Source organism: Manis pentadactyla, chromosome 5, assembly GCF_030020395.1.
Source record: "Manis pentadactyla isolate mManPen7 chromosome 5, mManPen7.hap1, whole genome shotgun sequence".
In the NCBI taxonomy this organism is placed as follows: domain Eukaryota; kingdom Metazoa; phylum Chordata; class Mammalia; order Pholidota; family Manidae; genus Manis; species Manis pentadactyla.
Window position 1 is genome coordinate 149,343,327 of NC_080023.1, and position 127,850 is coordinate 149,471,176.

General features: G+C 47.4%; 4 protein-coding genes and 2 long non-coding RNA genes across 16 annotated transcripts; 3 read left to right on the plus strand and 3 right to left on the minus strand.

The window, feature by feature from the left end:
* The first annotated feature begins 3,292 nt into the window (after window positions 1–3,292).
* LOC130683867 (uncharacterized) lies at window positions 3,293–27,349 on the plus strand. Of its 2 annotated transcripts, XR_008997905.1 has the most exons (4): window positions 3,293–3,616; window positions 7,546–8,495; window positions 10,565–10,688; window positions 16,879–27,349. It is a non-coding gene; the product is annotated as an uncharacterized LOC130683867 (long non-coding RNA). The 2 variants fall into 2 exon arrangements; XR_008997904.1 differs by lacking the exon at window positions 16,879–27,349 and having other exon boundaries at window positions 10,565–10,791.
* A 27,077-nt stretch (window positions 27,350–54,426) lies between these two features.
* On the minus strand, window positions 54,427–63,717 carry LOC130683868 (uncharacterized). 2 transcript variants are annotated; one of them, XR_008997907.1, is made up of 3 exons: window positions 63,536–63,717; window positions 61,637–61,725; window positions 54,427–61,111 (listed from the first exon to the last, which is right to left on the minus strand). It is a non-coding gene; the product is annotated as an uncharacterized LOC130683868 (long non-coding RNA). The 2 variants fall into 2 exon arrangements; XR_008997906.1 differs by having other exon boundaries at window positions 54,427–61,725.
* A 12,227-nt stretch (window positions 63,718–75,944) lies between these two features.
* Window positions 75,945–83,305, minus strand: AP5S1 (adaptor related protein complex 5 subunit sigma 1). Of its 4 annotated transcripts, none has more exons than XM_036924578.2 (3): window positions 83,149–83,305; window positions 78,548–78,734; window positions 75,945–77,302 (listed from the first exon to the last, which is right to left on the minus strand). In XM_036924578.2, exons 2-3 carry the CDS (start codon window positions 78,721–78,723, stop codon window positions 76,876–76,878), a joined length of 603 nt encoding a protein of 200 aa, XP_036780473.2. In that variant the 5' UTR covers window positions 78,724–78,734; window positions 83,149–83,305; the 3' UTR covers window positions 75,945–76,875. The 4 variants fall into 4 exon arrangements, with proteins under 4 accessions (XP_036780473.2, XP_057358773.1, XP_036780468.2 ...); XM_057502790.1 differs by lacking the exon at window positions 83,149–83,305 and adding an exon at window positions 79,996–80,344; XM_036924573.2 differs by lacking the exon at window positions 83,149–83,305 and adding an exon at window positions 79,775–79,919.
* Window positions 83,306–87,024: 3,719 nt separating this feature from the next.
* Window positions 87,025–96,477, minus strand: CDC25B (cell division cycle 25B). 6 transcript variants are annotated; one of them, XM_036924580.2, is made up of 16 exons: window positions 96,067–96,474; window positions 95,105–95,214; window positions 94,430–94,481; window positions 92,567–92,608; window positions 92,341–92,377; window positions 91,963–92,085; window positions 91,729–91,851; window positions 91,431–91,565; window positions 90,945–91,025; window positions 90,638–90,814; window positions 90,382–90,477; window positions 89,794–89,856; window positions 89,538–89,636; window positions 89,194–89,327; window positions 88,488–88,599; window positions 87,025–88,330 (listed from the first exon to the last, which is right to left on the minus strand). In XM_036924580.2, exons 1-16 carry the CDS (start codon window positions 96,264–96,266, stop codon window positions 88,190–88,192), a joined length of 1,725 nt encoding a protein of 574 aa, XP_036780475.1. In that variant the 5' UTR covers window positions 96,267–96,474; the 3' UTR covers window positions 87,025–88,189. The 6 variants fall into 6 exon arrangements, with proteins under 6 accessions (XP_036780475.1, XP_036780474.1, XP_057358774.1 ...); XM_036924579.2 differs by having other exon boundaries at window positions 91,729–92,085; window positions 96,067–96,477; XM_057502791.1 differs by lacking the exon at window positions 90,945–91,025 and having other exon boundaries at window positions 96,067–96,475.
* An 11,739-nt stretch (window positions 96,478–108,216) lies between these two features.
* CENPB (centromere protein B) lies at window positions 108,217–111,348 on the plus strand. The gene has a single exon (XM_036924584.2). It carries the CDS (start codon window positions 108,713–108,715, stop codon window positions 110,510–110,512), a length of 1,800 nt encoding a protein of 599 aa, XP_036780479.2. The 5' UTR covers window positions 108,217–108,712; the 3' UTR covers window positions 110,513–111,348.
* Window positions 111,349–111,497: 149 nt separating this feature from the next.
* On the plus strand, window positions 111,498–117,314 carry SPEF1 (sperm flagellar 1). Its single transcript, XM_036924585.2, has 7 exons — window positions 111,498–113,822; window positions 115,010–115,121; window positions 115,471–115,627; window positions 115,827–115,866; window positions 116,027–116,087; window positions 116,292–116,415; window positions 116,512–117,314. Exons 1-7 carry the CDS (start codon window positions 113,714–113,716, stop codon window positions 116,617–116,619), a joined length of 711 nt encoding a protein of 236 aa, XP_036780480.2. The 5' UTR covers window positions 111,498–113,713; the 3' UTR covers window positions 116,620–117,314.
* Window positions 117,315–127,850: the final 10,536 nt, after the last annotated feature.

Sequence of the window (127,850 nt, forward strand, 5' to 3'; positions counted from 1 at the left end):
GTGAAATTATACTGACCTTCAATAGAAAGGAGGAGTTTTGTGGTTTCCACTGGGTTGTAGAACGTAGAGGAGAGAATGGAACCCACCCCTAATTCTGCTCTCCCTTAATAACTGGTATTAATGCTCTGGGATGGTTTTTCAGCTTTCCTGCCTTTATATGCATTTTCTGTATTCAGAGAAGTAGGCACTCTGTACATGTGGTTTTATAGCTTTTCTCCTTAGTGTTAAATCTCACGACCTTGGTGTTAAGTCTCCAAGTCCTTTGCTGGGATTGGGATGGGGTCACAAACAGCATCTGCCTCTACCTAGAACCAGTGGAAAAAGGACACTCAGGGACAAGGGATGGAGCCCGGGGATCTGGGCTGATGGTGGGAAGGTGGCTGGACAGTGTGGCTGGGGCTGCACCCTTGAAGGGAAGCCCACTCCTCATGCACCACAACTGGATGAGCCAAGGCCTTCCTCCCTCGTAGGGGCCTCACCTGCCCACCCACCTCACCTCCACACCTTTGGACCAGGTAGAGGGTCAGGGAATGGAGAGCCTGGAAGGAGCTCAGCCTGAGGCTCATGTCTCCCACCAGAAGCCCTAATCAGGGCCATCCCTCCTTGTCCTCACCTTCCAGAAAGACAATGGGACCTGTCACACAAGATCTTATCTCTAGCTAACCCACCATCATGTACTGGGCCATGTGGGTGTGCCTCAAGATGCCTCCTCAGTGCAGCTTGGATGATACCTCCGGATCACTTTTAATTAGCATTTTTCCTTATGGACCAACATGTGTAAGGCTTCAAAGCTCACTTTGAGGATTCCTTTTATGTCTAAGGAAACAATTTCTCTTCTTAAGTTTTTCACTTAGTTCCTGGAGAGCCTAAATGTCATCTACAGTTAATCAAATTAAAGCCTCTAGTGGCAAACTCCTGTTTCTGGTAAAAGGTTGTTTTAAAAGGTCTCTAATGAAAAGGGTGCTCTCTCACAGAACCCTCCTGTTCAGAGTGAGCTCCCAGGGCCATGTCGGGTCTCATCTCTGGCCGCTGCAGGCGCCAGCACTGCCTTTCCTGCCTCTCTCCAGAGCCCTCTCTGTGCCCCTTCCTTGGGTCTCCCCCAAGACAATCTCCCCTTCGTGCCTACAGCTATAACCCACTGTAACAGGCCTGCTGCATTTCTTCCAGGCTTTCTGACTACCTTCCTGTCCCTGCAGGGTGAGGGTCCCAAGGAGCCAGACACCCAAGGGCCCTGTTCTGGTCCCAGGGCCTGGAGACACCTGCAACCACAGGCCAGGAGGAGGATGGGTATGGACATCACCCCAGGAGCCTGGTCTGGCCTCAGCAGCAGCTCAGCAGAACCAAGGCAAGCACTGGGGGCCTGTGTCTGGGAGTAGGGAAGCTTTCTGAGGGCCAGTGTGTTGGGGGTCCTGCTGTCTGTCCAGCCCACTCGAGAGGGGCTTGAAGAGTATCCCCTTTGCTCAGCACTGTGGGGCTCGAAGCAACCCCAGCTGGATGCAGGTGACAGGGACACCTGTCAGGATCCTAGTGGGGCCAGTGTTGGTTCAGCCGCACAGCTCCTGTGATGTGCTGTCCATACCCATGGCCCTAGCCCCTGCTCAGCCTGCTCCAAGGCATGGTGATAGTTTTAGAGGATGGCCTGGGTGCTTCCCTGGTAGCCTTCATCCCTCACTGTCCCACTTTCCTACAACAGCCTAGGCATCAGATGCTATGCTGAGTCCTGGGACAGGCAGGCTGGCAGTGGCTGGGACCTGGGGTGCCTCCATACCTGCTCATCCCAGGTGCCACGGTGGGCAGCTGGGTGGGAGGCTGGCTGGTGGCTCAGGGAACCCTGAGCTGGGACTTCTGCCCTTGCTGGGGAGCTATGTAGGATGAGGTTGGGCAGTGAGGATGAGCTGTGCCCAGAAGGTACCATGGCATTAGAGGTACCTGGGGAATTTGGGGGAACAGCATAGTGGAAGCATGAATGTGGGCAAGTGACAAGATGCCCAGGGAGGGTGGTGTGGAGGAGATACCAGGGAAGGAAGCTGAAGGGCTATAAGGTACCAGAGAGCTGGCCAGCTGAGGGCTGCCAGGGATGGTGTGGGATGCATTGGGAGCCCTAGGGCATGAGAAGGTGAGCAGGACCCTATGTGGCTTGAGCTGCAACTTCCTTATCTGTAGAACTGGGGTATAGCTGTCCCCTGGTGGCTGCTGGGAACATTTCTTGAGGTGCCAGGCCTGGTGTAGCTCTGTGGACAGGGTCCTGTGTGGTCATGGTGGGTGGCAGAAGCGATTCCTTAGGGGCAGTAATCCATTCCTGGTGCTCACATCCTTCCCTCAGGGAGAGGCCATGGTGGGTGGGTAACATGGAATTGGCTTGCAGGTTAGGCAAGCGGTGCCATGGTGGCAGTGGGGGGCGGGAGGGGTGGGTACAGGATGGGGACACCCAGAAGCCCTTGCTTTTGGGCGGGCTGAACCAGTGGGAGCCGAGGACAGTGATGGGAAGGGTTGCCCTTATCCAGACCTTGGATAGTGGCTAAGAGAAATCTAGGTAGGAGGACCCAGCCAGGGTGGGGCCTCAGCCAGTCTCAGCCGAGGGCCCTTTGGAAGCTGGGGCTTCCGCCCAAGTGACAGCCAGCATTTATTGGATGCCTACTGCCTACTGTGTGCCCTGGTCCTGAATCTGGACTGCCTGGGACTCAGGGAGGGTGGAGCTCAGCTTCTCAGGGTCCCGACCAGCTGAGGGACAGCAGGCATACAGACGGGGGAGACAGGGACTCGGCGACCCGGCCAGACCGTCCTGGTGGCCACCGTCATTCAGGGACCCTCTCGGGGGCGCCTCCCCACGTCACCCTCCCGGACGCCCCAGCCCAGGTAACTGCGGTAGTTGCTCCGCCGCAGCCCGCTGGGGGTTTCTGGCAACTCCTTGCTCCACCCCTCGCCCAAGGCTCCGCCCTGCCGGCATGCCTGCCCCCTCCCACGCGTTTGGTCCAGCTCCCAGCGCCAAGGAAGCCTAGGGAGCTTTAGGGCTCGCACGCACGCTCCACGCTCCCACGAGTTCTTTGCCCTTCCCAGTGCTTCGTCTCGGTCTAGAGCTTACCGCCCCGCCTACGGTCCGGTCCCGCCCCACGCCAGTAGTCCCGCTCCAATTCCGGCCCCGCCCCGCGCTCGCCCCGCGCTCTCTTCCCCCCTCACTCTCTCGGCCCCGTCCACTGGTTCTGCCTTGATTCTCGGCCCCGCCCCACGCCGTGGTTCCCCTTCCTGCTACCGGCCCCGCCCAGTGTCCTCTTTCTGTCGTTGGCTCCGCCCCCGCGCTTCCGGGCAGCGCCGGCGGGGTCGCGCCGGGCTGAGCTCCGGCGCTCTGGCCTCGGGTTCCCGGCTCCGAGAAACGGTTGCGACCGCCTCTGCCGCCGTCGCCGCAGGACCCGCCGGAGTCGAGCCGGAGCTGCGTCTCTCGGAGCGATCCGGTGAGAGCGGGCGGCCGGCGTCGGCTGCGGCCCCGCGATCTGCCCCGCGCCCTCCTTCGGGCCGTCTCGCCGCCGCCGCGATGGGGGCCGCCCGGGGCCGCTCCTCCGTTCCGTCCCGTCCGCCGCGCCGCCGTTGAGCGCGTGGGCCGTGCCGCAGCCACGCGCCGGTGAGTAGTTCTCTCCAGCGCGCATTCCTGAGGGGCGCGGGCTGTGCGGCGCGTGTAGGCCGCGTAGGCCGGGCCGGGACCCGGAAGAGGGGCTCGCGGGCCGGGGCGGGGCGGCCGTGCGGGGCGGGAGAGTGTGGGTCCTGCGGGAAGGCTGTGCGGGAGGCCGTGAGGGCGTCAGTGAGGGAGGCGGGGCAGGAGAGAGTAGGTCCTGAGGAGAGGCTGTGCGGGAGGCCGTGAGAGGGTGAGGGAGGGCGTGCCGAAGGCCTTGTGGGCAGGTTTGTCAGTAGATGCTAGCAGCAGGGGAAGAAGGCAAGAGCTGGGTTGAAATGGGAGGAGTGCGGGGTTTGTTCCAGAAGAGCAGACGCTCGCTCTAGGTGAGTGGAAGGCTGTGAGGAAGATACAGGATTCGAGAAGGGGTTGGGGGGTCCTCCGAGAGGAGGCTGGCGTCCACAGCTGATGTGTTGGGTTTGCATGGTACGGTCCGTGGGCCTGGGACATGTTTTGGGGTGTGGGTGAGGTACAGAGTAGCTTCTGGGTCCAGACATTGTGTGCAGGATCCTGGAGACATGTAGACCCAGAAGCCTCCCCCCACCCGACCCAAGGAAAACCGGTGTTAGTCCGAAACCGAGGAGGGCATTCCCTCGAGGCAGAGGTGCCTTAGGCTGCGTCGCTGTGGTCTGGCTTGTCTGAGTGGCTGTACTCTTCTCAGGTCTGGGCCTTGCCCAAGAACTCACTTTTGAGTGTGGGTCCTAGAGTCCACCTTTCTCCCACATTTTGGAATTTGGTCTCCCATGAAACGAGCTGCACAGCCAGGGCACTGAAACTTTATCTCAGCACTAAAGTCAGTTGAGAAAAATACGTCAGTTCTCTGAGGATTTTTCTCAGTCTAGCACTCTAGCTCTAAGATAGTTTATGAAGAGTTCTTATTGTGCCCCTTCTTTTTGCTTGCACTTATGTTCCCTGCTTCTTCAGGAAGAATCTCAAGCATACTTGGTCCCACAGGCCCTGTGTTGGAGAACATACACAGGCTAAATCTGACTCCCAAGAGAGTCAGCAGTATCTGGATTTCAGTTTTAAGAACTTCTGTTTAGGGAAGGAGGATTGGGAAGCATATACAATACAATGTTTCTGTTCGATTTTCAGCAGGTGTTCGTGTTTCTTGGATTTGTAGTTTCAGAAAAGCTAAATGGACTTTTTTAGGTTACACTGGTCAGTGAGAATTTATGGTGGGGGGATGGATTACATGTAAAACAGTAGCCCTAACCCTTGAAGAGTTTAATGGACAGTTGGGAAAATGTCAGGATCACACTCTGTTACTTCTATGCTCTGCATAAATCAAAAAGTTCAAAAGTTTTATTTGAGTAAAATAAATATATACACATCTATAGCATTGAGCAGGCTGCTGTGGTACCCAGGGGGTATGCTTTGGTAGTGACTAAAGGAGATTTTTAAATGCAGTATCAGAGCTGTAGATTCCTTTAATGGAATCCCTTTATTGGTGGTGGTTACAGGCTGTTTGCCAGATTCAGTGCTTGTGGGCATTTGACTCCAACCTGAATTAATGTAACTGCTTTGTGTGTGGTGTGTACGTGTGTACACTAAATACTTGGTGTACTAAAGTATGGGAGCGCATAAAGGTGTGGGAGCGCAGAGATTGCAGGAGTTGAAGCACGTTTCAGTAATGTCAGTAATTTGGAGAGGTTCATGTGCTTCCAGGAACACCAAAGGTCTTCTGTCAGTTGACAGCCAAAAATAGATGTGAATTATAAGAAATGTTTCTTCTGGGCAATGAAAAGTAGTTTTAAAGGATTCTGGGAACTTGTTCACATGTGAATTAAAATGTTAAGTCTTTTAAGATAGCCACAGTTTTGTAATAAAGGGGTCAATCTTGAATTTGTTGCTATTTCAATGCTTAATGTTTTAACATCTGTAAAGTGCTAATGTTCAACATCTTTAACAACTGTTGTTTTCCTTTACTGTTGATTAATTAAATTTATTGGCTCCATTAGTTGCAAGACCTTGGGCTCAGTGCTGTGTGTCCTGCAGAAAAATTTTAAATCAGACTGCTACAAATAACTTACATAGAAGATGTAAGCATCTTAAGAGAAAGTGGCAGTGACTCAGAATTAACCTCCCATTTGAACACAGTGACTTGGTTCTTTCTCAAGGCTAATAACAGAGTATCTCTAAGGATAGGCTCAGGGGGCTGGGTGTGGGCCTTCTTTCCTGAGATGACATCTGGGACAAGAGTACATTAGATAGTAGTTGATGAGCTGAAGTGGAGCTAAGACAGTGAAGTTGCTCATTCCGTGTTTGTGGGGCTCAAAGAATGTGACTGCAGTGGAAGTGGTCCATGAGCAGCAGGGTGCACAACCTTAAGAATAAGAAACAAGCTTTTCCTGCTGTTCTTGCTGAGGCCTAGATTGCAGCCTACCAGTAGTTTTCATAAAAAGTCATTAGCTATAGAAATGTCATTTGGGGCACATATCTTTGATCCATCATCCTTTTCTGGATGCTTCTTGCTTGCAGCTATCAAAGCTGCTGGCAGGCGAAGTATGTGCAGTGTGAGAATGCTTAGGGGGCAGATTACATGTAGGCCTGGGCCAAGAGTGCGTAGTGTTGGCTAGATAGAGCTACCCTTTGTGTTGGTCCAGGTTTTAGGATTTTATTTTACTTCTTCTGTCTTGTTCAGAGCTGCAGGCATTTGGAACTGACATGCTTCTCTTAAGCGCTCTTCTAGCTTCTTACATGCTTCTTACACTGTGGCAGGCTTTGTTGCAGTCACCCCCTTTGGCCAGGTTGGGAGGCTTACTAGCCCCAGTTCATGGGCTCTGTGAGCTCCTGTAGGGTGTGATAGGGAGGACCAAAGACCATGGCAGAGTTCTGACTGAGGACAGTCTTCCCTCAGACCCAAGACAGGCTTGTAGCAGCAGAGAGAATGAAACCCGTAGTTCCCTGACCTCTTAAGTGGGTGGGTGGTTTGGTTTTCAGCTCGTGGAGTTACGTGAGTTGTATGCTTCCTTAGTCAAAAAGAATTAATTGTGTTCTGATCTCATTTTCTCCATACCTTCTCTGTTCCTTAGAGTACTCATTGTCATTTGTTGTCCGAAGGATACTTTCCTCGTAAGCAAGGTTTTAAAAGTTAAGTGTGCCTTTCTGGTAGAAGCATTTTTAAGATTGTGCACATTGGCAATGTGAGAAGGCCCCTGTGCATGTGCATGTGGATGGTGTCCTTTGTTTGCTCAGCTGATGTGGAAAGTGACCCATGATTAACTGCTCTTTTTAGGTGTGCTGAGGAAGGAGCAACGTGCTGTGTGCTTGTGTATGTTGTGAGGGGATGCTAAGTGTGAGGTGACGGGGTAGGTAGAAAGCATGGTGACTTGTGGGCCCAGAGAATGGGGGGGGTGAACACGACCACCACCTTATGGTTTGCGATGGGCCTTCCTTTCCGTTTCTGAGTATCACAGAACCCATGGGGCAGGTAGGGTGCCCATCCTCATCTTACATATATGCGACTGGCTGTCGCCCAAGTTTATACAACTAGGAGGATTGAAAGTGCCTTTTTTTCTTCCAGGCCTCCTGCCTTCCTGGAGGTTAGAGGGAAGGACTGGTTATGGCCAAGATGGGAGGTCCCCAGGCTGCTAAGCCCTGTGATGTTCTCACAGAATGACACTAGGGGAGTTGGTGTTCTCTGTGTCTTGGGCATTAATTTTTTAGTGCTGGAGATACTCCTGTAGTTGTAAAAGTTTCCAGGAACTGTTCTAATATAGTACAAACCTTGTGATGAAAGACTGAAAATACAAACTGAATTTCTACTTTGAGTTCATGTGGGAGGGCATCATTGTGAATTTTGTCTTGAGAAAACCTCTGAGGTCATGTTTCCATGAACCCACTTTTCCTAATGGTTGTCCTCTTAATGGTTTCAACAGGACAGATTGATTCCCTTTGGAGCTGTAAGTACTGATGTATTAAGGTGCAGCACTCATTGCTCATTGGTGCAGTCCCAAAATGAATGTCCAAGAGCAGGTTTCCCCTTGGACCTTGGAGCAAGTTTCACTGAAGATGCCCCCCATCTCCCAGTGCCTGATGAGGAGGGTGAGCTGGTGTCCACAGACCCCAGGCCCATCAGCCACAGCTTCTGCTCCGGGAAGGGTGCCGGTATCAAAGGCGAGACTTCAGCAGCCACTCCGAGGCACTCAGTTCTGGACATGGGGTATGAGCCTGAGGGCAGCGCTTCACCCACCCCACCTTACTTGACGTGGGCTGAGTCACTGCACTACTTATTAGATGACGAAGATGGGATAAACCTGTTTAGGACTTTCCTGAAGCAGGACGGTGCTGATCTTGGACTTCTGGTTTGATTGCAGTGGCTTTAGGAAACTGGAGCCCTGGATTTCAAATGAGGAAAAAAGGCTGAAGCTGGCCAAAGCTATTTACCAAAAGTACATCCTTGATAATAATGGCATTGTGTCCAGGCAAAACCAAGCCAGCCACCAAGAGCTTCATAAAGGACTGCATCATGAAGCAGCTGATCGATCCTGCCATGCTTGACCAGGCCCAGACAGAAATCCAGTCCACCATGGAGGAGAATACCTACCCCTCATTCCTCAAGTCTGATAATTATTTGGAATATACAAGGACAGGCTCAGAGAGCCCAAAGCTCTGTAGTGACCAGAGCTCTGGGTCAGGGACAGGGAAGGGCATACCTGGATACCTGCCCACTTTGAATGAAGATGAGGAATGGAAGTGTGACCAGGACATAGATGAAGATGATGGCAGAGACCCTGATCACCCTGGCAGGCTCACGCAGAAGCTGCTCCTGGATACAGCCGCCCCGCATGCCTCCTCAAGTAGACGGTACAGCCAAGGCAGAATTCAGGTGAGTCAGACAAGAGGCTGTGCTCACCTCCTTGAGACCTAGAGAGCTGACAAGGGAAAGGTGTTGGTGAGGAGTGGTCTTACCTTTCAACCCTAAAGTGGGTATATTCCAGCTGCTGTTGGTAAGTCTTGGTTTTAGTTCTTATTCATTATACCTTCACATTTATCACTAGATGTTTTTAGTATTTGTATGATGTTGAGGATACTTTCATCAAGAACAGACTAAAACATGGCTTTTGTAAGTCATTAGGAACATGGAAATTCTTAGAAGTCATAATGGCATTTAAGCTTTACCCTTTAGCAGTAGAATTTGTGTTCTCTTACATAGAAGGTAGATATAATCCTTTTGGCTTAATAAAGGGAGAAGTGAACATTTAAGTGCATCAACACTTAGAGAATTCTGGGTCATTGCTTTTTTTAAAATTATTATTATTATTATTATTTATTTTGTTATCATTAATCTACAATTACATGAAGAACATTATGTTTACTAGGGTCCCCCCTTCACCAAGTCCCCCCCACAAACTCCATTACAGTCACTGTCTGGATCATTGCTTTTTATAGCAGTCTTCGAAGATTCTTCCTAGAGGTTGGGAAGTGGTGCTGAGGAGGCTGTTGTTCGACAGACTGTATGAACACTTTGGGAACTTCCTGTGGCTGTGGTTGCAGTTCTAGGGCTGGACCTTTTTAATTCTGCCCACAGAACGAGTCAGTGCTGTTGTGTAGTCGGGTCCCAGAGGACCAGGGGTGTTCTGAAGTTTTGATTACAGCCTCTGCATGTAGGCACATATGTAGCTTTGGAGGCTTGAAGCAATGCTATCAAGAAGTTGTTAGACCTTTGGAAACCTATTTCTTCATTCTCTTTTCTTGGTAATCCCTCCTGTGGCTATTGGAGATTTATTTGATGGTAAATGGGAGCCTGCTGCCAGTGTTAGCAGAGGTTAGCATGGTGCTCCCATTTCCCACTCATTTTCCTGTAGTCTGGAGTTCTTGTGACCCCACTGATTTGATCAAAAGTCTGAAAAAACATCCCCAGGTGCTGGGGCTTTCCTGTGAAGTTATTAAACACCTGGGTCATTTTTTCAAGCTTACTGTGCCAGAGGAATTGGCTACTTGGCTAATAAAACAAAGGATTAAACATTTCTGAGGTTTAAATGTTCCTTTTTCTTTTTTAGATTTTTTTAATTGAGGCACATACAATAAAATATACAAATCTTAGTGTACAGCTTGATGAATTTTGACATGTGTAACCATCACCTAAATCAAGATAATCAAACATTCTCACCAGTTTTCCCCCTTCACCTATTTCACTTATCCCTGCCAAGTGACAGCCACCAGTCTGTTCTCTGTGCTTATGAATCTATTTCTGTTTTTGTTTGTTCATTTGTTTCATTTTTTGTTTTTTAGATTCCACATATAAGTGAAATTGAATGGTATTTGTCTTTCATTGTCTGACTTATTTCACTTAGCATAATACCCTTCAGGTTCATCTGTGTTGTCACAAATGGCAAGATTTCATTCTATTTTATGACTGAATAATATTCTATTGTGTATGTACCACCTCTTCATCGGTTCATCTGTTGATGGACATTTAGGTTGGTTCTACGTTTTGGCTGTTATAAATAATGCTGTGATAAACACAGGAGTGCATATCTTTTTGATTTAGTGATTTTGTTTTCTTTGGGTAAGTTCTCCAGAGGTGGAATTGCTGGGTTTGGTATTTCTGTTTTTAGTTTTTGGGAAACCTATTGTGATATAATGAATTATATTTAGTCTTCATCCACAGTTTCTGAAAACACTGTAGTCTTAAAGGTGAAACAGGTGTTTTGTCATGTTAACAAGAGAGAGACTTTTGGACCCCTATCCAAGGCCAGGGCATGGAGATTGAATCAGCCAGTGGCCAATAATTTAGTCAGTCATGACTATGCAAAGAAACCCTCACAAAACCTGTGAGAAGAGCTTGCTCACTCTGATTTATGTGCTCGGTTGGATCCTGCTTTTTGGTTGGAGGGAGCTTCTACGCTTGGGGAACCAGAATGCCTCCAATTATCTTGATTTATGTTGATTTAGGTGATGGTTACACCTGGCCAGGCCTTAAGCTCCATGAGGATAGAAGCTCCTTTGAGACCGTGCTCTATGTATCTCTTCATCTGGCTGTTAACTTGTATCCTGTGTGGTATCCTTTATTAAACTGGTAAGTGTGTTTTCCTGATGCAAGTCCAGGGAGAGGAAATCCCAGGGCAAAATACCTCTAAAAACCGAAATCAGTCAAAGGGAGAAATAAAGTTTAAAACCCGTTTATTGCTTACAAACTGCAGTCCATCACAGTCTCTCTTTCCCCTGCTGCAGAAGAAAACAAGCAAGCCAGCCAGCCCCTCCCCTTAAACTCTCAGATTCAGACATGCCCTAGAGATGAACTTCTTTCCACTCCTGAGGATATACAAATGAACTAAAGCCAGGCAGGATAATCTGGAAATGTTACAATTTTACCCACACCTGAGTTCTGTGAGCTGCTCTAGCAAATTAATCAAACCTACAGGGGAGGTCGGTGGAACCTCCAATCTGTAGCCTGTAGGTCAAAAGCACAGGTAACTAACTGCCTGGAGCTTGTGACTAGCCTCCGGAGTGGTGGGTGGAGGGCAGTGTTGTAGGACAGAGCCCTTAACCTGGGAGTCTGGTGCTGTCTCTGGGCAGATAGCATCAGGATTGAGTTGAGTTCTCCAACACCCTGCTGGTGTTCAAGAATTGCTTGTTGTAAATATGTGTGGGAAGACCCCCTCCTACATATTTACACACTTTGGAATCAGCTCTGGGTGCCCGGGTGAAGTTATACTACTATTATATTACTGCTGTGTTTAATATTGTTACTGTTACACATATATGTAGGGAAAAAATACACCATTGCATTTGGTGTTGGCAGAGATACGGCACTTCCATACTGTATTCCATAGTGGCTGCACCAATTTACATTCCCACCAAGAGTATACAACGGTTCCCTTTTTTCTACATCCTCACCAACACTTGTTATTACTTGTTTACAGTAGCCATTCTGACTGGTGTGAGGTGATACCTCACTGTAGTTTTGTTTAGCATTTCCCTAATGATTAGTGATGTTGAGCATCTTTTCATGTGTCTGTTGGCATCTGTATGTCTTTGGAAGAATGTTTATTCAACTTTCTGCCTGTTTTTTAATTGGATTTTTCTCTGTGTCTGTGTGTTGTGTGAGTTCCTTATATATTTTGGATATTAGCCCTTTATTGGATATATTATTAGTAAATATATACTCCCCTTCAGTAGGCTGCCTTTTTAGTTTTGTTGGTTTCCTTTGCTTTGCAGAGCATTTTAGTCTGATATTGTCCCACTTGTTTATTTTTGCTTTTGTTTTCTTTGCCTGGGAAAAAAATTACTGATGCCAATGTTCAAGAGCTTATTGCCTATGTTTTTCTAGGAGTCTTATGTTTAGATCTTTAGTCCATTTTGAGTTCACTTTTGTGTATAGTATAAGACAGTGATCAGTTTTATTCTTTTGCATGTAGTGCCCAGTTTTCCCAACAGTATTGAAGAGACTTTTTTCCCCACTTGCCATTTAATGTAATAGTTGACCATATAAGTGTGGGTTTATTTCTGGGCTTTGTATTCTATTCGATTATCTATGCATCTGTTTTTGTTCCAGTACCATACTGTTTTGATTACTGTAGCTGTGTAGTATAGTTTGAAATCAGGGAATGTGATATCCCCAGTTTTGTTGTTTTTTCTCAAGGTAGCTTTGGCTATTTGGGGTCTTTTGTGGTTCATACAGATTTTAGGATTGTTTGCTCTAGTTGTATGAAAAATGCCATTGGTGTTTTGATAGGGATTACATTGAATCTGTAGATTGCTTTGGGTAATATGGCTGTTTTAAAAATATTGGTACTTCCTATTCATGAGCATGGAATAGCTTTCCATTTGTTTGTGTCATCCTCAGTTTCTTCCATCAGGGTCTTCAGTTTTCAGAGTACAGGTCTTTCACCTCCTTGATTAGATTTATTGCTAGGTATTTATTCTTTTTGATGCAATTGTAAATGGGATTGTTTACTTAATTTCTCTTACTGTTGGTTCTTTATTTGTATATAGAAATGCAACAGGTTTTTGTATATTGACTTGTATCCAGCAACTTTACTGAATTCATTTATTAATTTTAATAGCTTTTTGGTAAAATCTTTAGGGTTTTCTTTATATACTATCATAACATCTGCAACTAGTGAAATGTCCCTCAAGTGATGTGATTCAAGATACACTGTTTGAGATAATTTTTATGTGCCTTTTGCTCATTGTTTTTAGCTAAATGCTATTGACTTAGATGCCATAAATTATCCTGTTAAGTAAGGCTAGTAACTGGCATTGTTTTTAAAACCGAAACTAAAAGTTTGCATATTTGTTCAGAAAGGTTTTAAGATGGGATTAAATTTGAAGCCTGGGCTGCAGGGAAAAAGAACTGAGGTTAGTTCTAAGTTCCATTAAAAAAAATTTCCAAGACCAAAAATTCCTGAATGCCTCCCCTTCCACAACCAGCCCCATTCTGCACACTTCTCTGTTCTTGGTTGTAAGCAGCACCTTTGCTTTTTAAATTTTTTATTTATATTTATTTTATTATTTTTATTTTGGTATCATAAATCTACAATTACATAAAGAACATTATGTTTACTAGGCTACCCCCTTCACCAAGTCCCCCCCACAAACCCCATTACAGTCACTGTCCATCAGCATAGTAGGATGTTGCAGAATCCCTACTCGTCTTCTCTGTGTTGTACAGCCCTCCCCGTGCCCTCCACCCACTACACATGCTAATTGTAATACCCCCTTTCTTTTTCCCAGCCCTTATCCCTCCCTCCCTTCCCACCCATGCTCCTCAGTCCCTTTCCCTTTGGTAACTGTTAGTCCATTCTTGAGTTCTGTGATTGTGCTGCTGTTTTGTTCCTTCAGTTTTTCTTTGTTCTTATACTCCACATATGAGTGAAATCATTTGGTACTTGTCTCTCTCTGCCTGGCTTATTTCACTGAGCAAAATACCATCTAGCTCCACCCATGTTGTTGCAAATGGTTGGATTTGTCTTCTTCTTATGGCTGAATAATATTCCATTGTGTATAGGTACCACATCTTCTTTATCCGTTCATCTATTGATGGACACTTAGGTTGCTTCCATTTCTTGGCTATTGTAAATAGTGCTGTGATAAACATAGGGGTGCATCTGCCTTTTTCAAACTGGGCTGCTGCATTCTTAGGGTAAATTCCTAGAAGTGGAATTCCTGGGTCAAATGGTATTTCTATTTTGAGCATTCTGAGGAACCTCCATACTGCTTTCCACAATGGTTGAACTAATTTACATTCCCACCAGCAGTGTAGGAGGGTTCCCCTTTCTCCACAACCTCGCCAACATTTGTTGTTGTTTGTCTTTTGGATGGTAGCCATCCTTACTTGTGTAAGGTGATATCTCATTGTGGAGTTTTGCTTTGTTTTTATACTCCACAAATGAGTGAAATCATTTGGTACTTGTCTTTCTCCTCATGGCTTATTTCACGGAGCATAATACCCTCCAGCTCCATCCACGTTGTTGCAAATGGTAGGATTTGTTTTCTTCTTATGGCTGAATAATATTCCATTGTGTATATGTACCACCTCTTCTTTACCATTCATCTACTGATGGAGACTTAGGTTGCTTCCATATCTTGGCTATTATAAATAGTGCTGCGATAAACATAGGGGTGCATATGTCTTTTTGAATCTAAGATCTTGTTTTCTTTGGGTAAATTCCTAGGAGTGGAATTCCTGGGTCAAATGGTATTTCTATTTTTAGTTTTTTGAGGAACCTCCCTATTGCTTTCCACAATGGTGGAACTAATTTACATTCCCACCAGTGTAGGAGGGTTCCCTTCTCTCCACTTCCTCGTCAGCATTTGTTTTTCCTTGTCTTTTGGATGTTGGCCATCCTAACTGGTATGAAGTGATATCTCATTGTGGTTTTAATTTGCATTTCCCTGATGATTAGCGATGTGTAGCATCTTTTTCATGTGCTGTTGGCCATCTGAATTTCTTATTTGGAGAAGTATCTGTTCAGATCCTCCACCCATTTTTCAATCAGGTTATTTGCTTTTTGAGTGTTGAGGCATCTGAGTTCTTTATATGTTTTGGATTTTAACCCTTTATCGAATATGTCATTTACAAATATATTCTCCCATATTGTAGGGTGCCTTTTTGTTCTACTGATGATGTCCTTTTGCTGTACAGAAGCTTTTTAGTTTGATGTAGTCTGATTTGTTAATTTTTGCTTTTTCCCTTGCCTGAGGAGATGTGTTCAGAAAAAAGTTGCTCATGTTTATATTCAAGAGATTTTTGCCTATGTTTTCTTCTAAGAGTTTTATGGTTTCATGACTTACATTCAGGTCTTTTATCCATTTCCCATTTACTTTTGTGTATGGAGTTAGACAGTAATCCAGTTTCATTCTCTTACATGTAGCTGTCCTGTTTCGTGGTAATTCTTTCTTCAACCCCATGACCAGCTTGCATAGCTGTGCATGTGGAAGAAAATCAGTATTGCTATGTTTTCGTGTCACGTCAGTATAAACACATGCTTTTGTGAGTCACTCAGGGTCCTATGACAGCCCATTAATTCCAAAATGTTTGAGTGAACAACTTCATGAATCTCTTTAGTTCCTTCCTCAGACAGGTCCAAGGCTGGCCACCTGACTCACCTAAAATAAATGCAGCCCCCACACTGCTTCTGTCTTCAAAGAGCCCCTCAAGAGGCCGTGTATAAGGCATCACCTGCATGAGGGGATTCAGCCTGTCCCTCCCTGCCTGCTCCTTTCTGAGTGGATTACAGTCTCGGCCTACAAGCTTTCTCTGTGAACCACTGAAGCTTCCATAGCACCTGGACTCAGCTCTTCTATTTGGCCCGGATACCCCAGTTCTGATGGGCAGTGGTGAGTCCTGCACTGTGTGGCTAGGTTGTTTGTGGGCACTATCCTCAGCCCCCCACAGCAGAAGACTCCATGCCCATTTCCAAGCCTGCTCATCCAGCTTTGTGGCCTTTGAGTTATTTAAATGCTTTTTTTGGTATTGACTTTCTCTGGATCTTTGCTAACTCATGTTCAGACTATAGGGCTGGTGTCTTTTACTGAACAAACATTTAAAAAATAGTCATAAAGAAGGTTGCTTGCAGCATTGCTTGTAAATTTAACAGGATAATTTCAATGTCTGATAGCAGGATTGCCTGCACATGAATTTTTTTTGTACACTTGGAGAACATAGGCTTTTCATTTTTATCCTTTGTTTTTCTACATTTTCCAAATTTCTATAAAATATAATTAAAACTTTTATTATTAAACTGTACACAGAAATACATCACAAGAAGGCCTGAATTATTTGCAACTTTTTAAAAGCATATTTTTCCTTTCAAAAGGGTACATATGTTTCTTTTTAATATGATCTTAAATCTTATTGTTAACACTACTATACCACTATTTTTAGTTAATTTAAATTTTTATAAAAACCATGGAGACAAGGAAAAACTCCAGTAATAGTAAAAGGATAACTAAATTTGTCAGCCCTATGTCCCCGAGCCTTTCCAGGATGACCACTTCCAACTGTGTCTTAGTAGGTGCAGCTGCCATGCCACAATGAAACACTACAGGGGCTAAGACAGCAGAGACTGATTTCTCAGTTTAGGAGGCTGAAGCTTAGGTCCAGGTGCCCTCAGGGTAGATTTCATTCCAAGGCCTCTACCCAGATGGGCAGATGATGCCATCTGGCTATGCTCACAGCTTTCCTCAGTGTGCAGCTAGCTCCCTGGTGCCTCTTCTGATAAGGACACTAATCCCATTGGATCAGGGCTTCACTCTTAGGACCTCATTTAACCTTCATGACTGACTTCCTCCGAGCCCTTAGATTTATCTCCAAATACAGCCACACTAGGAGGTCAGGCTTCAACATACAGATTTTGGTGGGGGGGACACAGACTTTCAGTCCATTACTCACCTTGCCAAGTAATATGCTTGTTCTGCTACTTTTGATCATTGGTGTTTAGGTGATCTCTATTGGTGTCCTCTGTTCCAGCGCCTGTCCTTGGTTTGATTTCAATCTGTATTTGGTGTTTTTATTGCTGAGCCAAATTGGGCCAGACATTTCCTTCTTGTACCTATTGCGTATGTGTGTGTTTGAATTACAGTGCTGCATTTTTTCCATCTGATTGATATTTGGCTTTCTGACATAGATCTTCCTTTAGGCTGCATCAGCTTAAAAGGTACCTTTGAACGTACTTCCCACATTGTGTTGGATAAACTTTTTTTTCCCCCCAAGAAATATGTCTCCTAAATAGCCTCACCCTTCTTGACATGTTGTTCTTCAGGCTGCTCATGGCTGCTGTGCTGTGCTGTGCTGTGCTGATGCCAGCCCTGGGAGGAGAGGCTGGCCGGCTGAGGTGACTGGGCGTTGCAGGTCTCCCTCAGCAGGCAAAGACCGCATCTTCTGTGGCTGCCTTCCTCTCTTCTGTGGCTGCCTTCCAGAGCTATACTGCAGAGGTCCAGCTCCATGCTGTTCAAGTCCCATGGACGTGACTTTCCCCTGCTCTGAACATCTCTTGAATGTGTTCTTTATCAGCAGTGCTGTTCATAGTATTGTGTCTTTGTTCTGGGGCTTTTTTCTTTCATTGTGCTAAAAAGTCTAGTCCTTCAGATTTTGGAATTTGTTAAATGTTATGTCTTTGGTAATTTCTTGTTTTCCGTTTTCACTGTTTTTCCATTTTAGAGCTCCTGCTACTTAGATGTTGGACCATCTGGAATGAGCCTTTAAATTTTAATTCTCCTTTTCTCCTGTATTCCATTTCTTGTTGTGTTTTCGATCTTGCTATTTAGTTTTCCTGCTGTAACTCCTGAGAGAGGAAAACGTGGGGCAAAATACCTCTAAAGCCAAAATCAGTCAAAGGGAGAAATAAAGTTTAAAACCTGTTTATTGCTTACAAACTGCAGTCTGGGGCCATCTCTTTCCTGCCTGGGCAGAAGCAAGCAAGACTTCCCCCTCACCTCTCAGGTTCAGATAAGCCCTAAAGTTGCCCAGGTAATTACCCAGGTAATTACCCATTGATAAGAGATGAACAACTCTCCACCCCTGAAAAATGCCTGTGAATATGCAGATGCACTAAAGCCAGGAGAGATACTCTGGAAATATTACAATTTTATCCACAGGCCACCCCTCCAGAAATCTCGCCTTACAATCTACTCATTTCCCTTCTTCCCCAGTGGTCCCTGGGCGAGAAAACTGGAGTATTGTGACCAGACTAATGATATACAGTAGCCACAGTAATAAAATAATGTTAATCCTCAAGCCAGAGGATTCAGCTAGGTTCAAAGCCTTACACAGATTAAGTCCATAGCTCGTCCATTCCATAGGCAGGCACTAGCTGAGGGTTCAGAGCAATCATCATGCGGCAGCTGCAGCCAGGGGGCATATTCAGGCCACAAGGACTGTAGGAGAAAATAGCCTTAAGGGCGATAAGATACATGATTAATGACACCAGCATAGGCAAATCTTGTCCATCAGGTAGGATACATGCTAGAGAGTGGTCCTGTGATAGAAGAGTGGCAGGAATGGGATCTCATCCTGATCTAGTATACCAGACTTTAACCCCCCTCCCTGTGGGAGTGACAGATGGGTCAATATATAGGGCTCCGGGAGGTACAGGCACTGGCCATAAAAATAAAACAAAACTTCGCTCTAAGATGTGCTCTTACCTCCTGGACGTTTTGGGTACATTACCATGATCTTTGGGGGCCACTCTGCTGTTACTCCAGGAATACAAGGCCAGCTTCCAGGCCTTTCCCACAATTGGCTAGAAGGGCCAGCCATCGCTGGTCCATGTGTCAAAATGTCCAATCAGCAGTGTCTCCAGGGGTTTAATGCAGTGTCTCCAGGGGTTTAATGCAGTTGGGGCTGGCAACAGGATGTTGCCGTGCTGGCCATACCCTGGCTTCAATAACTCTTCTTCGGGTTGCACATAGAATTGTATAGGAGAGGCAGCAAGGTGTGTTAGTATATCCACAGGGCTCAAAGCTCCTTTACATGGCTTCTCATTCAAATGCCATAGCACTTTCCATAAGCAAACTGACCAACCCCTTATACTATTGGTGTCCGACTTTAGGCCAGATTTCAACAAACTATTGTACCTCTCTAGCATGCCTGCCCCAGTAGGGTTATATGGTACATGAAATTTCTGCTTTATTCCTAATTGCTGCACCCATCCTTGTAATGCATGTACAGTAAAGCAGGTGCCTTGATCACCTGCAGCCCACCGTAGGCTGCAGAGAGATGCTCTAGGCCCCTCTTGGTGGTTTGCTGATCAGCACAATGTGCAGGCAAAGCAACCAATAGTCCAGTAGCCATGGCCACACAAGTCATGGCATACCGATATCCTTCTGCTATGGGCAGAGCCCCAATATAGTCTACCTGCCATCTGACAAGGGGTATTGGCTCCCTTACTGTTGTCCCATGTTGCTGTGGGACTCAGTTTAAGTCCATCTTAGAGCACACAAGGCACTCCTTCTGGGCTCTGCTGACTTCTTCAAAGGTCAGTGGCAAGCCCCACTGACGGGCTACAGCCCACATAGTCTTTTGCCCTGCGTGCAACAAATGCTGATGTAGCCATTGGGTCACATCAGCGGCAGGCTTTCCTTCTAGCCAGCGCACCTGGGCCAGTGTGTCTGCTTCATCATTCCTTGTGGTTGCCAGAGGCAAATGGCCAGTCACATGATATACAGTAACAGTCTTAGTCCGGCCAGAGGCCCATAGGTCTTGCCACAACTCTTGTCCCCAAAGGGGCCAGTGACCAACCATCCAGTTGGCATGGTACCATGTTGGTAGCCACAGGGTCAAGCACCAATAGACGGCCCAGCTGTCAGTGCAGACAACTATGGGGGAAGGCTCCTGGGTGATCATGAGCCATACTGCTTGCAACTCAGCCCATTGACTACTCTTCCCCTCTCCATCCTCCATCCATATTGTCTCACTCTTAGGATGGAAAGCCACAGCCCTCCACTTTGGGGGCTGCCCATGACTGGAGCTGTCTGTATACCAAGCAACTTCAGGTATAGGGTCTTTTCCCTCCTGTTAAGGACTCTCGGCTACCAATGGCTCAAAAGCAAGTTCTTCCTTCTTTCCACTGTTATAGGTCACTGGCCCCAATAAGCATTGGAGTTCTCCACTTGAGGGGCTAGTAGGGTGCTGCATTACTGTAAATATGCACCGCATTTGGCTAGTGTAGGCCTCTGTGCCATACCACTCCGTGGCCTTTGGGTCCAGTCTCGCACCCACCCCTCGATGGGATTGGTAGTTATTACCTTGGTCAGAGCTGTTCGGGCAATGGGCTCTGTAGCCAGCAAGGCATGTTACACAGCAGCCAGTTGCTTCTCTATCAAGGTGTACTGGACCTCTGCTCTTTTCCATAGTTGTGACCAGAATCCAGTAGGTTGGCGTGTCCGTTCAAGCCGCTGCCAAAGACCCTGTCCATAACCATCTTCACTTACATGAACATGTAGCTCACAGGGCCTTGATCAGTCCATTACATTCAAGGCCTGCATGGCCTTGACTGCCCACTTGGCAGCAATAAAAGCAGCTGCACATGTCTCATCCCAGTCCCACCTGATGCCCTTTCGTACCAACCAGTATAAGGGCTTCAGAATTTGTGCCAATTGTGGGATATACATTCTTCAGTAGCCAAAAAGACCCAAAAACTTTTGTAAGACTACCACAGTGGTAGGAGTAGGGAAAGCCTAGACCTTGTCTATGACTGCTTCAGGAATAACTTTAGTTTTACCCAACCAGATAACCCCCAAGAATTTTACAGACAATCCAGGTCTTTGAACCTTGGTGCTGTTCACAGCCTGTCCTTTTTCCTGTAGATGTTGCAGCAGGGAACTGCCCCTTCTAAATCTGAAAGAGAATCAGATGAGAGCATAATATCATCATTATAGTGATACAGCCTCACCATTTGCGGTTTCTTCTATGTGGCCAAGTCCTGGGCTACAAGTCCATGACAGATGGTGGGACTGTTGAGGTATCCCTGTGGAAGGACAGTGAATGTCCACTGCCGGCCTTCCCACATGAAGGCAAACTGTTCCTGGCTTTCCTGTGCTATGTCAGTAGAGAGGAAAGCATTAGTAAGGTCTACTACATAATGATACGTTCCCAGTTCATGGCTAAGGGTGTCCAGAATGTCTGCTATAGAGGGGGCGGCAGCATGCAAAGGGGGTGCGACTTTATTCACTTCCCTGTAGTCCATGGTCATATGCCAGGAGCCTTCTGGCTTTCTCACTGGCCACACTGGGAAATTAAAAGGACTATGAGTGAGCTTTATGATGCCCACCCTCTCCAACTCCTGTAGAGTTTCTCCAATTTCCTTATGCCCCCCAGGCAATTTATACTGCTTAGTATTTGTCACCCACTGAGGTACAGGCAGAGCACACAGTATACTCCTTTGGGTGTAAACACCCTGTTCCCAGTGGGATTTAGTCTTTTTTCACTGTAATTGTCGTACCCCCATAGCCATCTGTCACAGCAGCGGTCCCGGGAAAATGCTCAGGGTTGCCATAAATCAGAGAACACTCAGGTCCTGTGTCCACCAGCGCCAGGACACATACATTCACGAGGGACCAATGAATTGCTAATTCTACATGTGGCCTCTGGTCCCCACCATGTCCCCCAAGGTGGGGACCTTTAACCCCTGCTCCCCTCACCTCAGTCAAACTGCGATGTGCAATCCTCGTCCTGTGGGGCTGAGGGCTCAAGCGAATCCTGAGTACTGTCTTCCATGAAGTTTTGCAGGGACACAGGCTGGGTATGAGTCCTTGACTGGTTTCCATGTTCTGGACCTCAGCGGCTGGAACTGCTGCTCTGGCTTTAATTGGTGCCACAGTTTTAGCAAGATTCTATTGGACTGCTCATCAAGTTTTTCTTTCACTACCCTGGCCTTTATCAAATCAACCCACATCTGGGTCCTCGAGTCCTTCACAGGACCTTTGGCACCTCTACTTTCATTCGTAGCCTGTACTTAACTTCTGTGCCCTTATTGTTTCCACCTCCTCCAGATCTGCTAAAGTACAAGTAGCCTCACTTATGGGTTGCCTATGTGGGGAGCAAGAGTAGTCACTAGGGACCCAAAGAGAGATATGGGAGCTGTATGGAGCACCAGATTTCTCATTCCTACAGTGAACACCTCATCGGGGTCCTGGGGTCCATATTATAGATGATAATAGATGATATGTTTCATGCCCAATTCCTGCAGTACCTTTTCCAATCACTGCATAGGTTTTCCAACTACTGGGAAAATATGGTAAATCACCCCGATTAAGCCAAACTACCCTGATGGCAGCTGTCAGCCATTCCAGGCGTGTCTGATTCCCTGAGGCGTCATGGGCATTTTGCAACCACTGCCGGAGGGAAGGGTGAGTTGTCAGGGAAGCCATTCTACTCATCTCTGTACCTGAAATAACAAGGTCTTCCTCCATCCCCATATCCTAGAGACGTAAAAGCCACGTAAGGCAAAGATTCCGATGGCTTCTGCCTATACTGGATGCTCATGTCCACCAGGTCATCATGGATATAGGGGCGGAGCATTGAGTGCTCCACAACCTGGGGAGGGGGCTGCTCCTCCCCTTGAGGAGCCCGTGGTTGTTTCATTTTTATTTTCTTAATTACAGCCAGGTGGGCCTTTAAAACAGGAGAGGATGGTACCTCTGGCAGTGGCCTCCGTAGCAGATGGGCTCGTGGCTCCGCCTCTCCTCTTCTCCCCCCAACCCCTGGCTCCTCCTCCGTCTCTGGGAGTGAAGGCACCACTCTTTGCTCTGCTTCCTCCCCGGGGCCTCCTGCAACATGGCTTCTCCAGCCGCCTCCCCCCTCATGGCTGCTAAGGAATCTCCCAGGAGCGTGACCTGCCTTTTCAGTAACTCTCTTCCTTAACAGCACCCCATAGGTTATCACCCTGCTCCTCCAAGTGATGCTGAAGTGTGTCTCTCTCCTCACTAACCCTCTCAATAATCCTCTCTTTCTCCTGTATACCATTTTCTACTATCTCCATGAAAAGATACCCACAATGCCAACCACTACACGGCCCCCTAGGGTCTCCAAGCAGTCTTTCAACTCACAGAGTACTTAATTCTGCAGCTTCCCGTGTTTCCACCCTTCCCCAGGGAAGGCTCCACCCTCTAGGGGGTACTTTACCCTCGACCAGTTCCCCACTAGGGGCTCCCAAATTGGAAGCCCCACAGATGGGGGGTTAGTAACAAGTGAAGCTGCACCCTCTGCCACTGCATCCACTGGGGCATCCCCACCACCCACAGGGGCTTTCTGGGCATCTCCCCACCATCTCTAGGGGCAGCCCTCCCATAGTTCGCACCCATTTTAACAGATTTTGGGTTCAGAGATCCTGCTGACTACTGCCAGATGTAACTATGGGGAGAGGAAATCACGGGGCAAAATACCTCTAAAACTGAAATCAGTCAAAGGGAGAAATAAAGTTTAAAACCCGTTTATTGCTTACAAACTGCAGCCAGGGGCTGTCTCTTTACTCCTTGGGGAGAAGCAAGCAAGACTTCCTCCTCACCTCTCAGGTTCAGATAAGCCCTCTGTTGCCCAGGTAATGATCCATTGATATGGAGATGAACTACTTTCTCCACCCCTGAGGAAGGCCTGTTGTTATGCAGATGCACTAAAGCCAGGTGAGATATTCTGGAAATAATACAATTTTACCCACAGAAGTTTACGTACTTGGAAAGTACAGGCGACCTCAGAGAGAGGAGCTCTGAAAGATTGGGAAAACGTCAAAGTTACACACTTACAAAGTGAGGGTGACCCCAGAGAGAGGAGCACACTGAAAGGTTGGAGGTTCCTCTTTCTAAGGATTTTTCAGGAATGTGACAAAGGGCTGGGGGTGTGGACTTGTTAAGTGGTCCCCAAATATTTAAAATTAAGTTAACACAAATTTTACTGTTCTGATTTCTCCCAGAGATACTGGCTTCTTGGTCTGGGAACATATCAAAAAAGACTGCCTGCTCGGCCCTAAAGGTGGGCTGAGTTATTGTCTGTTTGCTAAAGAGTAAGTTAAGAATCTTACTTCCTTGTAATGAGGTATGTGGGGGGGGACTTGGTGATGGGGGGAGTCTAGTAAACATAATGTTCCTCATGCAATTGTAGATTAATGATACCAAAATAAAATTAAAAAATTAAAAAAGAATCTTCTTAACTTTCCTAGGTTTTAAAATGCAATCTTATCTTTAAGTTGGAATCTTTCCTGCCTTTCACTATGTTATGTACAGCTGGGCCTGCTTGAAATCAGTTGTTGCCCAGGTTGCAAATTACTTGGTTAGGGCTAAAGGAGGAAAAACAGCATATAGGTAAAGTTAAAAATAAAAAGTAAGCTGGGCCTGCATGATTAACACAATAAAGACAGGGGCTCTGCTGAGATACCCTCCTTTATCTGGGGAATATTCAAACATTCCATGCCAAGTTGCTCCTGGCCTTTTTGAGCTTCAACTGATTAACTCATTAACTCTGGGTCTTTTCTGGGTATCTAGTTTTAACTGGTTAACTCTTTGAGTCCCTTTTAGTGGGCTTTACTGGCCTTAATTCTTTCTCCACCCCGCTCATATATATTTTCCTGCCAAACACTCCTTGTTAAACAATGAGGCACTAGAGACCCTGGCAGGAAGCTGTGTGGTGGGAGGGCCTTTTGTGATTGATATGGTTAGGGTGTTCAGACTGCCAGCTGATTTTTTTGCTTGGGGACCCCCATTATCTGTAGGTCTTTTCTCTGTGGTGATAGGCTCCCCCGAGAGGAACACCTCAGATTTCCTCGTGTGTGGGCTGTCTGTTGGATTCTGGCACTAAATAGGTGAAGGAGTTTGGGGTTTTCCAGGTGAGAATACAGACTTTCACTTAATTTTTTGGTTTACAGATGTAATCCCCATGACTGTCTTCCCCTGTACCTAATTTCCCTACATCAGTAGTCTTTCATACTCATTTTTACAGAAACTATTTCTCTTGTGTCCTACAAGGGTGTCGGGGAGAACTGGGCCCTGAGGGTCTAACTTCCCCTTAAATGTCACTCAAGCAATCTCTGTTTTTAGCATCATGCCCCCTACGCGCCCCTCAACAGGGAGGCTTGGTTATTGCCAACAAGTCCTGCATAAATGTGGGGGAAGGACTACCTTTGTTTCTGTGATCATAGAGCTAGGCCGGTGTGGATAAAATGAGAGTTCCTGTGGCCAGGATTCTCACCTGGCTGTGGTTGACTAGCTCACTGCACACCTGTGGGCAATACATGGCTGTTGACTCTATAAAAAGAGCTCCACCCAGTGCTCTGGGCACGACATGGTGGCAGGGCTGCAAGGTTGCAGGAGAGCAGAGCAGAGGCTGGAGTGGTGGCAGCGCCCAGGACAGAAGCCCAGAGGACAGCTGTGTGGGACGACTGTGCAGAGAGGCCTGGAGGATGGCTGTACGGACAGAGGGGCCCAGGGGCCCAGAGGCAGAGACCGGCTTGCTACATGCAGATTTGCTGAGTGAACGGGATTTTAGTGACTGATCTGCCACCTGGAAATAAAGTTGGGTATAACCCTTTTCACCCGAAGAACATTTTGCTGTCATTTTCTTTGGTCACACTGAATCCATAGCGAACTTGCCCAGGGCTGAAACCCATTGGCAAGACAGCCGGGTTTGTGAAACTTACCTCATTTAAACACAAAGGTAAGAGAATTCAGAAAAGAAAGAAAAGGAAAGGTGGTGCAGCATCCTGCTTAGGGGAGGTCTGATGTGATTGGCATAAGAATGTGACTCAGGTGATAGCATTGTGCAAGGGCTCTTCTGTTTTAGTGAAAATTCATTTGGGATGCCTTTGTAATGTTTAGATCACTCAGGGAATAAAAATCATATGTGTACACATAACTTATAAAGAAGCACCTTTGTTCTGTGTGTTAGGCTTGCTGTCTTGGACATCACTGAGGAGTTAGTGTCTTGGGATGGACACGTGTGCTGCTTCCCACTCGAATAACTCTTGGTTTTCTTCCTGGACATTCTTGAGGATTGTTAGTTCATCTTAGTACATGGGTCCTTGTCCTGGTAATGGACTGCTACATAATCCCAGTTTGGGGGGTTTGGGGAAACAAAAGGAACTTGAAGGACAGTGGTGACCATGTGTCCAGGAGTTGTGTCTGAGCAGACAGGAGACCTCGAGTGTGTGGTCCATATACAGTTGCCCTTTAAAAGGAGAACTGAGCGAAATGCAGATTCAGTCATTCATTGAGTGCCCTCTGTGTGCCAAATACTCTTCTAGAAGCTGGAGATTAACCTATGAACAAAGCAGACAAAAATCCCTTTGTTCATGGAGCTTATTACATTTTAACAGGGAGAAATACAACATGAAAAAATACAGAAAATGTACAGTGTTTCAGATGGTGACAAGTTCTATGGCAAGTATTAGAATGGTAGGGCAGTAAGGGGCTGAGGGAGTTTTGCAGTTTTAGTGAATTGTCAGAGTGGGCCCCATTCAGGAGGGTGACTGTAAAGCAAAACCTAAAGAAGGTGAGAGTGTAGATTGTGTATACCTGGAGGAAGGTGATGTAAGCAGAGGGAAAACAGGAATTGAAAAGCAAGGGAAGCAGTGTGGCTGGAGCAGAGGAAGTTAAGGGAGTGTGCTAGGACAGGAGCTCAAAGGGGCTGGACATTTCCTGAGCTTGGACTGAAAAGCTGCTGCAACTTCGGCTGTCTCTCAAGCCCTCAGTGTGCTGATGGTGTTCAGAGCCATCAGCCTTGTTGAGGTCCCCAGTGAGTGAATGTAGGTAGAGAAGAGGAGGTCCAGTGACACCTTAGCTGAGAATTTGGGGATGGAAAGGAAGCAGCAAGGAGCCGAGCATACCTGGCCTGGCCAGTGAAGTGGGAGGAAACCAGTGGAGTTGGGGCATCTTGGAGGCCAAATAAAGAGAGCATTTTGAGAAAGAAAGATGGAACAGTTAGCCATCAAATCAAATGCACTACCAGGTAAAGTAAGATGGGGACTGATGGTTATTAAGTTTAGCGATGTGAGATGATTGGTGACCCTGAGTTGTGGAGGTGGTGGGAGATGGCAGAGGCTTACTAAAAGGATGGTGAAATAACTCAAAGCCCCTGGAGAAGAGACTATGCCTCTGTCTTGTATCCCTTGGCCCAGAGATAGTGTTGTGCAAGGCTGCTCTTAGTAAATAGCTATTGAAGTGACTCTGGCTATTAGAAACACTTTATTCAAGGTGAAAAGTATAAAACTTACAATCTATATTGCTATTATCCAGCTAATCTGAACTGTTCCTAGGGTTTTTTAAAAAAATAATTATGTTAAAAACACAGTCCTTATCTTTTAGAGAGATACACTGAAATATTCATGGATAAAATGATACGTCAGGTGTGCTTCAAAAGTCACCTGGGGTGGGGTGTTTACAGATGAACTAAGACTGGTGAACCTGAGTGAAGGCCTGGGAACTGGGAGGTACTTCCCTCCACCATTCTCTCCACTTGTGAAAGTTCAAGACTTTTCATTTTAAAAGCTAAGTGTTCAGTACAAGGTAGAATTCTTCACTTTTTTCTCAGCTACTGCACTATCAGAGAATGTTTCTTCCCATTGCTCCTCTATAATATACTCCAACATTAGACTTGGAAAACGCACTCTTGAGCAGTAATAAAGGCTAGCAAAGCTGACAGACACAACAGTCCATCTTTCGTTACCCTATAAATTATCTGCTCCAAAACAGGAGCTCTCCTCCACCACCTCAGGAAGCTCATCAAAGTCTGGATACTCAGATCACGGCCAGCTCTGCTTCTTTCTCAACATTCTGGGTGAACAGACAGAAGGGGCAATGTCACAGATCACCCTAGACTTGCCCATCCCCACCAAGCCCTGAGTGCCCCCAAATTTTAAATTCCACTAGGAGTCATCAGAGCAGACATCTGACTATTTCTACTTTGTGATTACAGGAAAGGTCAGCCCCAAAGAGCAACCCAAAGTTTTCCATAATGTGATCAATAAAGACAGTCACAGCAAAAGGCATTTTGTTATATGAATCAAATGAAAAGGAGTTTATGGAAGGCAATGAGATGAAACTTTGTGGAAATATTGAGCCACCAAATTTAAGAAGTTGAGAGCCATCTAAAGTTTAGGAGCCAAAAGACCCAGTTCTAGTCCCTGTTCTAGTAATGACGATGGTGAGGAGAGTTATCTAACTTCTGGGCTTCCAGTTCCTCACCTGTCAAGTGAGGTTTAAGTCCTGCTTGCCTACTACCACCTCAGAAAAAGGTGGTGATTGGTCAATGAAAATCTAAGTGAGCCTTACATAAGCCGGAATTTATTCTATCAGAGAGTCGGGTTATAGTAAAGAACAAATAAGGTCATGTTTAGAGAGAAGGCATCACTGGGACAATCACAGCCAAGCAGCTCTCTGGCCCGTGGCAGCAGGCAGCAAGGAAAAGCACACCGTCTGGACCAGCAGTCACAGCCCACGGTACCCAGACGGGAAACTCAGCCTTGTATCTCTGCCCCTCAGACTAAGAAACTGGATACCCACCCCGGTTCTAAACACAAGCATTACACTGACCTGAACGCCAACACTCAGGACGCCCACGGGGACGTGCACATCCTCCTAAGCTGAAAACAAGAAGCCGACTCAGAGGACTCTGTGAACACTCAGGGGGCATATGGATCCCTTACAAAGGTTCCTAAAGTTATGATTGACATTTTATGTCTTCTTTAAGACCTCTTGGCCTACGCATGCATATGCACTGAAACACCCACTTAGCGAACGTCTCCAAGTGTGAGAAGTCAATAAAACGCAAACTAGCGCGTCAGCGTTTCAGGGATTTCCTACAACTCAGTAAAGCACTTGAGTGTGAACCCCCCAGTATAAGTTATCTACCGGCTTACTAGCAAGACACACACAGCCCTGCTGTCTCCACCTAAAAGCTCCTAAGTGCTGAGGTTGACGGGAAGGAATGGATCTCGGGGCCCACCTTCTACCGGAGCAGCAGCAGCCCTGCGGCCGCGTGGAACACCCGACACACTGTGCACTCCCGCTGCCCCGGCCCCCACCGGAGCCGAGGTGGCCTATGGGAGTTATGCTCTGGGCTGGTCCTCCTCCCACCAGGGGTTCATTCCCCTCCCTTTTGCACCCAAGGCCGGGAAATGAGCATTTTCAGCTTTCACTGTCCCCCAAACAAGAGCTGGGTCTACACAGAACATCCGCCAGCTGTGCACAGTGAAGTGACCCAAGACAGGCGTCTCCGCGCGATCTCAAGCGGGCGAACGCAGCCGTGCCCCCGCCATCTGCAGGAGCGAGTTCCTCAGCCGAGCAGGCCGGTGGCCTCCGTTGGGGGCCTAGAGCCCTTCCTCACCTCGGGGCCCTTCCAGGGGCAGGCGGGTCAGGTCCGTGCGCCGGGAGCTCACCTCGGTTCCGGGAAGGCCGGGCCAGTAGGCGCGGGAGGGCGGGGACCTCCGGAAAGGGGGCAGAGGGCTGCAGCAAATCCCAGCAGACGGGGACCCAAACGAGAGAAGGAATCGCGGCCGTTTTGAGGGCGCGCGACTCGCGCGTTACCTGCGCCGCGCCGTAGGCCGTGGCGAACTGCATGAAGTCTTCGGTGCGCACCCAGCCGTCCCCGTCGCGGTACAGCGCCTCAAACACGGCCCGCAGGCGGGCGCCGTCCTCCGCACACCCCGCGGGCTCGCTCGCTAGGGTGCGGGTCTGGCCCGAGTCCGAGTGACCGGCCGCGTCCCCTGGACCCAGCGCCAGCTCGCCCGCCGTGCGCGAGGGTAAGGAGGCCAAGAAGGCGACCTCGCGCCCTGCGCGGGGGCCGTGCCCAGAGCCCTGCTCGCCAGGGAGCCCTCTCCCCGGGCACCCGGCGGGGACGCATTCCTCTGGCTCCGGAGTCCAGCGCGGGAGCGAGCCGCGCTCGGAGTCCAGGCGCGCGGCTTGGCCAGGCAGTGGGTAGGAGGCATCCACGCCTCCCGAGGGGTCCGGCGGACAGAGCCCCCGGCGTGGGGTGGGCGCAGCTGGCCCGCCCGGCTCAGGGTCGGGATCGGGGCGCGAGCCGCCTGCGGGGAAGGCCGCCCGGCCCGGCTCCATCTCCATGGGCGCGCCCGGCAGACAAAGGCGCTCAGGGCGCGGCGGGGGTCGCTGGCATCCTCGTGGCGGCGCGAGCGGGGCGCCCGGGCGGCTCCGGCTGGCGCTGGAGCCCTGCTCCGCCCTCGCCCATCTTCGCGCCGCGCCTCAGCTGCCCTAGGCTCGGCAGCGTGGTAGGCGCCGGCCCATGGCGACGGCGGGCGCGGACGGGCAGCGGGGAAGGAGGCCGAGGAGGAGACCGCTGAGAAATCCGCCTAGGGGAACGCGAACAAGAATGAGACGCCCGGGGTACCCGGGCCAACGCTGCCCCCCCGTCGGGCCCGACGTCAGAGCGTCGCGGCGCCACTCGGTCCCGCCCCTCGCTGGCTTGCTGTAAGGCAGACACCCAGGCACCGCGGTCTCGGGTGGGTGGGTTTTTCTGCGGCCGTGTTTGGGGGCTTCTGGGCTGGGTCCCCAGCCTTGGGCGCGGGAAGTGAGTCTCCTAGAGGACTGCGGCCACCGGCGGGACGCACGGCGACTGCCGACCCACGTGGGGTACGGACGATGAACTGCGCGGGGGCGAGCGAAACGCGCACCTGTCACCCGGGACAGACCCCCGCCCGCGTAAAGCGCCTTTACCAACTGATAAGCAAAGAGCACGATCCCACTGGGATGGCGTCCTCTGCGGACGCGCCCAAAGGGGCTCAGGGGGCGGTGCTGACCCCGCGGTACCCTCCCGAATGTGGGAGGGCCCTCGGAATGCACTCCAGCTCACCTGTGACAGAAGGAACACCGAGTCAGAGACCAAAGGTAAACCGATGACAAAGGTTTTTTCATAGGATATACAATGTTAACCGTCTCTCTACGGCCAGGTCTCCGAGCACTGGGCTGTCTTTGACGACTGACGTCTCTCTCTCTACATGTGTAACTATCCAGTGGGGACACAGGGCTCCAGATAGGAACATGGGCACTCTGCAAAAGGCATGCAAGTGGAGACATGCTAGTTAGGACCAGGAGAGCTGCCAGGCCGCCAACGAGGTGCTAAATTTAGCTGGTAATTAGTCATCCGGGGGTGGGGCAGGGGGAAGTATGAACTGGTATTTTTATACACAGTGGGTACCAGCACCAGATACGTTTCATAAGCAGTTTTGGCAAGAACCAAAGGAAACTGAACCTCTGGTTCCAAGTGTACAGTGAGGAGCACTGTGTTAACTGAGTCATCATCTCCCATAACAAAATCCTAGGGCACACAGTGCCAGATTTTGTGAGGTTGGCACTGAGAAAGGGAAGGTGAGGGATCCCGCTCCCCAGACTCTGTTCTCAGTTTATGTCTGCATCAAGAAGACGAAGGGAAAAAAATTGTCTCCAGTTCTGGTAAGCACATCTGAAATTGGGCTGATACCTTTAGCCAGATACCATTTCCAGAGTTAGTTACAGCAATGTGTCACTCTTCCTAAACAGGGGTGTTAACACAGATGATGTAAAAGCCACAGCAGGTGGGAGGAAGGTGGCCTCCTGCTGCTGTGCCAGCGCCTGTAAACTCATTCCTTGGCTGGCTGGATGCGCCCGAGGAGAACCTGCGCATGGACAGTTGTCACCGTACTGCTTGGACCAGTTCAAGAGACTCTGCTTGTGAAACATTAACAGTGAAAAGTTCCCAGTCAGCTATTCAGGCCTCACTCATCCCCTTGCAGCCTATGGACATTTTCCCCGTAACATCCGGACTAAGCTGAACCAGCTGCGTGGAAATAGCTGCTGTACTCCCCCACATCCACTCCAGGCCCACTTCAAGTTCACAAGGTAGCGGTTAGAAGATGGGAGGGTGGGAGGCGGCTCACTCGGCTCCGTCTGGGTGAATGTGAAAACTCCCTCTAGGAATCGTTCCTTTTGAAAGATACTTTGGATAAATTCTTACCTTTGGAACTCTCCCAGTAGATGAGGCTCCTTCATCCCTCTTCCCGGTGATCTTTGGCCTGTGGGGAAAGGTGGAAACGTGGAAAGCAGCAAGGTGACTCAGCAGATTCCTGGCTGTGTGGCACAGCCCTGTGGGTCAGAAAGCTTCAGGTGAGGGAGGTGCATGTCTATCTCCCCAGGGTAGGACCTCTCCATCACCTGGATAGATCTGGCCACTGACAGCGGGAGGAGGACAGGCAAGGCGTGATTTGATTACAAATCTATTTTTTAAATGTGCATTTAAAAAAACAGAAGGAAATACACTAAAATTATAGTAGACACAACATATGATTTGCCCCATTTTTGCTAGTCCAATAAACTTAAAATGGCATCTCATCTTGTCTTACTTGAATTTACCTGAATGCTAGGTGGCTGAGCATTTCTTACTGTGTTTACTGACCAACTGGGATCTCACATCTGCAAACTGCCCATTTGTAGCAACAGCTTGTTTTTCTGTTGGGTTCTCTTTTACTTTAGATAAAATCCCTCATCAGTTTTAGATGTTGGAAATACCTTCTCCCTGCCTTGACCCCTCTGTAAATGCTGTCTCTTGGGAAAGATTAAGCAGAAATCTTTAATTCTGAGTAGCCAGACACATCATTTTTATCCTTGGCTTTGCAATCATAGGAAAAGGATAGACTGGTCCTCACTGCCAGTTTTGTATATAGAAACCTCACAACTAGATCCCTATATCACATCAGATGCAAAATAATTACAGAGTAGTCAAGACATAAAGGTGGAAAATAAAACTTTACAAAACTTTTAGGCTTGTAGGGGAAGATGGCGGTGTGAGTAGTTCAGAGGAAATCTCCTCCCCAAAACATATATATTTATGAAAATACAATAAGTGCAACTATTCCTAAAAGAGACACCAGTGGATGCAGTACAACAGCCAGGATACATCTACATCTGTGAGAACTCAACATCACACGAAGGGGGTAAGATACAAGCCGCGGCCAGGCGGGACCCGAATGCTCCCCGACCCCAAAACCTGGTGGGAAGAAAGGAGTCGGAACGGGGAGGGAGTGAAAGCCCAGGACTGCTAAACAACCAGCTCTAGAAATCCGCACCCGTTACGCAGACACAAGGTGTATGGGGTGCTGGATATTAGAGAAACAGAAAGGCAAAACCTGTGGGCAGGTCCCTGCAACCAGCGCCCCCAAGACAAAAGAAAAGCGAGTGCTTTCTGCAAGTCTTAAAGAGACAGGGACCCCATAGCTGGATGAAGTTGTCCTGGCACACTTAGCCAGCAGCTGGGAATCCAGGGGAAACGTAGGCGCCCTAAACCCCGGGGAGGCAGTGCAGCTCTGAAACCCCTCACGGCACTAAGCAGCCTGCCAGTTGTTCCAACTGGCGTGGACCCCGACACACTGGCCCAGTAGCAGGAGAGTGGCAGCGCGTGCTGGGGACGGCGGCACAGGAAGGGACTGGGAGCAGATCCTTGCGCCAATGGCGCCAGAGGGTACCAGGAGACGCTTGTGCGAGCCCGCAGCAGCACAACCAAACAGCCCGGGCGCAGCTTGCACGCACTGGCGGCAGTGGAGCCAGAAGAGCCCGGTAGAGGCCCGTGCGGGAAAGCCCCGCGCACACCTGCAGTGCAGCCAGAGGAAGCAGGCGCGCTCCCAGCAGCCGACTGGAATCCCAGCCCAAGGCACAGCTGCCCGGGCCAGACCCAAAGGCCACTGCTGGCACAGAGCTGCCCGGCAGGGGTGCTGCTAGCATGGAGGAGCACACCTGGCATGCCTGCCACTCCCCACAGGGCTCCGTGCTGCTCTGACAGAGGCCCCACCCACAGCAGCTTAGGGGACTAACCCGGTGGCTGCTCCAGGAGTGCGGGTAACCATCACAGGCAGCGGAGAAGGGAAAGGCATCCAGCAAGCAGGAAAGGACTTTCTTCTCCCAGCTGACACACCCGCAACCTGCCTACAGCCACCGCTATCACCATGAAAAGGCAAAAAAATTTAGTCCAGTCCAAGATAGTTCAGATAACACCTAAGAGAGGATCTGCAGAGACAGACCTAACCAGTCTCCCTGAAAAAGAATTCAAAATAAAAATCATAAACATGCTGACAGAGATGCAGAGAAATACGCAAGAGATATGGGATGAAGTCCGGAGGGAGATTACAGACGTCCGGAGGGAGATTACAGAAGTGAAACAAAGTCTGGAAGGATTTATAAGCAGAATGGATAAGATGCAAGAGGCCATTGATGGAATAGAAACCAGAGAACAGGAACACATAGAAGCTGATGCAGAGAGAGAGAAAAGGATCTCCAGGAATGAAACAATATTAAGAGAACTGTGTGACCGATCCAAAAGGAACAATGTCCGCATTATAGGGGTACCAGAGGAAGAAGAGAGAGACAAAGGGATAGTAAGTATCTTTGAAGAAATAATTGCTGAAAACTTCCCCAAACTGGGGGAGGAAATAATCTCTCATGCCATGGAAGCCCACAGAACTCCAAACAAACACAAGGAACCCAAGGAGGACAACACCAAGACACATAATAATTAAAATGACAAAGATCAAGGACAAGGACAGAGTATTAAAGGCAGCCAGGGAGAGAAAAAAGGTCACCTACAAAGGAAAACCCATCAGGCTATCATCAGACTTCTCAACAGAAACTTTACAGGCCAGAAGAGAATGGCATGATATATTTAATGCAATGAAATAGAAGGGCCTTGAACCAAGGATACTGTATCCAGCACGATTATCATTTAAATATGAAGGAGGGATTAAACAATTCCCAGACAAGCAAAAGTTGAGGGAATTTGCCTCCCACAAACCACCTCTACAGGGTATCTTAGAGGAACTGCTCTAGATGGGACACTCCTAAAAAGAGCAAAGAAGAAAACACCCAACATATGAAGAATGGAGGAGGAGGAAAAAGAAGGGAAAGAAATAATCATCAGACTGTGTTTATAACAGCTCAATAAGTGAGTTAAGTCAGACAGTAAGGTAGTAAACAAGCTAACCTTGAACCTTTGATAACCACGAATCTAAAGCCTGCAATGGCAATAAGTACATATCTTTCAATTATCACCCTAAATGTAAATGGACTGAATGCACCAATCAAAAGACACAGAGTAATAGAATGGATAAAAAAGCAAGACCCATCTATATGCTGCTTACAAGAGACCTCAAACCCAAAGACAGGCACAGATTAAAAGTCAAGGGATGGAGAAATATACTTCATGCAAACAACAGAGAGAAAAAAGCAGGTGTTGCAATACTAGTATCAGACAAAATAGACTTCAAAATAAGGAAAGTAACAAGAGATAAAGAAGGACATTACATAATGATAAAGGGGTCAGTCCAACAAGAGGATATAACCATTATAAACATATATGCACCCAATACAGGAACGCCAATATATGTGAAACAAATACTAACAGAATTAAAGGAGGAAATAGAATGCAATGCATTCATTTTGGGAAACTTTAACACACCACTTACTCCAAAGGACAGATCCACCAGACAGAAAATAAGTAAGGACACAGAGGCACTGAACAACATACTACAACAGATGGACCTAATAGACATCTATAGAACTCTACATCCAAAAGCAACAGGATACACATTCTTCTCAAGTGCACATGGAACATTCTCCAGAATAGACCACATACTAGGCCTCAAAAAGAGCCTCAATAAATTCAATAAGACTGAAATCCTACTAACCAACTTATCAGACCACAAAGGTATAAAACTAGAAATAAATTGTACAAAGAAAGCAAAAAGGCTCACAAACACATGGAGGCTTAACAACATGCTCCTAAATAATCAATGGATCAAAGACCAAATTAAAACAGAGATCAAGGAATATATGGAAACAAATGACAACAACAACACAAAGCCCCAACTTCTGTGGGATGCAGCGAAAGCAGTCTTAAGAGGAAAGTATATAGCAATCCAGGCATATTTAAAGAAGGAAGAACAATCCCAAATAGTCTAACATCACAATTATTGAAATTGGAAAAAGAAGAACAAATGAGGCCTAAAGTCAGCAGGAGGGACATAATAAAGATCAGAGAAGAAATAAATAAAAATGAGAAGAATAAAACAATAGAAAAAAATCAATGAAACCAAGAGGTGGTTCTTCGAGAAAATAAACAAAATAGATAAGCCTCTAGCCAGACTTATTAAGAAAAAAAGAGAGTCAACACACATCAACAGAATCAGAAACGAGAAAGGAAAAATCACGATGGACCCCACAGAAATACAAAGAATTATTAGAGAATACTATGAAAACCTACATGCTAACAAGCTGGAAAACTTCCTAGAAAATGGACAACTTCCTAGAAAAATACAACCTTCCAAGACTGACCCAGAAAGACTTCCAAAAAGCGCTCGCCAAAACAAAACAGCAAAAAAGCAAAAAAAAAATAATGGTCGCGCACTTTTCTTATGTCCTCTGTCGCCCAGCCTCCAATGCCTGCTCACTGTTCTTGCTGCCCTGTTTTCCTAGTCTCGAGCGCCCTGCACTCTGGCCCGGATGGCTGGGGCTGGGTGTTCGGCAGTCCTGGGCTCCGTCTCCCTCCCGCTCTGCCTGCTCTTCTCCCGCAGGGAGCTGGGGGGAGGGGCGCTCGGCTCCTGCGGGGCCGGGGCTTGTATCTTACCCCCTTCGCGAGGCGCTGGGTTCTCTCAGGTGCGGATGTGGTCTGGATATTGTCCTGTGTCCTCTGGTCTTTATTCTAGGAAGGGTTGTCTTTGTTATATTTTCATAGATATATGTTGTTTTGGGAGGAGATTTCCGCTGCTCTACTCACGCCGCCATCTTCCGCCCCTCTCTCTGACCCAGAAAGAAACAGAAAATCTAAACAGATCAATTACCAGCAATGAAATTGAATCAGTAATCAAAAAACTACCCAAGAACAAAACCCCTGGGCCAGATGGATTTACCTCGGAATTTTATCAGACATACAGAGAAGACATAACACCCATTCTCCTTAAAGTTTTCCAAAAAATAGAAGAGGAGGGAATACTCCCAAACTCATTCTATGAAGCCAACATCACCCTAATACCAAAACCAGGCAAAGACCCCACCAAAAAAGAAAACTACAGACCAATATCCCTGATGAACAGAGATGCAAAAATACTCAACAAAATATTAGCAAACCGAATTCAAAACTACATCAAGAGGATCATACACCATGACCAAGTGGGATTCATCCCAGGGATGCAAGGATGGTACAACATTCGAAAATCCATCAACATCATCCACCACATCAACAAAAAGAAAGACAAAAACCACATGATCATCTCCATAGATGCTGAAAAAGCATTTGACAAAGTTCAACATCCATTCATGATAAAAACTCTCAACAAAATGGGCATAGAGGGCAAGGACCTCAACATAATAAAGGCCATATATAATAAACCCACAGCTAACATTATACTGAACAGTGAGAGGCTGAAAGCTTTTCCTCTGAGATCGGGAATAAGACAGGGATGCCCACTCTCCCCACTGTTATTCAATGTAGTACTGGAGGTCGTAGCCACAGCAATCAGACAAAACAAAGAAATACAAGGAATCCAGATTGGTAAAGAAGAAGTTAAACTGTCACTGTTTGCAGATGACATGATATTGTACATAAAAAACCCTAAAGACTCCACTGCAAAACTACTAGAACTAATATCGGAATTCAGCAAAGTTGCAGGATACAAAATTAACACACAGAAATACCGCGTTCACCCCTTGTGGCGGTGACGACAGCGATACGTACACAGACCTGGTTCACTTCAGTTGTTTATTGTTGCTCGGAAGGCCGGGAGAAGGTGAGTGAGAAAAAGCAACAGCCGGGGGGAGCGAATGAGAGGAAGAATGAGAGGAGAGAGAGACAGAGATTGAGAGAGAATGAGTGAGAGACTGAGAGAGTGAGTGAGTGCTTCTCTTTCCTGCTTATGCCTTATATAAAGGAAGCTGGCCTATGGTGATCAAGATCATGCAAGCCTATAGGAGCAACTTCCTTATGCTAATGCCACCAAACCAGGCAGGGTGGCGCCCAGGAAGCGTGCGCCACCTTAGGGCATTGGTCAGCTACAGTGGAAGGGCGGTGTTCAGCCATAGTGGGACTCAGCCTCGGCCGTAGGCCGGCCCCTACACAGAAATCTGTGGCTTTCCTGTACACTAACAATGAACTAATAGAAAGAGAAATCAAGAAAACAATTCCATTCACAATAGCATCAAAAAGAATAAAATACCTAGGAATAAACCTAACCAAGGAAGTGAAAGACCTATACCCTGAAAACTACAAGACACTCTTAAGAGAAATTAAAGAGGCCACTAACAAATGGAAAACTCATCCCATGCTCCTGCCTAGGAAGAATTAATATCGTCAAAATGGCCATCCTGCCCAAAGCAATATACAGATTCGATGCAATCCCTATCAAATTACCAACAGCATTCTTCAATGAACTGGAATAAATAGTCCAAAAATTCATATGGAACCACCAAAGACCCCGAATAGCCAAAGCAATCCTGAGAAGGAAGAATAAAGTGGGGGGATCTCACTCCCCAACTTCAAGCTCTACTACAAAGCCATAGTAATCAAGACAATTTGGTACTGGCACAAGAACAGAGCCACAGACCAGTGGAACAGAATAGAGACTCCAGACATTAACCCAAACATATATGGCCAATTAATATACGATAAAGGAACCATGGACATACAATGGGGAAATGACAGTCTCTTCAACAGATGGTGCTGGCAAAACTGGACAGCTACATGTAAGAGAATGAAACTGGATCACTGTCTAACCCCATACACAAAAGTAAACTCCAAATGGATCAAAGACCTGAATGTAAGTCATGAAACCATAAAACTCTTAGAAAAAAACAGGCAAAAATCTCATGGACATAAACATGAGTGACTTCTTCATGAACATATCTACCCGGTCGAGGGAAACAAAGGCAAAAATGAACAAGTGGGACTACATCAAGCTAAAAAGCTTCTGTACAGCAAAGGACACCATCAATAGAAGAAAAAGGTATCCTACAGTATGGGAGAACATACTCATAAATGACAGATCCAATAAAGGATTGACATCCAAAATATATAAAGAGCTCACATGCCTCAACAAACAAAAAGCAAATAATCCAATTAAAAAATGGGCAGAGGAGCTGAAAAGACCGTTCTCTAAAGAAGAAATCCAGATGGCCAACAGGCACATGAAAAGATGCTCCACATCGCTAATCATCAGAGAAATGCAAATTAAAACCACAATGAGATATCACCTCACACCAGTAAGGATCGCCATCATTGAAAAGACAAACAACAACAAATGTTGGCGAGGTTGTGGAGAAAGGGGAACCCTCCTACACTGCTGGTGGGAATGTAAATTAGTTCAACCATTGTGCAAAGCAGTATGGAGGTTCCTCAGAATGCTCAAAATAGAAATACCATTTGACCCAGGAATTCCACTTCTAGGAATTTACCCTAAGAATGCAGCACTCCAGTTTGAAAAAGACAGATGCACCCCTATGTTCATTGCTGCAGTATTTACAATAGCCAAGATATGGAAGCAACCTAAATGTCCATCAGTAGATGAATGGATAAAGAAGATGTGGTACATATACACAGTGGAATATTACTCAGCCATAAGAGAAAAACAGATCCTAGCATTTGCAACAACATGGATGGAGCTAGAGGGTATTATGCTCAGTGAAATAAGCCAGGTTGAGAAAGACAAGTACCAAGTGATTTCACTCATATGTGGAGTATAAGTACAAAGGAAAACTGAAGGAACAAAACAGCAGCAGAATCATAGAACCCAAGAATGGACTAATAGTTACCAAAGGGAAAGGGACTGGGGAGGATGGGTGGGAAGGGAGGGATAAAGGTGGGGTAAAAGAAAGAGGGCATTACGATTAGCATGTATAGTGCATGGGGTCACGGGGAGGGCTGTGCAACACAGAGAAGACAGGTATGATTTTACAGCATCTTACTATGCAGATGGACAGTGACTGTGAAGGGGTGTGTGGGGGACACTTGGGGAAGGGGGGAGCCTAGTAAACATAATGTTCTTCATGTAATTGTAGATTAATGATACCAACATAAAAAATAATAAAAAAACTTTTAAAGACGTTGGAAAATATCTTCATGACCTTCAAGCAGGAAAATTTCTACACAAGAATCAAAATCGCAAACCATTAAAGAAGAGAATAGTTTAAATTTAAATACATTAAATTTAAGCCCTCCAAAAGTTTAGGGACACAAATCAGATCAGTGGGGGGCAGGGGGAGAGGGGAATTTGTTGGTGTGAAGAAACTATTCTATAACTTGAATTTAATGGTGGTTCCATATCTGTATGTGCCTGTCAGAACCCACAGAACTGTACAGTCCAGAGGGTGAATTTTATATAAATTATACATTGGGAAAAAATGTGTTTTTTAATTAACGTTTTGTTTGACAAAAGACACATCATAGTTGTATTTTAGTGTCTTAGTCTAGTCTGCTCTTGCTGCCTAACGAAATGCCATATGCACTGGGCAGCTTAAACAAGAGGCATTTACTTTTCCCAGGTCTGGAGGCTGGGAAGTCCAAGGTCAAGATGCTCGCAAATCTGTTCCTGCTGAGAGCTCCCCTCCCAGCTTCTGGTGAGGGCCTGCTTCCAGGCATGCCCTCACATGGCAGACAGAGCATCTCTCTTCCTCTTATATAGCCATTAATCCCATCACGGGCCCTACCTGTGTGACCTCACCTAAACTTAATTATCTCCCAAAGGCCCCATCTCCAAATAGCATCAAACTGGAAGTTATGGCTTCAACTATGAATTTGGGAAGACACAATTCAGTCCTTAGCAACTGAGATGAGATATTTAGAACAGACAAAACTGACAAAGGACTGGATTTGAGGAATATACAATTCCTCAAAAACCAGTAAAAGAATAGCAGCCCCATGGAAAGAACGAGCAATGAATATGAGTAAGCTGTTATAGAGGTGGAAACTCAAGTGGCCAATAAACACACAAAAAAAGATGTCCAGCCCCATTGGTAATCAAAGGAACAAGGAAAGATAGCGTTTGATACCAGTCGGATTAAAACTCAAGCCTGATACCAGCTGAGTTGTGGGGATTCACATCACTAATACAGCTGAAGGTTGGGGTGTCCTTCAACCAGACACTTCCACCTCCTGGTACCTTCCAAAGAGAAGTGTGCACAGGCCCAGGAGGGACCTTGGTTGCAGTAAGTTCCCTGTAGAGCCTGCTGAATGGCTGAGTTGTAGACGGGACACTACGTCGCCATCTCATGAATGAACCACGCTGACACCATCCACGGGGCCTACTTCTAAAACAGAAGCGTTACAGAACAGGTACCGCATAATACCATTCTACAAAGTTTAAAGACACATTGTCAATGACGTATATTGTTTTTGAACACTTTCATTTGTAGTGAAAGTACCAAAATAAAGTGGGAATTATAGTGACAGAAGAGGAAAGGAATGAAGGATAGAAATTTGGCTGTAACATTCAGTTCCTTAAAGACAGACATCTGGTAAACCTGGGTGGTGAACACGTGGGTGTCACTTGTTACTGTCCACGTATTTTATGAATTTCATAAACACTTATAAAATTAAGTAAATATATCCTCTATCCAAAGTCTCAAAGATATCCACCTATTTCCACAGTTTTTCCTTTTATTGGTGTCTTTAATCCACTTGGAATTTTGTTTGAATGTGGTGTGAGATAGGGACCCCACTTTATTTTTACCACTTAAGAAGCCAGTTTCCCCAAAAGTATCTGTTCTTCCCTCACCTCTTGATGAGATCACCTCTATCAGCCATTTTATTTTAATATTTTACAGTGATCTGTGTGAATGGTGGGGGCTGTGGAGGAGTGCCATTGATGGCCCAGATCACAGGGTTGGGGAACAGGTCAGGAGGCCCTAGAAAGCCCGCCTCCCAATGAGGGTGGTCCAGATGTGTCTGTGGCAGCGTTCTGCCCTCACTGAACACCGAAGGCTCTGCCTGGGCTGGATAATGATGGTACGCAGAGCCTGGCCTGCATCCTGGAGCTCCAATCCTAGGGTGGAGCCACCCAGTGGTGGAGTGGGAGCCCCATGCAGGCACTGTGGGGCAGCTGGTGCCCAGGGAGGCTGCTTGGTGGCTCTGGGGATGGACAGCAATAGAGGGAGGGGCTGAATGCTATTCTGGAGGAAGACAGGACCAGCCACAGACCGGTGACAGGCTCCAGGGTGAGGAAGGAGCAGGGCCACCAAATAGCGTGTACGGGGCACCCCAGGGAAAGGGGTCCTGGGCCCAGGCCTGCACCTCTTCTGCATCTCCACCTGTCAGCCAGGTGTTGCCCTCCTCAGGGAGCCTCTTCTCCCACATTGCCACCCTCTTTTCTGGCTGTCCTCACACTCCCAGGCCTGAGCCTTCATCCTGGATGGATCACCACTTCTTACACACGGTCACCTGGGAATAGGGATGGGGGGAAGTGGGGGGTACCAAGGAACAGAAAGTAACGTTTTACAGGCAATGGGTGATTCATTACCTTGATTGTGGTGATGGTTTCACAGGTATAGAAATGTCAGAACTCATCAAATGTACGCTTCATATGTGCAACTTATGGTAGTTAATTATACCTCAGTCAAGCTAGAAAGAAAAGCTGCCAGCCAAATATTTTTAATTTACGATTTTGAAAACTAGAATTAACATTTTGTGTTCAGTACATAAACTTAGAGGAAAGTCGGTTTTAGGCCAGATCACACTCTACCCCGGTAGCCTCCAGCAATTGAGGACAGATCCTTACCTGTGTTTACTGATGTTTTATTCAGTGGGGAAGGATTTTTTTCTCACCTTCAAATTTAGTAAAGTACATTTCTTAGGGTAAAAATAGAACATGAGTTTTTAAGGCACAGTGTAATTCCTCCTGACTCAGCCGAGCTTTAGATTATTTTCTTAGGTGAAAATTTGTCTTGGGAGCTGCTGATGCCTGTTCCTTCCTTCCCGTGATGACAGACATCTCCAGTCCCCATGTGCTCAGTGCGCTGTAACCCACACTCCTCACCCATCACACCTCTCCTGCAGCCAGAACCAGGGGATGGGCAGTAAAGAGTGAGAGGGAGAGATTTGTGCAGAGATCCGGAACTTCCTTTTTTTAGCCTAAGGTCACGTTTTCAAAGAGGTGAAGGACTAATTCACATCACTCTTCCCCTGTTGTGTAAAAATTGTCCAAATTATGTGATAAATCTGCATGTTTCTAACAAATATTTCTCTTCTCTTCAACAGACACCTCTCAGGCACTCTTGTTCAGGTATTCTGACCTACAGATGTGATAAGGTGCCCCCACCAAACTCCACAACCTGGAAATAAAGGTGTCCTCTAAGAGTTCCATTAGTGAAATCCACACTGATTATATTTCTCTTCTGAGAAAATAATACAAGGGACCAGTAAATAAATGACCAGAGTGGTAGAAACCTCTATCTGTCTTCAGAAGTCTTCAAAAACCTCCTCCCCAAAAGGTAGCTTTGGCTTGGTCATTCCTGCAGGGCAAGGAGGAGGCAGCAGATAGAGGCTGAGTCTTTCTGGTACCTTCTCAGTCTAAGGCCAGGATGCCTGGGTATCTACAGTTCAGATTAAGACGGCACATATTCTGGGTACTTCACTCTAGCCTTGGGGCAAGAAGCACTAGAGAACCAGAGCCCTGGGTTTGAATTCCTAACCAGCTGTGTAACCTTAGGGAAGTTACTCAACCTGTCTGTGCCTTAGTCGCCTTATCTCTAAAATGAGGATTAAAACAGTTTTGATCTTAAACGTTGCTTTGTTTTGATTTAGGTGAGAGTCATATAACGTAAAATTAATTATTATTCAATGTGTACAATTCACTGTTGTTCAGCGCATTCACAATGTTGTACAATGACCAGCTCTATGAAGTTGCAAAACATTTTCATCACCACAGGGGTTGTTTTTGAGGATTAAATGTGTGAATGTTTGTAAAGCCTTAGAACAGTGCCTGGTGCAGCATTGCCAAATAAGTGCTCAATAAATGGCAAGAATAATTAGTAAGTACAGCGGTCACAATAGGTAACACGTGGTAGGCGGGGCTATCAATTCGCTTCCCTTGGGCTGGAGGAAGAGTGGGTTAGGTTCTCCCTTCTCCCTGGGCCCCATTTTCTACTCTGGGCACCCTGTACCCACCCGGCTGTCACAGCCTTTCGCCACCACCCAGGGTCACGTCCTCATCGGCTGGGTGCAGAGAAGACGCTGCTGGTATCCAGGAAACGCGGCGTCTCCCCCGCAGTCTCCGGACTTCTCCTCTCTCCTCCAGGCTCTTTGCCCTGCTCGCTGCATCTCCCACGCCCGTTCCTGCTCCCCGAGCTGTCACCTTCTGCGATAGAGGAGACACGTGGGGGCACGGCTATCCAGGAAGGCTGCCGCCGCGGAAAAGAGCGAAGGGGCGTGGAAGCACGCCCACACCTGGGAGCGCACCGCCTCCCCGCCCAGGCAGGCTGCTTTCTGAAGCGTTCTGGGATCCCCAGGCGCTTGGGAGAACCTCTCACATGCGCCAACCAGCATTCAGACCTGCCCACTTTAAGAACCATTTTGGCAGCGTCTTAAACGGGCAGGCTCCTGGGCTCCTCTGAGCGGTACTCGGGAATCTTCACGTTAATATGCAGTCAGCTGAGGGCAGCCCCGGGAACTGAACGCTCCACCCCATCCTTCCAGGCGTGAACATTCGGTCCTGCGGTTACTTTGTGCCAGTTTAAGGCCTTCCATGCTGTAACAACATCTAAGTGTTCGCACCCACCTCGCGCCCTGCACTGATGCTCAGGAGAAGCTTGCGAGTTTCCTTGACCACCCCGGGGTACAGCGAAACATCCCTGGACCCCGTCTCGCATTCCTCTTCTTGGGGCGACGCAGGAGTCAGGGACTGTCGTTTGCTGCCACCTTGTGGCAAGGATGGGAACTTTGCGCTCCATTTCCATCTCTGATAACCTTAATCAAGAAAACGCACTGAGCACCGACTGTATGCCACGTCCCCAGTCAACTCCTGCGGACCCGGGGGCAGATGAATTAGACAGACATGGTCCCTGCCCTCGCAGAGCTCACAGTCTCGTGGAAGAGACCCTCAATGACCCACACATAAATACAAGAACGAATAAAAATAATGAAGGGATGTGCACACACTAGGACACAAACGGGGTCGTTACGAAAAGATGATACATTTCCTAACGGGGCGCTCTGTCTCCCTAGACACCCTCTCCCTGCCCAGGACTGCAGGCCACGCAAGAGCAGGCGTTTCTGTCTGGCTGATTCCCCCTCGAGAATGGGTGATGTCCCCCAGTTCTGACACGTAGTAGGTGCTCCGTAAAAGTCGAATGAATGCATAAACACAATGGTGAGGCTGCTCAGAGCCAGCTTCTTGGCTCCCCCAGGCCGAACACATGGGGAAAGGGAAGGGAGGGCCTGGGAGAGAGGCTTGGTCCCTGGGGATCCTGGGAGTGTTAGAAGGCTTTGGATGTGAGCTAAAATGAGGATGATGGTCAAATGTCACCCTCCCAGGGAGGCCCCCAATCCATCCTGCTTTAAATTGTACCCTCACTCCCCTGGCTTCTTGAAACCCTTCACTGCCTGTATTTTTCTCCTTGGTATTTTTTACCGTCTCATTTACTATATATCTGCCTTATTTACTTAACGTCTGTCTCCCCTCCAGAATGAAAACAACACGCGAGCAAGGATTTTACCTGTTTTGTTCACTAAGGACTGCCCTATGCCTGAAAGGCCTGACACCTGGTAGGAGCTCCGTAGGTGGACTCGGAGAGAACGGTGAGTGGGCGGGGCTTCGGACGGGCCAGGAGGGCCCTGGGCTGTGGCCATTGGGCAGGGCGGGGCTCAGATCCGAGTTAGAGAAGGGGCCTAAAGTAAACTGTACTAGGAGGGGCGGGGATGGGAGTGGCAAGGGTCCGCCTGGAAGCAGAACTAGACTGGGAGGAACTTTAGGGCGGGGTCTTCCGAGGCTGGTAGTTTTCGGGGCGGGACCAGTATGGGGGCGTGGCCCACCTGAGGCGTGGCCAATCTGGAGAAGGGCCGTGGTCAAACGAGGGATACATACATACATACATACATACATATATAAAGAAGGGCGGGGCTAAGGCTGGGCGGGGCCAGGGTGCGATGGGACCTGTCAGGGACAGGGTAAACCTGGGCGGGGCCAGTGGCAGGGAGGCGTGGGCAGAGTCAGGCCACGGGCGGGGTCAGGCCGGGATCTCCTTTGTCCTGGGTCCTGGATCGCTGCGTCCCGGCGGGGCTAGCTCCCTCCTCGCTGGCCCCTCCTTGGCAGGCCGGGCCCCAGAGTGCGCAGGGCCGGACTCCCCAGGATCGGAAGCTGCGGTCGGCACTGTGCTTCGGGGCAGGCGGCCGCGGAAGCCCCGGCGGACTCAGCTCCTCACTGCCCCGGGGCTGTTTCCCCCGAGACTCCGAGGGTAAGGGTGAGCCGGGCTGAGGGGGCCTGTGCGTGCCTCTGTGTGTGTATGTGTGTGTGTGTGTGCGTGTGCACATCAGTGTGTGTGCGAATATGTGGATGTCTGTGCACAACAGGGGATTTGTGATTTGTGTGTGCTTGCAGTTGGGTAGGTGCATGTTCCAGGGAGCTTTGTGTGTGTACAAAGTCGCCTGTGTGTGCAAGGGCAGTCCCGCGTGGGAGGAGAGTCGTGCATGCGTGTGAGATAGCGCGCGTGGAAAATGTGGCAAAGACAGTGTGTGTATGTCAGGATGTCTTGGAGGAAAACGGGAGGGCGGGTGCAATGATACTTGGGGGGACCGTAGGGTCAGCACTTCTGTGGTGAGCTGTAGGGTGCATGGGTGGTGAACTGTAGGAGTGTGAGAATTGCGAATGTGTGTTTCATGAAGTGGCAGTGGGGTGTGCTTTGAGGGCCTCAGTGTGAAGGAGTGGGGACCAAGGAAAGTTTGGGGGTGCTGATTGCTCTTGGAGGTGTGAGTGTGGTCTGGGGCAGTTGGTAATGAACAGGGTAGGTGTTTAGGGTCTGGCCTGGAGTCATTTGGGGAACAGACCAGTCCCATCACTTTGAGAGAAGGGGAGATGCGTGGGTGGGGCCAAGAGGGGCTGGTTCTGCCCCTTGCATGGGGAGCAGTGGACAGGGTTCTCGCTTCTGCCTCACCAGTCACCTGTCACCCAGGCTTGTGCTCACTGTGCCTGAGTGGCTCCTGTGGGCGCTCCTGCAAGAACATGGTGCAGAAGTACCAGTCTCCTGTCCGCATCTACAAGTACCCATTCGAGCTGGTCATGGCGGTGAGTGACCCCTGGTTCTCTGGCCCCAAGTGACAGTTAGAGGGGGTCAGCTATGCCATGAATGAGAGGAAAGCTCCTCAGACCCCCAGATGAGAAGGAATTACTGAGCTGCTCCACTGACTGCTAGGTCCAGTTTCTAGCCAATGACCCCCTCTGCCCAGCCACCCCACCTTTCATAAATCCTGGCTCACCAACCAACACATAGGGTCTTTCTTTGTCCTTGTTGAAGCTTCCTGTTCTGTTATGTCAGGTTTCTCTGACAGAAAACAAGGATAACAGCAGCCAAGCCTCTGTTGCCATTTGGTGCAATGATAATAATAATAATAACGATATTTATACTGATGATGCTGACAGCAACCATTCACTGAGGGTTTGCTATCCTAAGTTTTTACATACATTGTTTCACTTAATTCCCAGTAGTGCACATTATTCCCATTTTACCAACACTACACTGAAGCTGGACTAGCAGAAGGGATGGCCCCGAGGTCTGTGGCCAGGAAGCAGTAGAGCCCAGGCTCTCACCCACGCAGCGGGGACTCCAGAGCTGTGATTTTAAACCACAACACCCCAGGTCCTCCCGCTCGCATACCCTCTTACCCCTCTTAGGAGGTGGGCACAAGGAGGAGAGGGGTTCAGTGAGCAGGAAGGGTCATGGAGCAGTTGCTTTCAGGCGGTGGATTTGGCCTGCCTGTATGACGTACTCAAGTCGGGCAGCCAAGCAGTGGGGGCCTAGAACTGGCTCCCAGCTCTCAGCCTCCCAGATGGGTGGTATTTGCATAGTGGGGCAGGTGCTGGAGACAGGTGGATGTGCCTCTCCTTCTTGGTGCCATCCCTCTGCCTCTTGGAGCTTCCTTTCCTTGGGAAAAACAGGGGCATTGCCCTGGGGTTGTGGTGGGGAGTGAATGAGATGGTGCATGTGCCTCTGGCTCAGCGCCTGGCATGCAGTAGGTGCTCACCAAACGGGGCTGTCTGTTCTTACACCCCATGGTGTTGTAAGTGATCATACTGCAAGTGTAAGAAACACCAGAATCCACCCCCAGCTTTCCCACCCCAACCTTGGCTGCTTAACTTCAGCCTTTAATCCAAGCACCGCATATCCATTGGTGCCATTGTGTGTGTCCTGCCTGATCCTATTCTATGAATCTACCTACATATGTGTTCACAGTCATAAAGGATTTAAAAAAACTTTTATTGAAGTATAGTTGATATATGTAAAGGATTTAAAAGCATCACTGGAGTCATCCATACATGTTGTGCTGTTATGTGCAAATGGTTCCTGGTCAGGAAAGAGGCAGTGGCAGGCCTGAGGTTGTATTGACCAGCTGGGTGATCTTGGGCAAGTAACTTAACCTCTCTGAACCTCTACTCCGCATCTCTAAAATGAGGATTACATGCTTTCCAAATCTGGGTGTCGTGCTGAGGATGAGTCAAAGCATGGAAAGCTCCCAGTGCAGGGTCTGGGACAGACCAAATGCTATTACTGTTACTGTTACTGTTGCTGCAGCTGCGAGACTGTCCTTCAATTATAATGGGGGTGGGACACCAGGGGATGATTTAGAGACGGGTGTAGGGTCAGAAGTGCTTGGTCCCTGGAGCTGCTTCGCTGTGCTCTGGCTGTGTGTTGCCAGAAAGTCTCTGAATGTCTCTGAGTCTTGCTTTCTTCATTTGTGAAAGGGAGATGGTTCTATGCACCTCCTAAGGTTGTCATGAGGATTACAGGTGATTACATTGGGGTGGGGGTGGGGAGCAGCTGCCCAGGCCAGGGCTTTGTCCATATGAATAGACAATACATAGCAGAGACATAGAAATAACCACCCTCTGCATAAGGCTCCAGGCAGCTCAGGAATCTAAGACCCTAGAACTCATTCGTTCGGTCACTCACGCAATAGAAGGGAGACACTGCCCCACCCTTCTGGGACAATCCAGGGACCCTTGGTTTTCTACCATGAAGCCAAGACAAATAACTGTAAAATGGAAAAAGAATGGTTTTTTATTATTGTGTGAGCTTAATACATGTAAATTTCATTTAGCATGTTTAGAATTCTCAAAATATTTACCATCATTGCACTTTAAAATAAAACCTGCCCACGAAAGTAGCTCCTAAGACTGTATTAATAGGACTGTATTAATAGCAACATACTTGTCTTGCCTTTATTGGATTATGTCAAGTATATTTTGTAAGCTTCAGGCTCCATAAATGAAGGCAGGATTTGGTTCACTCCCTATCTGCTAACAATTTCTAGGTGCTGATGTACTAGGTGCTGGTGGGTACAGTAGGAGACGAAGGTTTTCAGATATTTATATCTGTACGTGCACTCATTTGAATTATTCATATTTTTCAAAGGAACACACGACCATGTCTCCTTCTCTTGCCTACAGTGCAGTGAGAGGGCTCCAAACCCAGGCAACATTGCCAACAAAGCCACTTTGCCGGCTGTTTACAAAAACATCACTGTCCTCAAAATAGCTGCATAACTCAACATAACTTGCCTGCTGCTACGTGAGCACAAAAGGGGTTTTCTACACTTAGTGTCTGTCTTTGTTTCTCAGCTAAACACTTGCCCTCAGTTTGGGTCAGATGCCAGGGAAATTTCAGATGAACTCAGCTGTTTCACTGCATCCAGGTGACCAGGCAAGCTGGCCTTTTGGTTTTTCTGATGAACAAAACTGACTTGAAAATGAGTGTCCCTCGCTTCTGCACAAGTCCACCAGCGACAATACAAATGACTAAAATCGGGCTTGTGGAACTGCTTTTAAAATAGCTCTGAGGAAACCTTTCTAGATCCAGCTGAGAAAAAGTTCTCAAATGCCTTTTCTCTTTCATTTAAATAAACTGAACTAATCCAATGAATGGGCATCTCCCTTCTTGGGCCAAATCCCTCACCATGAATTCTGTTCCTGAAGGATGGGATTCTAGGAACCTTCGCTTTCTTCTTTCTTGATAGCATTCTGTATTATAGGTTCAAAACAATGGGCCTGCATTGTTTTGGTAAACAGGAAAACTACATGATGATTGGAGCTGCTGTGTCCAAGGTTGCAGAGGGTCCTTGGTCCCCTTGAAGGTGGGGTTGTAGAAGGTAGGAGGGGACTTTGTGGAGATTCCTGCATGTGGAGCACAAAGGTCATTCCTTAGACTTGTGGACTGTGGTCACTGGAGCCCTGAAGGCACCCTGTGGTCAGCCTACAGCCCATTATGAATGGACTCTTGGTTATCTGTGCTCCCTTCCCAAATCTAGGTGGTGGTGCAGAGCCAGATTCACCTGCTGGGTCCCTGCTCCATTTTCTCACAAGGAAAATGGAGATAATTAAGGCCCCTGCTCCTCAGAGAGTTGAAGTAAGGATTCAGTGAAGGAACATGGGTGCCCGGACAGAGTCTGGTGCTTTGTTAATGCTAATGATATATTACCTAGGTTTATTATCATTATTCTTTTAACAACTGTATTGAACAACTACTCATTCATATACCACACAATTCACCCCTTTAAAAGGTACAAGTTAGTGGTTTTTAGTATATTCATAGAGTTGTACAACTATCACCAACCTCAATTTTAGAACATTTTATCACCCCAAAAAGAAACCCCATACTATTTTGGCATCATTCCCATTCTACCCCCATCCTATCCAGCCCCTGAGAAACAGTCATCTACTTTCTGTTTCTATAGATTTGCCCATTCTGGACATTTCATATAAATGGAATCATAGAACATGTGGCCTTTTGTGACTGGCTTCTCTCACTTAGCATCACGTTTGCAAGGTTTATCCAGTTTGTAGCATGTGTTGGTACACGATTCCTTTTTATGGCTGAATAATATCCCACATTTTTATGGCTGAGTAATATTCCACCACATTTGTTATCCATTCATCAATTGATAGACATTTAGATTGTTTCCAGTTTGGGGCTATTATGAATAACATTCTTATGAACATTCACATTCAAATTTTTGTGTGGACATATTCCTCCTAAAGAAATCCCTGCTTTGAATGGTGGTGGTTATTCAGAGGCTTTAGGCAGATTCTATTTTAAGTTTTAACAAATGTGTACACAACATTTACGAGGTCCCAGGCACTGTTCTGAGCCTATTCAAATATTAACTCACGTACTTCTCATAACCATCCCATGAGATAGATTCTGTGGGTAGCACCATTTTACAGATGGGGAGACTGAGGCAAAGAAAGGATGACTGGATCACCCAAGGCCACCAAGCAAACATGAGGCAGGTGGGGACTTAATCTCATGCAGTTCGGCTCCAGAATTTACATTCCGAACCATGGGCTTTGCCCTTTCTCAGAGTTGAGGACCTGGAGTTAGTAAATTGGCTCCTGGGCTAAGGGAGTGACCCCACGGGAGCAGTTACTATCCGGGCTGTGTTCCGAGTGACTGCACCCCATTGGGACCCTGCTAAGGTGAGCACAGCTGAAACCCACAGAGCCTGGCCTTCTGGAGGGCAGCCGATGCCGACAGAGCCTGGGAGCATTTACTAAGCACTGTGTACCCTGTGCTTTAGACCGGCTAGAGACAGGTGCTTTTACAGCATTCTTGAGGAGACAGGCGCACAGAGGTTAAGGACACTGTGTCTCAGTGTATTATTCATTCACTAGGGCTGTGTGATAAAGTACCACAACTGAATGGGTCAGAAACAACAGAATGGTGTTGCCTCGTAGTTCTAGAGGCCAGAAGATCAAGCGAGATGCTGGCATGTTCCTGCTCCCTCGGAAGGGGCTCAGGATCTATTCCAGGCTTCTTCCCGGTTTCGGGTACTTCCGAGGCTTGTGGTTGCATAACTCCAATATTCATATGACGCATCCCTATGTGTGCCTATGTGTCCAAATTTCCCCTTTTTATGAGGACACAAGTCATACTGGATTTATAAGGATACCCTAGTGACCTCATTCTAACTTGATTACCTCTGGAAAGACCCTATTTCCAAATAAGGTCACATTCTGAGGTATCTGAGTTAGGACTCCAATGTACCTTTTTGTGGGGACACAATTCGGCCCACAAATCTCAGTAAATGGCATCATCAGTAAATAACAGGGATGTGAATTTAGGGAATCTGACCCTACAGCCTGAGCTCACAGCCCAGACATTCCGGATTCTAGCTCTGATGTTCAGTTAATGTGTACCAGTGGCCTCCGTGTCTTTGGGAATGACCTGGCTGGCTCTAGTCCAGCCACTGCCCAGGGGTCCCTGTGGGGCTCAAAAGCCCTGTGGCTTCAGGTCATCTCAGATTCTGCAAGCCAAGGAAACTGAAAGATGGAGTAGAATTTCCTAAGCAGCAGGCCTTTCACGTGGTTGAAGGGTGGTGGAAGTGAGAGTTACCATCAGCAGAAAAGTATTAAAATATTTAAACACCTGACCTTCTGTATTGATAAACAGCTTGTAATTTAGCAAATGGGCCATTCATAAGGAGCAGCATCTGAAGGTAAATCCTTGTAGCTCAGGCCAAAGGCAATTACAGGTGGAATCATTGTTATGGATGTAGTTTTAATAAAGCATCAGAGACCTTATTTAAAGTAGTTTAAATTAGTTCCCTGGAACCTGTCATCTGATCCTGTTGCTCACAGATTAAGGGAAGCAACATTTACCACCCTGGATTGCTTACAGGACCTTGAGGTACTCTGTTGTGGGCTGGGAGAACAGAGGTGATCCACGGCCCAGCAAAGTGATCTGATTTCAGAGGGCCCTGAAATACATTTCAGGGCCTCGTTCATTAATTTATGCGTGCCTTAATTCATGCATGCATGCATGTATGCATTCCACAAATATTTATTGAGTTTTCATTGTGTGCCAAGCACCAACTAAGTGCAGGGGCTACAACATAGTGGATTCCATAGAACTTTTTGAAATGCATCATTATTCTTTGAGCTAATTTGCTTTCTTGTTTATAAAGGGCGTTTTCATTAAAGTAGGCTTCAGGAAGGCAGGGAACATGTCTGTTTTTGTTCTGGCTCTGTCCTGACTTAGTTCCCTGACATGATCCCTTCCTGCTGTCACAGAGCTTGCAGTGGTGTGTGTGTGTGTGTATGTGTGTGTGTGTGAGAGCAGGGGCATAGGGGAGCCAGGCACATGCCATGTGGAATGATTTCTAGTGCAGAAAGAGCAGGGTGTTCTTGGAACACAGAAAAAGGTCCATCAGCCAAGGTCTGGTAAGTCAGCCAAGTTCAACTTTGCCGAGGGAGGAGGTCCATTGTGTGCAAAGGCTCTGTGGTGGGTGGTGAGGGAGAAAACGCTCTCTGATGAAGGGAACTGGGCTCACTTGGGCCCTGGTGTGGCCCGGTCCATTTGTTTCTTCAGGACCTTGGGAGCTTGAGAAGGTTTTCAGCCTGAGTGACACGATAAGATTAGGGTTTAAATGGATCAGAGGGGGTTTTCCATCCTGGAGGCTGGGAGAGCCTGGGGAAGCAGAGCTGATGGAGGCTGATTCCTGAGACACTTGCATAATCTAAGATGGTGCTTCCCTCCCATCAAGATCCTGACATGCCACTAAATGTGATGATGCCCTGGGCTGGCCTCACAGCCTCCTGGTCCCTCCCTGACCCATCAGGGGCACCAGCTGATCCAGAAGTCTGTGGGCATGGAGCATGTTCAGAGGAGGAGGGTGCCCCCCACCCTGCTCCTCAGGCGTGGGTGAGAACCCCAGCAGGGTTTGTGCCATTGCTGTGCCAGCAGCCAGGCTCCATGCTCCCCCAGTGCCGGGGAGGCCAGGTATTCTGACGGTCTGACCTCACGAGGAGACATGGCCCCAGCTGGGGAAAGGGGTGGCTTGAACCAATTCATGCCAGGAGGGCCCAGAAGCAGGAGCAAATAATACCTAATCTGCTACCTGGGCCCTGGGCTGCAGCTTCAGGGCCAGGAAACTGAAGCACAGAACTGTTCCTCTGCACTTGCTCAGGGCTGACTCATTGGCCAAGAGCCGGGGCTGCACTGCTCTCATGACTAGAGGGGACAGGCATTGATTCACCTGTGCAACAAGCACTTCCTAGAACTCAGCTCTGTGTGGGTGGAGCACGAACAGCAGTACCCAGGCACACATTACCCTCTGGGCTGTGCACCAGCAGGTGTGCACAGAAGCCCACTCACACCGAGTTGGGGCCTGTGCCGCTCCACCTGCTCCTCCACGTTACATATATGATGATGGTTCCCATTTCCTGATTTCTTTCCCCAGCACCTGCTTCTCTCCCCTCCCTCCCTTCCACAGCACATACTGGTGGACGTCTAGTGTCCCAGGTGTTGAGTAAGGGCACTGGGGAATCCAGTGCTGAAGAAAACAGAGACGGAGGCACTGACTATAAACAAACACAGACACGCTATCCTGTTCCTAATGACAGCGCTCTGGTCGCTACGACAGAGTTCTCCGGAACTTTCCCACCTTCTCAGGCTGGAACTTCACATCCATTCCTCCCTTCTTGCCATATTCCTGGCAGCCACCCTTCTACTTTCTGTCTTTATGAATCTGATGTCTTGGGGACCTTCTATAGGTGGAATCACACAATATTTGTCTTTTTGAGTCTGTGGTCTTTCACTGAGCATCATGTTTTTGAGGTTCATTCATGACACAGCATGTGTCAGCACTTCATTCCTTTTTTCTATAATTAAAGTATCATTGATATACAATCTTATGATGGTTTCAGATACACAACACAGCGGTTCAACATTCAGCCATATTACCAAGTCCTCACCTCCTCCTCTGGAGCAGTCACTGTCCATCAATGTAGTAAGATGTCACAGAATTATTCTCTGTGCTGTACTGACACTCCCATACTGACACTCCTATACTGTGACTGGGAATTATTGTGCCCCTTAATCACTTTCTCCCTCCTACCAGCCCTCTGCAACCCCTCCCCCTTGGTAACCACTCATTCCTTCTCAGTGTCTGTGAGTCTGCTGCTGTTTCATTTCTTCTGTTTTGCTTTGTTTTTATAGTCCACAAATAAGTAAAATCATTTGCTATTTTTCTTTCTCTGCCTGGCTTATTTCACTGAGCACAATACCCTCTAGATACATCCATTTTGTTGCAAATGAAAGGATTTCTTTTCTTTTTATGGCTAAGTAATATTCCACTTGTGTATTTGTACCACATCTTTTTTTAATAAGATATTGATATACACTCTTATGAAGGTTTCACATGAAAAAACAATGTGCTTACTACATTTACCCATATTATCAAGTCCCCACACATACCCCAATGCAGTCACTGTCCATCAGTGTAGTAGGATGCCACAGATCCACTATTTGCCTTTTCTGTGCCACACTGTTTTCCCCATTATCCCCCACACCATGTGTACTCCACAAACGAGGGAAATCATTTGGCATTTGTCTTTCTCTGCCTGGCTTATTTCACTGAGCATAATGTCCTCCAGCTCCACCCATGTTGTTGCAAATGGCAGGATTTGTTTCTTTCTTATGGATGAATAGTATTCCATTGTGAATATGTACCACATCTTCTTAATCCATTCATCTACTGATGGACACTTAGGTTGCTTCCATATCTTGGCTATTATAAAAAGTGCTGCAATAAACATAGGGGTGCATATGTCTTTTTGAATCTGGGAAGTTGTATTCTTTGGGTAAATTCCAAAGAGTGGGATTCCTGGGTCAAATGGTATTTCTATTTTTAGTTTTTTGAGGAACCTCCATATTGCTTTCCACAATGGCTGAACTAGCTAACATTCCCACCAGCAGTGTAGGAGGGTTCCCCTTTCTCCGCATCCTCACCAGCATTTGTTGTTCTTAGTCTTTTCAATGCTGGCCAATCTTACTGGTGTGAGGTGATATCTCATTGTGGTTTTAATTTGCATTTCCGTGATTAGTGATGTGGAGCATCTTTTCATTTGCCTGTTGGCCATCTGAATTTCTTCTTTGGAGAAGTGTCTCTTCATTTCCTCTGCCCATTTGTTAATTGGGTTATTTGCTTTTTGGGTGTTGAGGCGTGTAAGTTCTTTATATATTTTGGATGTTAACCACTTGTTGATATGTCATTTACAAATATATTCTCCCATACTGTAGGATGCCTTTTTGTTCTGTTGAAGGTGTCCTTTGCTGCACAGAAACTGTTTAGTTTGATGTAGTCCCATGAGTTCATTTTTGCTTTTGTTTCCCTTGCCTGAGGAGATGTGTTCAGGAAGAAGTTGCTCATGCTTATAGGCAGGAGATTTTTGCCTTTGTTGTCTTCTAGGAGTTTTATGGTTTCATGACTTACATTCAGGTCTTTGATCCATTTTGAGTTTACATTTTTGTATCAGGTTAAACAATAATCCAGTTTCATTCTCTTGCATGTAGCTATTCAGTTTTGCCAACACCAGCTGTTGAAGAGGCTGTCATTTCTCCACTGTATGTCCATGACCCCTTTATCATTTATTAATTGACCATATATGGTTGGGTTTATATGTGGGCTCTCTATTCTGTTCCATTGGTCTATGGGTCTGTTCCTGTGCCGGTACCAAATTGTCTTGATTACTGTGGCTTTGTAGTAGAGCTTGAAGTTGGGGAGCATAATTCCCCCAGCTTTATTCTTCCTTCTCAGGATTGCTTTGGCTATTCGTGGTCTTCTGTGGTTCCATATGAATTTTAGAATGATTTTCTCTAGTTCATTGAAGAATGCTGTTGGAATTTTGATAGGAATTGCATTGAATCTGTAGACTGCTTTAGGCAAGATGGCCATTTTGACCATATTAATTCTTCCTATCCATGAGCATGGGATGTGTTTCTATTTATTGGTATCTTCTTTAATTTCTCTCATCAGTTTCTTGTAGTTTTCAGAGTATAGGTCTTTCACTTCTTTGGTTAGGTTTATTCCTGGGTATTTCATTCTTTTTGATGCAACTGTGAATGGAATTGTTTTCCTGATTCCTCTCTCTGCTGGTTCATTGTTAGTGTATAGGAATGCCACAGATTTCTGCATATTAATTTTCTATCCTGCAACTTTGCTGTATTCAGATATTAGATCTAGTAATTTTGGAGTGGATTCTTTGGGGTTTTTATGTACAATATCATGTCATCTGCAAACAGAGACAGTTTAACTTCTTCCTTGCCAATCTGGATGCCTTTTATTTCTTTGTGTTGTCTGATTGCCATGGCTAGGACCTCCAGTACTATGTTGCATAGAAGTGGGGAGAGTGGGCATCATTGTCTTGTTCCTGATCTTCAAGGAAAAGCTCTCAACTTCTCACTGTTAAGTATAATGTTGTCTGTGGGTTTGTCATATATGGCCTTTATTATGTTGAGGTACTTGTCCTCTATACCCATTTTGTTGAGAGTTTTTATCATCAATGGGTGTTGAATTTTGTCAAATGCTTTTTCATCATCTATGGAGATGATCATGTGGTTTTTGTTCTTCTTTTTGTTGATATGCTGGATGATGTTGATGGATTTTTGAATGTTGTACCATCCTTGCATCCTTGGAATAAATCCTACTTGATCATGATGGATGATCTTCTTGATGTATTTTTGAATTCGGTTTGCTAATATTTTGTTGAGTATTTTTGCATCTATGTTCATCAGGGATATTGGTCTGTAATTTTCTTTTTTTGTGGTGTCTTTGCCTGGTTTTGGTATTGGAGTGATGCTGGCCTCGTAGAATGAGTTTGGAAGTATTCCCTCTTCTTCTACTCTTTGGAAAACGTTAAGAAGGATGGGTATTAGGTCTTCACTAAATGTTTGATTAAATTCAGCGGTGAAGCCATCTGGACCAGGAATTTGTTTTTAGGTAGTTTTTGATTACCAGTTCAATTTTGTTGCTGGTAATTGGTCTGTTCAGATTTTCTGTTTCTTCCTGGGTCAGCCTTGGAAGGTTGTATCTTTCTAGAAAGGTGTCCATTTCCTCTAGGTTATCCAGTTTGTTAGTATATAATTTTTCATAGTATTCTCTAATAATTCTTTGTATTTCTGTGGTGTCCGTAGTGATTTTTCCTTTCTCATTTCTGATTCTGTTTATGTGAGTAGACTCTCTTTTTCTCTTGGTAAGCCTGGCTAGGGGTTTATCTATTTTGTTTATTTTATTGAAGAATCAGCTCCTGCTTTCATTGACTCTTTCTATTGTTTTGTTCTTCTTAATTTTATTTATTTCTCCTCTAATCTTTATTATGTCCCTCTTTCTACTGACTTTGGGCCTCATTTGTTCTTCTTTTTCTGGTTTTGTAAATTGTGAGTTTAGATTGCTTATGTGGGATTATTCTTCTTTTCTGAGGTAGGTCTGTATTGCAATATACTTCCCTCTTAGCATGACCTTCACTGTGTCCCACAGATTTTGCAGTGTTGAATTACTGTTGTCATTTGTCTCCATGTATTGCTTGATGTCTGTTTTTATTTGGTCATTGATCCATTGGTTATTTAGGAGCATGTTGTGAAGCCTCCACATGTTTGTGGGATTTTTTATTTTCTTTGCATAATTTATTTCTAGTTTCATACCTTTGTGGTCTGAGAAACTGGTTGGTACAATTTCTTTCTTTTTGAATTTACTGAGGCTCTTTGTGTGGCCTAGGATACGATCTATTCTTGAAAATGTTCCATGTGCACTTGAGAAGAATGTGTATCCTGTTGCTTTTGGATGTAGAGTTCTGTAGATGTCTATTAGGTCCATCTGTTCTAGTGTGTTGTTCAGTGCCTCTGTGTCCTTACTTATTTTCTGTCTGGTTGATCTGTCCTTTGGAGTGAGTGGAGTGTTGAAGTACCCTAGAATGAATGCATTGCATTGTATTTCCCCTTTTAATTCTGTTAGTATTTGTTTCACGTATGTAGGTGCTCCTGTATTGGATGCATAGATATTTATAATGGTTATATCTTCTGGTTGGATTGACCCCTTTATCACTATGTAATGTCCTTCTTTGTCTCTTGTGACTTTCTTTGTTTTGAAGTCTATTTTGTCTGATATAAGTACTGCAACTCCTGATTTTTTCTCTCTATTCGTTGCATTAAATATCTTTTTCCATCCCTTCACATTTAGTCTGTGCATGTCTTTGGGTTTAAAGTGAGTCTTCTGTAGGCAGCATATAGATGGGTCTGTTTTTTTATGTATTCATTGGCTCTATGTCTTTTGATTGGTGCATTCAGTCCATTTACATTTAGGGTGATTATCAATAGGTATATACTTATTGCCATTGCAGGCTTTAGGTTACCAACAGTTCAAGGTTAACTTCTTTACTATCTAAGAGTCTAACTTAACTCACTTAATATGCTATTACAAACACAGTCTAAAGTTTCTTTTTTTTCTCCTCCTTTCTTTGTATATTAGGTATCATATTCTGTACTCTTTGTGTATCCCCTGATTGACTTTGGGGATAGTTGATTTAATCTTGCAATCAAATTAACTACTAAACTAGTAGTTTAGTAGTTAACTGCTCTACTTTCTTTACTGTGGTTTTATTACCTCTGATGACAGCTATTAAACCTTAGGAACACTTCCATCTACAGCAGTCCCTCCAAAATACACTGTAGAGATGGTTTGTGGGAGGTAAATTCTCTCAGCTTTTGCTTATCTGGAAATTGTTTAATCCCTCCTTCAAATTTAAATGATAACCTTGCCAGATAAAGTATTCTTGGTTCAAGGCCCTTCTGCTTCATTACATTAAATACATCATGCCACTCCCTTCTGGCCTGTAAGGTTTCTGCTGAGAAGTCTGATGATAGCCTGATGGGCATTCCTTTGTATGTGATCTTATTTCTCTCTCTGGCTGATTTTAATAGTCCATCCTTATCCTTGATCTTTGCCATTTGAATTACTGTTGGTGGTGGTGTTGGCTTCCTTGGGTCCCTTGTGTTGGGAGATGTGTGAAGCTCCATGGCCTGAGAGACTGTCTCCTTCCCCAGATTGGGGAAGTTTCCAGCAATTACCTCCTCAAAGACACTTTCTGTTCCTTTTTCTCTCATCTTCTTCTTCTGGAACCCCTATAATGCAAATATTGTTCCATTTGGATTGGTCACACAGGTCTCTCAATATTCTTTCATTGTGAGAGATCCTTTTTTCTCTCTGTGCCTCAGCTTCTTTGTATTCTTCTTCTCTAAATTTTATTTCATTTATCAACTCCTCCACCGTATCTAATCTGCTTTTAAAACTTTCCATTGTATGTTTCATGTCTGATACTGTGTTCCATAATGATTGGATCTCCAACCAGAATTCCTCCCTGAGTTCTTGAATATTTTTCTATACCTCCATGAGCATGTTAATGATTTTTATTTTGAAATCCCTTTCAGGCAGATTCATGAGGTCGATTTCATTTTAATCTTCCTTAGGAGTTGTATTAATATTCATAATTTTACTCTAAACCAGGTTCCTTTGGTGTTTCATATTTGTATATGGCACCCTCTAGTACCCAGAAGCTCTACTCTCTGGAGCTGCTCAGTTCCAGAAGCAATGTTGGGGGTCGCAGGGGAGCAGTGTTGGTGCCTGGGGGGAGGAAAGAGCTGTTTCCTGCTTCCCAGCTGCTATGCCTGTCTCCACTGCCTGAACCAGTGCTGAGCACACAGGTATAAGCCTCTATGCTTTGCGTTTGTAGTTGCTGTAGACAGGACTTCCCTCTCGTAGGCCTAATGCCAGGGTTTGGTTTGCTGGTTTCAGAGTCAGGTGGGGCTGGCCGGGAGAGAGGCGCAGTGGGCTGCATATCACAGAGGGGGTCCTTGGAGCTGTGCAGCCAGCCAGAGAGCTGGAGTTCCTGAAGATTGTGAAAGTTCAAACCTGCTGGGCAGAGTGACCCCAGACAATTTTGTCTACCTGTCCTTTCTCCTGAGCAGTAAGCTCTGTGCAATCCTTGGTCCTTTAGCAACCCTCTTGCTGCTAGGAAGTCCCTCAGACTGCCCACCTTTCTTTTGTCCCAGAGAAGCTGGATATGGATCCCTGCTTTCCACAAGTGGCTGGAATCTCAGTCTCTCCAGGAATTCTGCCTGTCTTAGCTTTCCAATCCCCTAATCACAAGAGTACCATGAAAACACCATGAAATGTAGGTTTGTGCTCCCACAGCAGATCTCTGGACTTAGATGTTCAGAAGTCCCAGGCCTCTACTCCCTCCCTGCTCCGTTTCTTTTCCTCTTCCTGGAGAGGTGGGTGGGGGAAGGGCCTGCATCCTGCCGGGCCACGGCTTTGGCACGTTACCCTGTTCTGTGAGATTTATTCTTTTCTTCAGGTGTATGCAGTTTGGCATGGTCCCCTTTCCCATTGCTCTTTCAGGATTAGTTGTATTAGTTATATTTTCATATTATATGTGGTTTTGGAGGAAGCCTCTGTCCCACCTCTCATGCCACCATCTTTTCAGCTGGTGGTCCAGATGTTTCTTGATTCTGTCCAGCCTCACCAGTGGAACCATTCAAGTAAAGAAAGGTATCAATCAGGCTCTGCTCTGCCGCATCCTGCCTCCCCTCCTGCAAAAAGCCCGAGGCTCTGCTTCCTCCAGGAGAGGGCAGTGGTCTCCAGGGCTGCCCCTTCCTCCCTGCAGGCTGAAGCCAGAGATCTGCTGTAGTCAGCTTCCTGCCGAAGTCTACATCCAGGTAAGGGGCCCAGGGTGGGGGCAAGGGATGTAGGCTACTTCCTGCCGATGTGGTTATCTATACACCTGCATTTTCCGTCAGGCTCCTGGAGTCCTTGATCCTGCACCAATGGAAAAAGACCTCATCAGGGTGGCTACTACCAGAGACTGCTTCTCTGTGTGCCCTAAGCTGTGGAGGGCCAGGCCAACAGAACACTGGGTGCTTCAACAGGACTTCCCGGGCTGAGTTCCTTGGGAGGCAGGACCAGTAAGGTATTTTTACCTGGCATTCCCATGGTTTGGGAAAACTTCTGCCAGAAACGCCTTGTCTCTGAACTCTGCTGCCTACCTGCAAACTGCTGAGCTGGACTGCCAGCAAGGTCACATCTTTCTTGTGCTTCTGATCCTGTTCTTTCTCAGAAGGGAAGGGACCACACCCTGTTAGGCAGGAAAATAGATATGAGTGGGATGGAAAGAGAATAAGGTCAGGAAAAAGCCCACTAAAAAAGACCCAGAGTAATCAGTTAAAGCTCAAAAAGCCAGGGGAAACTTGGCCTGGAATGTTTGAATATTCCCCAGAGAAAGGAGGGTACCTCAGCAGAGCCCAAGGCTCTATTGGCCCAGCTTATCTTTTTAACTTTACCTATAAACTGTTTCTTTTCTCCTTTGGCCCTAATCAAATAGTTTGCAATCTGCGCAATTAATAATGGCAAGCAAGCCCAGCATAAACAGCATAGTAACAGGCAGGAAGTATTCCATCTTAAAAATAAGATTGGGTTTTAATACCCAGGAGTTTAAGAAGATTCTCAACTTACTCTTTAGCAAACAGACAATAACTCAGCCCACCTTGGGGGCCGGGCAGGCAGTCTTGATATGCTCCCAGGCCACGAAACGCGGGCTCCCAGGGAGAAATCAGAGCAGGAAGTTCCTTGTGCTAAGTTAGTTCTAAGTATTCAAAGACCACCTAACAGGTCTGCACCCCCAGCCCTTGGTCACATTCCTGAAGAATCCTTAAAAGGGGGAACCCCCAACCTTTCAGGCTGCTCCTCTCCCTGAGGTTGCCTGCACTTTCTAAGTGCGTAACCTTTTCACTGTAAACTCTCTCTTTTCAACCTTGCAGGATGTTGCTCTCTCTCTGAGGTCGCCTGCACTTTTTCTCTAAGTAACTTTAAATAAAACTTTTCCTCTGCTTCACTACTGTGTCTCTGCCTTTCAATCCTTGTCACGGTGGGGACAAGGACCGAGGAAAATACACAATGCCTCCCCCCCCTACATTGCCACTGCAGCAGATTCTAGGAAGAACAGAAAACGTGAATTCTGGTATCTCAAATGTGATGGTATTGGTGCTCTAGAAGCCTTGCTGTGCCAGGGATTCAGGTGTCAGCAAATATGACTCACCTCTACCACAGGTTCTTAAAGTATTCATTGCTCAAAATCAGGGAAGGGCTCTTTATTTCTACCCTTCACAGATCATAAGACAGACAGCAGGGGATAAAACTTGGCCTACCAGGGGATAAATGTGTGGACACTAAGGAAAACCCAATCATCTGAACCCAAGCACAGCTGAGAGCAGCTAAGGAACGGGGCTGCAAGCCAGCAGCCCTCTGACTACCAAAACGAGGCGGCCTTCTCCAGCTTTAAGGATGGCAGCCCCTTCCCTACAATCCGCTCCTGATGAGAGGGTTCTGAAGCCGTCAGGCCTGCACCAGCTCAAGTGTGCTAAGCCAGAGCAGGTTCAACTGTTTCAGTGACTGACTGGCATGCTGCTTTCACCTAAGCAGAGGTTTATGGCACTTTGTGCTCCCCAGAAAGCTGTCCCGCTTACCTGGAAAAGATGGTAGGCCCAGGGAGTTTGCCAACTCCCCCAAGCTGCCCAGCAGCAGGTTAGTGCTTGGGGCTGGGAGGGAGGCCGAGGAAGCAGCAGTCCCTGCAGCAGGCAGGATGAGATTAGAAGGTGGAGGGCCAGGAGGGTTCGGTTCGCACTCTCAGAGTTTGGGGCAGTTTCCAAGGAAGAAAGAAAGAAAGGCTTGTCCTCCCTGGTAGGAGAATTCTTTCCAGGGGCATCACAGAGCACAGGGAGGCTCAGGGACTCAGGGGAACTCGTGTAGAAATGCTTCATCTCAGTGTCAGTGCTCACTGTGCTCGGAGTCCACTGAGAACCCAAGAGGTGGATTTCTCAGTGGAGAAAGACCAAAATAAAACCAAAGGGAACCGTCTCTGGAGTGTGAAATTAACCCATATTCCTTACCAGTCTTATCCTCCAAGATGCTCTTCAGCCACTGTGACTGAGCTTGCGTCTCCCACTCACAATCTTTGGTCGTGATCGAGTAGCTGAACATGGGAGCTGGAGGCTACCAAGAGAAAAAGGAGAAGCAGAGCCAGTCAGAAGAAAGTGAAAGAAACCTGCACCGACCCTTCCATTCCTGGGACTCAGGGGAGCCAGGCTGGGGTGGGCAGGGGCGGGTGGACAGACCATACCAAGATAAGCGGGATCCCTCGCCTGGAGGGCACCAGTTGGAACTTGCCTCTGCATGGCCGGGAGCTGTTGGGTGGAGAATCCCAGGAGTTTTCCTTCCCAGATGTGGTTGTAGCTGCAAATAAAGTATCAGACTTACTTTCTTCCTCCTCTCTTCCAGAAATGGAGAAGTTTGTCTTTCCAGCCTAGTTTTTAATACTGAACTGTCACTAGGTGTCTCTGAGATTCTATCTTCCATGGTTTGGGCTCTTGGATGGTGTTGGCAAGATTATTTCTAACAGTCAAGAAGACATGAGGTGGTAATTGCTCCAAATGTGTGCATATGGTTGCTTACTGGACAGAAATTGCCTGGACTGCTCAGATTCCCCCACCTAGGCTTACCTTACCCTGAACCCTGCATGTAGCCTGGGTTATGCTATATGAGTCTGGGCCACCTTTCTCCCTTACCGGACCATAAAGCCTGAAGAACAGGAACATCTATCTCTGTAACTACCAGGCCCTACACAAATCAAGGCTTAGTACATGTTTCCAGTGGGTTGTAGTCCATGTGCCCTCCATACACACTACCACCAACACATGCCACATGTTCATCAACTTACCCTGTTCTCCCTGGGACTCCTTGTCTCTTAGCAGGGGAGCTGAGGAGCCAGAGTTAGGAGAAAGCTCCTCTTCTCTGTAGGAGGAAGAGGCACAATTAAGTTTAGAAAAGTACTGGATAACGTCTTATATCCTCCTAACCTCCAACTGGCCAAAGTCTAGAACAACCATGACTAAAATCTCAGTGTGTCAAGACAACAAATAAAATAAATCAAAGAAAATTCCTAAAGAAATGAAGGGAGGCAGTTCAGAGAAGCCACAGAGACACCTTTGTCTTAAAACAAGCACAAAACAATCTCCAGAACCTTACATACAACCTGCCAAATTTCCAAGAGTTCTAGTCACAGCTCTCTCTCTAAGAAAGCGGCATTCTAGTCGGGCACCTAGAGGGTCAGCTGGGGTCTAGAATGTGAAGCCTGCTGCCCACTCCCATCAGTCACTCTGTTCACTCTGTCCCGTGCGGCCCTTCCCCTTACACCCCAGCCCCTCACGCTGCAGCATGAGGCCGAGCAGAGGCCGGTGTGGTCAGTATGTGATGACTGAAAGAGACGAGAGCGATTCAGGGCGGCACCGTCGCTGCCCTTGAGATGTGAACCGCTTTGATTCTCCAAATCAGAGTCTCAGAAAGCCTAAGAGCCAAGTGAATTCCCCTCCTTTCCTACCCTTTCATTAATGCACACAGCAAATCACCTATTACCTTGTTTTCCTTGCTAGCCTTTCTGCTGTCTGCAGATGGCACGAGGTGGGGCTGGAGAAGGATGAGGCACTGGGACCTCTTCTCTTCCAGAGCTAAAAGCCAAACACAAGTCATGTGACTGACCCTATGTAATAACTTAGGAGCTGACCTTCAACAATTCTGTGGCTCTAATCCATCACTGTACATAAAGTCTCCTTTCCAAGTGACTAAAAAACATTTCTTTGTGAAGAGGGGCTTCTGGAAAGTGAGTCAATTGCCAGTATTAACTATGGGGAATGAAGTCGGAAAAAGTAATGGAATGCTAATAAATGGCTTTCTGCATATCCTGGAGAGTGGAACGTCATACTCAGTACCGGCTGAGAGCGACCTCTGATGCACCCAAGGTCACTGTATTAGTCCATGGACATGATAAAGGGAAACTCAGAAACTCTTCCAGTGAAGTTAAGCCAATAAGCTGATTTAGTCTTGCTTTCATTAAATTTTCAGTTTTACTTTATTAAAATTTAAAAATATGCTATTGTGACACTTGTGACTTTTGCAACATCTATGGTATTTACTGTCACATGATAATTATCCATACAGCCAGCCATCTGTGACTAGCCAGGGTTGAGGATAATCCAGTTCAACAATTAGGGGAAAAGTGTTTTCCCTCTACCTCATAGACTGTGCATACACACACAACACAGATGTGATAAAAGATTTACATTTAGAAGTGTAACAAACAAAAGACTACAACAAAACAGGCAAGCTGCTAGATAAGGTTGGGTAGGGAGAGACTGTACCAGAGAGAGAAGACAGAAAGCTGACAGACTTACATAAAACTAAGAACCTTTCTCTATAAAAGTATTGTCACATGGGAAAGAGAATTTACTGTACACCCTTTGTGTCATTTGAATTTTCAATCATACTAATGTTTCTAAAAACTATAAATAAAATAGGAAACCAAAACACCCCAAGACAAAAACAAAACCATAAGCAACATTAAATGGCAGGTCTTTTCCATTAAACTGATAAATTAATATCTGTACCATGTAAAAATGGAGTCTTGCAATTCCATATGAATATAATGAACGTGTCAAATGGGAAGTGGACAAGGAGTACGCAACAAGGCAACTCAGAAACAGCCTATGTCTCTGGCAGTTAGCTCTGCACCAGAATTCCATTTTTATTTGCCTAGTTCCTACTTCATAAGGATACTATGCCTTCAGACTCTCCAAAGAATTTGAAGATAAGTATGACGGTTCCATCAACAAGAAATTTACAATCTGGAAAAGAGGACAGGACACAAAATGATGATAGCAAACAAAGATAAAGAAAGTCTCTGCACAGGAGCCTAAGAAGGGATTATGCTGAGTGCAGTTAGAGAAATCCGTGGATGTAGGTGGTATTTGAGATGGTCCTTCATGATTTGACTTAAAAAAAAACTCTTGAAGAAAGACAAACTTTATAGGCTTGCAGTGGGATGGGCATGTCATTCCGGACAGAGAACAGAACAAGGAAAGGTAAGGAAGCAGGAAAATATCAGTATTATGTGCTCTTAGGAGACATTTTGGTTTGCCTTAATTATGGGGTATATATAAAGGGATAAGAAGTTTGGCAAGCTTGAGGTTTGGCAATTTAAGGCCATTGTAAATATTTCTGCTTTGGAAAACAGTATGTCCTGTTAAGACAAATGGAGACACCAATGCCACACACAGAGAGGTCAGAGGACTGTTCACCTTCTCTGTTACATAATTAGCACCAGTTTAATGCTGGTACTAATTTACATAACCAGTACCAGTTTAATTTTGGTGATGATTTACAATGGCAAAGCTGGAACTTCTAATTTGCACAGCTTAGATTTGGGTATTTACTAGTGTTCCTCTGGAAAAATTAAATTAAGTCAAGTAGCTATGCTATCACTCACTCCAAACATGAGGGCTGCCATCTGGGCTGATCACACTGTATTCAGTATTCACCGCCCGTTCTTCCAATGTGGCATCGGGTAGAGAAGGTTCATATATAGTCTCTGCTTACTGAGACCTGCTTTTGAGAACTTACATTTTCAAACATCACACACCTATAGGGGGCTGGTAACTACTTACAACAGAATATTCAACAACAGTCAGTGTCAGTGAGTGTACATCTTGCTTTAGGTCACAGGCTCCACCGGTAATAGGAACTTTACAACAAAATGTGGCAAAGGCCTAGTATAGTGTTCTAGACCAACCACCTGCTGAGGGCAAGCAGCAAATGCTGAAGAAGATGAGGAGCACCTCTGTTTGGAGGCATGGCAGTATGAAAGAGCTGCTAAAGCAGTGAGACACCGTGGAGACAAGACAGTGAAGAGAAGCCCAGAGACGAGCCTGCATTCAGGTCTGCATTTTCCCCCAGGTGACTGCCATTTCCACAAGGGAAAGCTGCAGTTGAGAGGCTGAGAGAAGCTTTCCCCAGTCTCAGAGGGCTGAAGAGACAAAAAATAGAATCAGAGCTTTCCAAAGTAGAGGGGTCCTAACAAAACCTCTGGCTGGGATTGCAAAGCCTGCATGAGAAGATAGAAGGCAAATCAGAAATAAACCAGCCCCACAAGAACTGACAACTCAGAATGCATGTCAATCCCAACTAGACAGAGGAATCAGCTCCCACCCTGGCTGCCTGCCAGAGGCAAAAGGAAAACCTCTCTGGAGAAAGATACCATCATTCAGAGCTTCGAGTTATTGCTACTTTGTTTTGTTTTTTTCACTGTCTGACAGAAACAAAACAACACATAAATTCAGGTATGTAAGATAATATTTGACCAATAACCAGGTGGACAGAGCACAGAAGATTCAAATACTGGAGTTGTCAAGACTTTAGAGGAATGGTTTATTGTGATTTAAATGACAAGATGGAGATTCTAGGCAGAAATGGTAGCTATAAAAATGACTAACTGAAATTAAGAATGCAACGATGAGTTAAAACAGCTGATTCCACAAAGCTGAAGGAAATTAGTGAACTAGAAAACTGAAGAACTGAAGGTTGGGAGACAAAATGATGGGAAACACGAAGAGACGCACATAGTACACAGTGAAGATGTCTAACATGTCCAAGAATAGTTACTAGAGGGAGGTGAGAAAATAGGGCAGAACAGTATAAAAGATAATGGCTGAGAGCTTTTCAAAACCATCAAAGTCATCAAGGCACACAATAAATTCCAAGCAAGATAAACCACAACTGAGCACTTCACAATAAAATTTCTCTTCAAGTGAAGGTAGAAATCTTAGCAAAACTAAACATGTGCTGGCACATAAAGCAAATCCAAAACATTTCAAGGATTGATGAATACATCATGTAACCTAGCAGAATTAAGCTAAAAGCCAGTAATTAAAAGATAACTAGAGAATTCCCAACCATTTAAAAATTAAGCAATGTACTTCTAAGTAACCCATGAGTCAAAGAAGAAATCACAATGGCAATTAGAAAATATTTTTAACTGCATGAAAATGAAAAATCCTTCTATTTAAAAACTAGTGGGATGAAGCTAAAGTTGAATTCACAGTAACCTTCAAAACATACATGAGAAAAGAGAACAGGCTGAAACTGAGTGATTTAAGAATCGATATTTAAAAGCCACAAAGGAATCCTAGCAATTCAAACATGAAGAAAGGAAGAAGGAAATAGTATCTATAAGAACAGAAATTAAAGAAACAGAAAAACATAAGAGAATGGCTCCTAAAATTGGTACTTTGATAATAAGACTATGGAAACAGAACTTCCTTAATCCAATAAAGGTATCTACAAAGAATGTCTATCTATATTCAAATGTCATATGTAATACAAAACTGGAAAGTGCTCCCTCTGAGAGTAGGAAAAACAAGACAAAGATGTTTGCTATCACTTCTGTTCAACATTGTACTGGAGATCTTAGCCAAGTGCAATAAGGCATAAACAAACAATAAAAGGATTGGAAAGAAAGGAGAAAAAAGTGTCAAGATTGTAGACATGACATACATATAAAAATCCTAAAGAATGTACAGATAAATGTTCAGAGTTTAGCAAGTTTTCTGAATACAAAAATCAGTTGCGTTTCTAACATCAGCAACAAATTTTCAATGTCCTATTTATAACAGCATCAAAAACGTACAGCTCAAATTTAAAAAAAACACACACCTAGGAACAATTTATTAAAAGATACAAAAAAACACTACACAGAGAAGTTGATTATGTAAATAAGTGAAAGATGTACCATGTTCATGGATTTTAAGATTCAATACTGTGAAAAAAATACCAATTCTCTCCAAAATAACTGTTAGATTAAAGGCAATCCCAATCAATAGCTCAGGAAGTGGTTTTTGTTTTTGCTTTTGCTGAAACTGACACGCTGATTCTAAATTTATGTAGGAATGCAACGGGTCATGATCCAAGAGCATTCAGAAGAGGAATGAGAGAAATGATACAGTTGGATGACTTATTCTACTAGATATCAAAACATAAAGACTGTATAGCATAGGGAAGAGAAAAAGATGGGCACAGGTAGAAAAACAGACCAGTGGAACAGGACACAATCTAGAAATGGATCCACGTACATGTGGGCATTTAAATTACAACTGCGCGATTAATATAGAACTCAAGTATAGAAATCAAATGTATAATCATATATGACTTGATTATTTTCCTGTAATTCCTGATAAGTGATCAAGACCAAAACAGTTTCTGTGACCTAATTGTCTTTGCTATTGTTTCAATACCATGTAAGACATGGTGCCCCAAGAGACCGGAGACTGCTGAGGATTAAGTTCCAAGTTAGTTAATGATTGTCTATTAAGTCCCCCACACAGAATTCTATTGTTGTGAACACGTATGTGCTCAATAAATATGAAGGGAGCCCTCTCAGCACCACTCCTGCGGTGTTAAGCCTCGAGTCCCCTGGCTGGTCCTTTCAGGTCTTCGGTATCTCATCGTGTCTCCCCCTTATCTGCGGGTCGGAAGCAGGGAGGGGCCGACATGCAACAAAGCTGATACTATGAGCAATAGGGAAAGGATGACCCATTCTTTTAGTGAATGTTACAGAATCAAACAGATATTACATGTAAAAATATTAAGAGTGATCTTGACCTCATACCATGTAAAAAAAAAAAATTTCAGGTGAGGATCTAAATGTGAAAGGAAAAATAATAAAGTTCCTAGAAAGGAGTATTAGAGAAGATCATCATGGCCCTCGGCAGGCACAGATTTCCTAAACAGCACACACAAGACACTAATTGCAAGTGAAATGACTGAAAGAGAATGAAATGGGGGACACTTACTTATAGCAACATATATAATTCAGAAAGCTTGCATGTAGAATATATAAAGAACTTGTATACATCAGTAAGAAAAAGATAGATAACCTAATAGAAAAGTCAAGAAACTTGCACAGGCACTTCATAAAAAAGGATGTACGAATGGCCAATGAACTCATACTTTTAACTTATTAGGAATCAGGAAAATGCAAATCAAAACGAAATACTACTTCACACACTCTGAAATGGGTCATTAAAGAGACTGGCAACAGCAGGTGTCAGTGAGGATGTGTAACCACAGGAACAAAATCTGCCATGCTCTGGTAGGAGTATCAACTGAAATATCACTTTCTACAACTGGTCAAACTACTAAAACCAAACACACACATACTTGATGTGCACCAAAAGACTTATAAAGAATATCTATAAGTAGCATTACTCATAATGGCTCCAAACTGGAAACCCAAACGTCCAGTGATGGAATGGTTAAGTTGTGACATATCCTACAGTTTAAGAGAATGCACAACGAAAATGAAAGACCCTTTGTTACCTGCAACAGCATGGATGAATCTCACAAGTAAAATGCTGAGTGAAGGAGCCCACACATAAAAGAAAGCATATTCTGTTCCCATTGATATGAGGTTCAGAAACAGGGAAAACTATTTGTGGTGCTAATAATCAGGAAAGAAGAGAGGGAAGGAGTAGTGATTGAGAGTGGGTATGAGAGGGGCTTTGTGACATTGAAAATGATTTATTAATTTGGCCTGAGTGGTGGTTACATGGAATGGTTGTGCTTACGACACCTGTTTTTCTGCATTCTCTAATTTTAAAAAGGCCATTAAAGAGAGTTTATATGACACAGAATGCATGCAATACATAATGACAAAAAGCATGCAAAAAGCACATATGTGATGATCCCACTTGCGTAAAACAGCTCCGGAAGTCTGTATGTGTTTGTACACACGATATTAACAATCGGGACCTATGGGATGGAGACTGGGATAGCCAGGACCGGGGAATTTTACTTTTTACTTAACAGTGATCCATACTTAAAATTTTTTTGAAACCAGGAAAGGTAATACTTGTAGCATGTTACAAATTCCAACAAGTATATATTCAAAAGTTAGTTTTCCTCCTATCTCGGTAAGCACCAGTTTCTAATATACCCTGTCAGAATTATTCTATGTACATTAAAAGATTAAAGAAAGGAGCAGCACAAATAGAGGACACTAAACATACAGTTCCTTATGTATTTTTGAGATCATTCACATCAGTGCCTATTAAGCTACCTTATTCTTTTTAATAGTTTCATAGTATTTCAACTTATGGAAATACTGTTAGCTATTCAACCAGCCCCTTGAAAAGGTATAGTTACATTATTTCCAAGCTTCTGCTATTTAAATAATTCTATAATCTACATCCTTTTATATGACTTTGATTATACGTGTAGCATTAAGTCCTAAAAGTAAGCCTGCTGGATCAAAGGGCAGGTGCATCTCTAATGTTGGTAATTACCGTCACAATGCCCTCTAGAAAGCTATGCCAACTGACACGTTCCCGAGCAATACACGAGAAGCCTGTTTTTTCTTTTTTTTTTTTCTTATCAATTAGACAACTTTTACTAAATGAGAAAACTACATTTAAAATGTGCTTTAAAACAAAATGGAATTAGAAAAAAGACATATGCAAAGAACTCTGCACTGTGCTGAAAAATCAAATCTCTTGCAGGAATACAATATGCCAATTCAGAAAGTGTAAGTTAACAGAATTCTCAATTTAACATTTTCAAAGACGATATTAAGGTCAAGAATTTCACATCTATGATAGCACATACAGAAGAGCATTATAAATATGATGTCCATCTCTATGAAGCTTACAAATTTGACAATACTCAATAAAAGCTTTTAGGATCACATCCAAAAATGTCACATCCAAAGAATCACGTATCTGTGTGCTGTAAGTTCTCCTTCTAAAATGTTTATCTTGACTTTCTACTCCTTGTCATTTATTAATACTAACTCTTTAAAAAAAGACAGGAAAAGAAATGCTGCAATAAACCATTGATCGTGTACAGAAATTATTGCTACTATAGTTCACTACAAAGCATGTCTATACAATATCATATGAACTTTGATCATGAAAAATCAGAATAAAAATCTTTTGTGACATAAGCCTTACAGTCGTATACAACATTCACATGGCAATAGATAGGTAAGCACCCAATAACCATAGTTGACAAAACGTCCCACTGACCAGCATTCATTTAAATACATCCTTCGTACAGAGTGAGGAAAAAAGAAATAGTGTCAGCTTTCCAAGGTTTGTCAAAAATGGATTCTCATGTTCTGTGGACCTAAAAACAAAATACAAGAACAAAAAACCCAAAAAACAAAACCAATGCAGGTGAGGGTGTTACCAGAAAGTTAAGCATGCCAAAATGTGCGAATTAAAACCTAAAGCCAAGGTACCACATAATCACATTACCAACTAGTTGGGTAATACTATATGAGCCTTATCTTAAAGTTAAATGAAATGCTACTGCACAATAGAGCATCAATAAGTTAAAAATTAGAGTGCACAAATCCAAAACAGTGGCAATTTCTGTATAATGCAAAATATTCACTATCAGCTGTAAAGTCTGCCCAAACTGTTTGATTAAATTACTGGATTGGACAGTTTGTGTATTTTAAAAATTAATGAATTTCTAAAATTCCTTTTTACTGTAATGAGGCTTGTTTTCTTATTAAGATCAAACAGGTACATATGTATAAATAAGCAAGGGAAAATAAGCTGGTGATGTCTTTAAAGCTCTTCCCTCATTTCACTTTAAAAAAATGTTTGGGGAAAAAACTTAAAAATATTTGCCATTATCCTAGCAAAAACAAACAAACAAAACAAGCCCCAAATAATTAAATAATCAAGCAACACTAAAACCACATTACACAGACGAGAAGCCTGTTTTTGCAAATACTTTTACAGTTTCTATTTTACATTTAAATCTTTAGTTCACTTGGAATTATGTTTCTCAAGTAATTGAAAAACCGCTCAAACTCCCTCAGAAGAGACACAAATACTGTTCCTCACATGTCAAACTGGTAAAACCCAAAGCTATGACAACCTAATCTGTTGGTGAGACGGTGGAGAAACGGGCCCTCCCGTACACTGCTGGTGAGAATGCTAAATGATCCATACGCTAAGGGGGGAAATCTAACAACTTCTAGCAAAATTGCACATGCATGTACCCTTTGACCTGGGACTCGTATCTTCTAGGAACTTATCCCAGAAGTATAATGACCAAAGTGTGAAGTGACACATGAACTAAAGTATTATTTGTGGCACCATGTGTAATAGCAGAAACAACAGAATGTTTACCAATAGACAATTGGAGTAACTATGCAGTTGTAAAAAAAAAAAAAAGAATTTCTATATACTGCCATTATCTCTAGTATACAGTAAGTGGACAAGGGCTCTAAGAGACGTCCGCGGTCTCCGCCGGACGTGGGGGCACGCGGCCGCCGCCCCAGCCCGTGTGCTCCGCGCCTGCGGCGGCGGCGGCCACAGGGACAGCGCGCCCTCGGCTCTCGCGGGGGAAGCCTGACACCTGGAGGCCATCAGGGGGCGCCGGCCGCGCGGTCCTGGAGAACCCGGGGAGACGGCGCTGTCAGGCCGGCGACCTGCCTCCTGGTGGCCCCGCCCCCGGCGCCCCGCCCCGAGCACCCTCGCTCCGCCCAGGCCGGGCCGTCTGCGTGGGCTCAGGCGCCCTGCCTTTGCACTGGGTGCTTCCGCGGCGACGCAGTCGCCGGGCTGGGCTTGCGGGCGGCTCGCACCCCTGCCGCGCCCGCGCCGCCCGTTCCCGGGTCGCGGCTCCCCAGCCAGGAGATCGCAACTTTGCAGAATGAATCATCAGAGGCGTCTTCCAGACACAAAACACAGTTGGATGATCCAGTGACCCAGAATGAACGACAGGCCTGTGCTGAGAGGCAGCAGTGAAAGGCTATGGTCGTCTGTGGGGACAGGACCCTGAACACCCAAGCCTGCCTTCACATGAAGAGTGCGGGCATGGGTATGGGGGTAGAGGGCCCAAGCTGGCACTGTAATGGCAGCGGGGACTGACCGAGGGCGAACAGACCTTGCAGAGGGAGGCAGCTCCCTGGGGACCCGACCACGCCAGCGCCCTCCCACTGATGCCAGGGTTCTTGTTTGCGGAGTCGAAGAATAAACTTAGCAGTCAAGGTAGGAGAGCCAGGAAGACTTTTATTGAGATACAGTGAGAGGACAGAGCTCCTGGCTCATGCCAGGAGGGGACAAGAAGAGCCTGAGGTTGTGTGTTGTCTAGGGGTTTTATAGGCAATTGAGGATTTTTGGGAAGCGGATAAAAGGCTTAGGGGTGTGGACTTGTTAAGAGGTCCTTGAATATTTAGAATTAACTTAACACAAGGAACTTCCTGCTCTGATTTCTCCTTTAGATACCTGCGTCTTAGTCTGGAGGCATATCAAACAAGGCCACCTGCCCAGCCCCCGAGGTGGGCTGAGTTATTGTTTGCTAAAGAGTAAGTTAAGAATCTTACTTCTTAACTTCCTGGGTATTAAAATGCAATCTTATCTTTAAGGTGGAATCCTTCCTGCCTTTTACTATGTTGTTTTTGGCTGGGATTACTTGCCATTATTAGTTGCCCAGTTTGCAAATCACTTCATTAGGTCTGAAGGAGGAAAGACAGCACATAGGTCTGGGCCTTTTAGCATGCTAAAGAGAATCTTACACATGATTACAAATGATTAGCATAATAAAACCATATGCTACTCTTCTTCTGTATCTGGGGAATATTAACTGATTTCACCAAAGAACGACTCTAAGCTTAATGTTTAACACAGAGTTTTGGTAGGGGGTTTCCTTGCATGTAGTTACATTGTTCTGACTGTAAATACCCTGCCTTGCTTTTTCCCGAGGCCCTCACCCTATTCTAAGCTCATGGTCCCTGTCTCAGCAGGATGGAGAAAGTGGCCTTGTCCCACTGGTGACAGCGGTAGTGGAAGGCATGGCATGGTTAGTGGCCTTGGCTGCAGACTTGGGAGGCAAAAGCCTGCCTCCTAAGTAGGTGTGAGTGGGTCCTTCCTGGGGACCAAAGGGCAACTGATGATTGGCAAGAGATGAGGCCAACACCTGACCACTGAGGAGGTTGTTTCTGACCTTACAAGAAAGCCACACCTTACAGGTAATAGCCAGATCATGAAACAGATGTAAACTGAGGTTTTTTTTCCCAGTTGAACCATTTTAAACTACCCCTAGGAGCTGCTGATTAAAGACTCCCTAACAGCAGCAGACACACACACACCAATCTCCCTTTTGGTTTTACCATGTGTAGGCAGGCCCAGCCACGTTGCTTGAGGACTTAAGAGAAAGAACCAAGGAATGTGCCCTGAGACCAACTCAGAACCACTGACTGAAGAGAGTGGCAGACAAACATCCCCAGCCCCTCCCCACTCGGGTGAGGTCATTCAGAGGTACTGCCTGTGCACCGGCCCCCAGAGGCCCTCAGCTTCTTACTGCCTATGGTAATGCACCTGTATGCACCACCTCCCCTTCTAGCACTTCCCAGGATTACCTCCCAAATAAATTGCTTGTACCTAATCCTTGTCTTAGGCTCTGCTTCTCAGGGATCCACGGTAACCCACTATTTTGGTAGAGGAAGCAAATGTTAGCATCCAAAGGAGGCACATAAGAAAATACAAGTGATTGTGGGGATAAGAACAGGACACCTCCTGAGAACCCTCTTGAGGGCATCCTTGACCACAAATGTTTAGAGACAAAGCTAAGGGCCATACAGAGGCATTACTTACAGAAGCAGATGTGTACTAATCAAACTCACAGAGATGGAGGATGAAATCACACAGTCAGTGCTTTTAATTCCAAATGAGAGAGACATTGCCCAGGCCAGACCTCTTGCAACCACCTGATAACACCTTCCCTCCCTGCAGATGAGGGAAGTTCCATAATTATCTCTAGGCTACCCCATGCACATGGGCTGGGCCCAAAGGGAGCTGCAGAATCCCCCTACTGAGTGACTGACATATTTGTGAACTGTGCTGAGGCTGGACACCAAGCAAGTCCTCACTAACCAAATCCTAGCTGATGATGTTGTCTGAGTGGGGTGCAAAGGCAGAGAGCAGCTCCCCTATCCCTTGGAGTCTGGGAGACTCCTGTGCTGCAATGACTGTGAATTTGGAAGAAGAAAGTGGGCTGAGTTACAAACATCAGCTCTCACCAGCCCAACACTAGCGGACTGTTTGGGGCTAGCTGGCTGGCAGGCAGGGACAGGAGAAAGTGGGGTCAACGACAATGGGGCTGGCCCAATACAGCAGTCTGAATTAAGTCACGTGACAGCTCCAGGCATAGGACGTTCTGTGATTCCTCCCCTCCACCCTCTGCCTACACCCTTTTTTGCCAGCTTGCCCTGAGTGTGGCAGCACACCAGGGCTGGGAGCAGGTTGCGAAAGAGGCAGGCGCTAAGCTTTACCTGGCTGTGTGTCCATCTGCACCCAACTTCTTTCCTCTCAGGAAGTTCCATCCCAGTAAAGGGTCAGCGAGTCCAGGCAGCACTAAATTCCTTCTCCAGATCCTGGACAAACTGGTCATTGAGGAAGAGCAGCTGACCATGGGGTAGGAAGCGGGCGAGGATGCCCTCAATCCGATCAGCCCGCAGCAGGAGGTTGGCACTGGGAGCCAGCAGCCGGAGGTGGTCGAGGAGGAGGCGTGCTAGCAGCCGGAGTGTACTCTCAGCCAGTAGCAGGTTCTCATGGGCATCCAGCACCAGGGCAAAGCCTAATGAGAGTACGCCCAGCCACACCACTGTCCGAGGCTCCTGGAAAGGGTCCCCTGCTGCCAGGCGGAAGGCCCCACGTGGAGCATCATGCAGAGGTACCAGCTCATCTGAGGACTGGGGCTGTAGGTCCATGGGGTGCCGGCCGGACGCCAGCTGCTGCAGCCGGCACATGGACTCCACCTGCCTGGGAAAAGCCAATGGGTCACTGACTTCTGTCATCCTCATGACCACCCCTGGAGCTGGGAGCTGCCATTATTCCCATACTTCAGATATAGAAGCTGAGCCCCAGAGAGACTAAGTGGCCTGTGCAGGCCCACAGGACAGGAAGGGTGAGGGGGACTGGAATCCAGGCTCCAGCCTCCAGGCTCTGAACCATTTCACTCTGTGTGGCCAAGAAAATGCAGGCTTTGAACACAGCTCCTTGGGCTGGAAAAGGGCACCTAGGGAAGATCCTGCCCGCACCTGCTTCACAAAGCCACCTCACCATAAAGAAAAGTGAGCCATTGGAAGTGGAGTGAAAGCTATGTCCCACCTGGACTATCCAACTTCTCCACCTTCATCTCATCCTGCAACCCTCTCCAAATAAAAAAAGAAAGACTTTCCATTTGGCCATCCAGGCTTTTGAAAGCACTCTCTGATCTCTTCTGAATCGCCTTCATGCACAAGCTGGTTTTAAAGGCATCTGTTTAGTTTCTGTGCCACAGGAAGGGGTGGAGGCGCAGAAGAACAAGGGGATAGCAGGAGGCTGGCACAGGGCCACCCCCGAGTGTTGGTCTTCCACCCAGAATACAGAGGGGCCAAGAGATTCTGGCACTTGCTGGTTCCTTCTGGGTCTGGGATGGGAGGGTCCAAGGTCAGCCACCCCATCTGGAGGTGTTTCCCAAACTGTGCTCTGTGGATCTCAAGCTTTCAGGAGGCTCTGGGAACAGAGTTCCCATGTACTACATTCCTTCTCCTCCTTAGAGATTCATAAAGTCTATAGGCACTAAAGACCCTGAGAAGTCCTGCACTGCAAAGCATATTTAATCTGTACCAGGGTCTGTCTGCCTACACTCAAATCCCAGCTCTGCTGCTTGCCAGCTGTAAAACCTCAGACAAGTTCCTTAAACTCTCTGTACCTTAAGTTTCTTCACCTGTAAGGTGGGGATAATAATAACTGTACCTACTTCAAGACTCTTACAAGGATTAAACTGAGTTCTTATAGTGAAATGCTTGGAACACAAATGCTTAGCACATACTCAGGCTCAACAAATACTACTGTAATAATAATGATGAGGATAATAGCATTATTATTTTTTAACCCTTTTTCATGTAACACTTGTGAACAACTGTGGAAGACTCTTGGAAAACGCTACTCTAAAACTTTCTCTCTGCTTCTTAGTTCTCCCCCAGAGAACCGCGTGTGTTCAATGAAGACTTGTGCAGTTACCTGGCCACAGCCAAAATCTGTTCCTTGCGGAGGAGCCTGTCCCTCTCGGCACCATGTGGACGCGGATCATCTGGTGAATTCTCAGCACCAAAGACACAGGAGTAGAGCACTCGGCAAAGACCTGTGTCCTCAGCCTGCGGAGCCCGCAAGGTGTGGACAAGGAAGGCATGGACCATGGCTCTGGGTGCTATAGGAAACCAGAGACCTTAGTGAGATGAGCATGAAATCCCAGCAGGGAAGGCAGCCACAGAAAGCGTATGAGATCAGAAAGCAGGGTCTGGGAGTGCGTCCCTGGAGGCTGATGTTGCTGCTTACTCCATCATCCAAGACACACTCTCAGCGTCTGAATAACGGCATCTGGTTGGTACCACTTCTGCCCATATCAGAGTCTAGTAGTGAAGAAATCTCAGACAACCACAAACCCATTTCTACAAAACAATTGGCAAGGAATCCTCAAAAGTGTCAAAGTCCTGAGAGTCCAGGGAAGCTGGGGAGCTGCCCCACACTGCAGGAGACTAAAGACACACAACAGTTGGAACCCAACCTGCAGTCCTGCATGGGATCCTAGGCCAAGAAAAAAGTAGTTTCAATATAAGGGCATTATTAGGACAACTGGGAACATTTAAACATGGATTACCGGTTACAGAATAATCTTTATCATATTATCCGATTTAGAACGTAGAATGTCCTTGTTTTTAGAAAATACACACTGAAATTCGGAGGGAAAGGGGCATCTGCCTCTAACAATTATCAAAGGGTATACGGTTCTTTACAAGAAAATTCTTGAAATTTTTTGTACTTTTGAGATTACTTCCAAATAAAGACTACTGTAATGACAATAACTATTACAATAACAACAACGGTGTCTGGATGGCTCAGTGGCCAGCCCAGGGTTGAAAGGCATGGGTACACAGTAAGGAGAGTCCTACAGGAAAGTTTACATTGGTCAAATAGCAAGTTCGTGAAGGCGCTTTGAAAATCGGAGCCCGCAGACCGCGTGCTGATCTCCGGTAACCCTCCAGCTGCAAAAAAGATCGCGTCATCAGCCTTCGCCACCGCGTCCCCCACCCCCAATAGAGAAATGGTAGTGGCCCAGACCCTTTACGTCACTGCCTCGCGCAACCCTGCGTGGCAGAGCATTTGGGAGGTTGTAGTTCCTTGCTCCAGTCCTCCAGTACCCCTCCCTGAGTGAGCTACCCCTGCCGTCGGACCGCTGTCCTTCCTTACCCCTTCCTTTCCGCCCGCGGACTCTACTAACAGGACACTCCACCCGAAAAAAGGAGAAGCAATGGCGGCCATGCGGCCTCTGTGCGCCTGCGCACACCATCGGGGGCGCGCGCACGAGCATGACGCTACGGGCTGGGTGGAGCCCTCACGACCTGCGCAGTGTTCCGGTCGCGCAGGGGGGCGACCTTCTGAGATCTGGATCCCCGGCGCGGGTAACTCACCATGGGACCGAAGACCTCCTGCTCCGAGTTTCCGGCGTGGCCCGTAACGGTCATTCCCTGACCGGGTAGGCGGGGCTCCGGCTAGGAGCCCTGAACCAGCCGAGCCCCAAGCCACCGTCTCCGGCGGCCGCGAGGGGGCGCAGCGGCCCGACGTGTGAACTTTTCGGAAGAGGGCGGGTGGCCGCGTGTTTTTCCCGGGCGGGGTTCGGGCCTCCGCGATCCTGGCATCCCTGTGAGACTCTCCGGGCCTGTAGGTGCAGGGCCTAGTTCTCAGACTAGCCAGTACGCATTGGAAATCGCTGGGGCCCCTGTTAAAATTCAATCTTCTGGGCCTTACGCCTGGAGATTATGACTTTGGGGGAAATACATATAGTTAGGCAGTTCTTGGGGGAATTCTGGGTCTCTGGTTCCTGCGGTGGGTTTAGACTAAGGCTCCGTTTGAAGTATATAGAACACTTCAAACTCTGAACCCAGCCCTGTCAGCAACTTTCCCTGGCAGCTCAGTCACTTCGTTGGGCCCCAGTGAGGGTTTAGTAGACTGACCAGTTCTTCCTTTCACACTTGTACCACTAACAAGCTCCCTCCTTGACCCCCCTTTGAGGGAGGCCATCGAAGGTAAAGTGAAGAGGCTTATACCTTAAACCAGAAAGGGTACCCCCAGGTGCCTACCTCCAGAGCCCTGCAGTGGAATACGAACCCCAAGTGATGGCTTAGCACCGAAGTGTTTGGGGCCCAGTAAGGCTTGTAAGGCCTGTCTGGTCTCATTGCCTGCCCTGGGCTTCCATGCACACATACATGTACACAGTTCCCGTACTTGGCATGTGAAATGTTTGAGCCTCCCCAGATAATCCAGTGTTCTCAGAGCCCCTGCCCCTACACTGTTTTTTTCTGTCAGCCTGGATTGCCCTTTCCTCCCTTTTTGCCTCTCAAAATGTGCTCAGACCAAAACTTCAGGGAAGCCTTCCTACCTAGACTGCCCATCAGCCATCAGCTGCCCCCTTGGCACCCACTGTGAGGGTCTGCCTACGGTTGTGATATCTCCCATATGTTACACCCAGGCTATGAGCCCATCTTCCCTCCCTAGGGCGTGTCAAAGCAGGCCTAGACCCAACTTGAACACACTTCTTGGTGACTGAAGAAGTGAAGGACAGGGTAGAGTACCCCAGGCAGGGACCTTATAGCCAGATGCCTCTAAGGGCATGCACTCTGGACACCCCTGGCCATCGGACCTGGGCAGCGGGCCACTGAAGCGAGGCTAGAGGAGGTGCTTCAGGGGTTGGCCAGGGCATGTGGGCATTTTGGCAACAACACATAAATACATTTGCAGGTGGAGGAGCAGGCACAGCAGAAACAGTGTGGGGCCTAAGCTATAAGGCTGGGAGTGATGTTGGCCCAATTCTTCATCCCTGCTCATTATCACTCTCAGCTAGCCATAGTGTTTGCCAGTTGATTATAACAGAGAACTGGCAGAGGGCTCTGGTTGGGGTCACCTGGCATCTGGAACACAGTATTCCAGCCTCTGCTGTTCCTCAGGCAGTAAGCCCAGCACAATTCCCAGGCCACTAGTGCACTGGCTTTGTGTGAGGTACATGGAGGAGACAGCAGTGAGAAGCTGGCCTGAGCCGCTACCCTGGAGTGCAGTGGGGGACCCAGATGGAGATAATATGCAGATAAGAGGCGCAGACTCAGGTGCCATTCTTGACTTTTTGCAGTCCTCAGCCAGCTTAGGCCCCAAAGGTCAAAAGCCATGTGCTGAGGACAGTGAGGAAGGGGCCTGGGCTCCCTGAGATACTACAGATCTCTTGGAGAGTGAGGGGCACACATGTTTATTTGGTTAAACCTCCATGTGGGGTTGCTTTTACATGCAGCCTAACTCCCATTCCCATCACCCACATCCCAGCTTTGCTCTTTTCAGTGGTCCTCTGAGGTGGAGTTGCCTTCAGCCTCTCACATTGGCACCTTCCCCATATTCCTACCTTCCTCTACTCTCTGTCCACATTAGGATGAGGTCTGCCCCACAGTGGCAGGCAGGCAGCCTTGCCTTTTCTGACCCCACTTCATGCCCACCACTGGGGTAGGTGCTTGGTGACTGATACTGATTCAATTTGGAGAGTAGGTTCCATTCACCACCTACCCAGATCACAGCAGGATCCTGAACCCCAGACATCAGGACCAACTGCCAGGTACTGCTTATATACCTTCCAGGGCAGGGAGCTCCCCTGAGACAGCTCCATAGTTTTTTGACAGCTGGAAAGCCTCATTGATCTTTACTGACCCTGAGATTTTAGGTCAGACCAGTCAAGTCATCACCTATTTCTGGATGGGTGAGGGCAATTAGGTAGAATCTGCCAGCCCCAGGCAATGGATTTTTTAAATGACTCCCTCATAAGGATGTCTAGCCCTTTCTCAAAGAGTAGAACTGGAAACCAAGAGGAAAAGGGGATCTGCTCTTTTGAGAATCCAGGTGGGCTGAGATTGTCTATGGTTTCCCTAGAATAAAGACCAAGTCGGGCAAGCTTTGTGCTTCTGTCCCCCTCCACATGCCCCGGCTAGCTCAAAGATGGCACTGCTCTGTGCGGGCAGCTTCCCCTGCCTCCACCAAACTGCCATCCACGGCTTCCTAACTGCTACCTGGGCTGGTGCAATAGGCCAATGGCCTACACACAGTGGCTGGGCTTTTCTCCCATAGCCCATTACTCAGGGGCTTGTCCACATGCAGGAAGGAAAGGAAACTGAGACTGGTCCCTTTCTTTAAATGAAATGTTTTCAGGCTCATCCTTTTTTACTGTCTGGTCTTGTAATTGCCACACTGGACTGAAGTAATAATAGCCAGAGACTCTTGTATGGCATTTGCTGTAGGCAAGCCCCTTTCTGAACACTTTACATACATACATCAACTCATTTGATCCAATCCACAACCCTTTGAAGAAGGGGCTTTATAATTCCCATTTTACAGATAAGGAAACTGAGGCACAGTAAGATCAAGTAACTGTCCAGTTTTATACATGGCTGAAGGAGGTGTGTGCATGTCAGTAGATTTCAGCCTGCCCTTTCCCCTCCCCTCTCCCCTCACTGGCCCCCCCGGGAGTAACTCAGCCCTTGCTCCCAGCTTCAGGAAGCCATATGCCTCCCCCCAACCCCAGCCCTGCTTACCTTCTGCAATCCAAACCTGGGAGCTCGGGTCCCACCCAGATTGGATGACCTTCTTCCCCAGTACCCGCAGTCCCAACCCAGGAGACCCTTCCCCCCTTCCAGTCTTCCCCTCAGGGAGTCCCAGACTCCAGGGAAGTAGTCTTGGTTGGACCCATGGAGGATGAGGCCATGTGTGATTCGTCCTTTCAAACAGCCATGCTTCCTGCAGGGCTGAGTGCCAAGAGGCTCCACGAGGCAGCTCCAGCCCAGCCACGTGAGGCCCCTTCCCCTCCCGCTGCCCCAGGCTGCGCTGACTCAGTGCCTGGCAGCTGCAGGTGCCACCCCTTCCCTGGGGCGTGAGTGCCCGGGTGGGCTGGGTGGGGCAGAGGAAGCCCTGGCGGCACTGCGTGGCACCCAGACAAACTCCCATGCAGGTTGGGTGGGAAGGCTTCTTACCTTCCATCCTCTAACCAACTGTCTTCTTTAAACAATAGACTGGGAATAATTTCACATCATCTGACATTCTCTCAGGGTGTGATTTTCATGGCTACAGAACAGCAAACTCCATCATTACTCAACTTCCCCCTCTTGATTGTTTCCAGATTCCAAGTGGCCACAGGCCTCTCGTCTATAAACATCCTCCCTTTCTGCACCTACAGTTTGATTGCCTCTGGAAAGTAGAGTGCCTGTGTGTTCAGTTCCGGGGTGAAGACTTTTTAGACATCCTTTGTTTGCTGGATGATTGTGAGTGGCCATCAGGAGATGGGCACAACAGTGACATGAGCCAGTTAACTCCAGAGTCACTAACTTCTTAAAGAATCTGACTTGAGGAAAAAATTAAGACTAATATTTCAGTATAGGAGAGTCTGAAAACTCTGACTCTGGGTTAGCGCTCGAACCCCTGCGACCATGTCTTGATATGTAGGTTCAGCATGTGACAGTTGACAGAGTCCTTTGCTATGTACAACAATCAATTTTTTCTGGCAAAGAGAGAGAAATTAAAATTTACCAATTTTGATGAGAATAAGGAGCAGCACAACTCTTAGATCCTGCTAGTGGGAAGGTAACGTTGGTATAGCAACCTTGGAAAACTGTGGAAAATTGAGGCTGAACATCCTATGACCCTACAGTCCCTCTCCTGGGTATATTCCCAGTGCAGCTTGAAATAGCCCTAAATCATCCATTGAAGGCAGAATGAAAATGTTCTGTGTCTTCCCAAAGCCAGGGAAGAGAATGTTTTGAGAAGGAGCAAGTGGTAAAGGGGATCAAATACTGCTGAGAATCAATTTAGATGAGAAATTAAAAATGTTCCCTGGTTCTAGTGACAGGGTTCCATTAAGTGAGGGTTTAAAATAAAAAGTTCTGTGTCTTGAATGTGGTGGCATTTATACTTGAATTTATCAAAACTCACAGAACTATATACTCAAAAGGGCAAGTTTTACTGCATAGAAATCATACCTTAATTTTTTTTTAAATTTAAAACCAGAAGAGCTGAATGAACAATTCAGGAGTGTATTTGGGTAATGGAATACTGCACAGCAATGAACAGAAATAGACTTCAATCGCAAGGTCATTATGCTGAGTGAAAGAAGCCAGAAGCAAGAGTAGGAACTGTTTGATGTCATGCATATGAAGGTGCAGAACAGTCAAGACTGATCTGTGGTGATAGAGGTCAGACTAGCAGTGACTCCTGGAGTGCAGGTAACTGGGAGGGAGCTGAGGGGGCCTCTTGGAATGCGGGAAGTGTCCTACATCTTGAGCTCTGTGCCTAAGATGTGTGCCCTTGATGAAATGTTGGTCATTCCTCAATTTAAAAAGAAAACATTATTTTTTTAAATGTTGCAAGTTGCTCACTGACTTGGCCAGGCCTGGCTCAGGCCAGCTCCTGCTTGCTGCCAGCCCCACACAATTCTTTAACCACGTGAAGCAGCCACACATGGCTGCTCCCAGGCTGGAATTGCTGCCCCTCCCTGGCCCTAGAAAAACAACCTTTAAAACTGGCTGGCAGCCCAGGATTTTAAACTGCTTCCTTGTCTGATTCCCTCTCCTTTATGAGCTTTCAGGAAGAAAGTTACAGTTTCTCTTGCCGGGGCCAGGGGTATTGGGGCACCTCTGTCCCATCCACTGAATTTCCCAGGAGCAGTGGAGGTCCTGGCCTGAATAGGATAGGAAAACCCCTGGAGTGCCTTCTCCCAAGCCCAGGCCCACTTCCCTCAGGGTGGGTGTCAGCACCAGGGCCTTCTCTGTTTTGTTTTATTTTTCTCCTGGCTTGAGCAACACTTCCTCCCTGCCTTCTCCTCCATTTCCATGGCAAAATGAAGGGAATACCACCTGGTGGGCTTAGACAACAATATGTAAGTGGAGCAGACTAAGTGTCCCATGACCCCAGCAGTGACTCTGATGGTGGGTTTAGGAGGGGGGCAGACATGGCCCTGGATGTCAGCACCTGGCACACAGCCTGGACGTTGTTAGCCACTCAGCACCCATTACTCTCCCCATGTGGCCTGGTCTAGACAGGTGGAGTCGGAAGAGGACAAGCCAGGCAGCCTAGCCCCACCCTTGGCTGCTGGGACCGAGGCAGGAGATGAGCAGCGGGAGGGTGCTGGGCCACGAATTCCTGCTGGCGTGTGTCTGACCTGGGGGCCAGTGAAGTACCCTCTCTGAGCATCCAGCTGCCCTCCTCCTCTGGTAGAACCAGGAAGGTGGAGGGGAGAGGGAGTGCTTCACCTAAACAGTCGAAGGGCAAGTCTCAGCATGATGGCTCCCAGGGCAATCTCCCATTTCTCCCTTTCTCAGGTGTCCACATGGCTATTTTCCCTTTTCTTGGGAAGTCCTCTCACCCAAATAAACGCAAGCTTTGGTGCGAGAGGCCACAGGAGCAGCTTCTGGAGCTTTCAGGGCCCAGCCCCACAGCCCATCAAAATTAAACCCCATCATCTCCCACCCGTTGTGCCCTTGCAGGGGGACCTAGACCAGGAGTAAAGACCAAGCCTTTGGGTATAAGAAACTTAGGGGAAAAGCAGGAGACAAGGCAAGTATCCTTTAGGCTCAGCCTGGCAATCTGGAGACCCTTATTTGCTCTGGTAGGTAATAGCCTCCATTTTCCATCCGCAAAATGGAGCAGATAGTCACTGGCACCAGCCACTTCATAAGGCAGATGAACAGAAAGTAATGATGCAACATGCTGTATGTGCACTCAGTATCAGCGCCTTATTTGGACATGTGCAAAGGAGTCCCCGTAGTCAGTCAGCTCACATTCCAGGAGTGGGGGGCATCTGCTGTGGTATTCTGGCAGGATTTCCTGAGACACTGGGTTTGCGCCTGGGACCAGGTTCTCCCAGACTGGCCCTTTCCCACTCTCTGGACCTTGAACTCAGCATCATCTAAGTGATGAAACCTTTGCTGGATGCTGGAATACTGAAGAGTCATTTCTCTGACAGGGCAGGAAGGCTTCTGGGAGGTGGTATTTGAAATCAAGTCTTGAAGAATAGCAGATGTGGGAGGGCGTTCTTAATTGTTCAGCAGATGCAAAGGTAAGGAAAAAAGAAGAGCAAGGGATGGGGGATCTGAGTCAGCAGGAGGTGAGGAATGGGGCTGGGGAGGGCCAGCTGCTAAAGGGCAATGCCAGGAGTCTTTTACGTTTCTTCTGAGAAACAAAATGGGGGGCATCTGACAACTTGTGAGGAGTGATGGGGTCACTCTTGTCTTCTGATGCCCAGTGTAAAGGGTGAGCTCAGAGGTACTTGAGTTGGGGAGTGGGGCTGACTTAGGAAGGGAACATAATAAGGCCACCTCCCCAGGAGTCCTCCAGTCCTGTTCTGATGACCTACTCCCAACCCTGTTCCCCCATCAGAGCATGCCATAGTCTGGCCACAGTCCCCTAGAACACGGTGCTGGTTACTCAACTCACTCAGTGCTTTATTGAACCAAGGCCCTAATGGATGACTCATCAAGGCCTTCAAACAGCCTCCCCACAGCCTGAGATTCAGAATCCAGATGTGGCTCTGTCCTTGGTTTCACTCCTTCCATCACATCTCCTGAATATTTCCAAACCTTAAAGTGTACGAACTTTGTTGACACTGGCAGACACATATATATGCCTGCCACAGGTTGCCATGCACGCTGAAATGCTTCCACTCAGTGCTGTGTGTGTGCAAGGCATTGTGCATCCATCATCCATCCATTTGTCCATCTGTCCATCCGCAACAAGAGAGCAGCAAGTTCTGACCAGTCAGACCCCAGAGTTCACAGCAGTGGAGGCTGGGCTTCCAGCAGGCTCAAGCTGCAGGCCTTTGCCCTGGTTCAGGTGCCCCTGAGGATAGTAACGTCCCTTTCTGAGGCAACAGAAGCCAGGGCAGAGTGGGTGATTAATGTTTGAGTCTCTAACCCCAGTTGGACGGGGGAGCCTAAACCTCAGCCTGTGAATGTCCTGAGACGGGCAAGACATGAGACAGACAATCAAGCATGCAGGTAATACTGAAACAGGAAAAAGTAAGAGCTTCTGTTTGTGCTGAGGGTGTCTGTATGAAAGGACAGGAAAAAAGGAAAGGGAGGGGAACAAACATGGCAGACACACCCCAGAATGCTGTCCAGGGCCTGGGACACAGCGCTGACCTAGGACAGGGAGGAATGTAGCACCTTTGGCCCATCCTGGGGGCTGTGTGTGGCTTTCTCCAGCCTCATACATACAAACAATGCCCTGAGAAACATGGGGGCTTTCCTGGATGCAGGAAGACAAAAGGTTAACTCAAACAAGGAAGAAAGAGCAAAAAAGGCTCCGGTTGGACACAAAAATACTTCCTCTGAGCTGGACTTGAATCCAGTTTCACCATGTGACCAGGGGCGGGGCGGGGCTGGGGCAGGAGGTGGCACCAGGACATGGAGTGTGACTGGAGTGAGACAAGGGGACCAGAGCTGGGGGTAGACAGATAGGACACCCTCACTATCTTTCCCCTGGACAGCACTGGGGGGCCTCCACAACCCCTGAGCCCTGCAGGCTCCTAGGTGGCTAGTGCCCAGGCCACATGAGGCAAGGAACATAGGCAGGACTGTGGCTGGCCCTTCACTGGTCCTGCAGGCGGCTGCACAGCTCCCGCCGACTCCGCTCTCCAGCCCAACTGCGCGTCTTGAGGCGGAAGGTCTTCAGCTCCTCCTTGAAGGCCTCGTGATTCATGGGCCGGTAGTCCTGGGGCTCACAGAAGGTCTAGGAGAGCATGCAGGTGGGGTCAGTCAATACACAGGAATGAGTAGCTTTTGAGTGGCAGCCCAGCCTTCCCTTCTCCTTGCCTACCTCCTGGCTGAGCCCTTCCCTTGCAGTCCAACCCTCCCACAGAAGCTGTGGCTGCCCCCACACGTGGTACCGGATACTGTGGGAAGAAGTCCTTGTAGCCGCCTTTGAGGATATACATCTCAGGATAGTAGAGGCTGGGGTAGTCGTTGGCGGCTCTGTCTCGTTCCCTGATGAAACGGCACCTGGGATCAGCATGGGTACAGGGTCAGAGCTGACCTGTGCCTTGCACCCACCCCTCTGTGGGGCTTGGGGATTCACAGAAGTCTCTTATGCAGGAATGTCAGCCACAAGAACACTTTTAGATCAGTCTGGCTACTGGGAACAGAAGAGGCTGGGGAGATGGAAGAAAGGAGGGAAATCAAGAGGGCTCTATTTCTGGAAGGCAGTTCACAATCTATGTTAAAGATATCTGGCCTGGACTGGGAAAGGGGAAGCAGAGAGATGGGCAAGATTCAAGAGGTCCCATTAAGACTTGGTGAAGACTGGGATAGGGTCCTTCGAATTTATGGACACTGCTGGAGACCTGGAACTAGCTTCTGTGGAGGTGGCAGCAACGGACAGAGGGTGGACGTGAGCCAGATGGGAAGGATGGAGGCAGAGACGGGAGGAGGATTTCATGCACAGGGACATGGGGGTGAGGTCTGCTCCAGGCATCAGATGAGATGAGGCCCAGGCCAAGGAGGGGCCAGGGCTGAGCTCCAGCCTGTTAGCTATTCAAGCCTGAGTGGGGAAGGTCAGGAGCAGAAACTAGCTGGGGTGGGGCAGCTGGGACTCACATGCGGGGCCCTCGCTCAGACGAGAATTCACAGTGGAAAATGAGGATGATTCTCTTGTCCAGGCTGCAAGGCATGATGGGGCTCTGTAGCAGGAAGGTCTCAGCATCCCGTTCCAAGGGCAGGTTCACAGCCATCTACCAGAAGAGCTGGAGGTCAGGCCAGAGCCTTGGGCCTGGTTAACAGACCCTTCCTCTATGCAGTCCCCAACTTTAGATGGGGGTCCCCACCTCCTGCTGGGAAGGACCCTTCCCCACAAGGCAGTGCACTGCCCTCCACTGATTCACTCCCCCAACAGAGGAAAGATAAAATCAGGTGGGATTTTAGGACCCTGTCACCCGCCTCACCTTGATATGCCCGCCTTCATACTCATAGGGGTATCTGCAGTCCACAATCACAAACCTCTCCACGATGTTGCTGAACTTGCCTGTCAGCAGGGCCACCATCTATAGGAGGCCACAGGGGTGGATCCCTGTAGGTCAGGCTGGCAGGCAGGGACTGACCCTTAACCCTACCGCTGACCTAGTGCTTGCAGCCCTAGGGAACCTTAACAGGCAAATGGCAGTCCCAGATGTGCCCGGACAGTGGCTCATTCCTGAGTACCGTTTCTGATGCGATGTACTTGAGGTCTTGGTGTTTTCCATCCACAGTCTGTAGGAGGAAGGCCTGAAGGAAGTGGGCAGAGAGAGAGATTGAGGGAGAGAGGAAAAAGAAGTGAAACTATTAAGACTAAGAGCCTGGAAGGATGGAGTTTTTTCCTAAGCCCAGAGGCCACACCCGTTTGACCTTCCAATTCATACTGGTTCTGGTTCCCATAGCAGTCAAGAGGTACCTCTTGGGTCTGAAACCCACAACACTGGAAATGAGGAAGGGGAGGGAAGAAATTTATTCTCCACCTGCTGCCCCCACACTTTCTCTGCCAAGCCCCAGAATGAAGCCCAAGGAGGCCCCAAACTAGATGTTAGTTTGGAAATGTTTTCCAAGGCTGAGACACTGCTGATGCCTGGACAGATCTGAGGTAGAGTCAGGAGACCAAGGAGAGCCAGAGAGATGAGTCTAGTGAGAATAGACAGTATGATGCAAAGAACAAAGCAGGTGGGCCTCTGGCAGCAGAGGGAGGCAGCAAAGCAGCTGCTAGGCTCAGGGGCCATGGGTAGCGCCCAGCCTCCTGAGGGGTTCCACTGCTGATACCTTGGAGTAATCGCCAATCAGTTCTCGGTGGTCACTGTCCAGGATGTTCTCAATCTCATAGTGACACAAGGACTTTGAACGGAGGACACGGGCCTTCTGCAAGGCAGATGGTGGCCAGAGTCAGGGGTGAGGGTGCCTCGTGTGGTTGGTCCCTCCTTTCCAGGCACCCTGCCCTCTGCCACAAACCCAGCCAAGAAGGGCTTGCAGAGTGGACTCGGAGGGTGGCAGGCCAGACACACCCCAGGAGGGCACTCACGGGTTCCTCGGCCTCACACTGCTCCTCGGGAGGGGTCACACTCTTCCTCCGCTTGCTCTGAATGGGCCAGTCCCTGTCCTGGGGCCGCTCCAGCCTCTTGAGGATGGGCCGGATCACGCCACAGGGCATGGACGGTGAGCGGAAGAGCCGCTGGCACTTGCTGTACATGATGAGGTCCTAGGGCAGGGGCCGCAGGTCAGGGATCAGAGTGCCCAGGCCATGTCCCCCATCCTCCTGCTGCCAAATCCCACCTGGAGGGGAGGGGCCCATCCCTCCAAGTTCTGAGGGGGCCACCCTAGAGGCCCACCTGCTCCTCTTCCTTTTCTGAGGTCTTGACCAGTGGGGCGCTAATGAGGCTCTCCATGCCTGGGGGGACCGAGTCGTCGTCCTGAGGCCAAATCAGCAAGGATACGGTCACACCCACAGGCTCATGTCTTCCAGCACAGCCTTTCCTGTTCTCCCTGAAAACCCCAGGCCAGCAGCCCTCCCTGGCCCTACTAGCACCTGCACACAGAGCAGCCCCCCAGAACCAGGAAGCTGCAGGGCCCCACTTGCTGCTGTGGCTTGCACAGAACTGTGAGAAGTGGGGCACACAGGAGGACCAGGTTTCCCTACACCCTGCAGCAGCAGCCGTCTGCTCCTCTCTGATTGGCCAGAGGTCAGGCTGTGACTCAGTTACCTCCAGTTCTTCTGACATTGAATGAGGTCATAGTCTTGAAGCAGCAGCTCAGAGTCCTCCTATTTAGGAGATCCCAGGGAGAGGTAGGAGGCCTAGAGGGGCAAAGCTGTTTACCTTTAAGTCACTCTCCAGGATGTCCACAAACCCATCATCTTCCTCGGTAGCCCCCTTGGTGGGGGTCAGGGAGAAGGGACATGGGGCCAGGGGACTCAGCTCCTCTACCTCCATCTTCCGCTCTGGGGTGAGACACTGTGAGTGAGGAACAGACAGGTTGCTTAGGGCTGGGGACCCGAGGCAGTCCACACCCCATCCTTCAACTGCCTTGGGCTCAGGGTCACCTCCCCTTCCCCCAGGCTGTCTTCAGGGGCACGCCTGCCTGCCTGTCCAGTATTGTTCAGCTTTGCTGATGTACCAGTAGGTTGGGCGCAGAGCTTGGTCTCTGGGCAAAGGCTTCTCTACGGCTGGCCCACTCTGCCAGAGCCTGGGTGTGGGTGGGCTGTGTGGGCTTCCATGGCATCTTGAAGACAAATCCATCCTGTGGGCAAGATCGGGGTGGAGAGGGGGCATTATCAAGCACCACAGAAACACCCCAGCACACCCTCTTCTTCCCCTCAAATGCTCCCACTCCAGCCTTCTGGAAGCGCACATTCTCTTTGTCCTCCCCAGAGCTGTGGGCAGCTTGGCCGCACGCCTCACTCTTCCTCCAGCTGCTGGGTGCTTGGGAGTTGGTGATGTTCCGTAGCACAGGGCTGTGGCCCAGAAGCCTCACCTAGAGAGCCAGGTAGGGCAGCAGGTACTGAAGGTTGCTTTCCTTTGGCCCCAGCCCCAGCCCTACCTTCTCCCATTCCCCGGCTAACTCTCCCAACTTGTCCATCCACCTCCAAAGCCCCGGCTCACACAGCCAGACCAGGGACACCCAACCGCTTCAGGTCCACCCTCTGGGAGGTGACCCCAGATCCTTCCTGCCCCTCCTCAAGCCTGGACAGAGTGCCAGGCCTCCCGTCAGGCCTCAAAGGGCACTCACTGGCAGAGACTGGAAGCGTCGGATGGGAAACTGCTCACTGCAAAAGGAAACAGGGACACATCAGGGCCAGAGAGTCAGGGGCTGTGGCAGAGAGCATGCAGGATGCCCCACCACCACAGAGCCCGGTGTACCCCTGTGCAAGGGTGTGAGAGAGCATCTGCCCCATGCTGCTCCACCCACAGATGGAGGCTGCGGGAGCCTGCGTGAGGAAGGCTGTAGCACTTACTTTCGAATGACCCGGCTGGCTGCCTGGATGGCCTGTTCAAACCTAGGAGAGAGAAGGGTCCCATGCAGCCCACTTCCTTCTACAGCCCATCACCCACCCTGGTCCACAAGGCCTGGGGTCAGGGCTCAGGCCAGTGGAAAGGGGAGGTAGGAAGAAGGCTGACTCTCAAGGGGGCCCAAGTATTGGAAAGGATGAGATGAGACACAGCCTGGGGTTTTGAATGGAAGAGGGCCCAGAGAATGGCAGCAATTGAGACAGCTGAGGCAGGTCGCAGGGTGGCTGAGGTGTTACCAAGGCAACGGTCTCACCAGCCTGCCCACAGGCCTTCCACCTGTATGCAAATCACCTCAGCTGGGCCATATGGCCACTAGGAAAGGAATCCATCCATCCCATGGTGACAAACCATGGCCCAACAATGGTATCTCTAGGGCCTGGGATGCCAGCAAGGCTGGGCATCCCCTCCCAACCGCCTTGTGTGGGGCTATGCCTGGCTCCCCCCCAGACAGAGACTTAGTTTAGTATGCCCCTGGATCAGCCCCAGTTTGCCATGCCAGACCCCCTAGTGACAAATGTGCAGGGTCACATCCTCTCCTCCCTCCTGTGAAATTTTCCAGGACCCAGTCTCTGTCCCACTCCCTCCCTCCTGCCTTAGAAGAGGCCAGCAGGCAAGGAATTCCAACAGATGTTCTTTTTGAGGCTGGGGCACAAGCTGCTGTAGATAGGCCCCACCCCCTAGCTATGTTCCCAGAGACCACCTGCCACACAGCTTTTGTGCATCTGTGTGCATGTGCATGCACACACACACACACAAGCTTCTTTCTAGCTTCTTTCTGAGAAACTATGTAACCGTCAAAGCAGGTGCAGGGACAGGACACTGAGAACTAAAGTGTCAGGGGACTGGTCCCCTAGGGGAGTGGTGGCTGTGTCCAGACAACATGGCGTCAGGGATGACCAATTTCATTGGCTTGGTTTCCATTCTACACCTGGGCCTTGGGGGTAAAGCAGGCACTGCTCTGTGTTGCCACCAAAAACCAGCCTGCAGTCCCCTCCACCCCCACCCAGTTCTCTACCTATTTCCTGTTTGTGAACAAATCCTGCAGCCCAGCCCAGTGTAATCAAAAGCAATGAGAGGAAAGACAGCCACTGCCCTAACTCAAAGCCGTAGTCCCTTACCCCAGTCTGGGGATGCCCAGCTGTCTCTACTAATGCCTGGCAGCTGCTCTTCCTGCTGGGGCCTAACAGCTGGATGTGAACAGCTGTGCTCTGCAAGACAGGACTCATGCCCCACAACCAAGGTGGAGGGATCTGTCCTGAGCAGAGCCCACTGGCTCCCTCTCCACTTCCTCCACAAAGGGCCTGGTCCAAGGGTTGGCCAGAAGGTCAAGTGTCACTGAAGCCAGGGGTTGCTGATGGGATGGCTGAGGGCCAAACCAGCCTGCAGCAACTGTTTTGTTTGGCCTAGAGTGAATTAAAAGTTTTGAATTCCTTGGACCATATTTTTAAATTGTGTTATTTCACAGAAAAAATATGTACAAAGGCAAAAAAAAAAAAAAAGGAACACACATCAGAGGTCTGTATTCCTACAAGACAAGGGCTGGCTGGAGTCAAGGAGCTGCTGCTCCTAGCAGCCACCTTCCCCCAGCCCTGGTCCTGAGACCACTCTCAGCCGCTCTGTGACAGTAGACCCCTCTCTGAGCAGAATCCCAGGGACCTGTAAGTCAATTAGTGTCCTCCCTGTGGGGATCTGGAGGGCTCTGTCCACTCCCCCATGCTTTCCCAGAAAGTTTATGCTAGAACTGGGTTTCCCAAAGGCAGCCACCAAGTCTTTGGTAATGGGGAACCCAACCCCTCTTCTCTACTCACGTCTGCTCTGCCATCTGGGGGTCCATGGGGCTGGGAGAATCCATGCAGAGACCTGGGAAACAGAGAGCCTTGGTTTGAAAGTAGTAGCATTTTCTGCACACTTTTCCCTATGTCTCAACACTTATTCACAGAAGGAAAAAAATCCTGTTTCTATTTTTAGATCTTGACACATTAAAAAAAATTTAAACAAGACCTCACCCATGAATTCCAAGGGCTGACACACTGCCCCCCAAAGTGTACAGGTCTCCACTCCCTGTTTACTGTGGGAACTTCTCTCTATAGGTTTTTAAACCAAAACTTTCTAAGCATTTTTCTTGAATTGGTTTAAAATAATTTGTTGTAGAATAGATAATGGCTTTTTAAAGGACAGGTTATAGCTGAAGGCAAGTGAATGTTATAAAACGACCAGCTTTTGGCACTAATGCCTCCCAGGTGGGGCTGTGGTTCTCAGACTTTGGCGCCTGGTTTTAAATAGGTAAGATTTCATCTCCCGCAGAGGGCCCCACCCAACCACCCACTCAGCCAGCTGGGGCTGGGTGTGGTGAGCCCCACCAGAGGTGAGTGGAGGCAGGCAACTGGGCCCACCAGATTGTGGGAAGGATGTTAGTCTGATAGGCAGAGAAGTGGGGAGGCTCAGGCTGCCCCCCCAAATCCCCTGGCACCCCTGGGCCTCACCTGCATCAGAAGATTCAGAGGACTCAGACGACAGGGAGGATTCAGACGCCCGGCGGTGGGACAGGGATAGGCATGTGAGCAGGCTGCCTACCTGACTCTTTGGGGTCTCGCTGGGAAGGGAGCAGCGACCCAGGGAAGGAGAAAAGTCAATGTGGGGCTCAAGGGCTGGCTAGCCCCGTGTTCCCACCAGCCGCCCACCTCTGAAGGCCCCATCCAGCCTCTGCACTGCCCCAGAGATGGCACTGAGGGCCTACCCTCTTCTCAGGCTTTCTGCAGAGGCCCTAAGTGTCTTCTCTTTGGTTACTGGGAAATGTCCTCCTGGGCGCAGGGGAAGGTGAGCCCAGGGGAAGGGCCAGGAGGTGGGCTGGGGGCCATCCTGGGGGATAGTGGGCAGCACAGCAGCCCTGGAAGGGCATCCCCTAAACTCTTGGGACCCCTACCCATCCACTAGTCTTTCTGGAGGAGGAGCCAAGACTCAGGTCTCTATTTCTTAGTGTACAACCCAGCCGGAACCTGTAGGCTTGCCCAGGGAGCAGGACTAGCGTTTAACCTCTTAACCTCAGGAAAGAACTGGGGGAAGTGGGAGCCAGGAGAGGCGTGGACATATGAGGACCCGACTGCTCTGTCACCCTCAAGATACCTCCAGGCTCAGGATCCCCTGCCTAGGGCAAAATGGTGGCGATCTGGGCAGAGATTAGGGAGGCAGCATGGTGGAGGCACCCTGAGCGAGGAGGGAAAGGAGGTACAGAGGTTCTCCAGAGGTTTATGCCAGCCAAGAGAGGGTCACCTGAGGGGTGTGAGCAGCACAGCCCTGGCCTCACTGCCCGGTCTCAGGCCCCTGCTGCCGTCTCTGCTTAGGATGCTTCCCACTCCGCCTCTCACGCCAGGTTCCGCAGGAGGCCGGGTTCCAACACCCTAGTGCGGGCCTCTCGCCCCACCCCAGCCTCCTTGGGGCGCCCTACCTGCCAAGCACTGCGAGGTCGTGCATGGTCTGGGTGAGGGTGGTAACCGGCGAAGAGGCAGCAGCGCGCTCCGGGGACCCCTGGAAGCTATGAGCTCCCAGCCGGAGGCCGGGGAGGTGGCCCGGACGGTCGGCGCCACCGCGCACGCCGGCAGGACTGAGAGCCGAGCCCGACGCGGGTTCCGGCAGGGACAGCTCCATCGCAGCGGGGCCCGCAGAAGGCTGGCCGCGGGGCCGGGCTCACGGTGACACCGGCACAGCTGGCTTGGGCCAGGTGGGAAGCCGGCCCGGGGTGGAGGGGGGAAGGGAGGGAGGAAGAGCAGCGGGGCTGGAGCGAGGGAGGAGAGGAAAGCGGGGAGGGTGGGAAGGGGTGGAGGGACGTGGGGACCAGCCACCACTCCAGGAAGGCTCTAGTAGCAGCTGCCACCTCCACCTCCTTATATATTCGAAAAATAACAGCGGCCGCGCCGCCGAACGCCACCAATCGGGGCGCGAGTTAGAGGGGCGGGGCCGAGGGCGGGGCCCACAGGGGAAAGGCGCGGAGGCTGGACCAACCGGGCCCCGCCCCGTGCCAGGCTTTGCTGGGAGGAATTGGGGTTTCCCCCACACCCCCTGCATCCCCCAGCCAGAGCTAGAGGATCCTGGCTTCCCAAATTCAGCTTCTCGAGTTGTGGTTTGGAGTTACGTATCCATAGCAGAGAGGGCCCCGAGAAAGCAACAGCCCCCGTCGGTGACCTCAGTGAGACCCCCAGCGGCTTAACATCACTCGCAACCACCAGCAGGCACCGCGGGAGGGTCCCCTCTACAACTTTGCCAAAACACAGCTATGGTGTGTGCTTTGTGTTCGCCACTCTACAGACGCGGCTGTTGAGGTGTGGAGTTCATTAACCCGTTTCAAGGTCACAGGGTGGGCGGCTGTGGAACCGAGATGCTCCTCAGTCGCCTTTACTCCTGCAGCCTCTCTGCCCCCGCGACAGGGAGCAAGGAGCCACCCCAAAGCGTAATTCCCACACGGAACCCCCAGCACAGAAAGTGGACCTGAGATGCGGGCCGACGCGAAACTACGGGGCTCTTCCCGGGTCTCCAGGTTAGATGAGACCCAGTTTTCTCTAGCAGCCCCAGAAGAGGCTCTAATGATTGGCCTAGCCCTGGGTTTTGCCGGTGGGGGCCGAAGAGGGTAATTAGTGACCTCAGAACCCAGTTATGGAAACATCTCATGCACATCGACCATTTGGCCAGTGTGGTACCAATATTGTTTAATTGGTGTCTTTTTTAATGATCAGGGAGGCTGAATTTGTCACTAGTTTAAACTGAGTATCTTCTAATTATCTAATCACCTTCCAGCAAAATTGCTTTCCTGGAATGAGCCCTGAAAGCTGCACCCCAAAGCAAATGGGTGGTAAGCAGCTTTTGCATCCTGTCTTCCCAGGGAAGAGGTGGCTTCCATCTGGGCCAGGCAGAGCTTGGGAAGACAGGAGCTGTGGCCTTGAGCCCCTTTCCTCACAGCCCTCACCCTCTAGCCAAGGCACAGGGGAGAGGGGTGCAAAAGGAGGGCCTGGTGATTGGGCATTGGTTGGGCCTTGGGGGATGTGGAGGAAGGGGATGGGAAGACCCCAGCCTACCTGAATGGGGTGATAAGGGTGGGGATCATGACTTTCTTCTCTAAACATTTTGCCTAGCTTCTATGCTGGGCAGCGCTGCAATTTCCTGTTCATCTACCCTAGGTCAAGGGTACAGCTCCAGACCTCCAGCTACTACTCACAGCCAAGGCTGTGACTGTCCCAGGCAGGGTGGAGGAAAGGGGAGACAGGCTGTGAGGCCTCCCATCTCAAAGACCAGAAATAAAACTACCCCGAGGGTTGCATTTTCTAAATCAACCCAGCAGGTGTTACCCCCTCAACACACACCTCTGCACGGTGTAGGGAGAGTGTGTGTTGGGTGACGTTATATTCTTGAATCCTTTGAAATCCCATAGTCAGAAGTCATGTCTGGGCCCATGAAAGGAGGCCAGGCCACATAGGGCTCATTTCAGAGTATCCCACGTATCAGCTATGTGTATCTTCCTTAAGCTCCTATTGCCAATTAGCCCACGGATTATGTGTGCAAGTAAAAAACAGAACAAACAAAAACCTATTTAATATCAATAAGCTAAATAAATATTTGCAACCATATTCTAAGAGGAGCAATTCTTCTCATCCAGCCAGGCCCTGGTTACAATGACACTTCTGGACCACAGAAGGCTCCATCCTCCTACGAGAAGGAACGTCCTGGCCCTAGACCATACACATCAAGCTCTGGGCTTGCTTAAGGAGATCTGGTGTGACCCTGGGGCCTTGGCAGAAGAGGAGAAGAAATAATTGCATGTGTGCAAAATTCTTCTGCTTCTCTAAGCCTATTCCCACACAGAATCTTCTTTGGGGACTAATTTTCTAGTGCCTTTTCTGTCATGGCTTGTGACATGTTATATGGTTTGTAAAAATTTGTACACAGTATGAAAAATTCAAACAAAGGAGAAAATTCAAATGGTACAAAATAGCAGTGAAAAGTCAGTCTCCCACCTCACACAAACCTTCAGGACCCCTCCCCAGAGGCAGCCACTATTATAAATTTATTGCATATTCTGGAGATAGTCTGTAACAGTCCTAGCTAATAGAAATATAGTAAGAGCCACATATGTAATTTAAAATACTATGTTAAAAAAGTAAAAAGAAACAGATGAAATTTTAATGTTATTTAACCTAATATGCTCAAAATATTATCTCAAAATATTATCAGTATACAAATTATTAGTGAGATATTTTACATACTATTTTTTGGTGACAAGTCTTTAAAGTCTAGGGTGCATTTTACACTAATAGCACATCTCCATTTGGACTTGCCACATTCAAGTGCCCAATAACCACATGGGATTTGTGGCTACCATTGTGGACAGTGCAAGTCTATACATTTACAAGCATTTGTATGCCCATATTTTTATAAATATACAAACAGTATAGGAAACATCATTTTACGCCTTGTTTTCTTAGTTTTACCTGGAGATGGATCCATATTAGTGCCATAATGGTATAAGTTTACTCAGCTCCTTAATTGCATAACATTTAGATTATTAGCTTTTACAATGATGCAGCAGGTATGCATAAAATAAATTCCTAAAGAGGAACTGCTAGGAGGTATGGGGTTTATTTATTGATATCTCCTTTTCCCTTTTATGAATCTCATCTCCTCAAGATGATTGCGCTATTGACAAATAGGGACCAAGTCATTTATTTCTCTTTCCAGACTCCCAGCACCTTGCATAGGCCCTAGCCCAAGGTTTGCCTCTGACCCCAATATCTCCCCTTCCAGAGATTTCTCTTAAGGAGATAATAAAAGTACACACAGACTATGTTTATTGAGTCATTGTTAATAACAACAAAACACGCAGAGCAAGCTGGATGTCCTTCAATAGGAGAACAGCCAATAAGGGTGGTTCCTCTACACTGTGCAATACTTGCAGCCTTTAAAGAACAGGCGTTTTGGGGTATGGATGCCTGGCATCTGGTAGGGGCCTGGTAAGTAACTATTGATTAATAAATGATTACATACTGGGCTCTTGGAAAATGGTCTAAGGGTTCCTAGAGTAAAAGAAGTTTCAAACTACTGATGTAGATAATTATTGACATGAAAAGATGTTCACAATATGTGCTAGAAAATATTATGCTAAGTGCGATCCCATTAAAAACAATATGCACAGGAAATTATCCTAAAGGACACCATCAACAGAACAAAAAGGCAACCTACAGTATGGGAGGATGTATTCATAAATGATTTATCCAATAATGGGTTAACATCCAAAATATATAAAGAACTCATAAAACTCAACACCAAAAAAACAACCCAATTAAAAAATGGGCAGAGGACCTGAACATTTTTCCAAAGAAGAAATACAGATGGCCAATAGGCACATGAAAAGATGCTCCACATCACTTATCATCAGGGAAATGCAAATCAAACCAATGAGATATCACCTCACACCAGTTAGATTGGCCAATATCCAAAAGATAAGAAATAACAAGTGTTTGTGAGATGTGGAGAAATGGGAACCCTCCTACACTATTGGTAGGAATGTAAAATGGTGCATCCATTATGGGAAGCAGTATGGAGGTTCCTCAAAAAACGAAAAGTAGAAATACCATATGACCCAGTAATTCCACTCCCAAGAATCTACTAAAAAAACAAAATTCCTTATTTGAAAAGATACATGCACCCCTGTTTATTGCTGCATTACTTATAATAGCTGAGATATGGAAGTAACCAAAGTGTCCAGCAATAGATAATGAAGATGTGGTACATATATACACAATGAAATACTATTCAGTCATAAAAAGAAAGAAATCCTGCCATTGTGACAACATGGATGGATCTAGAGGGTATTACGCTAAATGAAATAAGCCAGGTGGAGACAGACAAATACCATATGATTGCACTTAATGTGGAATCTAAAAAAAAAAACAAAAAAATGAACAAAACTGCAGTAGACTCATTGACACTAAGAAGTGACTGGTGGTTACCATGGAGGTGGGGGTACAGTGGGTAGGTAGGGAGGGTGAGGGGGATGAAGCAGCAGAAAAATTCTCAGTCATAATGTAAGTTGGTCACAGGGATGGTAATACAGCATGGAAAATATAGTCAGTGATCTGTAACATCTTACTATGTTGACAGATAGTAACTGCACTAGTCAGGGTGAGGATTTAATTATATGGGTAACTGGTGAACCACTGCCTTGTATACTTGAAACCAATATAATATTGTATATCAATGATAATTCAATAAAAAAGTGTCCTACAAGGATATTCTATGAGTAGTTGAATTAGAGGTGATTAAAGGCTTTTATCCTCAAAATTTCCTGTATTTCAAAATATTTTCCAAAGAACACATACAATTTTTAGATTAAGTAAAAGAACATGATCTCAATCTGGCAATTCCTCAAATGATGAAACAGTTACCATAGGATCTAGCAATTCTACTCCAAGTATATACTCAAGAGAAATGAAACATATGCCTACACAAAAACTCGCACACAAATGTAAACTTAGAGCAGTATTATTTATAATTGCAAATGGCAGAAACAACCAAACATCCATCAGTTGACAAATAGGTAGACAAAATGTCATATATCCTTGTAACTGAATATTATTCAGCTATAAAAAAGAAGGGAGTATTGTTAGATCCTACATTATGGATGAATCTTGAAAACAATGCTAAGTGAAAGAAACTAGTCATAGAAGACACATATATGATCCCATGCATACAGAATGTCCAGAACAGGGAAAAGTAGATTGGTGGTTGCTTGGGGCTGGGAAAAGGGTGGGAGTGGGCAGGGAAATGATAGCTAAAAGGTATGGGGTTTCTTTCTAAGGTATGAAAATGTTCTAAAATTGTATACTTTAAGTGAATGAATTGGTTGGTATGTGAAATATATATCAATAAAGCTGTTAAAAGAATATTCTATGAAGGATTGGAGGAGAGAGAAGGTATTTCTCTTGGGACTCTGGGCTCTAGGAACCCTGGGGATACACTCAAAGGGTAGGACAACCTCTTTCCTGCTTACTGTACCCATAGCCCCACCAATAGGCCCACGGTATCTTCCACTTCCAGACTCACCCTTGGTGCCATACAAAGAGCACTGGCAGGGCCATTTCCAGGACAGAGAAGCCACACACAAGTGCTGAGGGCATAGCCATTTCCAGACACCTGCTCTACCCAATGCGTGAAACAGTGTACAGGGCCCATTTCCACTCCCTCTCAACTGAACATTGCCTGGACATATCCATGGGACCTCTGGGAGCCCCACCTCCCTTTGTAAGCACCATCTTTTCAATTTACCTTAGGGAAGTCTTCCTTCTTTTGATCTAAGCTGCCCCAAGTTGCCCACTAGGCCTAATACCCATTACACTTACCTAATCACTATCCTTCATGACCCTCAGCAAGCTTTCCATTCTCCTTTTTTAAAATTTTTAATTTTGGCATCATTAATATACAATTACATGAGCAACAATGTGGTTACTAGATTCCCCCCATTATCAAGTCCCAGCCACATACCTCATTACAGTCACTGTCCATCAGCGTAGTAAGATGCTACAGAATCATTACTTGTCTTCTCTGTGTTATACTGCCTTCCCCATGCCCCCCTATATTATGTGTGCTAAATGTAATGCCCCCTTTTCCCCTTATCCCTCCCTTCCCACCCATCCTCCCCAGTCCCTTTCCCTTTGGTAATTGTTGGTCCATTCTTGGGTTCTGTGAGTCTGCTGCTGTTTTGTTCCTTCAGTTTTTTCTTTGTTCTTATACTCCCGAGATGAGTGAAATCATTTGATACTTGTCTTCCTCTGCCTGGCTTATTTCACTGAGCATAAATCCCTCTAGCTCTATCCATGTTGTCACAAATGGTAGGATCTGTTTTCTTCTTATGGCTGAACAATATTCCATTGTTATATGTGTCACCTCTTCTTTATCCATTCATCTACTGATAGACACTTAGGTTGCTTCCATTTCTTGGCTATTGTAAATAGTGCTACAATAAACATAGGGGTGCATATGTCTTTTCGAAATCGGTCTCCTGCATTCTTAGGGTAAATTCCTAGGAGTGGAATTCCTGGGTCAAAAGGTATTTCTATTTTTAGCTTTTTGAGGAACTTCCATACTGCTTTCCACAATAGTTGAACTAATTTACATTCTCACCAGCAGTGTAGGAGCGTTCCCCTTTCTCCACATCCTTGCCAACATTTGTTGTTGTCTGTCTTTTGGATGTTGGCAATCCTAACTGGTGTGAGGCGATATCTCATTGTGTGGTTTTAATTGCATTTCTCTGATAGCAATGTGGAGCATTTTTTCATGTGTCTGTTGGCCATCTGAGTTTCTTCTTTGAAGAAGTGTCTATTCAGATCCTCTGCCCATTTTTTAATTGGATTATTTACTTTTTGTTCGTTGAGGTGCATGAGCTCTTTGTATATTTTGGATGTTAACCCTTTACTGGATATGTCATTTATGAATATATTCTCCCATATTGTAGGATGCCTTTTTGTTCTACTAATGGTGTCATTTGCTGTACAGAAACTTTTTAGTTTGATATAGTCCCACTTGTTCATTTTTGCTTTTGTTTCCCTTGCCCGTGGAGATATGTTCATGAAGGAGTTGCTCATGTTTATATTCAAGAGAGTTTTGCCTATATTTTCTTCTAACAATATTATGGTTTCATGACTTACATTCAGGTCTTTGATCCATTTCGAGTTTACTTTTGTGTATGGAGTTAGACAATAATCCAGTTTCATTTTCTTACATGTAGCTGTCCAGTTTTGCCAACATCAGCTGTTGAAGAGGCTGTCATTTCCCCATTGTATATCCATGGCTCCTTTACTGTATATTAATTGACCATATATGCTTGGGTTAATATCTGGACTCTCTATTCTGTTCCACTGGTCTATGGGTTTGTTCTTGTGTATCAAATTGTCTTGCTTACTGTGGCTTTGTATAGAGCTTGAAGTTGGGATCAAGATCCCCCTGCTTTATTCTTCCTTCTCAGGACTGCTTTGGTTATTTGGGGTCTTTTGTGGTTCTATATGAATTTTAGAACTATTTGTTCCAGTTCGTTGAAGAATGCTGTCAGTATTTTGATAGGGATTGCATTGAATCTGCTTTAGGCAGGATGGCCATTTTGACAATATTAGTTCTTTCTACCCAAGAGCATGGGGTGAATTTCCATTTATTAGTGTCCTCTTTAATTTCTCTTAAGAGTGTCTTGTAGTTTTCAGAGTATAGGTCTTTCACTTCCTTGGTTAGGTTTATTCCTAGGTTTTATTCTTTTTGATGCAATTGTGAATGGAATTGTTTTCCTGATTTCTCTTTCTGCTAGTTCATAGTTAATGTATAGGAATGCTACAGATTTCTGTGTATTTTGTATCCTGCAACTTTGCTGAATTCAGATATTAGTTCTAGTAGTTTTAGAGTGGATTCTTTAGGGTTTTTTACATACAATATCATGTCATCTGCAAACAGTGATAGCTTGGCTTCTTCCTTACCAATCTGGATATCTTTTATTTTTTTGTGTTGTCTGATTGCTGTGGCTAGGACCTCCCATACTATGTTGAATAAAAGCGAGGAGAGTGGGCATTCTTGTCTTGTTCCCGATCTTAGGGGAAAAGCTTTCAGCTTCTCACTGTTAAGTATGATGTTGGCTGTGGGTTTGTCATATATGGCCTTTATTATGTTGAAGTACTTGCCCTCTGCACCCATTTTGTTGAGAGTTTTTATCATGAATGGATGTTGAATTTTGTCAAATGCTTTTTCAGCACCTATGGAGATGATCATGTGGTTTTTGTCCTTCTTTTTGTTGATGTGGTGGATGATGTTGATGGATTTTGGAAAGTTGTACCATCCTTGCATCCCTGGGATGAATCTCACTTAGTCATGGTGTATGATCCTCTTGATGTATTTTTGAATTCAGATTGATAATATTTTGTTGAGTATTTTTGCATCTATGATCATCAGGGATTTTTGTTTGTAGTTTTCTTTTCTTGTGGTGTCTTTGCCTGGTTTTGGTATTAGAGTGATGCAGGCTTCATAGAATGAGTTTAGAAGTATTCCCTCCTCCTCTATTTTTTGGAGAACTTCAGGGAGAATGGGTATTATGTCTTCTCTAAATGTCTGATAAAATTCAGTGGTGAACACATCTGGTCTGGGGGTTTTGTGCTTCGGTAGTTTTTTTTATTACCAATTTAATTTCATTGCTGGTAATTGGTCTGTTTAGATTTTCTGTTTCTTTCTGGGGCAGCCTTGGAAGGTTGAATTTTTCTAGAAGCTTGTCCATTTCTTCTAGGTTATCCAGTTTGTTAGCATATAGTTTTTCAAAGTATTCTCTAATAATTCTTTGTATTTCTGTGGTGTCCATTATGATTTTTCCTTTCTCATTTCTGATTCTGTTTATGTGTGTAGATTCTCTTTTTTTTCCTTAATAAGTCTGGCTAGGGGTTTATTTTGTTTATTTTCTCAAAGAACCAGCTCTTGGTTTCATTGATTTTTTCTATTGTTTTATTCTTCTCAATTTTATTTATTTATTCTCTGATCTTTATTATGTCCCTCCTTCTCCTGACTTTGGGCCTCATTTGTTCTTCTTTTTCCAGTTTCAATAATTGTAACTTTAGACTATTCATTTGGGATTGTTCTCCCTTCTTCAAATAGGCCTGGATTGCTGTATACGTACCTCTTAGAACTGCCTTCACTGCATCCCACAGAAGTTGGAGCATTGTACTGTTGTTTTCATTTGTCTCCATATATTGCTTGATCTCTGTTTTAATTTGGCCAATGTGTTTGTGAGCCTTTTTGTTTTCTTTGTACAATTTATTTCTAGTTTTATACCTTTGTGATCTGAGAAGTTGGTTGGTAGAATTTTAATCTTTTTGAATTTACTGAGGCTCTTTTTGTGGCCCAGTATGTGTTCTATTCTGGAAAATGTTCCATGTACACTTGAGAAGAATGTGTATCCTGCTGCTTTTGGGTGTAGAGTTCTGTAGATGTCTGTTAGGTCCATCTGTTCTAATGTGTTGTTCAGTGCCTCTGTGTCCTTACTTATTTTCTGTCTGGTTGATCTGTCCTTTGGAGTGAGTGATATGTTGAAGTCTCCTAAAATGAGTGCATTGTATTCTATTTCCTCCTTTAATTCTGTTAATTTGTTTCACATATGTAGGTGCTTCTGTGTGGGGTGCATATATATTTATAATGGTTATATCCTCTTGTTGGACTGACCCCTTTATCATTATGTAATGCCCTTCTTTGTCTCTTGTAACTTTCTTTGTTTTGAAGTCTATTTTGTCTGATACTAGTACTGAAACACCTGCTTTTTTCTCTTTGTTGTATGCATGAAATATCTTTTTCCATCTCTTCACTTTTAGTCCGTGTATTTGGGTTTGAGGTGAGTTTCTTGTAGGCAGCACATAGATGGATCTTGATTTTTTATCCATTCTATTACTCTGTGCCTTTTGATTGGTGCATTCAGTCCATTTACATTTAGGGTGATTATCTATAGGTATGTACTTACTGCCATTGTAGGCTTTGGATTCGTGGTTACCAAAGGTTCAAGGGAAGCTTCTTTACTATCTGTCTAACTTAACTCACTTTTTACATTTTTATAAACACATCTGATGATTCTTTATTTCTCTCCCTTCTTTTTCTTCCTCCTCCATTCTTTATATGTTAGGTGTTTTATTCTGTACTCTTTGTGTTTCCCTTCATTAATTTTGTGGATAGCTGATTTTATTTTGCATTTGGTTAGTATTGGGTTGGTCTACTTTCTTTGCTGTGGTTTTATTTTCTCTGGTGACAGTTTTTAGCCTTAGGCATACTTCCATCTAGAGCAGTCCCTTTAAAATACATTGTAGAGATGGTTTGTGGGAGGTAAATTCTTTCAATTTTGCTTATCTGAAAATTGTTTAATCCCTCCTTCAAATTTAAATGATAATCTTGTTGGATACAGTATTCTTGGTTCAAGGCCCTTCTGTTTCATTGCATTGAATATATCATGCCATTCCCTTCTGGCTTGCTCATTTTCATTTTAAAGGGTCTGTAGTACCTGGTTATTGGTAAAACACCTGGAAAATTCAGGAAAGTAAAAAAAAAGCCCACCCACCATCCATTTACCCCAGCACCCACTGTTTATGATCCAGGATGGGTGACAGGCATGAGGGACATATGTACCTATAGTTATAACCTCCAAAATGTAGACTCGGTTTCCTGAAGATGTGCAGGAAGGAGTCCTCAACTGGATGGACCCACATTCACCTTTGTACAGGGCCATACATACCCATTATGGGCCAAGCACTAACCTGGCCCCCTGCCTCCCACATTTTCTTCTGAACCTTGTGATTAGAAGAATATTTTTTATTATCTCAGGGATGGGAAAGGCCTCTAGTCTAAGTAAGACACAAAACTCAGAAGCAATAAAGGAAAAAATTGACAAACCCGCTTACTTAGAGATTAAATACATCCATATCTAAGACTCCCTAGTCTAAGCTAAAGGACAAGTGGTAGACTGGGAGAAAATATTTGCAATATATTTAAGATTTTATGTTCAGAGCATATGAACAGCTCCTAAAAGTCAACAAAAAGACAAAAACAAGAGAAACATGGGCAAAGAATCTATCTTGAAAATTCATACGATTCAAATTGCCAATACATATATGGAGAGAAATACACACTAAAACAATAGTGTGTCATTACAGTTTCTCTGGCTTTCAGAACAGCATACTCGTTTGATTTTTCTCTCACCGCTTCTGCTGTTCCTCATGTGTTTCTTGTTAGTCCTTCTTGGGCCTTTAATCTTGGACTTAACCAGCACACTGTCCTTGGTATTCTTTTTGTCTTTGTCCACACCCGCTTACTTGAAGCCTCATCCAGGCCCAGGTTCCCAGCCTGTCCTTCTGGGTCACAGCCTTCCTCTCTGTCTGCTCATGCTACTCTAAGAGATTTTTAAAAACAGTGCAATATATTAATTATTTTAAGAATTGGTCATTTTTATTGTGTTTGGTGAAGGAGGTTTCAGGGGCTCATGTGTATGTATGCTCATATATATACATAGCATTATTTCTGTGGGTGCACATACATTTATGGCCATATGCATGGAAAAGCCCAGAAAGTGACACAATGAGATGTTATCAGTTTATGGATTGTGGGATTACCATCAAATAGGTTTAAAATTTATAAAAATAACCTAAATGTGTAACAACAGGCTACAGATTAATGTTCATCCACAACTGGAACAATACACAACCATTAAAAAGTGTGCTGGCAATACTTTATTGATAATGACAAAATTCTCATCACTTAATGCCAGGTAACAGCAGGAGATGCCAGATATAGTCTATACAGCCTGATGGCAATTTTATGCAATAAATTTTTAAAAGGAAAACTGCATGTGTCTAGATAAAAGACTGGAAGGAAACGTATCAAAATGTTACCTGCGCATCTCTCCAGTTGTTGGGGTAAAAGGTGATTTTCAGTTTCCTGTATTTTTCAGTTTCCGCAAGAAAAGTGGGTCATTTTTACCTTAATAAAACAGGAACCACAAAACATAGTTGATTATTCTTCATAAGTAGTAAATAGCTGCCCACCCGGAGCGAAGGCCAAGCACTGCGCCTCTGTCAGCGCCCTTGCCCCAGGTCACTCGGTGCCCGCGCTCAGGCAGGTCCCGCAGGCCACAGCGCCCCGCCGCGGTCGTCCGGGGCTGCGAGGAGGAGGGGTGGGCGCGGAGGGTGGGAAGGCGGTACCGCGCGTCCCCGAGCTTCCCGCGAGATCCCGCTCCGCCCGCTCCGCCCGCTCCGCCCCGCTCGCCGCGTTCCCCCGCTCCCCGCGCCGCGACACTTCCTGGCTTCCGTGCCCGCGCCGCTCGCCGTCCGCGCCCGCCGACTGCCGCTTGCCGCTCAGCGCTGCGCCCGCCGGGGCTCTCGAAGGTGCCCCCGGCCCAGCCGGGTCGCTACCCCACCCGCCGCTCCGCGAGCCGCTTTGTCTCGGGCGGGGCGCGCGGAGGAGGCCGCCAGGTGCCCCCCGCCGCGGGCCCGGGACCCCCGCCCCGGGGCGGCGGCGGTGGCGCCGGGCCCCGGGGCGGGGGGCGCGCCGGGATGGGCCCCAAGCGGCGGCAGCTGACGTTCCGGGAGAAGTCGCGGATCATCCAGGAGGTGGAGGAGAACCCGGACCTGCGCAAGGGCGAGATCGCGCGGCGCTTCAACATCCCGCCGTCCACGCTGAGCACCATCCTGAAGAACAAGCGCGCCATCCTGGCGTCGGAGCGCAAGTACGGTGTGGCCTCCACCTGCCGCAAGACCAACAAGCTGTCCCCCTACGACAAGCTCGAGGGGCTGCTCATCGCCTGGTTCCAGCAGATCCGTGCCGCTGGCCTGCCCGTCAAGGGCATCATCCTCAAGGAGAAGGCGCTGCGTATAGCCGAGGAGCTGGGCATGGACGACTTCACCGCTTCCAACGGCTGGCTGGACCGCTTCCGCCGGCGCCACGGTGTGGTGTCCTGCAGTGGCGTGGCCCGCTCCCGGTCTCGCAGCACTGCCCCACGGCCCTCAGCGGCACCCGCCAGCCCGCCTGCGGTGCCCTCGGAAGGCAGCGGTGGGGGTTCGACGGGCTGGCGCTCTCGGGAGGAACAGCCGCCGTCCGTGGCTGAGGGCTATGCCTCCCAGGACGTGTTCTGTGCCACTGAGACAAGTCTATGGTACGACTTCCTGCCAGACCAGGCTGCAGGGCTTTGCGGCAGCGACGGAAGGGCGCGCAGGGCCACCCAGCGCCTGAGTGTCCTGCTGTGCGCCAACGCAGATGGCAGCGAGAAGCTGCCCCCGCTTGTAGCTGGCAAGTCCGCCAAGCCCCGTGCAGGCCAAGCCGGCCTGCCCTGCGACTACACCGCCAACTCTAAGGGTGGTGTCACCACCCAGGCCCTGGCCAAGTACCTGAAGGCCCTGGACACCCGCATGGCTGCAGAGTCTCGCCGAGTCCTGCTGCTGGCCGGCCGCCTGGCTGCCCAGTCCCTGGATACCTCAGGCCTGCGACATGTACAGCTGGCCTTCTTCCCTCCGGGTGCAGTGCAGCCGCTGGAGCGGGGAGTGGTCCAACAGGTGAAGGGCCACTACCGCCAGGCTATGCTGCTCAAGGCCATGGCCGCACTGGAGGGCCAGGATCGTTCAGGCCTGCAGCTGGGCCTCATGGAGGCCCTGCACTTTGTGGCCGCAGCCTGGCAGAGAGTGGAGCCTTCTGACATAGCTGCCTGCTTTCGTGAGGCTGGCTTCGGGGGTGGCCCAAATGCCACCATCACTACTGCCCTCAAGAGTGAGGGGGAAGAAGAGGAGGAGGAGGAGGAAGAGGAGGAGGAGGAGGAGGAGGGTGACAGGGAGGAGGAGGAGGAGGAGGAGGAAGATGAGGGTGAGGAGGAGGAAGGGGGGGCAGGGGGGGAGCTGGGGGAGGAGGAGGAGGTGGAAGAGGAGGGTGATGTTGAGGACAGTGAGGATGACGATGACGACGAGGAAGAAGAGAGCTCCTCTGAGGGCCTGGAGGCCGAGGACTGGGCCCAGGGGGTAGTGGAGGCCGGCGGCAGCTTCGGGGGCTATGGTGCCCAGGAAGAGGCCCAGTGCCCTACCCTCCATTTCCTGGAAGGTGAGGAGGACTCTGAGTCGGACAGTGAGGAAGAGGAGGAAGATGAGGATGAAGATGACGAAGATGAGGAGGATGGTGATGAGGTACCTGTGCCCAGCTTCGGGGAGGCCATGGCTTACTTTGCTATGGTCAAGAGGTATCTGACCTCCTTCCCCATTGATGATCGAGTGCAGAGCCACATCCTCCACTTGGAACATGATCTGGTCCATGTGACCAGGAAGAACCATGCCAGGCAGGCAGGAGTTCGGGGTCTTGGACACCAAAGCTGAGCCACTGGGCCTAGCTATGCCCCTGACCAGGATGTGGCAGCACCAGCCCAGGGCAGAGGACCCTCCAGGCAGCCACTGTGGATGGAGCCAGAGTGGGGAGCCTCAGATTCTTCAGTGATGTTCTCCGGATCCTGTGATAGGCCCAGTCACCTTGGTAGGGCCTGGGACTGGGATCAGCCTCACTGCCTGCTTATTGCCTCTTTCACAGAGTCCTCTTTCCTCCCCATTTGTCCCTTGGCTTGGGGGACCAGGTGGGGAGGGTGGGGAGCTGTCCGGTGCTACCACACCATGCCATCGTGGACTAGGCCGCAGCAGCAGCCAGGGGTGGGCCCTGGACGCTCCCGGCCAGAGAGTGCCTCTCCCCTCTGCCGTCCACACCAGGTATTTGGTGGAGGGGAACCCCAAAGCCATTCTGGGAAGGGCTCCAGAGGAAGTCCAGCCTAGGCCCCCACAAGGCTGGCAGCCCCCCGCCTCCCTCCCTCATCCCCCAGCCGCCTCAAAAGCACAGTCTAACTCACCGCAGGTTCCTGAGCCTGCTTCTGCCTGCTTCCCCACCTCCCAGTCCCTTTTTTTCTGGCCCAGTCCATGTTACTTTCGCCCTTGGTTTTCTTTCCAGATCGGAGGTTCCCAAGAGGCCCTCCAGGGGCATAATGGGCGCTTCCCTTGTGGACAGCTGCAGGCCCCATTGCCTCTCCTCCCTCTCTGGCAGGGCCCTATCCTGGGCAGGGGGCCTGGGGCTGGGCCCAGAGTCCAGCCTTCCAGCCTCTCCTTTCCCAGTTTGAATTCAATAAATCCGTCCACCCCCCTTTTGTGAGGGTGAACGTTTTAACAGCCAAGGGTGCATCCTTCATGGTCTGGGCTTGCGTCTCTCTTGGGAACATGTTCTTCCCTGGTTCCCTTTAACTCTGGTGGAACATGGAAGCAAATGTTGAGAGGGTGGCCACAGCCCTAGGCCCTGCCTGGGGTGAGGGGCCACCTCCATACCTAAATGTTTTCTAGCTTTGGTGAGGACAGGGTCTTCAATGCACTTGCCAGGGTGTGGGTGTGAGGAAGCTGGTCTTGTACCACTTTGGGGTCAGAGACAAGTTTGGGGTTACTTGGCTAGGACAGGAGGGAGAGAACCAAGAGTCCCTTGGACCAAATTAAACTATTGGCACCTCACCTGGGAACAAGGCCTCTCAAGGGTCTATAAAGTAGGTCCTTGTAGGAGTGGGGCCAGAAGGCAGAGAAAAGGGGTGTTGGGGCAGCTCCTGGGTCCAGTTTGGAGTTTGAAGGGGCATACAGGACATCTCTTGATTGACCTTTGATGCCTTAAGAGGGAGCTCTTTAGGCCTTGCAGTGATTGGAATCTCCAAGCCTAGTAGCTATCCTTGGGGACAGTGGCAGGAGGAAGATAAAATTTATGGGGACTGATTGCACCCCCAAGAGGCTGAGGATGAACTTGCAACTCCCTGTGCAGTGCCCTCCAGGGGGCCCCCCAGTCCAAAGGTGAAGGCAGGCTCCTCTGCTCAGGGCTCAGCTCCTCCCTCCCTGCCCTCACTGAGGCGCACCGGCCCCAGCGGTTCCAGTTAGGGGAGGGCCTGAACTTGAGCAGGCCAGGCAGCTCTGTCTGGGCCCCAAACCGGTTTTCCCACCTTAACTGGGCTGGCATATCACCTGTGTGGCTCCCTCCCTGCCATCTCCTTGCAGCTCCTCTCCACCCTGGAATGTTAAGGGGGGTGAAATCCAGGTTACCTTTTGTCCCTTGCCTGCCTGTGTATGTTCCCTTCTAGAAAAGCAAGGCCACATATATGACTAAAACAAGAAGGTGGAGTGACTGTTCCATACTTGGCCTCCCACACTCCTGGCACTCAGAGATGCCCTCTAGGGATTGAAACTTGAATGCTTTGTAGAGACTAAGTGACAGCAAAAAATAGTTAAGATTCCCCTTACCATCATCCCCCATCCCCATCCCCATATGAGCCCTGGAGGAGACCAGAAAGGCCTAAGGAAGCCCAGCCTACCCCGTGGCCTGCTCTGGTGTAAGCAGGTGGGAGCAGTAGCCTTCTGCCCCAAGTCCCTCACCTCAAAAACCATAGGCCTATCACTTAAATGTTTCCCCTGCCTGTGAGAACACCTCTTTTGCTGGAAAAAAGGTAACACCAGCTGATGTTAATAGGGCTCTTGCTGTGTGCCAGGTACTATACTAAATACTTTGGCTGTTCACAGAGCCTCTATGAGGTAGGCAAAACCATGAGAACACAGGAACAGAGAGGTCCAGTAAATGGAACCGATGACAAATCAGTTTCTAACCCATGGAAGAATAGCTCTTTGGAGGGAGGTGGGTGTGGAAGTGTCTGCAGGGGCTCTTGCAGCTCTCATACCTATCAACTTCCCTTCCACCTATCTCCATACAAATACAGGTCTTCTGTAAATGCCCTTTCCATTCTCCCCATTACTCCATTTAGATAAGTAGGTGAGACAGATCCTCACTACACAAAGGAGGAAATAGGGTCCAGGAGTTAACTGACCTGCCCAAGGCCCTGGCCTTGAGTTCTGGTGTTCTCCCTGGGAGTCTTGGTTACATATTAAATGCCCCACCAGGACACTGCTGGGGGAAGGGGTGGGAGTTGTGATTACCCTTTGAATACAGATCTTTGAGGAAGGACCTAGCAAGAAGGCACTGTCACACAGCCTATCACACATTCCAGATGGGAAGCAGGTGATGATTAATAATGGACACCCACATAAGGCTGACAAACACTGGAATGTTGCCTTCACTTAGGACTGATTGCTTAAGTACCTAAAAAGGGGATTCCAGCCAGCCATGAGGTGCAGGGTTTCTGAAGGCCTGGTTTGCTTTGGCAGGCCCCAGAATGGGCTAGGGGCTTGTCAGTAGGTGGTGTGGGTGCAGTGGTAATTTCTTTGGGGAGGCTGAGAAGTCAAGCCCCCCTACTCGCCTTTTCAAAGTTGGGACATGAGCTAGAGAAAACTACAACTCCCAGAAGCCCCCGTTCCTTACGTGTCAAGGATGGTTGCCATGGTTTCAGAAAACAATATGGCTGCTCCCAGCGGGGACGTAAATCTCTGGGTTAGAGAAGCAGAGGCGGGTCTGGGCGCTCTCAGTAGCGACAGAAGAGGCGTTTGAGGGATTGTGAGGGATCGTGAACTTGGTGCTGGACGCTGCACGGCTGGAACTGCCTGGTCTTGCCCAGGGTACCAATGGCGGGCAGCGTGGACGAGGAGGCGCTGCACCAACTGTACCTGTGGGTAGACAACATCCCTCTGTCTCGGCCCAAGAGAAATCTCTCCCGAGACTTCAGTGACGGAGGTGTGCAACCCAGTGTGTGCGCGTGCCTGTGTGTGTTCTGTGTGTCCGTGTGTGCCTACATGTTCTGTATATGCGTGGGTAAGGTCAGCTTACATACATGGCTTGTGTGTGTGTTTGGGCGGTGTCCTGTAAGACTTCAATTATAAAAGTTGTGTTTTCTATCTCCATCTGTGGGAATATGGGCATATGTGTCCATATATAAGTCTACATGTTTTACCTTTATGCGTGTGGTGTGGGTGTGTGTTTGTGTTTATGTATCTGTGTGTGAGTCTGTGACCCTCTCCTGGGACTTTAATGACTATGATGTGTGTCTATGATGTATTTGTGCATCTGTGTGTGTGTGTGTGTGTGTGTGCTCATTGCTGTATTCTATTGTATGTCTTGTGGGAGCCTGAGCATGTGTGTGTTCATGTGTGTTCTAACACATTCTGTCCTGTATGGATGTAGAGTGGTCCTTATGTGTATATGTGTGTCTTTGTGATTGTGTAGGTGTCTGTATGTCTACAACTGTTTCCTGAGATTTTAATGACAGTGTGCATCTCTGTATGTGTATATTGGTGCATATGTGACTCTGTGCTTGTGTGTGTTTGCTGGTGACTGTCTCTTGGAATTCCAGTGATGGAAGTATGTGTCTGTGTATCTCTGTAGTGTATGTGTGTGTGTATGCACACTATAGATGTGACTGTGTGTGTGGCCTGTGTATCTACACACTCTATGGGATGTCCATATCTGAGGGGAATTTTATATGTATCTGCTTGTATGAGTCTCTGACTGTCTCCTGGGACTTCGGAGCTGGAGTGTGTCTGTATCCATGTGAATGCCTAGGGTGGAGCTCCAGACTGTTAAAGGGCCTGTTGGAGACTCATTCTCTACTAGAGGACCAGATACCTTAGTTTTCATATGATCTGAGTTAATGGGATACAGCTAATGAGTTGGAGAGATGAAGCTCCCCTAGGGTATGCTGGAGGCTTAGTGTCCAGATGATCACTAATCTTGCTTTCATTAACCCCCCTTCCCTCTCCTCCACCACCCTTCCCTCCCTATCATCCTATCCTGCACCTCCATCCCTCCACTTCGCTCCACCACTTTGCCATCCCTGATTCTTCCATCCCACCCATTTCTTCTCCTTACCCCTACTTCACCCATCCCCCTACCTTCCAAGTCTGCTCCTACTCCCCCTCTCTCAGTCCTGGTCGCAGAAGTCATCAAGTTTTACTTCCCCAAGATGGTGGAGATGCACAATTATGTCCCTGCCAACTCTGTCCAGCAGAAGCTCAGCAACTGGGGTCACCTGAACAGGTAGCATAGTACCCGGGCACACTACTGGGATCTCCAGTCCTTACCCTAGGATGCCAGAAGGGCTGGCCCAGCCTCCTCCTCTTCCTATGGTCTCCGCAGCCCAGGCTGGGGCTGCAATGGGGGCAAGGTCGGGAGGGGCAACGCAGACAGAATCAGTCAGTCTGCTAACAAAATCAAGAGACTTTGCACTGGAGAGGCAACAAGGAAACAGGGGCTCACATGCCATGCCTTTCCATTCCCCCAGGGCTGCGCACTCAGGACTGCAACTGCTGGGGTCCCTTCCTTCTTCCCTACCCCCTCACCTCATTCCCCCAAGACCCAGTTGGCCGTCCCTGTGTCTACCCTCCAGGAAGGTGCTGAACAAGCTGAACTTCTCGGTCCCAGAGGACGTAATGCGCAAGATCGCGCAGTGCGCCCCAGGCGTGGTGGAGCTGGTGCTCATTCCGCTGAGGCAGCGCTTGGAGGAGCGGCAGAAGCGCAAGAAGCAGAGCGTGGGCTCCTTACAGGTGCCACCCCACTCATGCTTCTCTCAGTGCTCTGAGGGAGCTTCCCAGGCGGCAGAAGCCTCGCCTTGGCGATAAGTGTGGGAGAAGGGTGCCTTGCCAAAGGGAGCCAGACTTGAGGGACCACAGAAGGGGCTGGGTCTCCGGGCTCCTTGGGGATGGGCGAGGCCAAGCTCACAGCTGACACCAGGGGTTCTTTCAGGAGCTGGCTCCCCAGGATGGCACTGGCTACATGGATGTGGGTAAAGTTACCTTTATTTTTCCTCCTCCTCAGTTTTTCTCCAGTCCTTCCTTTCTATGGTACAGGGGTGCATGTGTATGGGGGATGTTGGGGAGGTGGCAGGGGCAAACACAGGAAAATAGGACTCCAGCGTTGTTATGCTTCCACTTACCTCCTCTCAGGTTTGTCCCAGAAAGCTCGGGGGGAAGATGCCCCGGACACCCAGGGAGGCGGGCAGCTCAGGTAAGGAAGCGCGTTCTTGACCTCAGCAGACCTGGTGTTCTCGCTACATGGGGCTGGGAGGTGAGGGTTGACACTGCTGCTCCTGAAAAGGTAGGGAAGGTGGTGACGGGGGGAGGGGACAAGAGAAGGCCTGGCCGAGGGGCAATGAAAGGGTGAGGATGGAGCCCAATGCCCAGGCCTCCACTAAGCTGCGTTACACCCCAGGGCGGGCCGGCTACCGGCGCCCCGACCTCCGGGGTATAGCCAGGCACTGCAGGGCGATCCTAGCTTCGTCCTCCAGATCGCTGAAAAGGAGCAGGAGCTGTTGGCCTCGCAGGAGACCGTGCAGGTGAGGACACACTGGAAGGTGCAGGGGGCTTGAGGCCTGCAGGGGCGGGGACAGAGGCAGCCGGCCGCTGGGCTTGACCTCTGCGCCGCGGTCCAGGTCCTGCAGATGAAAGTGAGGCGCTTGGAGCACCTGCTCCAGCTCAAGAACGTGCGCATCGACGACCTCTCCCGGAGGCTCCAGCAGGCGGAGCGTAAGCAGCGGTGAGCAGCAGCCCGGGCCGCGAGGGGACGCCCCAGTCCCGCTAGAGCCCAGATACCGCGACCGAAGCACCCACCGACGGAAGGACTAATGGGCGGGCGGAGCCAGCCGCTCCCATGAGCCTCCTCGGACATGAGCCCGCCTCTCTGTTGGGATGGGGTGAGCGTGGGGGGCATTGGGACAGGAATCCCCCTAGTGGAGCTCCTGGACTGAGCCTGCTCCTTCCACTCCATTCGGGTCAGGAGAACAGACCGCTTTCCAGAACCTAGAAGCCACATGCAGAGACCTGGAATGCACTCCAAAGCAATGTCCGACACCAGGGTCTCCAGCTCGGTGCTCCCTACACTGGGCCTCAGGGGGCGGTGCCCCAACTTGATCTACACCCCTAGAACCGGGTGCCCACCCAGCGTTGAGGACAGCAGCATCTCCATCCAGTCTAGTTCTCTGCACCCTGGGCCATGGGGAAGGCTCCCTGAGGCAGCTGAGGGAGTCCCCTTGCCCCTCCTGGGCACTCACCGGGGACCCAACTCAAGGCTGGAGAGTGCAGCAGCTGGAGAGGAGGGAGTGAGGAGTGGGCACAGCCAGGAGTGGAGAAGACATGGCTGTGCCTATGCCAGTCACCCTCCTGTCCTACAGGAGATCTCTGAGAATGACTGGGGGCTTTGGGGCAGGGCTGCCTGCATTAAAGGTGTTGTGCTCTCTTTCCTGCTTCCGCCTTTTCTCTCTGCCTGGATCCCTGAGGACAGTGAGTTCCCGCCCTCCTTGTGCTGCCCCCCATCCCTTCAGCAAAAGAATTACAAAGGCCCAGAATGGGTCTCATTTTGTGGGCTGCTGGGCCCTGGGTGACCACCGCTTGGTAGGCTGATATCACAGAGGTCAGGTCTTGTGTACCAGGACAGCCTGACTTCCAACTCTGACCTTGGACTGATCCCCAAACTCACTCTCACAGTGTCCTCCAACTCTGTCCAACCCAACCCCAAACCCAGGCATCAGATTCTCTCTAAACATAGCTATACAATCACCCTTAACCTGCCCTTGGACTGACCCCTAATTCTGTCCCTTGTATGACTCCCATGCCTGATCATAGATTGATCCCAAGTTCTATGGACTGAGGCCAAGTTTGACTCCCAACATTTTTATCGCATATTTTCTGTGGGTCAAGAGTCCAGGCATGGCTTAGCTGGGTGTTCTGTTTCAAGATTTCTCACAAGGCTGCAATCAAGGCGTTGGCCAGAGTTGTGGTCTTATCTGAAGTCTTAACTGGGGAAGGACTCACTTCCAAGTTCACTTGGTTGTTGACAGAGTTGAGTTCCTTGAGGGCTGTGGGACTGAGGGCTTTAGTTTCTTGCTGGTTGTTGGCTGGTGGCTGCCCCCATTTCCTAGCCATGTGGCCATCTCCACTGTGCTCTTATTTCATCAAAGCCAGCAACAGAGAGAGTTAACAGAGTCTGCTAACAAGATGAAAGCTACAGTCTTATCTAATGTAATCACAGAGTGACATCCATCCCATTTGTCATATCCTGGTTTATTAGAAGTAAGTCATGAGGTACAGCCCACATGCAAGTGGAGAGGTACACGTGGGTGTGAATACCAGGAGGCAGGGATCCTTAGGAACCATTTTAGAAGGTGTCTCTCACAAGGAGAAAAGCAATGAAAGGATAAAATACAGGACAATGGTTCCCTCCAAGAGGAAGCAGAGAGCACATATGCAAGAAGCCCGAGTGGATATGTTATTTGTAATGTTACAGTTCTTGGGGCAGGTGGTGGTTGTACAGATGTTCATAAGCGGACTATTTATGGACAAGTGGGAAGAGGATGTCATGAATCATTATTATGTGTAGTCCAATTCTGTTTACCTGAGTTCCTAAAATAATAAATAAAAATTGATCACTCCTCCTGACCTTGGTCTGAGCTCATTCCCTGCACAAAGCCTGGTCTTAAGTTGACACTGACTTCAGCCTGACTCTCTGCCTTCCCCCAAAATAACCACCTGCCCTTCATACATACTGACCACAGCTCTAGCACCACTATCTTTGCATAGTCTTCACTGGCTCTCCAGGGTTCTGTTCTCTGAACCTTTTAGCCATGGACCATACCCACAGGCTTGTGCATGTGTGTGGAGTCAGTAGCAATGGTTTGTGGACCAGGAGGTGGGGCAGGGCATGTACTGCCCAACAGGAGCACGATGGGCTCAGAATGCAGGCTTGGTGACCAGTCAACCCCTCAACAGTCTGCTGGCCTCCTCCACGGCAGAGACTAAACCAGGTCCTAGAGGTTCCTCTTCCTTGAGTCCCCTCATCCCTATTCCTAGTATGCAGCTATGCCTGAGTCTGTCTCAACCTATAATCATATCTTAAAACCCTACAAATCAAACCCCAAATCACTGGGGAATTTTATTGACTATTTCTTATTTCTTGGGAATAAATATGAAAGTGGATTATATTACACATTATAATTCTGTAACTCTTCTTTAAATATCTTCCTTGTTCCCCAAACTTCCCTTCTGACAGCCACTGCCATATTTCTCCCCTGCTGCTCCCTGTACCCTTCTCCCCTATTTGATCCACACTAAATCTGGTTTAATCTGGTTCATCCATTGATTCCTCAAATGTTTATTGATTGTCTACTATGTACTCAATGACAGGGACACAAAGATGAGTATAAAAATTTCTCCCCGCCAGTGTTCACAATCCTAGAAGGGGAGACGGAATGTAAAACAGTACTTAAAATGTTTTGTTCCTTAATGTTTTAAATAGATCAAACGCATATAATAATAATTTAAAAACCCATGAAGTCTCCTTGGTCCCCACACACCTTCAATAGATAATTTTATTTTTAGTTTTTCTGTATTTTTCCAGAGTGTCTTCAGGTGAATACAAGCAAATATGCACATTTATTGCTATCTTGCTTCTCTTTTTTTTTTTAAACGCAAAGGGGAAGCATACTACTTACTCTGGTCTGCATCTTGTTCTTCTTCTCAACGAGATCCCTTGTAGATATGTGATGGTTAGTGTTATGTGCCAACTTGACTAGGCCATAGGGTGCCCAGGTATTTGGTCAAACTTTAATCTGGGTGTTTCTGTGAGGGTGTTTTTGGATGAGATTAACATTTAAATGGATAGACTAAGTAAAACAGATTGCTCTCTGTAGTGTGGATGGGCCTCATCCAGCCAGTTGAAGGCCTGAATAGAATAAAAGGGCTAGCTTGAATAAGAGGGAATTCCTCCTGCCTGATGGCCTTTCAACTGGCTTTTTTTTTTCCTGCCTTTGAAACATTGACTCTTCGTGTGTCTTGAGACTGCCAGCCTTTAGACTGGAACCAAACCATCAACTCTCCTGGATCTCCAGCTTGCTGACTCATCCTACAGATCTTGCAACTTGCCAGCTTCCATAATCACGTGAGCTAATTCCATATAATAAATCTCTTTCCCTCATTGGCTCTGTTTCTCTGGAGAACTTTGATTAGTACAAGATTTTTCCATGTCAGTAACTTGAAGACTTCCTGTTGTTAAAGCTGTATCAAATTCTATTGTCTGTAACAAATTTATTTAATCAGTCCTGATTTATACACACGTGAGTTGTTTCTAACCTTTTGTTATTAATAACAATAATGCAACAATAAATAACCTCATACACTCATAATTTAGTATTGTGTACAAGGAATCTGCATGAAAGAACTGGGGTTGTGGGTCAGAGAATATATGCATTTGTAAACTTTATAGATATTGTGAAATTGTCCTCCACAATGGCATGGCTCAGAGCAAAGATTGAAGATAATCTTGCTGTCCTGCTTTGGTCTGCACTATTGTGTTTTTATGGAATTGTTAACTTTTATATTGATGAGGATGTGAAGCAACTGGCACCCTCATACTCTGCTGATGGGAGTGTGGGTACAACCGTTTCAGAAAACAATTTGGCAGTTTCACATGCAATTAAATACATATACCTATGCTGTTGTATCAGGGTTCAGTCAGAGAAGCAGAAAGGATTCGTTACAGGGATTCGATTTTGGATAACTATTAAGAAGCCTTTGTAAGGCTATTGTTCTGCATCTGATGCTGGAGCTTAAAGTCCACAGGTCAGGAGCTGGAAAGGGAAGATGTATATAAAGTAGGGAGAGAAAGGACAGACAAGCTGGAATCCATGATCCTAAGCTAGAACCCTTGAGGACCAACTGGAACTCATGTCAGTTCCCACTGCCACCAAACTTGATGATGTGGGTGTCCTGCAGGTGTTGGAAGCTGGTGCCCTTTGTTATCTGGTGCAGGAGTCAGAGAAGCCTAAGGAGGATCCAGGGACTGTGGAGCAGCTGCAGGCCTGGCTGCTACCCCATATCAATTAGACGAGCCAGAAGATCAGCAATGAAGTGCATGGGCTACAAAGCTCCTGTCTAGACCTTGCAAGTGTAAAAACCAGTATAATCACTGCTTTTCTTCCACCCTCCAAATCTCAGGCAAAAACTTCTGCTGTGGCCCACCCTAACTGGAAACCTACGTGGAAGTTCATTCTGGGAAATACAGTTCACTATAGCTAAGTTGACACATTATAAAGTCACTGTAAGGTTGGAGGCACCAGAGGGAGGAGTGAGCACGTCGGACACTGATGACGTGCCAAAAGTCCCCAGATGCTGCCCCCTCCCGACCTGAAAAATGTGCCTTAGGCTAGCCAATCCTCGTGCTGCTGTAAATCTAAGCTCTGCCTCCCCCTACCTTATTTAAAAACTCGCTGCCTGCCCTGCTGAGTGCGATTTCCCCAGCCTCCATTTCCATAGACTGAGGAACATTGCCTGGGAATTGCGCTCAAATAAACTGCCTGGCCCTTTGTTGCCTCTCGTCACCTGCTTATTTTGGCTAGAATTTATCTTACATTTGGTGCCAAAACCCGGGAAAGAGCATGAGCGTGCAGCCCTGACTGGCCATCGGTGGCCCTGCCTCCTCCTTCCCCGACCCAGGACCTCAGCCTGCTCTCTGCTGCGTGGACTATTTTCCGGTGCGTCCCTCAGTTTCCCCCGGTCTGTCTCCCTTCTTAACTCTGTTTCACCTGGTCCGTTCAAAATCGTAGCTACGTCCATGTTAAGGCATTCGGCCCACCCTCGGCAGGCATCCGGCCCACACCTGGCCCTGCGGTGTGAGAGACTTCCCTACCCCAGGCTCCCAGGATGTCTCCCCTGACTTGGCGCGCTTGGGATGCTGGGCGCTCCTCTCAGCGAGATTAGTTGGGAGAGTGACACAAACATGGGGAACCAGCCCTCAAAAGCAGAGGCTCAGACCCCGTTGCGGTGTCTCATTTCTAATTTGGCTACTCTATATTTGTCCTGGGAAGTTCACAAACGGAAGCTAGTCTTTCTTTGCTCTGAGGCCGGGCCTCAGTATCCCTTGGACAATCAATCTCGCTGGCCCCCTGAGGGAACTTTCAATTTTGACCTCCTCACCGACTTGACTAATTATTGCCACCAGAGTGGAGAGTGGGATGAAATCCCATATGTGCAGGCTTTTTAGACTTTGCGCTCCCACCCAGACCTTTATGTTAAGTGTTCAATGACTCAGGTTCTCCTGGCCCAATCTCCAGTTAAAGATTGTCAGCCTCTTACTCTGCCCAGTCCTTCTTCCTTTTCAGATCTGCCGGAGAACCTTAGTCTCTCATCTCTCTCACCTCGCTACCCCCACCCCTCTCTGCCACCATCTTTAAGTTCTTTGTCCTCCCCTGCGTCGCTGCCAGCTTCAAGTCCTTTGTTCCCAGCCATGCCGCCTTCCTGCTCCTCTCCTCTTCCGGTGGCTGCACCACCCCCTCCCCCTCTCCTTCCACCTTCACCACCCTCTTCCCCCACCAGAACACGCTCCTCCCGCCCTCCGGTTCCGGAAGCCACGGACAAGAAGCTAAAAAAGAAAGCAATTAAATATCAGTAACTCAAATCTTTATATCAGTTTGTCTGTCTGTGTATATGTTTTTATATGAAGAGTGTTGCTAACTGTAGTCATTATGTCTCAATTTGTATGTTTGTGTGTCTAAGTGTGTAAATGAAAAATATTTTCCTACCTCCGGATGGTATTAATAAAAATTGATTTAAAAACAAGCGCTTGTGAAAATTGGGCATTCTAAAACTTCCAGAAAATCTAATAAAAAATATTAAGCATTAGTGCTAATTTAAGTTTAACTGAAACGGACATGTCCTTATAGTTATCAGCTGCCAAAGTTTACTTAGTCATTTAAGTTGATGTTATCTGTTAAACATTTCAAGAAGATGCTTAAAGAAAAGCTTGACTTTGTCTAATGTTTAGTAAAAGTTTTGTAAGTAATCTAGCATGGTTGCTAAAAATAAGTAAACAAGTGTAGCAAATAAACATCTTAATAATAATACTGTATTTATGTATAACAGTGTATATATATATGCAAACAGCATGAGAACTTTTGTAATAACCAAAATTCTTAAAGTTTGCTAAGCTATATAGACATATTTTGTGCCTAATGAGAAATTGTGCTGTAAAGCACATTTCCAAAAATGATAATATACGTTCATAGATGTATCAGTCTGAAGAATGCTAATATAACAGTTTACAGTGGCCTATTTTTCAGTGTTCACTGGAAGTTAAAGTAATAGTCTTAAGTTCTAATGAAAACTACTTAATATAATAAGGAAAATATTTATGTATGCTAAGATGTGTGTTTTAATAAGAGAAAGTATAAAGAATGGAAATTGGTTTTGTTGAGGGTAAAAAAAAGTAATTGTTCTAAAGTACAGCTATTTATTTAAAGGGGGAGAACGCTGAATGTAAAGAGAAAGTTGTAGAAAGCTTGTAGAAAAACTGATATAGTCATGCTATGTGAAATTAAAGCAAGTGAGTCTTGATATCAAGTACACAGCAAAATTAGAATTTTGTTTTCAGTTAAAAAGACAAAGTTTTCTTAAACTGTTAGTCTGCTCTTAATGTTGAAAAATTCAAAAAGGTGCTTTTACCTCTAGTTAACCCTGATGTTTTCCAGAGGGCCCCTGGAACATATCAGAGGAATTTTTTTCTCATTGGAGAAAATATTTGGCTAATTTGGCTTATTTATCTGATATATATTTACCTAGAAAGCACTGTCAAAAGGAATGATGCTAAACTTTCTTACTGAATGTTTTGTGTTACAGAAATATCCAAATTTCCTTATGACAACTGTCTTACAGTAAGCTCTCATCAGATCTTTAACCATTGTCATTTGTAAGTCTTTTGTCATTTATAGTCACTGTTTTATTATTCCTAAACTAGTAAAGAACTAGATTTCAGCCAAACAGGTATTGGTTACATAAGATTAAGTAAACTAAGAGATATGATTTTGTGACCCTTTGTTTCAAATGTTGCTGATAAAGTGTTTAAAGCTTTTTCTCTTAAGCTGACTGACAACAGTTTTGTAAATGACAATACCTTTATGAGCAGAATTGAAACTTTATCTTTCTCTCTACCTGATCCCTCCAGAACTTAAAAACTCTCAGTGACTATTTTTATATTTCATGGCAGCATGTTTATTTGCACAAGTTCAATAAGAATCTACTTTCCTTGTAAGAGGACCAATTAAAGACACTGGTTATATTGCCAAGGCTTTGACTGGAACGTCATACCTGAGAGACACGTGTGTAAACTCAGATATGAACAGACAGCTTTAAGGAACAAAGATTGACTTTATAAAGCCAACAAAGTCCCTTAGACAAACTGGCCTGGTACCTTGCTTACAGAGTTCCCAGCAGCCTTACCAGGTGAGTAAGGAAGGTCACTTCCTGGCAGGTGCAGGAACCTCAGGAACGTCTTAGAAACCTCAAAAAGAGAGGAATTCATCCAAATCTACAGGTACTGCAGGCACAACCTGATGGCAAGTCTGGCTGGGCTGTCTGGCCTCAAGAGGCCTTTAAAAGTTCAATCTGAAATTCCTTACAAAAAGTTCCAGCAAAGCACATTTTAAAAATCCCATGTAATCGATTATTCTTCTTGCTGCACTTGTGCAAATAATCAAGCCAACTGTTAATTATTTTCTTAATCTAGCTACTTCTAATAAAAATGAGGGTGAGGGTGATTTTAGAGAAAAGTATTGTTTCAATAATGCAGTCTTATCTATACTAAATCCTAATACTAGTCATTGAGATGTAAACTCGATCCAGAATTCTAGTTTCCCCATGATACCTGGCTATGATTCTCAATTAGACTCTTCATATTCTAGTTCTCATATTCAGTCATGCATTCTTAATCTCAAGTTTGTCCTTCCAGAATAGAAGCGCCAACCTTCCGAAGCCCTCTCAACTGACCAGTGATAGAAACCTAGCTGCACCCCCTCTCAGCATGAAGCAGCCAGAGCAGTCCTTACCCCTTTTCCCTGGCAGCAGCTAGAGTCTCTATCTGTAGAAGAGAAAATGAGATGGGAACCATGGGCTTAGACAGAGTGGGGTGGGGTGAGAGCCTCTAGAAAAGGCAGAGCAAGATGTTTGCAGTCAGAGCAATGTAACTACATGTTAAGAACCCCTCCCCCCCCACGACGCCCCTTGTCAGCCAGAAGTAGCCAAATCGAATCATCGCCCATTATGACCAAAAGGCTGGAATGTAAGGTTGGAGGCACCAGAGGGAGGAGTGAGCACATCGGACACTGATGACGTGCCAAAGTCCCTGGCTGCTGCCCCCTCCCAGCCTGAAAAATGTGCCTTGGGCTGGCCAATCCTCATGCCACTGTAAATCTAAGCTCTGCCTCCCCCTACCTTCTTTAAAAACTCGCTGCCTGCCCTGCTGAGTGCGACTTCCCCAGCCTCCATTTCCATAGACTGGGGAACATCGCCCAGGAATTGCGCTCAAATAAACTGCCTGGCCCTTTGTTGCCTCTCGTCGCCTGCTTATTTCAGCTAAAATTTATCTTACAGTCACCACAAGTGTGTTCCAGCAATTCCATTCCTCAATATATAAAGAAGAGAAATGCATACATCTGTTTACCAGGACATGTATTATAATATACAATATAGTTTATGCTTTTTTTGTTTTGGGCTGTTTTTGCTCAGTATTGTCTGTGAGAATCATTCATGTTGTTGCATGTATTCAGTGGGATGTTCTTTACCAGTGTTGTACAATATACCATTGTGTGAACACAGTGAGACAGGGACCGTGGGTGTAGTTAGAGTAGGGTGAGGGCCTGTGGGGGGGTGGGAAGCAGGGTGGAATATTTACAGTCAGAGCAATGTAACAATGGGCAAAGAAGTTCCTACTGAAACTGTGTTAAGCATTATGCAAAGTCAAGGTCACACTAATTCTTTAGGGTAAAGATACCAGACTAGGAATATAGAGATCTTCAGTGAGATCGGTTAAAAGTCAAAAGGCCAGGAGCAACTTGGCCTGGAATGTTTGAGTGTTCCACAAGGGTATCTCAGCATAACCCATGACTTCACTGTAAACAGCCCTAGCTAACAGACAACAACCCAGCCCACCTTGAGGGCAGGGCAGGTGGTACAAGTCCACACCCTAAGCCCTCAATTCCTCAAAATCCTCAACAACCTATAAACCCCTTCGACAACACACCACCCCGGACTCTCTTGTCCCCTCCTGGCATGAGCTGGGAGCTCTGTCCTTTCCCTTTATCTCTAAATAAAATCCTGTACCTAGCTCTCCTACCTTGAGTGTTTGTGAAGCTCATTCTTGGCTTTGTGAACAAGAACCCTGGCGTCAATAGTAGGATTACTTATTCATTCTATTTCCAGTTTGGGACTATTACTAATGGTGTTGCCACGAACATTTGTATACGTCTTGATGTAAAATGAAGTGGAGTTCCTGGGTCATAGGGTTGGCGTTTTATCAGCTTTACTAGATACTGCCAAACACTTTTCCAATAAATTGTTTAATTTTTATTACAAATTAATAGAGTCCAGCATACCATGTGTTTGGAGCTGGAGTGAATGTTTTACAAGTGCTCAATCTGTTCTCCTAACCTGAAGTTGTTCCTAATTCCTCCCCATATTGCCCCCATCTCCAGGGTGCCTGTGGCTTCCCTCAGGCATCTGGCTCCATCCAGTAAGGTCATTTGCTGGACTCCATCCAGAAGTCTCAGGGTTTGGGAACCACTCTGATATCCTTCTGGGTACACAGACCTATTGTGCTGCATGGACAGTCATGTGCCATCCACCCTGACTTCCTCCTGGCATGAAGAGTCTCATTTTCTCCTGGAGGCTTTCTGGAACCATCTGCACTTACTGTGGCCTTGAGTATCCTCAGGCACAGGCAGCTCTACATTGCAGGCCCTCCCAGTTGGCCAGTCATCCAGACTGCTCAGTCCCTGGGAGTGTGTGGAGTGCCTGGTAGGGATAGGAGACCACAGTTCTTTTTGTGTGGTGTGCCTGCCACCCTAAACTGTGAGTGCATTTAACTCCAGAGCCTAACACAGTAACTTGCCATTATATATACTTGGTAAAAAATTGTTGAAAGGGTGTTGACAATTAGGAAATAGCCCGAGGCAGTGCATAGTTAGCAACTAGTCTGTGTTTGAAAGAGCCTACCAGGGATGGTTTTGAGAAGTTGGCTAGAAAGACAGTAAAAAGGCAGACCTTAACCTTGTCTTGGAGGGAGGGTGAGTTTTGCCCATGATAGGAAAGGAGGAGGGGCATTCCAGGTGGGAAGGTAGCATAACGAGGTTATCATGAAATCATAGGTCTGCACAGACCCAGAAGGTAAGATAAATGTGATAAAACAGGGACTGGTGGGGACTATAGCAAATTGATGTGCCAGTGTTTGGTGCCAGGCTCGAATGTGAGCCCATGTTGTTAGATCTTCTGATACTGCAAAGAGAAGGAAAAGAAGAAAGAGGAAGAGGGAGAAGAAGCAGAATTAGAATAAAATTCATCTGCAGCCAGCCTTGAGCCCACTGTCCGCTCACTTTAGACCTTGAAGAATAGACATGGGAATACATTTTGGAGGGAGCATAGCAGGGCACATGTAATATTGGGGTTGGGTGGTGAGAAAGCATCTGGCAGGAGGGGATGGGCTGGGAACCGAATGTGGATCTCTCTCGTGCCCGCTCTGGAGGGCAGCATCTCAAACACCACAGTGTGCATGAATCACCCAAAATGCTGCTAAAAAGTTTGTGAAGCTCTGCTGGATAAAGTCCTGAGCACGGAGGGCTTTGGAGCAGAGGTACAATGGAAACAATGGCTCAGGAAGATTGATTTGCCAAAGGCGTGCAAACCAGAGACCAGACGATAGGTTAGGGGCCACAGGGATCCAGCAAAGTGTAGGAGT

Bases quoted from the DNA above. Each gene is read 5' to 3' on its own strand.
- AP5S1 (XM_036924573.2), bottom strand. From the start codon at position 79,895: ATGCTCGTGCGCGCGCCCCCGATGGTGTGCGCAGGCGCACAGAGGCCG. The intron at 78,735-79,774 runs GTAAGGAAGGAC...GGTTTCCTATAG, and splicing joins CCGCGGGCGGAAAGGAAGGG to CACCCAGAGCCATGGTCCAT. The intron at 77,303-78,547 runs GTAACTGCACAA...GGCTTTTCCCAG, and splicing joins CAGATTTTGGCTGTGGCCAG to GCAGGTGGAGTCCATGTGCC.
- CDC25B (XM_036924579.2), bottom strand. From the start codon at position 96,266: ATGGAGCTGTCCCTGCCGGAACCCGCGTCGGGCTCGGCTCTCAGTCCT. The intron at 92,378-92,566 runs GTAAGTGCTACA...TTCCTTTTGCAG, and splicing joins GCCAGCCGGGTCATTCGAAA to TGAGCAGTTTCCCATCCGAC. The intron at 89,857-90,381 runs GTATCAGCAGTG...CACTTCCTTCAG, and splicing joins TGATTGGCGATTACTCCAAG to GCCTTCCTCCTACAGACTGT.
- CENPB (XM_036924584.2), top strand. From the start codon at position 108,713: ATGGGCCCCAAGCGGCGGCAGCTGACGTTCCGGGAGAAGTCGCGGATC.
- SPEF1 (XM_036924585.2), top strand. From the start codon at position 113,714: ATGGCGGGCAGCGTGGACGAGGAGGCGCTGCACCAACTGTACCTGTGG. The intron at 113,823-115,009 runs GTGTGCAACCCA...CCCCTCTCTCAG, and splicing joins CCGAGACTTCAGTGACGGAG to TCCTGGTCGCAGAAGTCATC. The intron at 116,416-116,511 runs GTGAGGACACAC...GCCGCGGTCCAG, and splicing joins CCTCGCAGGAGACCGTGCAG to GTCCTGCAGATGAAAGTGAG.